The following is a 144,179-nucleotide window of genomic DNA, read 5'->3' on the forward strand; positions in this document are numbered from 1 at the left end:
AGTAAAATGACAGGAGCAAGTTGGCCAGTAGCCTGAAGTCCAAGAACAGAAGGTAATTGTGGTATACATACCACAAGATTTTATCTCAGACTGTTTTATAAGGGTAATGTTTTTCTATAGGAAGCATTCAGGGTCTGAGATATTTGTCAACTATGATATTGTGAACAGTTTCTTCATTCTGGTGGCATGAAGAATATTTGAACTAAAATCACAGGTGAGCTGGCAGAACACGGACCCCTCTCCCACAGGAAGTGAAAATTGGAGGATTTCCTAGTAATGATGTCAATGTGTTCTTTAGATTTTTAAAAAAGCTAACTGCCAGAAAAGAAATTCATTAATATTAATTAATATTAATTCTATTAATAGAAAGGGCAAAAGGTGGGGAGGGATGGGGGAAGAGAACCCTTGAATGCAGAAGGAATTGCATAACAATAAAACCAACTGACGGGGGAAAAACTAAGGATAGATCATGGCAGAAGACAGGGACATTTCATTCTCAAATAATTAAAATGAAAACAGAAGCTTGTATTTATTTATTTTTTTAATGTATAAGGTATTTTATTTTTTCCGTTACATGTAAAGATAGTTCTCAACTTTTGTATATACAAGCTTTCCAATTTCAGATTTTTCTCCCTCCCTCCCCTCCCTCCCCCCTCCCCTAGACAGCAGGTAATCTGATATAGGTTATATCTATATATCTCTATACATATACATATAGATATATACACACACATATATATATACACATAATAACATTAATCCTATTTCTGCATTAATCCTGTTACAAGAGAAAAAATCAGAGCAGTGATGCAAAACCTCAAAATAGAAAAAAAAAAACAGCACCCAAAACAAAAGAAATAATATGGTTCAATCAGCATCTATACTCCACAGTTCTTTCTTTCTTTTTTTTTTTCTTGGATTTGGAGATCCTCTTCTATTATGAGTTCCCTGGAACTCTTCTGTACCATTGCATTGGTGAGAAGAATATAGTCCATCACAGTAGGTCAACACTCAATGTTGATGATACTGTGTACAATGTTCTTCTGGTTCTGCTCATCTCACTCATCATCAGCTCACGTAAGACCCTCCAGGTTTCTCTGAACTCCTCCTGCTCATCATTTCTTACAGCACAATAGTATTCCATTGTATTCATATACCACAACTTGTCCAGCCATTCCCCAGTTAATGGGCATCCCCTCGACTTCCAATTCCTTGCCACCACATAAAGAGCAGCTATAAATATTTTTGTACATGTGGGTCCCTTTCCCCCTTTCATGATTTCTTTGGGCAAAAGACCTAAAAGTGGAATTGCTGGGTCAAAGGGTATGCAAGAAGCTTGTATTTAAAATGACACAAACAATGAAGTGGAGTTCTGGCCCCAAACCAAGTGTTCAGTTCCAGTAACAATTTTTGAGCAATAATGGCTCAATCTTTAGTACATTCTTCCCCCAAATCTCTTAAAGTTGATCTTCCTGTATTCAGAAATCCTAGCATTGATGGTATGAATCTAACATAGCTATAGAAATTAAAATTTTATGATTTCTAATATATGCAAAGCTCTTTGCAAACCTTAAAGCATAGTACATTAGATACACACACGGACAAATAATGCTTAAAAAAATACTACCTACAGATAACTGTTGGTACTCAATATGAGATCATCATCTAATGGCCAGTAAGTTGCTACACTCCTGGACAAAAGAAACATCATACATACTGATATTCTTGATAAAAATAAAACCAGAAGACCAAGGGGCAACTAAAAGGAAGGATGATTAGTAGGTACAGTTATCCCTTCCATATTGTGCCTTTCCCTATTGTGGTTTCAATATATCAAGGGTTTGTAATGATTGGAATGACGCCACCTGCTGGAGACTTACTGTAGGAAAGCTCTGCCATGAGGAGAAGGCGCCTGAGGGCAAGACGTATGGCTTTTCTTTGGCGTCAGGAAGTAACATTTGCTTGTGGGAGGAGGGGGCGAGGCTGGCGCTCTTGCTCTCTTTCATCAGGACTCTGGTGGAGTGTGGAGCTAAAAATGCACTCTCCCTTTGATAGATGGATGAATCTAGGCCTTTCTCTCTCTCTTCACCAAATTCTTATTCTCCTTAATAAATGCTTAAAAGTCTAACTCTTGGAGCAGCTAGGTGGCACAGTGGAAAGAGCACTAGCCCTGGAGTCAGGAGGACCTGAGTTCAAATCTGGTCTCAGACACATAATACTTCCTAGCTGTGTGGCCTTGGGCAAGTCACTTAACCCTCATTGCCCAACCAAAAAAAAAAAAAAAGGCTAACTCTTGCTAAAGCTTATAATTTATTGGTGACCACTCATTAGATATTTTAGACAGACTAGCTAGAATTCTAGCCCCTTACTGGTTGGTGTAAGAAATTAAATGGGAATTTGGGGGGAGTTTTGCAGAAGCCTCAGTCAATACATGAAAGCTAGCAGATGACACAGAAAAAGTTATTTTTCATAAAATATTTTTACTTAACACAAACCTACATATAACCTATGACTAATTACTTAACCCAAATTTTGCAATAAGGTACTGGAAACACCCCATAAAAGAAAAAGAAAAAATCCAGAATTCTCTGGTATTGAAGACCAAAAAATTTTATGTGGAATTTTCCAGATCACTGGTCTGTGGAGTCCCTAAACCTCACAATGTAGAAGGAATAATTGTAATCCTCAGAGCAAGAAATAAAAGAGATGCCAGAGTTGCTTTTATCATATGCCCAAAGAAAATAAACATTTCATTAGATAACTCTATAAGACACTACAATTATCTCGCCTGCAATGTTTATAGGGAGCACACAAAAGTAATTACCACCATGAAGATAACTGTAGTTTGTGCATCATCTGATGCAGAAGATGAACAAAGAAAAATTCTGTGCAGAACTCCAACATGAGATTGACCTGAGTTCAGATGCCGCCACTGACACTAATGACATGATGACCAAGTCATTTAACCTGATTTCAGTTTCCTCAATCGTGTTAACAAGGTGTTAATTCTTGTAGAACTTACTTGCCAATATTGTTGGGGTTTTTTAAAATATCATACATTTAAAAAATATATATCATATATTTTAATAATAATAAACATTTTTATTTAAAGTTTTGAGTTTCAAACTTTATCCCTCCTCTCCCCTCACTGAGGTGGTAAACAATCAAATATAAGTTATACATGTGTAATCTGGAGCTTTACTATAAAGCGGCAGTCATCAAAACTATCTGGTACTGGCTAAGAAATAGAGTGGAGGATCAATGGAATAGGCTAGGCACAGGAAACACAGTAGTAAATGACACTAGTAATGTAGTGTTTGATAAACCCAAAGACTCCAGCTTCTGGGATAGGAACTCAGTATTTGACAAAATTGCTGGGAAACTGGAAGATAGTATGGCAGAAATTAGGCATAGACCAACATCTTACACCTTATACTAAAATAAGGTCAAAATGGATACATGATTTAGACATAAGAGGTGATACCATAGGTAAATTAGGAGAGAAAGGAATAGTATACCTTTCAGATCTTTGGAAAGGAGAACAGTTTATGACCAAACGAGATAGAGAATATTATGAAATGCAAAATGGATGATTTTGATTACATTAAATTAAAAAGGTTTTGTACAAACAGAAGCAATGCATCCAAAATTAGAAGGGAGGCAGAAAGCTGGGAAACAATTTTTATGGCCAGTACTTCTGATAAAGGCCTCATCTCTAAAATATATAGGGAACTAAATCAAATTTATAAGAATCCAAGTCATTTCCCAATTGAGAAATGGTCAAAGGATATGAACAGGCAGTTTTCTGATGAAGAAATCAAAGCTATCTATTCCCATATGAAAAAATGCTCCAAATCACTATTGATTAGAGAGATACAAATTAAAACAACTCTGAGGTACCACCTGACACCTATCAGATTAGCTAAAATAACAAAAAAAGGAAAATAATAAATGTTGGAGAAGCCATGGAAAAATTGGAACACTAATGCATTGCTGGTGGAGCTGTGAACTGATCCAACCATTCTGGAGAGCAATTTGGAATTATGCCCAAAGGGCTATAAAGCTGTGCATACCCTTTGACCCGCAATACCACTTTTGGGTCTTTTTCCCAAAGAGATCATGGAAAAGGGAAAAGGACCCACATGTACAAAAATATTTATAGCTGCTCTTTATGTGGTGGCAAGGAATTGGAAGTTGAGGGGATGCCCATCAACTGGGGAATGGCTGGACAAGTTGTGGTATATGAATGTAATGGAATACTATTGTGCTGTAAGAAACGATGAGCAGGAGAAGTTCAGAGAAACCTGGAGGGTTTTGCGTGGGCTGATGATGAGTGAGATGAGCAGAACCAGAAGAACATTGTACACAGTATCACCAACATTATGTGTTGATCTACTGTGATGGACTAGGTTCTTCTCACCAATGCAATGGTACAGAAGAGTTCCAGGGGACTCATGATGGAAGAGTATCTCCAAATCCAGGAAAAACAAAAGAATTGTGGAGTATAGATTCTGATTGAACCATACTATTTCTTTTCTTTTTGGTGCTGTTGTTTTTCCATTTTGAGGTTTTTTCTCATTGCTCTGATTTTTCTCTTATAACATGACTAATGCAGAAATACGCTTAATGTTATTTTATCTATATATATATAATTATATATATATATTATATATATATAAAACCTATATCAGATTACCTGCTGTCTAGGGGAGGGAGGGGAGGGAGGGAGAAAAATCTGAAATTGGAAAGCATGTATAAACAAAAGTTGAGAACTATCTTTACATGTAACTGGAAAAAATAAAACAATTTTATCAGAAAAAAATGAAATATGATAAAACAGCTGGTGGTAGCACATTACCACCAAAATGGTTACTGTGTGATGAAGAACCTCCCCTTAGCATTGTTAACCTGAGATCTTTCCAAATCTATGTAAGCACTTTTAATTGAATAGAAGCACCACTCAGTTTAAAAGCCTATGTAACTGTATGTATCTATGATCTCAAGAACAAAATGAACAACCAGAAACAACTTTTGGATCTTTATTAAAATACTATATAGATTTTGAAAAAATATATTAATTTTCCCCTGCTCCCCAATTACTTAAAAATCAATAAAAGTAAAGTGACTCAATTCCAAAATTTTGGAATATCTTCTAAATATCATTACAATTCATAAGGAGAAGGCAAGGGAAATAAATGATTTAACTTATTCCAGTTTCACCTATTTGACAGAATGAAAATCTTTAATTTAGCTAAAATAATTTCTCAGAAGAAAATTTACATAAATATCTATCTGCCCAACAGAGTTGGTTTGAGGAAAGTGTTTTGTAAACCTTATAGCACTATACAAATATCAGTTATCATAAAACATTAAACAAAACTTAAATACATATTTAATGAAGATATTGCTAGTTTGTCTAAAATCCCAGAAAATGATCATATCTTGCTTTACTAGTTTTGAAATTAAATTCACAGAGCATACATATTCTAATATAAGCCAAAACAAATTACAATATTCAAATATGAATAATTTTGGACTGACACTGCCATTCCCCATCATCAACAGAGCTGGAGAATTGGAAGTCTACCTTTGGTTTCATTTCTTAAAATACCTGTACCTCTTTTTGGAAACAAATGCATTCATATGTAAGTAGCCCTTAAAAATACACATTTATATATGTATTCTAGAATGTTTCAAACCACCATAAATTTGAAAAAGTACTATTTATTTTTTAAAAGCTCCACAGATGAATAGCACACAATATTTAATCTTAACATTGTCATTTGGATAAATAAAAAATAAGTTTAAATATTTTTAAGTTTTAAACATGGCATAATTAAGCTTAAATGTACTTTATAGTATTTCTATTAAATAAAAGAATTGGAATAATTTCAATTTATATACTCTTGAAGATAATTCATAATTGTTTTAAGAAAATTAACCAAATCACAGCAAGCCAATTTAATCTTAGGAGGTTCTCAGGCTGAATCTCAGATGATTTGGAAAGATTAAACTGATGGAAATCAATATTCAATCAATTCAAAAGATTTCGTTTTAAAAACTCACGGAAATTAACCTCTGGATTCATTAGAGAGCAATAAAGGGATCAATTAGCTTTGAGCCAACATTAGGTTCTACTGTAAGAATAGAATTTCTTCCCTCAAACTAATTTATTCTCACTTGGGAAATCCTTTGAAAATAGGAGGAGGGATTTTTAAAAGAGCTTGGAAATCAAAGAAAAGCAAGAAGGTAAAGTTTGAATTATTTGAATATTAAGTTCTTCAAGTTAATCTAATTGAAAACCTACTTTTTTGTTGTTTAAAAATTCTTACCTACACCTAAGACAATTTAAAGATAAAAAATTTGCTAAGATTTTAATTTTTGTTAATCCAATAATCTTATTTCACATTCATATTTATCATTTGTCAGAGCATGGGCCTAGAAAAATTGCAATAAAAACAATCCATAAGGAGTACTGAATTTGCAGTTGGAGAGCTGAATTGGAACATTCATGTTACTTGTTATCTGTGTGACCTTAGGCAAGTCTTTTCATCTCTGAGTCTTAGTTTTCTCAAATGTAAAATTAAAGAATGGATTAGATAATCTCTAAAGCTTCTTCCAATTCCAAATCTCATGACCTACATTCCAACTTCTCTCTTCGTCCAAAGAGCATGACCACTGGCTCATGGGATCAAATGCCACTGTGGTGGCACATATGGCCTTTCCTGATCCCCACAGCTTCTAGGGCCTCCCCACTAAATTACCTTGTGTATTATCCTTATAATAATGGTGTTATGTATTGTCTCCTCCAGTAGAATGAAGCTCCTTAAGAACTAGGTGTGTGGCAGCTAGGTGGCACAGTGGATAGAGCACCGGTCCTGGAATCAGGAGTACCTGAGTTCAAAGTGGGCCTCAGACACTTAACACTTATTAGCTGTGTGACCTTGGGCAAGTCACTTAACCCCAATTGCCTCAGTAAAAGAAGTAGGTGTTTCATTTTTGTCTTATCCCCAGCACCTAGGAAAGTACCCTCATATAACAAGTATTTATAGCTTGTTAACTAATCCAAGCATTGAGTTGTCCTCGATTATGTTGATAGTTTTCCTGATATTGAACCAGCCCTGCATTCCTGGAATAAATCCCATCTGGTCATAGTGTATTCTCCTGGCGATAAACTGCTATAATCTCTTTGCTAAGATTTTATTTAGAATTTTTGCATTGATATTCATTAGGGAAATTAGTCAATTTTCTTTCTCTGTTTTGGCTCTTCCTGGTTTAGGTATCAGCACAATATGTGTCTCATAAACGGAATTTGGTAGGACTCTATTTTCCCAAAACATTTATCTAGTATTGGAATTGTTCTTTAAACATTGGTAGAATTCAGTTGTAAATCCACCTGGCCCAGGAGATTGTTTCTTAGGGAGTTCATTGATGGCTTGTTCAATTTCTTTTTCTAAAATGGGCTTATTTAAGGATTTTATTTCCTCTTTTGTTAATCTAGGCAATTTCTATTTCTACAAATATTCATCCATTTAGATTGTCAAATTTATAGGCATACAGTTAGACAAAATAGCTCCTAACTATTGCTCTAATTTCTTCTTCATTGGTAGTGAACACACCCTTTTCATTTTTGAATCAAATTAACCAAAGGTTTATCTATTTTATTGGGGAGGGTTTAAAAAAAAAAACAGCTCTTCGTTTTACTTATTAATTCGATAGTTTTCTTACTTTTAATTTTATTAATCTCTCCTTTGTTTTTCAGAATTTCTAATTTGGTTTTTAATTGGGGATTTTTAATTTGTTCTCTTTCTAGTTTTTTTAGTTGCATGCCCAATTTATTGATCTCTTTATCTTATTCATGTAGGCATTTAGAGAGACAAATTTCCCCTAAGAACTGATTTGGCTGCATCCCATAAGTTTTGGTATGTTATCTCATTATTGTCATTCTCTTTGATGAAATTATTGATTGTTTCTATGAATTGATGTTTGACCAGCTCATTCTTTAGGATGAGATTATTCAGTTTCCAATTATTTTTTGGTCTAACCATGGCCCTTTATTACACATAATTTTTATTGCATCATAAACTGAAAATGAGCATTGATTTGTAGAGACAGGAAGGCAACGTGTGCCAGAAAAGCCAAACCACCACCTTGATCACCATCTCCTCTCAGAACCTGAGGGGAATAGCTCAGGACCCTGAACCCAAGAGCCTTGGAATTTTTTTGGAATTTTTGGTATTGCTTCCAGGAAAGTGTCCTCAACCACCATATTGGGAAAGAAACCCTGTGGAGATGCAGCCTGACACCTGTTCCTGTAGAAGCTTCAACCACAGCTACTGAAGATCCAGGAAAAGAAAGTTCTTACCCTCAAAATCCTTGCACTGTCAATGGTTCAATATCAGAAATCTATGATTTAATCAGTGAAATTTTGGGGGGGTGGGGCAATAAGTGTTAAATGACTTGCCCAGGGTCACACAGCTAGTAAGTGCCAAGTATCTGAGGCTGGATTTGAACTCAGGTCCTCCTGAATTCAGGGCCAGTGCTTTATCCACTGCGCCACCTAGCTGTCCCCTGAAACAATATTTTTAAGTGAGTCATTAATATTTGCTTTGCTGCTGTACTCTAAGGACATGTTGCTTCTCTCATTAGAATATGAGCTTCTTGTGAGCAGGGATTGCCTTACTTCCCTATAAGTGCTTTTATTCTTTCCTTCATTCAGTTAAAATTACTCTAGTATTTTTTCCTAATGAAGCTGAAAATAGCAGCCGAAATAATACAAGTATAATACTTTCCTGCTCAAATGACTTTTTTTTCCAGATAATGGAAATTAATGGTATATATTCCCACCCAAAAAAATAAAATCATGTCTTAGAAATAATTTTTAAAGTAGCATATGATCAAGTCATCTTTTTTTCATATGGAATTAATTTTTATGGATTTAATACAAATCTTTTTTTCCCTATTTTTTTTCTGGAAAGTAGCATAGTGAAAATTGTTGACTTTGGCATCATGAGACCTAAATTGGTCAGCAACTCCAAACCCTATTCTAGCTGTGTGACCATGGACAAATCATTTAATCTCCTGGGGACTCAGTTTCCCAAAATGGAGATAAATACTTGTAATATATAAACCTTATGTGATAAATACATTTAATCTATTCTTACTATTCTGTCACAAAATTAAAATCTTTTAAACTGTTGACCTGTCATTGTATTATTTGGAAGTCTTTTAAGCTAATATCCTTTGATGTTTCTAGTCCAAAACAAAAAAACTGTTTCATTACTTTTTTAAAACATTACTTTTACTTTAAAACATAAATGAAGGGGCAGCTAGATGGCACAGTGGTTAAAGTACCAGCCCTGGATTCAGGAGGACCTGAGTTCAAATCCAGCCTCACACACTTGATGTTTACTAGCTGTGTGACCCTGGGCTCATTAACCCTCATTACCCTTCCAAAAACAAAAACAAAAAAACACCACAAATCAAATAAACAATCCCACATATTAAACAATGACACTCCAGTTTCCTATATATCAGAACTATTTATCTCAAGGATGAAGAAAACCACATATAGATATATTTTTATTTTTTGCTAAGAGTCTTATGGGGCAAGTTTGAGCAAACATCAAAGGTCTAATGGTCCTCTATAATGTAAAGAATTAATTGTTATTTGAGGTTTTTATGCCTCAGCTAGCACTGGCCTGGGGTTCCTCCACAAACCGCACAGTGCTCCACCCACTGGTTGTAGCCGTTACCAGGGCTCTGGCACCTCAAGTCATCACCACTCGCTGACACCTACATGGGCCTGGCAAAATTATAATGATTGGAAGCCTAGTGAGGGCAGTCATGTGACTGTCAGAGCAGCCATCCCATTGGCTGGGACTGTGTGGGGTTGTTTCTAGGTTCGGGGGAGGAGAATTGGGCATTCTAGGTGGAAGCTGGAAAGCGACAGGCAGTTTGTTGCATATTTTCAGCTGATTCCTGGGCGGTGGTATTTTTCAGGTATTATAATTTCCCTTTCCCCATTTTATTTCCTTTCCCTTGATCCTACTGATCGTGTTTGTGGTTTTTTTTTTAAGTTCGTTCTTGTTAAATCTTGTTCTATTTTGAGGGATGCTGCCAGTCTCCTTCCTTGCCCCAATATTGCGGCAAGCCGCTTAGCTAACACTCCCCAATTAAAAATTGGTCCCCACAATAATAACATAGATTTTACTACATTTAAAATACTTAAACCCAAAAATTGTTTCCCCATCAGATGAGATCCACAGATCTCCAAAAGTTTTATGGATAGATTTCAGTCCATTACTTTGAATGTGAGAAAAACATCTTAATTTCAATATAATTGGTTTTCTTTTAATTCTTTTACATTTTACTTTATAGGAACTTAAAAACATGATTCTGACAAGGGGATGATAGAATCCACCAAGCTGACTGCCCAGAGAGCTCTATGACACACACACAAAGGTTAAGAAACTCTGTTTTAAAAGTATCGTGAGGTTAGTTTGAGAAATCTCCTACCAAGTACGTGAGCAATTGTTAAATTACGGTCCTTCAGTTCAAATAATTCATAAGCTACAAGGTTTATAACATGGTAAACTAATTTCAGAATTTTTATTTCACATTCTCTGAGGATTCTGGAACCATTACTTTTGGTTAACTGGCACGAGCAACTCTTGACTCAGACGTATGGAAATTGAACATAGCTGTCACCAGTTCAGGAAGGTCGTAGTCATGTTTCCAACCCCAATCCTTTCGAGCATTGCTGTCATCAAAATTCATTGGCCAACTATCAGCTAGAAAGAAAAAATATATATAAAAGACCAGTATAACATGTGCATAAGAGACTCACATTTATGTGTTATGGAAACCTATTAATAAAATAAGACGATGCTGCCAGCCAGAACTCCTTTTTTCATAGGAACCTGAAGAGCAAGCAATTCAACCTTAGTAAGTAGTTTAAACCTTCCACCCATTGCTCCCAGTTCTGCCTTGGGAGTCAAGCAGAACAAATCTATTTCTCCTTCCCCATGAACCCTTCAGATACTTGATGGTAGTACCCTCTCAACCTTTTCTCCAGGATGTTCCTTCAAATGAGCTTAAGACGGCATGAACTTGGTGTCCCTAACCATCCTCAGTGCTCTCTTCTGGATGCTCTCTAGCTTGTCCATATGGGATTTCCTAAAATGTATCATCTAGAATTTAACACAGTTATTTAAATGTGATCTAACCAGTGTGTAGTACAGTAGAACCATTTTGGACACCATGTTTCTCTTAATGCAGTCTAAGATCACAGTTCCTCTAGATGTCATATCAAAGAGCTGACTCATCTTGACTTTGAAAAGACTAAAACCCCTAGAACATTTCCAAACCAACTACTGTCTATAGCGATTAACTTCCTTTCATGTAATTGGGAAGCTGATTTTTTTTAACCTGTGTAAGACTTACACACATATATGTAATTTAATAATTACATATTTAATGCAATATATATTGCATTAAATTTCCTATTACCTTTATCCTAATGTTCTAGCCTAACCTTTGGATTATAGCTTTGCCATCCAGTGTTAGCTATTTCCCCTAATGCTGCTTAGAACAGCAACTCAAAACATGAAACATACTCATATTTGTTTTATGTACAATTTAATTTTAAAACAACCAGTCCTTAGAAGTAGTAAAATGCCAACTAGCTGCTTAAAATAGCACCATAGAGAATATATAATTCTATCAACCTTTTTCATTGTTTCCCCATTACCAATGTTATAAAGCTAGCTGTTGGCTCTGACGGGTTCTATGAGAAAGCTGGTTATCTTCTGTCAGTACCTCCAAGGACTACAGTGATCTTAAGAGGAAGAACACTGATGTCTACAGCTCTCCACTAACTTAAACTTATCTGAGCTCTAAGTGAGATATGGTCAGACAAGTGATGAAAATAGAATCTTAGTTCTGATTATTTTAGGTGTTATAGCAGTGTACTCACCAATGGCCTGGCAAACTGCATCTACCTTGTATGTGACCTGGAGCTCGGGTACATGCTTGACAACTTCCTGTGCCAGCTCCTCAGGAGTAAAACTCATGGCATTGATGTTGTAAGTCCTCATGGAGAGAGAATCTGCAGAAGCTTCCATGATTTCCAATGTAGCTCTGAGGCAATCATCAATGTACATCATGGGAAGCCGAGTATCTGGTTTCAGGTTACATTGAAACTTGCCACTTTTTATAGCATCATGGAAAATCTGAACTGCATAATCTAAGAGAGTCACATTAGTTGATTTTTGTTTTAGGAGATAAAGAGAACTTTATCTTCTAAAAAAAGTTTGTGTTATCGTCTAAATATTAAAATTAAAACCTACTTTAAATAACTCGAAGAACAACTTTATCAAGTATATTCCTGAGATGGAGTCTAATCATACCCGTTATCTAGTAGTTAAATTGAGTACATAAAACCAAAACTTTTAATAAATTAATTTCCTGAAATATTATCAGGGCCAACTGTCATGCAATATACCTATATTAATAGATTATAATAAAACCTATAATAATAATATTAATAGTGAACTATATTCAAAGAATAGTAGAGATCTAACAATGTCTTTTTCCACCACCAGGTCCCACATATTTGCAATAAGTGTGGCTAACCTGAGATATGGACAGAATTTGTAATGTACTATAGTTAGTAATAGGCTTATTCTAAATGGGTTCAATCAGAGTCTTATGTCAAGTACTTTTCCTTGGGGATGACAGGTGTAGGAGAAAAATGGAAGGTGTACACCAATGAAAATTATTTGTACTGCTTGGAAAATAATAAAGTAGGTAGATCAGTGGATTGGACTAAACAAGAGGACCTTAGAATCCAACAAGCCTATACTGAGGGTTCAATAAACCCAAGAACAAAAATGGATTTTTTAAAAGGGAGAAAATAGGGTTAGAACAATAACCACAATAAATTCCAAAAGAAGAAATGAATGTCACATCATTAACAAATTTGAGGAAAGTAGCAGCAGAGCTCTGCTGACAATAAATATTCATTTACAAAAAGGATGGAGAAAATCGTAAATGGCAAAATAGATTGTACTTATACAAAATAAATCATTGAGTGAAGTACAAATTAAAACAACACTGAAACATCAGTTCATACCCATCCTATTGCCCCAGATTTCAACTAATGGGTTCTGAGGTCAATGACAAAAAGGAATCTCAAATGTATGAAAAGAATAATTTGAAAATAAAAGTACAATATGTAATTGTAAAAAGCTGAACATAGATTACATTTTTCTATCAACTAGGAAGTAGCTCAACAAACTAGAGTATATGCATAAATGGAATATTACTACACTATGAGGAATAACAACATGAAGAATTATGAGGAATGAACTTATAAAAACAAAATTTCAATATAAAATAAAATGCACTATATCAGATGATAGTCTTATATTCCCCATGAAAGTTCTGATCACAAGATGACTTTAATTCTTTAAGTGAAAGCCTTTTTTAAAAAATCTGTTTTGCAGTTTCAAAGAACTCATGATAGAAAATATTCTCAACATCCAGAAAAAAGAACTGTGAATTAAGAATGCAGATTGAATTATACTGTTTCTACTTTTGGACTGGATTTTTTTGTTTGAGGTTTTTCCTTTGAGCTCTGATTGTTCCTTCACAAGATGACTAATGTAGAAATATGTTTGATATGACTGTACATATGTACAACCTATATCAGACTGCTTTCCATCTTGGGGAGGAGGGAGTGAAGGGAGGGGGGAGAAAAGAAAAATTTGGAACTAAAAATCCAGTGTAAACAAATGTTGAAAACTACCCTTATATGTAATATGTAACTGGAAAAAAATTTAATTTAATTTAAAAAAATTAAAATTAAAAATCTGTTTTGGACACTAAGAAACAGATACAAAAACTTACCAGTTGTTCCTCCACCAGGCTGGGAGTCCGCAGAAATGATTCCAGGATACCTCAAGCACCGGAAGTCTAAGCCATACCGGTAATGATAGTACTAACAAAGAAATACACAAATTTTAAAAACTAAAATCTTTCAGAGAAAGCTGACAAAGAGAAATCTTACTTTTCCTAAGATGAAACATAAGATTCTATACTATTATGCTCAAAAATGTTTTAAATGTAATTGTTCAATTTCATATACAATGTTCTTTTTGTTATTCTTTATATATTGAAATACTGTCTCAAATTCCTAATAAAGAAAAACATAAAAGCAGTTAGAACTCTCTAAAGACAAGGTTTTTTTCATATTCTAAATACTGAAGTTAAAGCAGTTTACCTTTACATTACATCTTGTCATCACAAAGAATTATAATTTCTATGGGAAATAAAATAGCAAAAGATTGTCTTTCTGCAAGTACCCCAAAAAAGAAGAAAAAAGTTTCTAGTAGGAATTTGCAACCTTTTGTGAGGAAGGACTACTAATAATTTTCCTGAAGGCTTATAATTAACTCATTACTTACTGAAAACTGAAGGAATACTGAAAAGGAAAAGACTGCAAATATGGATGTGTCACTTTAGATGACAGCTGTGAAGTATCAAGAGTATTTCAAAATCTGAGTTTCTTGAGAAGCCTAATCTAAGTCATTTTAGCTATCTGAAGTTCAGTGTCTTCATATGTAAAATGAAAATATTGGACTAAATGACCTTTAAGATCATCCACCTCGGGGCAGCTAGGTGATGCAGTGGATAGAGCACCGGCCCTGGAGTCAGGAGTACCTGAGTTCAAATCCGGCCTCAGACACTTAACACTTACTAGCTGTGTGACCCTGGGCAAGTCACTTAACCCCAATTGCCTCACTAAAAAACAAAAAACAAAAACAAAACAAAACAAAAACAGATCATCCACCTCTCAGATCTTCCAACTCTAAAATCCTGATGCTATCTATGGTATCAGATATACTCTAAAGAAAAATATTCAATATTTCTTGAATAGTTCTATTCTGCGGAATAGACTAGATAAAAGGACCTAGAATCCAAAAAGCCTATACTGAAGGTATACATGTAAGTCCACACACAAGCTTAACTAATGTTAATACTTTGTTGTTATCTTCCCTAAATATGAATCATTAGACATTCAAAATACTTCAAGGTTCTGTGATTTAGTTTACCAGTGTGGACATTTCTCCACCAACACGGATCACAACCTAATTATAACTTAGTAGATAATCTTCAAGAGTTGCTATGCTCTCTCTCAAAAAACATCACCTGACTTCATTAAATAACTTAGTGATGATATCTCTGAACTTAGCTATCTATATTTGTCCTTGGACTACAGATATAGTTTCTCACCCACTTGAAGCCTTTTCACCTTGCCAAAGCTTATAGCGAATATAGCTTTCAAAGAAGCAAAGCGACCTCTAAACCAGTATGAAGCATTGGAATAGGGTTTCAATGGAGCAATTTAAAACTTAAGTGAAAAAATTCAGAAGAGCTCAAAAGTGTTCTACCCATAGAATGTCTTTGTGTCAGGCAATGCTTACTTCTCCTATGAGCTCTGCATGAACCTTGGACACTCCATAGATGGTTCTGGGTCTCTGAATACAGAGATCAGGGGTTGGGTTCCGAGGGGAAGAAGGCCCAAAAGCACCAATGGTACTAGGCACAAATAGTCGCAGATTGTGCTCTGCTGCAATGTCCAGAACATTATGCAAACCTGAAACAAATAATATTTATCAGGATCTAAAGAAACTTCACCTGACCAAAGGACTAGAAAAAAATGATCAAATCATATTGGACAAGATCCAAGCAAGCTTACCAGTAATATTTACAGCTCTTGCCAATGGTACATTGGCTTCTCCAACAGCACTTAGCAGGGCACTATAGTGAATGAGCCATGAAATTCTATTGTTCACCACTATTTCCCGAAGGTTCTTATAATCCAAGATATCAGAATAAATAAATGGTCCTGCAACAGAGGCAGAATTAGAATATCACAACTGAATTACAAATATAAAAAAAGACCCATGCACACACCTTGACAACTTCTGCCTTTCACTTTTCTTTCTTTCTTTTTTTTCTTGGTGATGCAGTTGGGGTTAAGTGACTTGCCCAGGGTCACACAGCTAGTAAGTGTTAAGTGTCTGAGGCTGGATTTGAACTCAGGTCCTCCTGAATCCAGGACCACTGCTCTATCCACTGTGTCACCTAGCTGTCCCTGCCTTTCACTTTTAATGGGAATTCTTACACCCTACAAGCTTCCCACTGCTGTTTATTTTTAAGTTATGCCTTAACTCATAACCCTAAGTAGTTTATTACCAAAAAAAATGATCAAACAGCTCATCGTTAACAATGTTTGTAGCAGGAGGGTTTCTTTCTCTTTCTTTCTTTCTTTCTTTCTTTTTTTTTTTTTGCGGGGCAATGGGGGTTAAGTGATTTGCCCAGGGTCACACAACTAGTAAGTGTCAAGTGTCTGAGTCAAAATTTGAACTCAGGTCCTCCTGAATCCAGGGCCAGTGCTTTATCCACTGCACCACCTAGCTGCCCCCGGTTTTCTTTCTCAGATTGGAGAGAGAGGAGGAAGGGAGAAAAGGTAGATTTTTGTTTAATAAAAATCATTTAAATTTTTTTTAAATGTAAGACATGGATAAAAAGCTATTGCTTTCTGGAGCAGCTAGGTGGCACAGTGGATAGAGCACCTGCCCTGGAGTCAGGAGTACCTGAGTTCAAATCCAGCCTCAGACACTTAACACACTAGCTGTGTGATCCTGGGCAAGTCACTTAACCCCAATTGCCTCACTTAAACAAACAAACAAACAAAAAAAGCTATTGCTTTCCAATTACTATTCTGCTACCTAAAACTTCATGACTTCATTCAGTTGAGCTTCCAAAGTTGCCTTTCTCTGCTTCTTCCAAACTTTGCAGCAGCAGCTTTCATACTCTTTTCTTTCCCTTTTTTCCACAGAAAGAGGTATCCTTATTCCCAAAGCCCTGTGATTTGATCCCATTCCCTCCAACCTTTTACAAAACCTTGCTCAAAAACAAACGAACAAAAAACAGCCTCACTCCAGCAATCATTCCCTCTTCTTCATTCATATTCAGTCTCTCCTCCACTGGCTCCCTCCCATCTGCCTGCTAACATGCTTAGGTCTCCTCAGCCCTTAAAAAGAGAGTCTTCCAACTTAGCTCTTCTACCCATTCAGCTACAATCCCATCTCTTGCTTCCCTTAAAACTTTTTGAAAAACTGGTCTACGTCTGCTTCTTTCACTTCCTCACCACTCATTCATTTTTAAATCTAGCTTTCCGCCCTGCCATTTAACTAAAGCTCCCAATATCTTTAAAACAAATAAATAGGCTCTTTTTCCAGTCTTCATTATCCTTGACCTCTTCATAACATCTAAAATTACTGGTTCCCCCTTTCCCCCTGTTCTAGATAGTCTTTCCTCTCTTACTTATTCTTTCCTGCATCTTCTACTTTGCCTTCTTTACTTAATGACTGAGGTCACTAAGGAGGCTCCCCAAGCACTAAAGATTTACTTTCCAAGTATCTGTCCACATCTCTCTTTTCTTATCTATATTCTTTCCCTTGAGAATCTCATTCACTCTCAAGTGATTTTAACCATTACCTTTATGCATGAGTCCCAAATTTTTTATCTCTAGCCTTGACCTCTCTTCCCAGCTCCTGAATCACATGCTGACTGCTTACATAGTACCTCATTCTGATGTCCCAAACACACCTCAAAAAAACTAAACTTATCTTTCCCTAAAATCTTGCTCATCCTTCTGACTTTTCTATATGTCAGAGGCACCACTCTACCCAGTTTCCCAAGTTCAAAGTCTTGACATTTAATTTGACTCATCCCTTTTCCTTATTTCTCATATCCAAGTCCTATTAGTTCAATTCAATTCAATAAACATCTATCAACTATCAATTCTACCCCTGAAATATTGTCTGTGCCCACTCCATCTATGCTACCATTCTATTAAAGGTAACCATTACTGCCTGGAATTTTGTGATAGATTCCTAATACATCTTCCCACTTCCACATCATCCCTTCATTTTTTTTCTTTCCTCCTATTTCACACAGCACTTTATCCAAACTTCTCTAATGAATTTAGGTACTGTACTTTTATTGTAATAATGTCATATCCCTATACCTGATTATAAACAATGACTGTTTGTATCTTCCCCAGAACTTAGCCATACTCAACATATAGTGCTTAACAGAGTGTTTAATAAATAATTGTCAAATGTAATCAAAAAGAAAAAAATAGAAATATCAAGTATCTCTATCCAAAGGCCTATTTCAAGATAAGTGCTAAAACTCTTAGGGAAAAAAAACACAAATAGGAGAACACTGTATACTTGTGTAAAGAAATATATGTGTGTGTGAATAGGCATTATAAGCCACATTACCCAGACATGTAAAGCCTTTTAAAACTTAAGGTCAGGGGCAACTAGGTGGTGCAGTCGATAAAGCACCAGCCCTGGATTCAGAAGGACCTGAGTTCAAATCTGGGTCTCAGACACTTGACACTAGCTGTGTGACTGGGCAAGTCACTTAACCCTCATAGCCCTGCAAAAACAAAAACAAAACAAAAATTAAGGTCAATAAGCTTGGTCCCCAAGCGGAGAAGTACATCTCCCTTCTCTCTTGGCAAAAGTGAGAGACTAGAGATGTAGAATATTGATTTTTTTTTACCCATTTTCTTAATCTTCATTACAAGGGATGGTCCCTTGATACCAAAGGAGAAGGAAAGACATATTTAGAAACATGGGTAATGTGAAAACAAAAGATAATCAGAAAACAGATTATTTTTTCAAAAGGAAAAAGATCCAAGAATATAAACATAGTTCATGATGTGTTAAATCTTTATTTCCACAGAACAAAAGACAAGAATTAATTTACATAAAAGGAGAGAAGATCCAAGTAACAGTAGACATAAAAACTTCTGTAAAGCTCGAGAATGTGGTCATTATAGAGTAGAAGAGCTGGTGTATCTTGCCTTAGAAATTTTAACACCAAGCAGACAAAAGTTTATGTTTCACAGTTTAGGAAACACCCTATTGAGAAACAATAACTCCTCTGAGCTTTATGTTCCTTCTACCATTACTTCATAAATAAAACTACTTCCTTTTTTGCCTTTGATTTTTACTAACTCAGATCCTACAAGATAATTTTAATATAATCAATTACAGAAATCAAAAGAACAAACAATCCACTAGACTTTAATCCTAAAACTTTACTGTGACTGGAGATCAGCCAAATTCAAAAGAACTGTCCTGTTCTTGTACCACTTGAACAAGCAACTGTAAGATTTCAGAGAGCGACTTGCCCAGGGTCACACAGCTAGTAAGTGTCAAGTGTCAAGTGAACCCTGGTCCTCCTGAATCCAGGGTTGGTTCTTTATCCACTGTGCCACCTAGCTGCCCCCATGATGACATCTTTAGGGTTAAATTGAGGGGTGAGGGGAATGCACTGGGGGAAAGACAGAGGTGAAATCCTACATGAAAGAAACAGGAAAAGGCTTATGGACTGGGGGAAGAGATGGGAGAGGAGCAGGGCTCATCAGAAAAGGCTCAAAGACCTCAATCTCATTAGAATTGGCTCAAGGAGAGAATAACATACACACTCAATTGAGTGGAGTAATCTCTCTAACCCTGCAGGAAAATAAGAGGGGAAGGGGATAAAGAGAGAGGGGCAAAAGAAGGAAGGGCAGATTGGGGGAGGGGACAGACAGAAGCAAATCCCTTTTGAAGAGGGATAGGATGAAAGAAGATGGATAATAAATATCATGGGGAAGGGAATAGGATGGAAGGGAAACAGTTAACAATAGTAATCATGAAAAAGAGAAAAGGGGGGAAATTATACAAAAAATATTTATAGCAACTCTTTGTGGTGGCTAAGAATTGAGAATCAAGGGAATGTCCATCAATTGAGGAATGTCCATTACAATTGAGGAAGAAGTTGTGCTATATGATTCTGGTGGAATGGTCTTGTGCTATAGGAAATGTCAAACAGGATGATCCCAGAAAAACCTGTAAAGACTCATGTGAAGTGAGCAGAGCTGGGAGGACAATGTGCATAGTGACAGCAGCAGAATGACTTAACTGCTCTCAGCAATGCAATGATCCAAGACAATCCCAAGGGACTAATGAGGAAGCTTACTAAACACCCCCATAGAAAGAACTGATAAAAAGAGCACTTGTGGATTGTACATACATAACCTGATTGCAGTATTGTGGAGAGGGGAGGAAAGGGAGGGAGGGAGGGAGAAAAATTTGGAACTCTAAATTTTATGAAAATGAATGTTGAAAACTACCTTTACATGTAACTATTTTATTTTTTCCAAATGTTTTTTGCTAAAAACAACAACAACAACAACAACAACAACACACTAAGACAGATTCAGAATGCATAGGTTTGAAAGCTTTTAAAGTTTCTCCTGGGAACAGCGTCCATTCAATAAGCATCTATTGACTACTGCATGCCAGACCATACAGTTGTTATACACTGAAGATACAAAATTTAAAAATAAAGCAAAAAGATTTCAGAAAGCACATGACAAAAAAAAAAAAGGCATTCCCTAGACTCATTCATTCTTAGATCTAAGTTTAAGGTTTCCCAAAGGTATTAGTTCTTTATGTGTTTAACCACATGGAGAACTTGAGAGACAACCAAATAGCTCCTCTTTCCTCCCCGACCCCTCCAAAATAGACTTGCCAAGACTCTTACCACTATAGAAAACATGATTGGGAGGTTTCCTAATGTCAGACAAGATCACATTGTCCTTTCCAAATTGTTTTCTGGAGAAAAAAAAAACAATTAGCACTGTGAGCATTATAGTTCATCTACTACCCGCTACTACCACTATGGTGAGCAAAGTCCAACTCATTATTCTGCTTTCCCCTGAATAATTTAATCACCAGCTACCTAAGAGGAGCAAACTATGCTCAACCCCCTAACTTTTTTTTTTGTTCTCTCATCTCTCTTCATCATCTTGACCCTATCCATGTCCCACTGCAACCCTATTCTTTTCTCCTGTGCCTCTGGAATTCCCATTTCATCATGAACAAATTTCCCATTATCTTGACCTCTTCCTCTCACACTCCATCTGCTTCTACTCTCTGAGACCCAGCTTCCTGCATACAGCTCTACACACTACATTCCTCGCTATCCTCTCCAGCATTGGCTTTACCTTCTCATCGGTTCTGGAGTTGAAATATTCCTTTCTCCCCCACTACTACTTCCTTTTGTCAAAACCATTCAACAACCTCCCTTTTGATGTCCATTCTACACAAATATTTCACCCCATATGCTCACAGTGGCTATTCTATACCAGCACACAGGTCATGTTCCCTCCTTTTTCAAGGAGTTCAGCACCCAACTTACTGTATTCCTCTTCTCCACAACTCCTGTGCTTATATAAAAGGTTCTCAGCTTTCATGAAAATGCTCTCTTAAATTCCCTAACCTCCCAGTTCCTCAATTTCCATAAATCCTATTACCTACTCTTGCATTTCATCTTAGTCACACAGTAGTAGTCATACCAGGATCTCATAGTCACCCACAAATATTCTATTTTCTTTCTTTTTTTTTTTTTTTTGGCAGGGCAATGAGGGTTAAGTGACTTGTCCAGGGTCACACAGCTAGTAAGTGTCAAGTATCTGAGGCCACATTTGAACTCAGGTCCTCCTGAATCCAGGGCTGGTGCTTTATCCACTGTGCCACCTAGCTGTCCCCTAATATTCTATTTTCTTAATCAAAAACTGACATTCCTCTATCTCATCATAAGTTCCTACTGCCATATCACTCCTCCTAAATCTATTATTTGCCCTGATCAACTTCTAATCCCTTCAGTCCCTCAGGACTGATTTTACTTTTCTCCCTTCCTAATCTCAACCCCCTAGTTAGCCAATTCAATTGTATTTGTCATCTATTCTAGAATTCCTTCCCTCTTATTCTCTTGCCTCTCATTCATTGTCAAACCATAGCCTTGGATTACCACCATCTGCCTCTACTGCTCCTACTCACATGCTGCTGAATGGAGGTGGAAGAGTCCACCCAACCAAGCTTACTGGGTACTATCACAAATTTGTTATCTGACTTCAACTGGAACTATTACCAATTATCTCTTGGGGTTTTTTTTTGTTTTGTTTTGTTTTGTTTTGTTTTGCAGGGCAATTAAGGTTAAGTGACTTGCCCAAGGTCACACAGCCTAGTAAGTATCAAGTGTCTGAGGCCAGATTCGAACTCAGGTCCTCCTGAATCCAGGGCCGGTGCTTTATCCACTGCACCACCTAGATGCCCCCTACCAATTATCTCTAGATAATTATCACTAGATCTAATGGTATTTTCTTAGTCCTCTTTCTTCTTGACCTCTAGGGCTGTATCTGATACTGCTTGCCACCTTTTCCCTCTATATATTCTCTCCTTTTTGGATTTTTGTGACACTACCTTTTTTTCCTGGTTCTCCCACCTGTCTTACCATTCCATCTAGGTCTCTTTTGCTGGTTCATCATAGATATTATGCCCATGTACCTAATCAGTTGCCAAATATTGTCTTTTTATAGCTCTATACCATTTCTCAAATCTGTCCCATTCTCTCTATTCACACAGCTACTATCTTAATGCAGGCTTTCATTACTTCTTTCTTGCTTTTTGACTATACCAGTCTCTTCCTTGGTCTTGTCTTAAGTTTTTCACCATTCCAGTGCATCCACTATGCTGCTGCTAAAACATCATTCCCCTACTCAACTTCAGTAGCTTCTGATTGCCTTTAGAATAAAATATAAATTCTTTGGGGGTATGGGGATGGAGATTTTGAAGCCCTTTATAACCTAGGACACCTAAGTGGCACCAGGCCTGGAGTCAAGAAAACCCGAGTTCAGATCTGGCCTCGGACACTACCTGTGTGACCCTGGGCAAGTCACCTGACCCTGTATGCCTCAGTTTCCTCATATGTAAAATGAGCTGGAGAAGGAAATGGCAAACCCCACTAGTATCTTTGCCAATAAACCCCAAATAGGGTCACAAAGAGTCAGACATGGTAGAAATGACTGAACAACAATAATAATCTATCTTTTAGGCCTCTTTGGATAATATTCAACTCCCTGTGCTCTGCAGTTCAGCCAAACTTGCCTTCTTCCTGTTCCTTTCATATGGCACTCCGTCTATACTTACTATCCAATTGGGCCATCCATCCCCCATCCTTGAAATACAGGTTTTCTTCCCCTCTGGGTCACAGAATTCTTGCCTTCCTTAAAGACACCACACAAACATCACCATCACCACATCAAGTGTTTACTGATCCCAATTGCGAGAATACCTTCTTTCACTATCTGCGTTTTAACTATCTTGTAATTATTTTCTTATTTATTCTATATATCTTTCTACATGTACAACAAAATGCAAGATTCTTGAGAATAGGGATTTTTTTTCATTCACTTAAGGAATGCTTGTTGAATGATTACCTTTGTGGTCATTGTTCAAATACGTTCATTTTATTTTATTTTTTGGAGGCAATTGGGGTTAAGTGACTTGCCCAGGGTCACACAGCTAGTGTCTGAGGCTAGATTTGAACTCAGGTAATACATTCATTTTAATAAGAATTGTAAATTTTAGGAGAGTTATGATGTCCCCCTTCTAAACCTAATAATAGCTAGCATTTCTATAGTGCTTTAAGATTTGCAAAGCACTTTACATATCTTATTTCTCCCTCATGACTATTAGGAAGATTCAATTATTACCCCTATTTTACAGATGGTGAAACTGAGGATTAGAAGGGTTAAGCAAGTTGCCCAGGATCACACAGCTAAGGGTCAGGAGGGATTTGAACTTGGATATTCCTGACTTCAAGTTCATCATCACTCTGTCCACTCGATGCCTAATGACTTCTTTATTCACAATACTCCATTTCTACTGTGATGAATAAAACCCCCAGAGAGAGAATGTTTTCAGGTAATTCGTAATGAATTTGTTAATTAGGCTAACCTGTAATAAATAAATTGATAGTCAGTGGTTTCTCTCAGTAACCAAAGATGCCAAGAGAGACTCTGAATCACCTTGAATCAGGTGTGTATATCTCCTAACAGAACTCCCCTGACAAATGAAAATTAACCCTGACTAGTGGATATTTAATGAGGAAGAGGGCTAAAAGCCTTCAGCTCTTCCTACTGAGAACTGGCTTTTCTCAGTAGTTTTCTCCTTCATGAGTTGGGTTGACCTAAACTCTAATGGAAGGAGTTAAGGACAGGGTGTTGCTCTCCAAGGCAAAGGTTCACCCAGATTGGATTCTGTTTAAAAATTAGGTTTCCCAGTTGGGTGAGGTTCTTGGGAGCTAAAAGTAATCTCGTCACTTAGTTAAACCCTTCAGAGACTGATCTTTTCAGGAGTTAGGGCTTAATAGAAATAGGAAGGAAAAGGTGGATCACACATTAATAATTAGTTATTAATATAATAATATAATATGAATTACTCTCACCACAAAAAATTATCCAATTCTACCCCAAATAATACATTTAGTTCTTCTTTTCCATTGCTTCTCCTCTATTTCCTTTGTCCCATTTCTACATTTTCTTCGGTCAAGTCTCTCTACACTTTCCTTCTCTTTCCTTCAATTTAGATATAAGCAAACCAAAGTATCAAGGGATTTATCTAAGGCAATGGACAAGGGGGAAATTGTTACCTAACTTGTGTTAAATTTTTAGGTTTCTTTACCTCAAAAGTTTAGCGAGTCCCACACCAAGTTGTCCAAGACCCCCTGAAATGGAAGAAAAGAGAATTGAACATTAAATTCAATCAACTTTTAATTACCCTTGTGTGGAATATCTACATCAAGAATGTTTTTATCATGTTAAACATGTTAAAAATAACCACAGACTTTATTATAGAGTTGCTTTCAAGATTGCCAAGCACTTTACATTTATCATTTTACATATTTTACATTTATTATTTTGAGTCTGACATCTACCATGTGAAAGATATTACAGTTATTATTATTATTCGCATTTAAACAGTTGAAAAAACCGGGGCTCCAAGAGGTTAAGACCACACAAGTATTGGAGGTAGGATTTAAACGCAGGTCTCCAAGATTCCAAGTCCAAGCAACCTATTTGACATTCCTTCTCAGTCTCTTTTACTAGATCGTTGTCCCCATCACTCCCAACTGTGGGCATCCCCCAAGAATCTGTCCAGGGACCTTTAATGCTCTCTCTACTTCCTCTCACTTGATGACCTCCAGCTTAGTTCCCTCTGTGCAGATGAATCCCAGATCTATTTATCCAGCCCCAGGGTCCCTTCTACTCACTCCCACAAAATCATAAAGTTTTCCCTGACTTGGATCTTTCCCTATATGCTTGAAAACAAGAATGAATCAAAAAGTCTGGAAACCAACCTGTAATCAGTACTCGTGGATGCTCTGTATCAGAAAAAGATACAGAATAAAAGTTGGCATCAGATGGAACCTGGCGAGGTGAAATACCCAGAAACCGAAGAGGCACTATGGAAGCTGGACACCGACAAGCAGATCTTTGTAGCACCTGGCTGACAACTCGATGCAGCAACCAAACTGGCATTTTTCTCCTTTGAGTATCCCTATGATGAGCAGCTGAGTTAGTAAGTATCACAGACACTTTCAATTAACACATTTAGCTATTGGCACAGGCTAATATACTCAATCGTTGCCCAGAATCTAAAAACCGAACTATTAGAAATTTGTTTAAGGGATTGTAGATTTATAATAAATTGCCAAATGATGACCAAAAAAAAGGACTAACGTGTAACAGGGTCACTATATGAGGTATTAGCAGATATTATTTCCACAACGGGGATTAGGTAGATCTTTTGGCTTAAAACATATTTTCCAATTTGTCAGTTGATCCAAGTTAATACTTTGAGTTAATAAATGTTGGCTAGTTGCAAAAAAAAAAAAATCTGTTCCTCAATATGGAATGCTAGAGGACAATGCTGTTTCAAACATACTATCTCTAAAATTAACCAAACAGAGGAAGCTTTGCTTAAAGTATAAATACCATTCCTTTCTTCATAATGGAAAGATAAGCAGATGGGCTGATGAAAAGACTCATATGTTTGGGGAGCCTATGAATATTTTTACTCCTACATCTTAGAAATAGGGCTCTACATGCTATTTTCTCATCCCTTGCAATATGTATACTTGAGTACAAAAGTTTTAGATTCCTATTCAGACTGTATTTGTATATATAAAATAACCAAACCATATCATGATTTATCAAATACTATAGCTATTTTAATTCTCTGTTCTGGTAGTGATACAAAGTCAATGTTAAAAGGGAATTTGTACTCCAAGGCTTTTAACGTGGTAGGGATATGACAAACCAATGAGGTAAAAGTCTTTTTGTTTTCAGATTAGCTAAAATTACATTTTCCTGGTGGCAACTTGCTGCGTAGACAAGGAAATGCTAATCTTTCGTGTACAAGTCAACTTTTTTTCAAAGCTAAGTCTGGTTCCATATAGTCCCTTCTTCCTAAAGAGTAAAAATGTTAAAAGTCATATAATTTAATCTGCAAAGAATAAAAAAGACTGCACATAATTTAATCAAAGTCCTACATGAACACCTCTTTCATTACGAAATCTATTTTGGAAGTTTAAGATAACACTATAGGGGGCAGCTAGATGATGCAGCTGATAGAGCACCAGCCCTGGAGTCAGGAGTACCTGAGTTCAAATCCAGCCTCAGACACTTAATACTTAACTAGCTGTGTGACCCTGGGCAAGTCACTTAACCCCAATTGCCTCACTTAAAAAAAAAAAGATATATATATATACATATATATATATATATATATATATATATATATGAGATAACATTTAGAAACACTTAAGATAACTTTGGTAAATATCGAATATGGGCACAGTTAAGAGGTAAAAATGATATTCTTGTTTTAATTAGCAAAAAGCACAATATTAAAAAGTTCCCAAACTATTTCTGGATTTTGTTTGTGGGTTTTGTTTTTTTGGGGGGGGGGTTTGGGGTTTTTTGCAAGGCAATGAGGGGCCACTAGGTGGTGCAGTGGATAGAGCACTGGCCCTGGAATCAGGAGGACCTGAGTTCAAATCCGGCCTCAGACACTTGACACTTACTAGCTGTATGACTCTGGGCAAGTCACTTAACCCCAATTGCCTCACTTAAAAAAAAAAGAAACCTGCAAGGCAATGAGGGGTTAAGTGACTTGCCTAGGGTCAAACAGCTAGTAAGTGTCAAGTGTCTTAAGGTCGGATTTGAACTCAGGTCCTCCTGATTCCAGGGCCAGTGCTCTATCCACTGCGCCACCTAGCTGCCCCTATATCTGGATTTTAAAAGGCAAACCAGCAATTCACTTTTTTTGTTTGTTTGCTTGTTTTTGAGTGCTGAAGGCTTTCAGGTTAACTTGAGGGCAATCCGACTTGTCATTAGGTTTTTAAAATTTCTTTAGGCAATTTTTGCCCTTGAAACAACTTTTTATTTCTTCATTTTTTAAACTAGAACTAAAAGTAAGGGAAAGACTGGAGCCTATTTTACATAGGGCTTGAAAATAATCGACAACAATATAGCAATCCGCCCTCTACTAAACTGGCAGATTATCTTGTGAGAAAATAATTATTAATAATCTATTTCTTGGGGACCCAGAGATCACTTTCTCAATCCGTTCTCCCTCTCCCTCTTCCCTCACTCCAGAAAGTCCAGTCCTCCTATAGAAATTTCATCAAATCTTATCTGGGACAAACTCTGAGGAACAAAAGGAAAAAAAGATTCTTTTGTCTAGGACTGATGTGGAAGGACAGATGGGATTAAATCACACCTAGTAAATGGACTTTTCCTTGAGCAACTTGGGTGAGGGGTTTCTTTCCCTGATGTCATCTCTAGAAATAATTTTATTATAACCACCTCTAAATCACATCAACCAACTACATTTGAATAATGCTAACTAATTAGATTTGTTTGTTGTGTGATGGACATCCTACAGTAGTATAGTATAATAGTATATGAACCCAGGCCCAACCAGGAGGAGAGGTCTTGGGTCTGAGAGAGACAGCCATAAATCTCATTTTATTAATACTCTGCCAGACATATTAGTAAAATGGTTAAATTACCCAGATATCATGTCTCATTATTTTTAATCATTAGAACCTTAAGAATGGAGGTAATTAATTTTTTTTAAAGTGGACTTTTCTTCCCTGAATCTCCTAATCCTATGCACTACAGTATTATGACCATATAAAATTGAAGGAAAATCTAGAAAAAGATATTTTGAGAAGATCCCCTCATCTCTTTGGCAGCCAAAAAGCTTGTTCTATGTCTCACCCACACAAGGAGGTAGAATTCAAAGAAATAAAGGAGAGAGAAGGAAGAGAGAAAGTCAGGCAAATAAACATGAGATCCCAGTTCAACTTAAGTTTTGGTTTTAAAATAAAAGCAGTCAGGGGCAGCTAGGTGGCGCAGTGGATAGAGCACTGGCCCTGGATTCAGGAGGACCTGAGTTCAAATCCGGCCTCAGATATTTAACACTTACTAGCTGTGTGACCCTGGGCAAGTCACAACCCCAATTGCCTCACCAAATAAATAAATAAATAAATAAAAGCAGTCATAATTCTTAGCTAAAAATCACAATTTTTTTTAAAAATTAAGAAATGTAAGCATCCCCTTGAAGACAGGGAAATGTAACCTATAAAATTCCTCTTAGGTAGAAAATTTATTAAACCATGTTGGCACTTAAGAAAATCACAACTATATTCGAATACCTTTTTATTTCATTTCTCCAGCACTTTTGTCCAAAATGGCATCATTTACACTTGTCTAATACAGCACCATTTATCTTCTCTGATATTTTAATTGCTCTTTACATTTTAATCAGGTGGTATCTTAATTTTCCCTGCAGAATTACCTAAATGTCTATTACCCCATACACACACATACATACATACACACACACACACACACACACACACACACACACACACCTTCCTGAAAAGGTTTTTTTTTCTTTAAACTTTTACATTATTAAAATATGTACCCAAGTTAAGGATGGTATGACTTGTTAGAGTTTTAACAATTCTGTCTTTTATTTCTTCTAGAATAGTAAAAACTATTTTTCACAAGAAATAGCAGATTGCTCAAAATCTTTTACAAAAATTTCTAATACCAATAAACATTTATTTGAAACATTGAACTTTTATAAGTTTAATAAAAACTAATTTAAGCTGAAGAAAAGCAAAAAGATCAAGGCTTTCAATAATCAGATGAAAGTGGTCCTATATTCTCAAATATTTATCTAGGAAAGTCATAAATTCCAAACTTGGATTAATTCTCTTTAGAATAAACAAGGCTATAATAATGATACTAATTCTAAATATTTTTGTTAACATACCAAATATAAGTTTCTTTGAAACTCAAAACATGAGTATACTCCCAAAAGTAAAATCAACAACTGCTCCTTCCTAATGTTCCAAATGAATCTGCTGTCCCTCTCTTTTCCTCAATTGAGAAAACTGCAGTTATTCTGTACCATAATGGCTTTTACTGCAAGCTTCATCAGTCAAATTTGCCTTGTAAGGAAGGTCTTCTATCTCCCATCTCTGTGCCTTTGCATAGGTTGTATTTCATGCCTGAATGCACTCCCCTTATATCTGCCTCACAGAATCCCTCTCTTCCTTTAAAAGGCCACTAAACCAGCACTTTCTGCACAAAATCTTTGAGTCTTCCAGCTGCAAGAGAGTAACTATCTTATTCTATAAATACTTGTACCTATCTCCCTTTAAAAAATATAGGCTTAGGGTAAGCTAGGTGGCGCAGTAGATAAAACACTGGTCCTGGAGTCAGGAGGACCTGAGTTGAAATCTAGCCTCAAACACTTATTAGTTGTGTGACCCTGGACAAGTCACTTAATCCTCATTGCTTCTAACTGAAGAGAGATAGTAGGGACTGTTTGATTTTTTTTTTTTTTTGGTATTCGTATCCCAATATTTACCATAGTGCCTGACATGCAGCAGATGCTTAATAAACACTTGTTGACTACATTTTCAAACAGCCAGTTTATGGTTTATGATGGAAGAGATTCTGAACTGTGTGGTTTAAAAATCTAAGTGTGTGTTCTAATATGTTCCCCCAGTTTTGGGGGAAACTGGCTAAAATCACTGATAAATTCACCAAGAGTTTAGGCTTCTAAGGGTTTATTAAAAGATATAAGATAGTAAAGAGAGAGAAGGATTGAGGACAGATTCCTTATGGCATGGAAATCCTAGCCTTCCTAACCGCCCACGTGAAGTCCTGCCACCAAGCTGATGTCCCAAACCAAAGAGAAAGGTTCTGTCTGCCAGCCTCAATTTTCTTCCTTCCTGTCCTCCCAGAAATGGGAGGTTCTTCAAGTTGATTGGCTGAAAGTGGTCTCCTGTTGATGTCACAGTCCATAGCCTCTGAGAACACACTGACCTCAGGGTTGGCTAAAATCTAATCACCTTTAAGTGGGTACCTAGTAGTTCCTCATTCACACCCAATTCAAACACTACTAAGTCAATCAAGTCAGACCCCTAGGCTTCTACCAAATCCCTTATCTTAATACAGAACCAAACTATACTTACTAAAGAAGTTATCCTAAAACCTTGGCTCACTTAAGAATTCTGCTGATCAAAATAGAAAAGATGACAAATGAGTGGAAAATGCCAATAAATATTCAATACAAAAGTTTTTTGTGCAATAAAACTGTTTTAGAAGTCAACTCAAATTCTAACCAATTAACTCTACTTACAATATCAGCCCATTATCAAAACTAGCAATTAAAACACTTCATTTATACAATATGAACAATAAAAATCCTATATTGCTGGAGCTGCTAGTAAGAAAATTGACATTTAACTGAGATGTATCTGGATCCACCTTGCTCAGTCAATACTTCAGCATTCCTGCATCCTACCAACTTCAACTCATAACGATAATGAGCAAAGAATGATCTGTGCTGCCCCTTGGTGGAAATATGGGCAACATACACATACTCATATAATTTTATATTATATAATATATCATTATCTTATACATAAACACATATATATATATGTACTTGCAAGTTTTTTTTTAATTTACTTCAAGTAAACAAAATTTCCTTTAATACAACTAATTTAAAAACAGGATTTAAGTCACAAAATCACCAAATCCTATTAGTAAAAGGGTGCTTCTAATAACCCTCTAAATAGTATTCTTCCAGAACTGCCTTTATAAGATCTCCAAAAACCAGAATATCAAACTACACTAATAAATCTACCCCAGCATGTGACAAAATACTGTCCTCTAAAAACTTCAGGTTTTTAAAGCATACCAAGTCACTTTTGCAAAAATAATAATAATAATAATAATAATGACCTTTCTTCATCCTTTAAATGTGTTAAAATTCAGCAGTTCTTAACCTGGGGCCTGGGAACTTTTAACAAAATTATTTTCATAACTTATTTCATCATAATGTTTCTTTTATAATACTATATATTTTAATTGTATGTTTTTAAACATTATTCTGAGAAATAATCCACTGGCTTCATCTTGATGTGGGATAGAATTTGGGGTCAAATTAGATTTGGTCTGTATTAGGGTCCCTGTTGCCCCTTGGTCTGTTTGTAAATCATTTGTGCTTTGCATTGTGATTCTTGCATTTGTAACACAAGTTCCTACATCTCCCTCAATTCATAAACCCCCTGTGGGCCCCTACTTCACCCCCACTCAGCAGGAAGCAGTAACAGAAGAATTAATCTTCATCCTTTTTCCCCAGGTATATGAAAAGGGGGGAATGTAGGAGGCAAAAAGGGGTTAATAGAAAAACCCAAGATCCAAGCTCTAATTCAGATATTAGCTCTAAAAGGGAGTTAGACCCCAATTAATGGGTAACTTATGGTAGGTCATCGTACCCACAGTGATCAGCATCCATAACGGACCAAAACGGGTCAGGTCAAAATAATAAAGGAAAAGACAAGACTGCGTGGGGCAGAGGAGGGCACTGGAGACTTAGAAGGGGTCTCAGGCAGGGGCAGTGGTGACGCCTGGTCACAGAATGACCGCCTCGGTTTCGTTGTTCAGTCATTTCAGTCATGAACACACTTGGGGTTTTCTCAACAAAGACACTGGAGTGGTTTGCCATTTCCTTGCCAAACTCCCTCATTTTATCTCCCTGTAAAATGGGAACAGAGATACCAACCTTCTCCAAAGGGCTGCTCTGAAAAGACCACAGCGTCCAGGGCAAGCCCACCCTGCCACAAAGGGTTCAGCTAGCTAGCCCAGAATAGTTTTATTTAAGTGAGGTGTGGGGGGAGAGACCCTCTCCTTGTGAAGTGTAAGGACATGGCGGGGGGGCTGGGGGGGAGCGCCTAAAACCTTTACCACAGCGAGGGCGCGGGCGTCCTGGGGAGCCCTAGCGTCCTCCGGTCAGTCGCGTAGAGCAAAAGACACGTCCGCCTTGCCAGCGGTCCAGTTCGGAGGTAGAGCTTGTGTCCGAAACCCCCGCCACCCCCCACACCTTCCAACACCCCGGACCTGCGCACGGAACCAACTTAGAGCCAGCCCGAGGTGTCTTGCGAGGGACAAGCTCCAGAAAAGGCAGGAGTTGAAACTTCCCTGGGCCACTTGGCCCAAGGGTGCTCAGCTTCTCAGATCATGGGCTCCGGACTCACTCAAAGCCTACCTTCTCAGCCGCTCCCTTTCGACACCGCTGCCGCCTCCCTGCCAGATGCGCTCGGCTCACCTTCTGGGCAGGTTCTTCTCCACGCCAAGAGTTGGAGCTTTTGAATTCGGACCCGGGGACCGTCCGCTCGCTCCTCAACTGGGCTAGAGTAGACACAGCGCAGAGCAGGAGGCGGAGTGAAGGCTGGGAAGAAGAATGGGTCCTGTAGCCTCCCTCCTCCTGCTACGGTTTTCCTCGCCCATCCCCTCCCGAGGCCATTTCCCCCACCACCAATCGTCTCTCTAGTCATACCTACCACGGGCGTGACCAGGGCATCTACACCTGCTTCCCGGGATCCTAGCGTTGTCATAGCAATGCCCTTGCGCAGTGTGAGGGGCTGAGGGAAGACTAGTTTTCCAAACTCACCTGTTCTGCTCCACCTGGTTTCTTAGGATTGGGAGGAACCTCCGACATCCTCTAGTCCAACCTTCAACCTACACAGAAAAATCTCTTGAAAGAGTATTATCCATTCTCTACTTGGACATTTTCACTAACAGAGCTCACTCCTCCAATAAGCAGTCCATTTCCGCGTTTGGATCATCTCCAGTTTATCCTGTATTTCTTTGTTCGGAAATAGTTGTTTTCATGTCTCCCCCGTCAGACTGTGAGCTCTTTGAAAGCAGGAACTTCTTTTGCCTTTCTTTGCATGCCGAGCCCTTGGAACAACGCGGTACCTGGCACATAGCAGGTGCTTAATAAATGCTTCCTCCCCGACCAACTCTAATTGTTAGGAAGTTCTTTCTTTTTCCTGGTCTGCTGCTTCGTTGATTAGTTGTTGTCCTTCTTTCTCAAAGAGGACCACAATGACATCACTGTGTTAAAAGTCAAGTTACAGTGTGTCCAACTGTGACTGATCTGACTAATACGAGTTCAGAATGCTCTACCACAAACATTTGGGTTTACCTTTCTTTTGAGCTACTTCAATTCTGCTTTGCTCACAGAGAACAGCACCTTCTCTGATGAGGGCACGGCATGCTGGGCAGTCCTGTGCCAGTCTCCCCCAATTCATGCAATCAATTCCAAAGTTCTTCAGGGAGACCTTGAGAGTGTCCTTATGTTGCTTCTTCTGACATCCACGTGAGAGCTTGCCTTCTGTGAGTTCTCCATACATTTGTCTTTTTAGGCAAGCGTACATTTGGCTAATAACAATAACCAGCCCATCAGAGTTGTACTCTCTGTAGCAGAGCTTCAAGGCTTGGCTTTTTGGTTCCAGTGCTTTGTAAATTCCATTGATCAGTCAAATTTGTCTTGTGGGACCAAGCAGAAAAAAAAAAAAAGACAACTCTCTCTTCTACATGACACCTCTTGGGATATTTGAACACATTGATCATCATCCTGACTTTATTATATCTTTCCTACTTTAAGTTGTTACTATGTCCTAGACAGCATTTTATGTGCTAGGAATACAAAAGAAAGGTAAAAACAGTCTTCCCTCAGGGAGCTCATATAATAATGGGGAAAAAACAGGTAGATGACCATGTACTTGCAAGATATACATGGGGTAAATAACTGTGATATACAAGATATGTGTGTATGTATGTGTGTAAAGGTATGTAGGTACTAGAATTGAAGAGGACCTCAAAAGGCTTCTCCCAGAAGGTGGGATTTGAGCTGAGACTTTAAGGAAGCCAAGAAGCAAAGACAAGAAGAAAGAACATTCTAGGCATGGAGAAACAGCCAGTGTGCAAGAAAGAGGAAGGAGGCTAGTGTCACTGGATGGAAGAGTCCCTAGAGAGAGAGTAATGGTAAGAAGACTGAAGGGGCAGCTAGGTGGCACAGTGGATAGAGCACTGCCCTGGAGTCAGGAGTACCTGAGTTCAAATCCAGCCTCAGACACTTAACACTTACTAGCTGTGTGATCCTGGGCAAGTCACTTAACCCCAATTGCCTCATAAAAAAAAAAAAAAAGACTGAAAAGATAGGAAGGGACCAGGTTGTGGAGGGCTTTAAAAGCCAAATAGAGCATTTTATATTTGATTTTGGAAGTAACTGGGAACCCAATTGAAGTTTATCGAAGGGATGTAACACTGTCAGACTTGGAAGACCATTTTGGTAGCTAAGTGGGAGGTAGACTGGATTTCTGAGAGATTTGAAGCAGAGACCAACTAGAAGTCTATTACTGTAGTCCAGATGTTAGTTGAAGAGGACATGGACCAAGATGGTGGCTGGTCCAATATAAGACAGTAGCTAGAGGGATCCATGAGGGTTTTTTTAAGGGTCTGGGGACCTGTGGGCATGTTTATAAGCAGTAGAGAAGCAGCCTGCAGACAGAGAATGGAGCTAAGTGAGAGAGCAGGGACAAAAAAGGTCAATGTGCTGGAGAGGAGGGGTTTGCCTTGGCAAGAAGAAGAGCCAAATCTTGATGGTAGACAGCAGTGAAGGAAGACTAGGGAAAAACATCTGAGTGATTGAGATGAGGAGGGGGAGAGGAGAGAGATCTTTAGGCCACTGGCCTCAATGTTTTCAGTCAAATATGTGTCGTTTCTCAGCTGAGAGGAGAGAGAAGGGAAGCCATGGGAAGTCTGAGGATGGACTCCAATGTTCTTTTCAGCTTTGGAAGTATGATCCTATAATCACCAGTTCCTTCAACCAGTGCCTTCATGGCAGGGTTTCTGGTTGTCCTCATTCTCTGGACATGCCTCAGCTCATCAATGTCTCTCTTGTAATGGGAATATGACACTCTAAATGTGGTCTGAACAGTGAAAATGTCATCTTTCCATATCCCTTCCCTGTCCCCAGTTGATCCCTGGATCAAAAGGGCAATTTCCATTTTTATTGAATATCTTGATTGATATGAATTCCCATTCAAATAATCAGTTCTTGTAGCTTATTCTGTCTTTCAGGTCTGCCCCTTCTTTACATTTCCACAACCACTACCCTGTTCAGGGCCCTTTGTCACCCAGTGTTTAGATTACTTGGATTGCATTAACATCAAATGGTTTCCCTATCTCCATTTTCTCCTTGCTCCAATCCCACCAATATACTTCTGCTAGAATAATCTAGTTTCATCACCCTTCTCCAAAATCCATATTGTGTCCTTTCAGAACCCATTAGACCTAATCATTCTATCAATCAACAAGCATTTATTAAGTGACTAGTATGTACCAGGCCCTATTCTAGTCTCTAGGGATGCAAAAGCAAAGAATGAAACAATCCCTTCTCCCAAGGAGCTTACATTAAAACAAGAAGACAACAAATATGCATGCATACAAGAATGTTTGTAGGTACATATATAGAGATATAGATATATGCATGTGTATGCATGTATGTACATACACACTTTGTGTAAGTGTATGTGTACAGAATAAATGCAGAGAAAATTAAAATAATTACAAAATAGTTAAATACAAGGTAGTTTGGATGAGAGGGCTGTGGTTGAAAGGATCAGGAAAGGTGTCTCATAAAAGGTGGTTCTTGAGTTGCATCTTGAAGGAAAAGAAGGATTCCCTTAGGAGGAGATGAGGAAAGAATACATTCTAGGAATAAGGTATGAGCTTATTATGCAAAGACAGAGAGACCAGAGCTCAAGTGACATGTAAGAGGAATACAGTGAAAGCTAGTTTGGCTGGATTTCAGGGTGTGAAAGATGGTGTAATAGAAAGTGAGGCTGGATAGATAGATTAGGGACAGGTTATGAAGGGCTTTAAAAGCTAAAGAGAGGAATATGCATTTTATCCTAAAGACCATGAAGAACTACTGGAATTTATTAAGTAGGGGAGTGACATAATCAGATATATGCTTGAGGAAAACCACTTTGGAAGCATGGGTCCTACAACAAAAGTTGTTTCTCCCAACTCAGCATTACTTTTCATATCTTTTCATTACGGCTCTAGGACTTTGGCATGTACCATTATCCCAATTTTGCTCCTCTCTGTCAACTCATATCCCATCTTTTTCAAAACCTGGTTCTTATTTAGGAACTCTTCTCCTTTCTCCACTCTAATTCTTCTTTTATTCTGAACTTCTTTTACATTTGCACACTTTACTTACACTATTTTAGTTTGTACTTAACATTTTGTATGCATATTTTTTGTTTAGAATTGGGTTTGTTAATGCCCCACTGACTAACAGTGAGATACGAGGGTTTAAAGCAGATATGAAGTCCCTTCTTGAGGATCCAGTGGGATTGGCAGAACAGGCAAATCAATTCTCGGGTCATAATGTGAGTGAGATTTTCCCCGTCCTTTAGTTATAAGAGATTTACTATAGTTTTAAGTGCTTTAATTAAAATAATAATTAATATATTAATAAAAAATAATTGTGATTCATATAGATTGCATAAGGTTAGTAGGTCAAGTCCTTTTCCATGTTTCTCAATTTTCCTATGACATAGTGTAGTAGATCTTGTGATATCCGCCCTAGGAAATGTCACAGGGTCTGTAGGTGGTCAGTAATACTGTTCACGCCGCTTTACACTGGCCTACTGTTCATGCCGCTTTACACTGGCCTAACAATGATCCACCCTATTGATATCATAGTGCTGATCCCTTGTTATTACTCAAGACTTTGTCCTAATTTTAGATAATGCCCCCCCCCCCCTATATAAACCTATGTAGTTTGTACTTCTGGGTCTTTCAGGCCCAAAGCCTGGATGACCAGTTTTGTTGAGGGACTGGCCCTCTCTCAATAAACCTATTTGCTTCAGCCTGGAAACTTTGTTATTTTCATTCTTCCGTCGGACTTAAAATTTTTTCACGACACTAACACATATACCTGGCTGGAGATCAGCTCCATTCTAGATATTCTCTTTTCAGGGGAAGAAAAGATTTTGATTAGGAGGGCAGCCATGACTGAGTGGGATAATGCTCACATCCCATTACAGAAGGAGAACCATGGGGTGAACAAAAATTTCCCCTCCAAGACCCAGGGTGGGATAGTAATAACCCGGTCCACCAGACCAATATGAGGGATTTGAGATATATGATTATTCAGGGAATTAAGAGTGCAGTACCCCATGGGCAGAATTTTAACAGGATATCAGAAATTAAACAGGACAGAGATGAATCCCCCACTGTCTTTCTTACCTGTCTCAGAGAAGGCATGAGAAAATATTCAGGGCTAGACCCCGATGGGGATATGGCACAAACCATTCTCCGACAAACATTTATTTTTTATTTTCCATTTACATGTAAGGGTAGTTTTCAACATTCATTTTCATAAGATTTAGAGTTCTAAATTTTTCTCCCTCCCTCCACAAGATCGCAATCAGCTTATATATGTACAATCCATAAGTGTTCTTTTTATCAGTTCTTTCTATAGGGGTGCATAGTAAGCTTCCTCATTAGTTCCTTGGGAATGTCTTGGATCACTGCACTGCTGAGAGTAGTTACATCATTCACAATTACTCATTGAACAATACTGCTGTCACTATGCACAATGTCCTCCCAGTTCTGCTCACTTCACTATGCATCAGTTCATTAGTCTTTCAAGGTTTTTCAGGGATCATCCTGTTTGTCATTTCCTGTAGCACAAGACCATTCCACTACAATCATATAGCACAGCTTTTTTCATCATTCTTCAATTGATGGACATTCCCTTGATTCTCAATTCTTAGCCTCCACCAAGAGTTGCTATAAATATTTTTTGTACAATTTTTCCCCTTTTTCATGATTACTATTGTTAACTGTTTCCCTTCCATCCTATTCCCTTCCCCATGATATTTATTCTATTATCCCTCTTCTTTTATTCTATCCCTCTTCAAAAGGGATTTGCTTCTGTCTGTCCCCTCCCCCACTCTGCCTTCCTTCTTTTGCCCCTCTCTCTTTATCCCTTTCCCCTCCTATTTTCCTGAAGGGTTAGAGAGATTACTCCACCCAATTGAGTGTGTACATTATTCCCTCCTTGAGCCAATTCTAATGAGATTGAGGTCTTTGAGCCAATTTTGATGAGTGTTAGCTCATTTATTGCCCAGATTAAATAGATTACTCCACCCAGTTGGATGTATCTGTTAGTCCCTCCTTGAGGTGGCTCTGATGAGTTTAAGGTCTTTGAGCCTTTTCTGATGAGTGTAAAATTCATTTACTGCCCTGCTTCCCCTCCCATCTCTTCCCCCACTCCATAAGCCTTTTCCTGTTACTTTCATGTAGGATTTCACTTCTGCCCTTCCCCCTCCCCCAATGAATTCCCTTCACCCCTCAATTTAACCCTAAAGATGTTATCATCTAGCTAAGTGACACAGTGGACAAATCATGACCCCTGGACCCAGGGGGATCCCAGCCAAAACCTTGCCTCAGACACAAGACAGTCGCCCACTGTACAACCCCAGGTATGTCCCCCAGGTCCAATTTTTTTTTTTATGGTTCTCTAGGGTCTTATATTTGAAAGTCAAATTTGCCATTCAGTTCAGATCTTTTCATCACAAATATCTGAAAGTCTTCTTTTTCATTAAAGTCCCATTTTTTCCGCTGAAAGGTAATGATGAGTTTTGCTGGGTAGGTGATTCTTGGTTGTAATCCCATTTCCTTTGCCCTTTGGAATATCATATTCCATGCCCTCCGGTCCTTTAATGTAGAAGCTGCTAGATCTGGCACAAACCATTCTTAAGATGAATTTTGTGATTAATTCTTGGACAGACATTAATAAGAAATTGCAAAAAGAGCAAAACTGGTCCACTAAAACTTTGAATGAGTTACTCCAGATGGCCCAGACAGTTTTTGTGAGGTGGGGTGAGGCAGAGAAGAGGGAACACAGCAAAATACATCGTCAGCAATTATGGTAGCAACAGGAACAATCTACAATTATGCTCCAGATAGTCCAAGCCTCAACCTCACAGTTTAATAAGCCAGCCAGCCAGAATCCAAACAGAAATTGGGGACAAAGAATTCAGCAGGGAACTGATCAACAGAAAAATGGTCAGAGTGGAGAGTTAGGGCCCCAATTACATGTTTTGATTGTGGGCAAATGGGACATTTGAAGAGAGAGTGTCCTAAGAAGCAGGAGGATGTGAGGGTCTACTCCCTTACAGAGCTAGAAGAATTAGGGGGTCCAGGGTTCCTCTTTTTATTAGACTCCCACCCAGAATTCTTGATAAACTTAAAGGTGGGAGCAGAGGGAAAGCCTTGGCCCTTTTAAATTGACACTGGGGCTTCCCGGTCTTCCATAACAGAAATACCAAAGGGAGGAAAGTTAAGTAAAGCCCATTTAATAATATCTGGGGCAAAAGGGAGAACATTTCCCTGTTCCTTATGTGACCCCAGTGGAAGTCTCTTATCAAGGGACTACAATCTTGACCAGGTTTCTTTTGGTCCCTGAAGCAGGCACAAATTTGATGAGGAGGGATTTAATTACTAAATTTAAATTACATTCAGTTGCTGAAGGAATGACAATTATTCCTCAAATTGGAAGTAGTCCCATGAGTTTAATTTTAAAAGAAGAGAAGGAGCAAAATATAGATTCTGTAGTTTTGGCAGGACCCCGGAACCGGGGATGAATTTCAGGACCCCCTGTTGAAATTTCTTTAAAGAATCCTGGTCAAGTGGTTAGTATCAGACAGTATTCTATTTCACTTGAGGGGCAAAGAAGGTTAAAGCCTGTCATTGAGGGACTGTTGCAAGATGGGCTCTTGGAACCCTCATGCTCTCCATATAACACTCCAGTACTCCCAGTCAGGAAATCAGATGGAACATACAGACTTGTTGAAGATCTAAGGGAAATTAATAATATTGTACTCTCCTCATACCCTGTGTTTCCTGACCCATATACACTCCTTAGCAAAATTCCACATGAAGCTAGTTGGTACAGTGTGATTGATTTAAAGGATGCCTTTTGGGCCTGTCCATTGGCTGTCAATAGTAGGGATTATTTTGCATTTGAATGGGAGGACCCAGACACTGGCCGAAAACAACAGGTCAGGTGGACAGTGTTACCCCAGGGGCATACAGAATCTCCCAACCTATTTGGACAGATATTGGAACAGATCTTGGAAGGATGTCACCCTCCAAGGGGGGTAGTGCTATTGCAATATGTAGATGGCTTATTACTAAGTGGGAATAAAAGGCCTGTAGTAGTAGAAGCTTCAATCAAATTATTGAATTATCTGGGAAAGGAGGGGGTTAAGAGTCTCCAAAACAAAACTGCAATTTGCAGAAAAAGAAGTGAGATACTTAGGGCACCTAATCAGTGAAGGAAAGCAGAGGTTGGATCCAGCATGAATCTCTGCCATTTCCAGAATGTTGACCTCATACTAAAAGGGATCTCAGAAAATTCTTGGGACTGGTAGGATATTGCAGACTATGGATAGACTCTTATGCAATAAGGACTCTCCCTTTGCATAAGATGTTATTGGAAGATGCCCCTGACCCATTAATCTGGAATTCTATAGAGGAAGAGAGTTTTGGAAAATTGGAAAATGCTCTGGTAGAAGCTCTAGTGTTGGCCTTCCCCTCATTACAGAAACCTTTTCATCTTTTTGTTAATGTTGAAAAAGGAATGGCCCTGGGAGTCCTGGATCAGGTCGGGAGGGGACAAAAGAGGCCAGTGGCCTTTTTATCTAAAACCTTAGATCCAGTAGCCCAGGGATGCCATTCTAGTGGAAGAAAGTAGGAAATTGACTTTTGGGGGAGAATTGATAGCACTCCCCACCAAGGGCGGGCCATTCTGAACCAGAGAGCTGGGCACTGGCTAAAAGATTCAAGGATTTTAAAATATGAGGCTATCATGTTGCAGAAGGATGACTTAATTCTGTACACAGATCCCAATTTGAACCCTGCTGATTTCCTCTCTAGTACCTAGGATGCAGGCTCAGAAAGTGAGCATGATTGCATAGAGTTAATAGATTATCAGACAAAAGCATGGTTGGACCTTCAGGAATTCCAAATTCCAGAAGGCATTAATCTTTTTGTGGATGGGTCCTCCTGAGTGATTGATGGGAAAAGACATAGTGGATACTCTGCAACTGATGGGAGATATTGCTTCAGTGGTAGGGGCTGCAAGGCTTCCTGATGCCTGGTCAGCCCAGACTTCTGAACTATACACGTTGAATCAGGCCCTCCAGATATTGAAAGACAAGGAAGGGAGTATATACACTGAGTATATACACTGACATATGCATGGGGTGTGGTTCATGTGTTTGGGAAAATACGGGAAGAAAGAGCAATGATGGACAGTAAAGAGAATTAGCCCATGTAATCTTATTGACCCAAGTGTTGAAGAATTTAGAGCTCCCCAGAGAAATAGCTATTATACATGTCCCTGGTCATCAGAAAGGGAATTCTTTTGAGGCTAGAGGTAATAGCCTTGCAGATGAGGTGGTAAAAGAAGCTGGGGAGGGGGGACCCAGAGCAGAACCTATGTTGCCCCTAATTCCCCTTAATTTGGTTGAAACCACAGATAGGGGAACAGAAGAGGAGCAGGCTTTTGCCAAGCAAATTGGGGCAGTATGGAAGGAAGGAAAGGGCTGGGAGATGCCAGATGGAAGAGTAGTTCTGCCTGTTCCTATCATGAGACAAATCTTCCAACAGTAACACCAAGGAAGTCACTGGGATGTACAGGGTATGTGTGATGTGGTATTAAGGAATTGGATGTGCAAAGGAATGTATACCCTTGCTCGACAAACAATCGAGGCCTGCTTAGTGTTCAGGAAGACAAACATGCAGAGTCTGAGAAAGCAAGGCTCAGGGGAGTGCTTGCCAAGGTTGAGGCCCTTTCAAAGTATTCAAGTGGATTTTACAGAGGTCCCACCAATAGGGAGGTTGAAGTATTTGTTGGTATTGGTAGATCACCTCACTGGGTGGGTGGAAGCTTATCCTACAGCTAGAGCCACTGCCACAGAAGTATCTAAGATTCTTCTAGAACAAATTATCCCCAGGTACAGGGTAGTAGAAAATGTTGATTCTGATAATGGCACACATTTTACCTCTAAAATCCTCCAGGCTATAATGCAAGCCCTGGAGATCAAGTGGGATTTTCACCCCCTCCCCCCCCCACCCCTTCATCTGGGAAAGTGGAAAGGATGAACCAGAGCCTTAAGCAACAATTGACTAAATTAGGTTTGGAAACTGGATTCCGTTAGAGCAAATGCCTCCCTCTAGCACTTCTTCGCTTGGGATCAAAGCCTAGAAGGGATGTTGGAGTATCCCCATATGAAATGCTTCATGGACATCCATACCCTCAAGTGTCTAATGGCTAAAGACCGGAAGGTTTGAACTTTACTGACAGGTTTCTTATTTTTTTTTTAATTAAAAATTTTTTTTTCTTTTTTAGTGAGGCAATTGAAGTTAAGTGACTTGCCCAGGGTCACACAGCTAGTAAGCGTTAAGTGTCTGAGGCTGGATTTGAACTCAGGTCCTCCTGACTCCAGGGCCAGTGCTCTATCCACTGCGCCACCTAGCTGCCCCTTTCTAGTATTTTTTTTTTGGTACTGACTTTTCTTAAAGGATATTTGAAAGCTCTATTGCACACTCTTAAAGCTTTACAACAAAGAGGATTGATAGCTCAAACCCCACCCCTAGGTTTCCCAGTACACTCCCATCAATTGGGTAATTGGGTTTTGATTAAGACCTGGAAAGGCGAGAAGCTTTCCCCAACCCGGGAAGGCCCTTTTCTTTTTTTTCCAGCAATGAACATTTATTTTATTTTCCAGTTACATGTAAGGGTACTTTTCAACATTCATTTTCATAAGATTTAGAGTTCCAAATTTTTCTCCCTCCCTCCCTCCCTTTCCTCCCCCCTCCACGAGACTGCAACCAGGTTATATATATATATATATATATATATATATATATATATATGTACAATCCACAAATGTTATTTTTATCAGTTCTTTCTATAGGGGTGCATAGTAAGCTTCCCCATTAGTTCCTTGGGATTGTCTTGGATCATTGCATTGCTGAAAGTAGTTACGTCATTCACAATTGCTTACTGAACAATACTGCTGTCACTATGCACAATGTCCTCCCAGTTCTGCTCACTTCACTATGCATCAGTTCATTAGTCTTTCCAGGTTTTGGGGGGATCATCCTGTTTGTCATTTCCTGTAGCACAAGACCATTCCACTACAATCATATAGCACAGCTTTTTCCATCATTCCTCAATTGATGGATATTCCCTTGATTCTCAATTCTTAGCCTCCACCAAGAGTTGCTATAAATATTTTTTGTACAATTTTTCCCCTTTTTCTCTTTTTCATGATTACTATTGTTAACTGTTTCCCTTCCATCCTATTCCCTTCCTCATGATATTTATTCTACTATCCATCTTCTTTCATCCTATCACTCTTCAAAAGGGATTTGCTTCTGTCTGTCCCCCTCCCCCACTCTGCCCTTCCTGCTTTTGCCCCTCTCTCTTTATCCCCTTCCCCTCCTATTTTCCTGCAGGGTTAGAGAGATTACTCCACCCAATTGAGTGTGTACATTATTCCCTCATTGAGCCAATTCTGATGAGTGTTAGGCTCATTTATTGCCCAGATTAAATAGATTACTCCGCCCAGTTGGGTGTGTCTGTTAGTCCCTCCTTGAAGCAGCTCTGAGGAGTTTAAGGTCTGAGCCTTTTCTGATGAGTTGTAAAATTCATTTACTGCCCTGCTCCCCTCCCATCTCTTCCCCCACTCCATAAGCCTTTTCCTGTTTCTTTCATGTAGGATTTCACCTCTGCCCTTCCCCTCCCCCAGTGAATTCCCTTCACCCCTCAATTTAACCCTAAAGATGTCATCACCTAGCTAAGTGACACAGTGGACAAAGCACCACCCCTGGACCCAGGAGGATCCCAGCCAAAACCCGGCCTCAGACACAAGACAGTCACCCACTGCACAACCCCAGGTATGTCCCCCAGCTCCACTTTATGGTTCTTTAGGGTCTTGTATTTGAAAGTAAAATTTGCCATTCAGTTCAGATCTTTTCATCACAAATATCTGAAAGTCCTCTTTTTCATTAAAGTCCCATTTTTCCTCTGAAAGATTATGATCAATTTTTGCTGGATACATGATGCTTGGTTGTAATTCCATTTCCTTTGCCCTTTGGAATATCATATTCCATGCCCTCCAGTCCTTTCATGTAGAAGCTGCTAGATCTTGTGCTATCCTGACTGGGGCTCCACAGTACTTGAATTTCTTTTTGGCAGCTTGCAATATTTTCTCCTTGACCTGAGAGCTCTGGAATTTGGCTATAATATTCCTAGGAGTTTTCCTTTTGGGATCTCTTTCTGGAGGTGATCAATGGATTCTTTCAATTTCTATTTTCCCTTCTGCTTCTAGAATATTAGGGTAAGTTTCCCTGAGAATATCTTGGAAGATAATGTCTAAGCTATTTCCTTGATCATGGTTTTCAGGTAGACCAATAATTTTCAAATGATCTCTCGTGGACTTATTTTCCAGGTGAGCAGTTTTTCCCAGAAGATATTTCACATTACCCTCTATTTTTTTATTCATTTGGATTTGCTTTATTGTGTCTTGGTTTCTCATAAAGTCACTGGCTTCCATTTGTTCAATCCTCGTTCTTAGGCAATTATTTTCATTAGAGAGCTTTTGTACCTCCTTTTCCATTTGGCCAATTTGATTTTTCAAGCTGTTGACATTTTTCTCATGTCTTTCCTGCATCTCCCTTATTTCTCTTTCCATTTTTTCCTCTACCTCTCTAACTTTATCTTCAAAGTCCTTTTTGAGCACCTCTATGGCCTGAGACCAATTCATATTTTTCTTGGAAGCTTTAGATATAGGGGCCCTGACATTGACATCTTCATCTGAGGGTGCACCTTGATCTTCCTTGTCACTAAAACTTTCTATGGTCTTCACCTTTATCTGTCTGCTCATCTTGCCTTTCTTTTACTTGACTTTTAGGTTCTTAAAATGGGTCACTGTTGGCTGCAGTATCCCAAGCTTCAGAAGTCCCAGGTGGTATGATTTAAGGCAGATCAGGTTCTTCACTCACCTGGCCCATTTCCTAGTCCGTAGATGACCCCAGACCAACTTGCTAATCAACTAACTTTGTGTGTTTTGGTTGTTAGCTCTGACAAGTCTATGCCCCTCCCCATCCTGGGCCACTGCTACTCAAGCTTATCTCCTGGTTCCCAGCAGGGGTGAAAAACCCAAGTTCTGCCTCAGCACCAGAATAGACCCCTGTAATCTCCCCCCTGCCAAGGGCTTAGCCCTCTCACCAGACTATAACTTAGTTCCAGAAGACACTGGCATGGCAGCTGATTCTGAGGCTGGGGGGGGGGGTGTCTCCTTCTCTGGTGAGGCCTTCATGGGACTGGATCTGTGTCAGGGTGACTGTGGGGTTGGGCACCACTCCTTTATCAGCACAGCAGCTTCCTCCTTCTGACCTTCCAAGCCGTTCTTGGTTAGATGATTTCAGCACATTCTTCTCTGGATTTTGTTGCTCCAGGGATTGTCCTATGGCATTATTTGGATGTTTTTTTTGAGCAATCTTGTCACGAGTTCAAGAGCTCACTGCCTTTCCTCCACCATCTTGGCTCTGTCCCCCCAATTATTATTATTTTTTTTGTGAGGCAATTGGGGTTAAGTGACTTGCCCAGGGTCACACAGCTAGTAAGTGTTAAGTGTCTGAGGCTGGATTTGAACTCAGGTACTCCTGACTCCAGGGCCGGTGCTCTATCCACTGCGCCACCTAGCCACCCCCCCCAATTATTTCCTAATGAAGAATTCAAACAGTACTCTAGACAATGACTCATGATTTTATTATTAGGAAATATAAAGGGAAAGTGTGAGGTGCACATATTTGAACTTCTCTAGGAAAATGTAGCAATTCATAGATTGTGCATATGGGGGTGTATCTCTGAGGTGTGAATCTTAGAAGTTTTGAAATTTATATTGTTGTCCAATGATTTAGCATCCTGGCCTTCCCAAAGATAGGAGACAAATATGAGAGCAGCAGGTGAGATATACTACCCTGACACATCTTAACTACTGACCTTTCCTTTAATTGTTTGTAGCCCCACATCTAGTTCAATGTTCGAATTCATAAGTGCGGCTGGGTCACATGGTCTCTTGCTTTTAATATAATCCTCCCCTGGGAACTTCTGAATTGTAGGCAGTTACCTCAGGCCTCTATTCTGAAAACTTGATGCAGGTAAACTTTCTGCAGATGTTTAATTTGGGGGGAAACAGGAAGAGACAATCAGGGTTAAGTGACTTGCCAAGAGTCACACAACTAGTAAGTGCCTGAGGCTGGATTTGTACTCAGGTCTCCCTGACTCCAGGGCTGGTGCTCTATCCACTACACCACCTAGCTGCCCCAAGATATTTAATTTTAATCTCAAATCTTAAGGAACAAGAATGGAACAGGTTGAAAGTATATGAAAAGGGGGCAGCTAGGTGTTGTAGTAGATAAAGCACTGGCCCTGGATTCAGGAGGACCTGAGTTCAAATCCAGCCTCAGACACTTGACACTTATTAGCTATGTGACCCTGGGAAAGTCACTTAACCCTCATTGCCCCACAAAAAAAAAAAAAAAAAAAGAAAGAAAGAAAAAGAAAGTAGATGAAAAGGAAAACAACTGCTGGAATTAAAACAATATATATATTTAAACACAGTCAGATTTTAATTCAAATATTTTCTACCAACTTTTTTATAGGTCTTTGAAAAAACTAAAGTCAGATGGCAGCTTAATTTTTCAGCATCTGATTAGGTTTAAAGTTTATTAATAGTTATCTATAGAAATTTAACACTAGACTTGGTGTCGCTCTCCTTTCTGTGGAAGAAAAACACCATACACAAAACAAGGCACCAACAATAACACAAACACTTGAGATGACAAGATTTCTTTCAAGTCGATAAAACCACACTTGACAAAACAGCTGACTCAAGATGATTTAGGATGGAAACACATCTACCATTTAGTTTGCATTATTTAACGACTATGACTTGAACATTACAAAGAATATTAAAATGTTACACAGATTTATAAAAGTGAAGAGTATCTTTCTCCAACAGTAAAAGACAGATGCTCTGTAGAGGAACCTGTGCATTAACAGCACTCTAAGGTTTAGCAAAAGATACATTACAGATACCAGTATGTTATATGGTGTGACTTCATTTTATGGGATACGAATAGTAATAGTGCACTTGAACCCAAGAGTCACATTCAAATATATCAAGAGTACAATCCAAATACCTGGCTAATAAGGAAATATATTTAATCTAAATTGTGCAAGTACAACATTTTTATTATAAATGGCATAAGATCTACAAGGATTCTAAGCAATGAGGTCTAGCATGTACTAGTGTTGAGCAATAACTCTCCCAGAATGCATATAGCTTGAACCAGAAGCAAGTGTTGTTATGGTCAGACAGACAGGCCCTACTGTACTGAGGAATCGAATTGTTTCAAATCTTCATACACCATTCTTTGGATTTACAAATAGTCAAACATAAATTTTGTTCACTCTAAAAGCCCATCAGAAATCACTTCTCAGGACAGTAGAGAATTTGTATGTAGTGAATACCATTTTCCTCCACAAAGAGAAAAAGAAACATTTCATAAATGTTTAGTTCTGAAGGAGGAATGGTTGTTTCCTAAATAGGAACTTATAGTAATGAGTACAGAGCTCAAGAACCTGAAATGTTTCAAAAGACTACTTTGGATTACCTATTTAAAGGGGGCTGTCATGTATTTTATGAAGGCTGTAAGGCCTTACTGGTGAGAACAGAGATGACAGGAGTTTTTATGAAAGAAAAAAGATGAGACTGAATGTCTGTCTTTTCTGTTGAAGCCAAAACCAGTCTTCCCACTATGTGATGAAGATGGAGAATTAAATAAAAACATAAACAAGGAAATGTCTTGAAAAGACAGGTATTAACAAAAGTAGACAAAAATCACTATACGTGTACCTCAAATAGACAAAGGAAAAAGGGGGAAAAACCCACCAAATCTGAATAACCTTGAGATACAAAGGCTAGACAAGTCACTTATTGAATGTACTGAATGGACTTCCATTACTTGTCACAGGACTCATGTTGCCAGACCAAGGGACAAACTATCTTAACAACTAGCTCACTTTTGGTCCAGGAGAGAATGAATCCAGTCTGATAGATAAGGAATAAGCATTTTGCTTTCTTGTAGTATCCATTCCATAAAACTGAAAAGTTTTCATTTCAGGTAATTTAAGAAAACTATTCTTCCTTAAATGGTTTCATGGGCATTTATGTGCCAAAATAGAGACATCTACTCCTTATTTATGCAAAAGAAGTCAACAGACTTCTACTGCATTTCATCACCTAAGCTGAACTCACTTGGAATCCACATATTCTTATTAATCCAGACCTCAAAGTCCAAAGATCGATTATAAAAGAAATCTCCCCAACATGAGATTATGAACAAATATAAAGATTGTCTAACATTGTTCATCTAAATTACCTTTAAAACTTAAGAATAAACTGAATTTTGAAGTGACTTAATGTTGTTAATTTTCAATTTGGCAACAAAGCTTATAGTTTCCGCATGACTGCCTTAAATGTATGCATTTCATGAAGGCAAAAAGCTCATTATGACACAAATATTACTATATATGATGGCTTTTGCCACGGAAACAAACAACAACAAAATTTTAACCCTAGTTTAACCAACCCTATGTTTTCCAAACCTATAGCATTATCTTCTAATTACAAATAACAAAACTGGAATCAGTAATGTTATAGAAAAGTTCTCTATCTTGGAAAACCATAAGGACGAGTTGATAATAAAAAAATCAGGATTCAGAGAACTGATTAACTGGGGAATAGAGATTATAAGTAGAAATCATACAGATTAAGGACCTGGATAAGAAACTACCCTAAACTTAGGTTAAAAGATTCTTTTTTATGTACTACTGGAAGACAGTGATTACACATTTGCTTTTTATTTCCCTTTCAGATGCTTTCAAATACAACTAAAAATATAAACCAGCACCTTCAACACTGAAGACTAGTGAAGGTGTCCATTACACATGAAAAAACCTCATGTAATGATCAGCACAGATGAAAAAACAGGGGACCTTGTTTAGTACAATCCCCTAAGCCTAAGGCTTTTATCTAAAGAGTCTTATGAAAACACTAATATCTCACAAGCACATTCTAATAGGTTCAACTCTTTTGTTTGGTTCTGCTTAATCAAGTCAGAGGTAATTTATTATTTTATAGTATTTTTTCACATATCCAGAGGACACTTCAGGTGGTTCAAACTTGCCTCAAGTGGCTCTCAAATCATGAGATTTCTATCTGCAAATGTATACTACAATGCACAAATCATACAACATCTTAACAGTCCTCATGTGCTAGCACCTGTTTTTAGGAAGAGAAAGAGGGAGCAGATTTTATGTCCCTTACTATTATAGAACTCTGGCTCAGACATTCATTATACTTGCTCACCAGGGATGATGATATGCCAATGTTCCCCATCACTAGGACCTAGGAATAAACAGCCCCTATACCTCCCTATGTAGTTCCTGTGGACCACATGTTGTATTAACTATTTTTAGAGAGTCACTAAGAAATCTCCTGATGTTCTTTCCCTTATACCTAGGTGAACTGAAAGAAAGAGAAAACCAGGTTTAGATGTGTTTGGAAAGTAGCAGGTCATTCTCAGGACTTACATAAAGTTTTCCTCCTGTGTCTGTCTTCTAAATTTTATATACATATACATTTACACTGTACATAACTAGCTTTAGTCTATTTACGCACAGATCTCAATTCCCTTTCTTGCCTTAGTCTTTCAGTGAGGCCTACTATGCCCCAAGGTTCACAGCTATAGCCTGAGAGGCCAGCCATTCTAAAATATCTACAAGGAACTTCTCACTAAAGACAGTTTTCAAATTAGTGCTAACCAGCCAGGGGAAGGAATGAAAAGAAGAGGAATTTTTAAAGTGGCAGGATCACATTTCTGGATAGGGTGGGGAGAAGCAGCATGTATTTGCCAGTTTCTAGGGCTACTGTGGTCACAGATTTACATTCTTTTTTTTTTTTTTTTTGTGGGGCAAATGGGGTTAAGTGACTTGCCCAGCATGACACAGCTAGTAAGTGTCAAGTGTTTGAGGTCGGATTTGAACTCAGGTCCTCCTGAATCCAGGGCCATTGCTTTATCCACTGTGCCACCTAGCTGCCCCCACAGATTTACATTCAAGAATAGAGAGCAGAAAGTTTATCCTTTTCCACAACATACAGTAGCATTAAATCTGGGTTATGTTTCAGCACTCTACACTAAAAATGTTATATGTATAGGTGTTATGACAAGTTGGTATTAAAGCCTAATCTTTCACAGTGTTCTCTTAAAGAGTAAAAAATACTAATAATTTTGTTAAACAAAAAAAACATTGAAAAACCTTGGCAATAAATTTTCTAGAGCTGACCAGAAGAAAAAACCCAAACCAGAATAAATAAGTCATTAATGCTTTTGTATAACATTTGAAAATCTTTTAATCTACCAAGTTTCTGAAATTTAAAATGTGGTGCTACATCACAATCACATAGTTTCTTCTTCCTTAAATCACATTTGCTTAACACAGAACATGGACAATTTAGCATAGTCAAGACAAAAACACATTGTGACAAAAATCACCATAAAGGCTGTAACCTTAATATTAGTCAACTCCTATTTTTTATTAAAAATAAAAAAAAGAAAGGCAAAAACCCAGTGCAATGAGAACATCAGACAAGGGCAGTGCATCTCTGGTTAAAGGTAACCATTTTTTAAAATGTAAATTATGACCTCTTCCAAATGATATTTTTCTTTTCTGACCCTCATATATTATGTTCGCTTCTAGAAAGTATGGCCAAGAAACTTAAAAAAACAAAACAACCCCCCCCCCCCCGACTTAATGTCAATATTGCACATTCTTCCAACTCTGATTTAGTGTTTACAGTTCAATAAATTTAATTCTTAAGTGGAATCCCATCAGACTACCTGGCTTATCTCTGAAAGGCAATAGTCCTACTACAATGAAATGATGACATTACTGTATAAACTGAATGTAGAATAAATTTAGCTTTGTCAGTGGGAATGATGTTAAAAAGAAGATGCAAACCCATTTTTATAAGACAAAGGCCATTGTTTGAAAAGATGTTTAAATAAAACAAGCCTTGAAAACCCATGTTTTTGCACCTGAAGCATACAGAAGTCTGATATCAAGACAAAAAAACAAAAGCCAGATCTAATCCTTGAATTAAATGGACTTTTGTCTTTGTCCACAGCTGGCCATCCATATAAAATTTAAATTAAAATGGATAAGCTTAAGCTTACATTGAAGTATGAGCAGTCTGTAGTAGGAATGGCAGGAAACATGCCACCACTTAAATGTCAACTAGAATGACTATCACCCTCCTCTTTTCCCCAAAGTGAAGCAACCTAAGAGGCCTTATGTAAGGTAAGTAAGTAATGGTTATAGATTTCATCAGTGAGGTGTTGAGAAATCTATTACATCAGATCAGTCCCACCATTTAAACATATTCCAAGCTTCAGTGTAAAGATGAACTACAGGAAAACAGGAGAAGGCTTAAAGGGAAGGAAAGAGATGGAAAAGGTTCCAACTGTAGGGCCATAAAGGGATATCTTAGGGGCTTTCCTGCATCCCATCTTCTGTTTCTAGCTCTGCCAATTGCCTTCTAAGGGTATTTACTTTTGCCTGTAATTCCTTGTTATATTCAATTATATTAATCATTTCCTCATAGGCTTCATCCAGATACTTGGAGGATCTGTTCCATCGTAGGAATACACCTATTGAAACCAAAAAGGGGAAACAATGAATTAATATTATATTTATGGAATAATAAGAATGATAATCTTCCTCCTCTACAAAGGTTTATACTTCTATAATTCCAAATTGAGGATTATCCAATTGTTTATTAAAGAGGTTCAGATAAGGTGACATAATAATTTTCCATATTACCTGCTAGTGACTGACAAAGGTTCATCAAAACACTCACATGTATCATTGGTCTAAAGGATTCTTCTACAAATACCTAGTGTTTAAATGGCTGTGGCATATACAAACTGCATGAAACTACATTAAAAAATGTTTAAAGCACAGGTGGTATTTCACTTAATGATATTATCTAAAACAATAATATTTTACATTTGAACAACTTTTTACAAACACATGTTTCATCTGATCTCCACAGTAACCCTATTAAGTAGGCATTATTAGCTCCACTATGTAAATAAACTTGAGTTGAAGAAATTGAGTGACTTGATCACATGGCTAGTGCTAGAACTAGAAACCAATGTCATCTGACTTCTAGTAGGCTGTCCACTCTACCTTTCCACCTGTGGAGAATATTTGAGCCAAGTGGATACTCTTATCAATTAAGGTATTGTAGGCTCAAATTCCATGTGGTCCAGCTTCTTTTGCTCTGCTACATAATCACAGAATATTCCTCTAAATAATCTGTGCTACTAACCACAAGAAGCCTGAATATTACAGGTACAGAGTTAACTAAGGGATACATAGAAGTACAGAACCTAATAAAACTATAGGCCCAGCTGGTAGCTTCACCATTTTCTTTTTTTTTTCCTTTTTAAAGTATTTTATTATTTTCCAGTTACATATAAAGATAGTTTTCAACATTTGTTTTCACAAGATTTTTAGTTCCAAATTTTTCTCCCACCCTCCCTCCCAAGATGGGAAAACAGTCTGATATGTTATATATGTACAATCACATTAAACATATTTCTACATTAGTCATCTTGTGAAAGAAGAATCAGAGCACAAGGGGAAAAACCTCAAAAAAGAAGGAAAAAAAACAGTCCAAAAGTAGAAACAGTATGGTTCAATCTGCATTCATAATTCACAGTTCTTTTTTCTGGATGTTGAGAACATTTTCTATCATGAGTTCTTTGAAACTGTTTTGGATTGTTGCACTGCTGAGAAGAGCCAAGTCTATCCCCATTGTTGATGACACAATGTTGCTGTTACTGTGTACAATGTTCTACTGGTTCTGCTCCTCTCAGTCAGCATCACTTCATATAAGTCTTTCCAGGTTTTTTTGAACGCCTGATCATTGTTTCTTACAACACAATAGTATTCCATTACATTTATATACCAGAATTTGTTTAGCCATTCACCTACTGATGGGCATTTCCTCAATTTCCAATTCTTTGTCACCACAAAGAGAGCTGCTATAAATATCTTTGTACATGTGGGCCCTTTCCCCTTTTCTATGGTCTCTTTAGGATACAGACCTAGCAGTGGTACCACTGGGTGAAAGAGTATGAACGGTCCCATAGCCCGTTGGGCATAGTTCCAAATTGTTCTCCAGAATGGCTGGAACAGTTCACAGCTCCACCAACAATGCATTAGTGTGGGGCAGCTAGGTGACGCAGTGGATAAAGCACCAGCCCTGGAGTCCGGAGTACCTGAGTTCAAATCCAGCCTCAGACACTTGACACTTACTAGCTGTGTGACCCTGGGCAAGTCACTCAACCCTAATTGCCTCACCAAAAAAAAAAAAAAAAAAAGCATTAGTGTTCCAATTTTTTCCACAGCTTCTCCAACATTTATTATTTTCCATTTTTTGTCATATTAGCCAATCTGATAGGTGTCAGGTGGTACCTCAGAGTTGTTTTAATTTGCATTTCTCTGATCAATAGTGATTTAGAGCTTTTTTTTTCATATGGCAATAGATAGCTTTGACGTCTTCATCAGAAAACTGCCTGTTCATATCCTTTGACCATTTCTCAACTGGGAAATGAATGACTTGCATTCTTATAAATTTTATTTAGTTCCCTATATATTTTAGAAATGAGGCCTTTATCAGAAATACTGGCTGAAAAACTATTTCCCAATTTTCCATCCCCCTTCTAATTTTGGCTGCATTGCTTCTGTTCATACAAAAACCCTTTTAATTTAATGTAATCAAAGTCTTCCATCTTGCATTTCATAATATTCTCTATCTCTTCTTTGGACATAAATCGTTTTCCTCTCCATAGATCTAAGAGGTAAACTATTCCTTTCTCTCCTAATTTATCTATGGTATCACACTTTATGTCTAAATCTTGAACCCATTTTGATTTTGGTTTTGTATAAGGTGTAAGATGTTGGTCTATGCCTAGTTTCCGCCATACTATTGTGGTAAAAATTAGAGAACTTCCAGTTTTCCCGCAGTTTTTGTCAAATACTGAGTTCCTATTCCAGAAGCTAGAGTCTTTGGGTTTATCAAACAGTAGATTACTATAGTAATTTACTACTGTGTCTCCTGTGCCTAACCTATTCTACTGATCCACCACTCCATTTCTTAGCCAGTACCAAATAGTTTTGATGATTGCTGTTTTATATTATAGCTTCAAATTTGGTATGGCTAGCCCATCTTCCTGTGCATTTTTTTGTTAGTTCCCTTGATATTCTTGACCTTTTGTTTTTCCAGATGAATTTTGTTATTATTTTTTCTAGCTCTATAAAATAATTTTTAGGTAGTCTGATTGGTATGGCACTGAAGAAGTAAATTAATTTAGGTAGAATTGTCATTTTTATTATATTAGCTCAGCCTATCCATGGGCAACTGATACTTTTCCAATTACATAGATCTGATTTTATGTGTGTGAAAACTGTTTTGTAATTGTATAGAGTTCCTGGGTTTGTCTTGGCAAGTAGACTCCCAAGTATTTTATATTGTCTACAGTTACTTTAAATGGAATTTCTCTTTTTATCTCTTGCTGCTGAGCTTTGTTGGTCATGTATAGAAATGCCATTGATTTGTCTGGGTTTATTTTATATCCTCCAACTTTACTAAAATTGTTAATTGTTTCAAGCAGTTTTTTAGTTGATTCTTTAGGATTCTCTAAGTATACCATCGTATCATCTACAGAATGAAAGTTTTGTTTCCTCCTTGCCTATTCTAATTCCCTTAATTCTATTTTCTTCTCTTATTGCTATAGCTAACATTTCTAGTACAATATTAAATAATAGAGGTGATAATGGACATCCCTGTTTCACCCCTGATCTTATTGGGAAGGCCTCTAACTTATCACCATTACATATGTTTGCTGATGGTTTTAGGTAGATAGTGCTTATTATTTTAAGGAAAGCTCCACCGATTCCTATGCTCTCTAGTGTTTTTAATAGGAATGAGTGTTGTATTTTGTCAAAAGCTTTCTCTGCATCTACTGAGATAATTATATGGTTTTGTTATTGATGTGGTTGATTATATTAATAGTTTTTCTAATGCTGAACCAGCCTTGTATTCCTGTTATAAATCCCACCTGATCATAGAGTATCATCCTGGTGATCACTTGCTGTGATCTCCTTACTAATATTTTATTTAAGATTTTTGCATCAATATTCATTGGGGAAATTGGTCTGTAATTTTCTTCCTCTGTTTTGGTATCAACACTATATTTGTGTCATAACAGGAATTTGGTAGAACTTTTTCATCTATTTTTGCAAACAGTTTGTATAGTATTGGAATTAATTGTTCTTTAAATGTTTGGTAGAATTCACTTGTAAACCCATCTGGCCCTGGAGATTTTTTCTTAGGGAGTTCATTGATGGCTTGTTCAATTTTTTTTTTCTAAAATGGGCCTATTTAAGAATTTTATTTCCTCTTCAGTTAACCTGGGCAATTTGTATTTTTTGTAAATATTCATCCATTTAATTTAGATTGTCAAATTTATTAGCATACAGTTGGGCAAAATAGCTCCTAATTATTGCTTTAATTTCCACTTCATTAGTGGTGAATTCACCCTTCTCATTTTTGATACTGCTAATTTGGTTTTCTTCTTTCTTTCTTTTTTTTTTTGGTGAGGCAATTGAGGTTAAGTTACTTTCCCAGGATCACAAAGCTAGTGTTAAGTGTCTGAGGCTGGATTTGAACTCAGGTCCTTCTGAAATCCAGGGCCACTGTGCCACCTAGCTGCCCCTCTTCTTTCTTTTTTCTTTTTTAATCAAATGACCCAAAGATTTATCTATTTTATTGTTTTTTTCATAAAACCAGCTCTTGGTTTTATTGTTTTCAATTTTATTAATTTCTCCTTTGATTTTCAGGATTTCTAATTTAGTATTTAATTGGGGATTTTTAATTTGTTCTTTTTCTAGCTTTTTTAGTTGCATGCCCAATTCACTGATCTCCTCTTTCTCTTTTTTATTGATATTATTTGGAGATATAAAATTTCCCCTAAGCACTGCTTTGGACACCTCTCATAAGTTTTGGTATGTTGTCTCATTATTGTCATTCTCTTAGATGAACTTATTGATTGTTTCTATGATTTGTTGTTCGATCCACTCATTCTTTATGGAGGATTTTTTGGGGGGCGGGGCAATGGGGGTTAAGTGACTTGCCCAGGGTCACACAGCTAGTAAGTGTCAAGTGGCTGAGGCCGGATTTGAATTCAGGTACTCCTGAATCCAGGGCCGGTGCTTTATGTTTGATTTGATTATTGACAAAGTTATTTTAAAGTTGTGTTAAGCTCAATTTTGTAGGAAATTTTCCTGGCTGATTACCAGCATCCACACATCAACCCCTGAAAAGACTTCCATTCCACGACTACACCTAGAGGACATCTGAGAAAAGACTTTCAGAGACTTTAAATGAACAGTTTTGATTTGTTGTTTTTTTTTCCTCTTTTCTCTTTCTGTTATAATATACACCATCTGTAACATGTATTCTCTGCAGAGGCCCTCCCTTTGCAAGACCAATGTCAAAGCGTCGGTTCATGAGGACAAAAAATCGCCCCTCTGGACAAAACTTTCCTCTCTCCCTTTTCTATATTGTTAGTATAGGTTATTATATTCTGTTATTTTTGACTGTTTCATCAAGGAAACGTACCGTTTTATGAGGAAACAAAGCGGGGAACTGTAACGATTGGAATGACGCCACCTGCTGGAGACTTACTGTAGAAGAGTTCCACCCACATGGCAAGACCAGGAGTCTTTTCTTTGGCATCAGGAAGTGACGTTGGGTAGTGGGAGGAAGAAGGAAGGGACTAGCACTCTGTCTCAGGCTCTTTCCTTTGGACTCTGGTGGAAAGCGGAGCTAGAAATGTGCTCTCCCTTTAATAGATAAGAATCTAGGCCTTTCTCTCTCTTTACCAAATTCTTATTCTCCTTAATAAATGCTTAAAAGTCTAACTCTTGCTAAAGCTTATAATTTATTGGCGACCACTCATTAGATATTTTAGACAGACTAGCTAGAATTTTAGCCCTTCAACAGGGGGCGGGGCAATGGGGGTTAAGTGACTTGCCCAGGGTCACACAGCTAGTAAGTGTCAAGTGGCTGAGGCCGGATTTGAATTCAGGTACTCCTGAATCCAGGGCCGGTGCTTTATCCACTGCGCCACCTATCTGCCCCAGACCCACTCATTCTTTAGGATAAGATTGTTTAGTTTCCAATTAATGTTCATTCTACCTTTCCATGGTTCTTTATTACATGTAGTTTTTATTGCATCATCATCTGAAAAAGATGCATTTACTATTTCTGCCTTTCTACATTTGACTATGAGGTTTTTGTGCCCTAATACGTGGTCAATTTTTGAGTATGTGCCATATACAGCTGAGAAAAAGGCATATTTCCTTCTATCCCCATTTAGTTTTCTCCAGATATCATATCTAACTTTTCTAATATTCTATTCACATCTTTAACTTCTTTCTTATTTATTTTGTGATTAGATTTATCTAATTCTGAGAGGAGAAGATTCAGATCCCCCACTAGTATAGTTTTGCTGTCTATTTCCTCTTGTAACTCATTTAACTTCTCCTCTAAGAATCTGGATGCTATACTACTTGGTGAATACATGTTTAGTATTGATATTACTTCATTATTCATCATACCTTTTAGCTAGATGGAGTTTCCTTCCTTATCTCTTTTAATTAGATCTATTTTTGCTTTTGCTTTGTCTGAAATAAGAATTGCTACCTCTGCTTTTTTTACTTCAGCTGAAGCATAATATATTCTGCTCCAACCTTTTACCTTTACTCTATGTAGACCTCTCTGCTTCAAATGTGTTTCTTGTAAACAACATATTGTAGGATTCTGATTTTCAATCCAATCTGCTATTCCCTTCTGTTTTATGGGAGAGTCCATCCCATTCACATTCACAATTAAGATTATTAACTGTTTATTTCCCTCTATCCTCTTTTCCCCTTTGTTTGTACTCTTTTTTCCCCTTCTTTCACCCTATTCCTTTTTTTTACCCTATTCCTCTTGACCCGTGTTTTGCTTCTGAGCACTGCCTCCCTCAATCTGTCCTCCGTTTTATCAGCTGTCCTTCCTTTTCTTGCCCCTCCCCCCCCACCTTCTGCCCTCCCTTCTATCAATACCACCCTTTTCCCCTTCCCCTTTTGTTTCCTTAAAGAGCAAGCTAAGTTCCTTTATACAAATGGGAGTGAACCAAATCTGATAAGAGTAAGGTTGAACTTTCTATTGTAATGGGTTCTTTTTGTACCTCTTCATATGATGTAATTAACCCCATTCCACCTCTCCCAAATCTTTTATTCTGTCCCTTAAGTTTCTTTATATCATCACATCAAAGTCAATTTAATAACAATACCTTAACAGGGATAAAGATCCCAAGAGTTAAAAGTATTATCCTCTCTCATAGGGATATAAGCAGTTTAAACTCATTGAACAAACTGCCCCCCCATTTACCTCTTTATATTTCTGAGTCTTGTATTTGGAGATCAAACTATCTGTTCAGTTCTGGTCTTTTTCTCAAGAAACCTTGGAAGTACCTTATTTCATTGAATGTCCATCTTTTCCCTTGAAAGAGAATGCTCAGTTTTGCTGGGTAGTTGATTATGGGTTGTAATCCAAGCTCCACTGCCTTCCTGAATATAATATTCCAAGCCCTGTGATCCTTTAATGTTGAAGCTGCCAGGTCCTGTGCAATCCTGACTGTGGCTCCATGACATTTAAATGGTTTCTTTCTGGCTGCTTGGAGTATTTTCTCCTTCACCTGATTATTCTTGAGTTTGTCTACAATATTCTTTGAAGTTTTCCTTTTGGGGTCTCTTTCAGGAGGTGATCAATGGATCCTTTCAATGACAATTTTATCCTCTTATTCTACAATTTCAGGGAAGTTCTCCTTGATAATTTCCTATAATATGATGTTTAGACTCTTTTCTAGATCATGACTTTCAGGTAGTCCAATAATTCTCAGCTTATCTCTCCTGGATCTATTTTCCAGGTCAGTTGTTTTTCCAATGAGGTATTTCACATTTTCTTCTATTTTTTCAGTCTTTTGATTCTGCTTGACAGATTCTTGGTACTTCATGGAGTTATTAGCTTCCATCTTCCCAATTTAAATTTTTTAAGTCATTATTTTCCTCAGTAAGCTTTTGCACCTCTTTTTCCATCTGACCAATTATATATTTTTTTAAGGAATTGTTCTCCTCAGTCAATTTTTGTGCTTCTTTTTCCAGCGTAACTCATTTTTCTCATTTCTATTTTTTCTTCTACCTCTCTCATTTGGTTTTTAAAAGCCTTTTTGAGTTCTTAAAAGAAGGCTTTTTGGTCTTAAGACAAGATCATCTTCCCACTTGAGTCTTCACTTGTAGACATTTTGACTAATTCATCTGAGTTTGAGTTTTGGTCTTCCCTTTCACCATAGAAGCTGTCAATGGTAAGGTTCCTTTTTTGTTTCTTGCTCATGTTGTAGCCTATTTGTAAACTTATAAAGTTGAAGTCTGCTCCTAGGGCACAGGGGTCACTGTTGCAAGCTTCTTACTGCTTTCAGGTGCACCATGCTCAGCTGTGTTGAGTTGCAGCAGTATGGAGCTGTCCACTGAGCCAACCTGTGCTGAGCTGTGCTGTGCAGTGCTGAGCTGCCCCTTTCACCCAGGTGAGACAGACCTTTCCTGAAGTCTTCTAAATTATCTCAAGTAGGAGGATTTTGTCTCTCTGTCTTTGTGTAGGTTCTGTAGTTCCAGAATCTGTTTAGAGGATGGATTTAATGTTGTTTTTGAGGGAAACACAGGAAAGCTCAGCAACTTCCTGGCTTCTCTCTACTATCTTGGCTCCACCCCTCGTTTTACATTTTCAAATAAAAAAATGCCACATAACAAAAAAGAGAGATAGCACATTTGACTAGAAATAAAATAGATTTGAAAAGGAAGAACAATTTACCTTCCCATAACTGAAGACTCTGTGGAGCAACTGAAGGCCAGATGACAAGGCTATTGGCTTCAAAAAGAGGATTAATGAATTTGCTCAGTTCACTGGGTCTGTTAACCCAGGACCACAGAGACATGGTTTTCTGCTGTAATTTCAATTTACACCTGAAAAAGGAAGGAAATTATTGCTGACCAAATGAAAGTAATTAGCCACTGTTAAATACTTTTATTTAAGGAGCCTTTTAAGGAATCTTTTATGTAATGTTGGGACAGCATCCCCTCTGTGCAGGCTAAGACATATAAACTGATATATTAAACTTTCAAAGAAATTCCTGTAGAATGTTACTACCTAGTAAATTAAACGAATTCAGTTTGAATTAACACAGAGATACTGTTTGTATAGGCAATCTATTTTGAAAGGAAGACTGAAATCACATGCTGGGTTAAGTTATGTTGAGGATTCCACTTAAATCCATTCAAAGAAATTTATTCCCTTTTTTCTTCACTAGACTTAGGGCAGTATAAAATTTTTAAATTGTTGAGTGACAAAAAACTTCCGATATTTCCTGTTGCTAAGAATCTTGAAACTTAAGAACAAGGCAGTACATATTATATGAAAATAGTCAAATTTCACTTTTTTAATTGTAATACAGTAAGATCCTTAATTACCCCAAAAAAGTTCAATTATGTTTACTATGCCATATTTATGAACAAGGTAAAATAGCCTATTATTATTTTGGGAAGGTTTTTAAAAACACAAAAGGTTTTTGGTTATTTCTAAAAATAACCATTAAAACAAGTTGCCATAATACTTTTATATTCTCTGCTAATTCTGGTTAGCCTGAGATTCAACTCTAAAATGGGCCTTTACCCCTTAAAGTCCCTGCATTATAAACATTGTGGAGGATAACTAAACACTGTACTTGAGCTAAACAAGTAGTAGTTTTGAATTATGAGAAAATTATGTGGTCATGAACCATTTAAATTCTCACATGCTTAGGTCTCTCCATTCTATTTTTTAAGTGGTATGACAAAGACAGCTTATATAATAGCAGAGACCAAAACAAATCAGAGTCTAAGACTTTAAGAAATACAGAGAAAGGCCTTCCCATTCTCAGATTTTTCAATTATTGTTTTAAATATTTACCACACTAACTTGTATACTGTCCCCTTGAACAATGAGTAGTATGTCTGCACTCTTGTATTTTTACATTGGTAGGACAAAGGTTATAACCACCAATACTGTTTGTGGCTCCCTCCATCAGAATATAGTAGACCACTATTTAGGTAGTCAAAATAGGAAGAGAGAGAGCTAAGCAACCAGTTGTCTAGTTTTGGCTTTGCCATGAACTAGCTGTAACCTTGAACAAATCACAATCTCTCTGGGCTTCACAAATTTCTTCCTCTGTAAAATTAATGAGTCTAATTAGATGATCTCTAAGGTCTTCCAGGTCTAATATTCTATGATTTCTAATTAAGGTGTGGCAGAAGTGGCAGCAGAGAGGAAAAACTGAGAAGGGGGGGAAGAAAATAACAGAGTAGGTCAAATACTAGACAGGAAAGAGCCCTGCCCCTAAAGGCAAGGTTAAGGCAGCCAATTAGCTGTATCTCCAAAGGGTCTCAGGCTGCATTTTTTAAGAGATATGCAGGGTCCAAGGCTCAACTTCCAATTCTCTGCCATGCAGGGTCATGGAAATTCCAAGTGATCTTGAGAGCTTGCGCCCATGCATGCGTGTATACACACACACACACACACACACACACACACACACAGGTAAAAGTTGCCATTCTTGTAGTCTTTCAGCTTTGTCTATAATATGATGAATGGGAAACTGAAATCTAACAGAAATATTGAGTAGCCAGGGTCACAACGGGCAAAATGAAATAGCCCATAAGGTCTACTTAGAATGAAGCATGATAGACAATACACTGCTGTCAACAATTTATCCCCTCCACCTCCTGGAATTAGCCTGACATGTTTTTGAAAACATGCTATTATTTAGTCCAAAATGGGAGATTGTTGACTACACAATAGAATTTCAGGGGTTTCCTTGGAGTCATTTGACAAGATTTCCCCACTTTACAATTCCTCTCTATCCAATCTATCTACTCCCTGGGAGCTAGCCTTTGTTCTTTTGTTGTTGTTCAGTCATTTCAGTCACACCCTACTCTTGGTGACCCCCATTTGGGGTTTTCTTGGAAAAGATACTGGAGTAGTTTGCCATTTCCTTCATTTTATAGATAAGGAAACTGAGGAAAATAGGGTTAAGTGACTTTCCCAGGGTCACACAGCTAGTAAGAGCCTGAGTTTGGATTTAATTCAGTTGGATGAAACTTCCTGATTTCAGGCCCCGCGCTCTTGTTAGAGAAAGGCCTAATTTTAAAAATTCAGCTTCCTGGTTAAATTTTGGGGTTTTTGCTCTTAAGCCTTCATTTCTCCTTGTCCATAGAGATCTCTCAATCTGCTGGGGTGTCCACTTTTGCCATCCCTTACCCTGCCTCTATCACTACCTACTTCTACTCCCTGCCCATACATTTTATACTTACTGTCCTCTGGAAAAAGGTGTTTGCTCTAAAAATCATGAGTCTAAGGAGAGTAACTCCATCCCAGTCATCCATCCGTACTTCTGGGAAAAACAAACTCAACAGCTGAACGAAAAGACTCACCCCCCCATCCTCCAACATTTATTGTTTAAATGATCAAATATAAGGAAAACATTTTCACCAAACATGGACTTTTATACATACAGATATACAGATTTTTTGATTGGTAGACTTTGCTGCATTCATATCAGCAAAGCCATGTTAACATAGTGATGTCATTTAGTCAACAATCATTTGTTAAGTGCCCCCTATGTGCCAGAAACTATGCTAGGCACTGGCAATAAAGGCAAAAACAAAAGTCTCTGCCCTCAATATGCTGACATTTTATTATTCTGTTCACTTTAAAGGAAGAAATAGAGGCTCAAGAGGGGTGAAAGATTAGTGACTGAAATAAGAGCCCACAGCTGGGCTCTCTCACAAAAACATGGAATATCAGAGTTGGAAAGGGACCATAGAGATAATCCTTCATCTTAGAGTAGAAAATGGGCCCAGGGAAGGGCAAGGGCTTGCTTCAAGGTGCAGTGTAGTTAGCACTAAAATGACTAAGAATTTTTACCATTCCCTTGATGTGAGATCCCAAGCAAATTATTTTACCTACCCAGGCTTCAGTTTCCCTTTTAAAATAAGTGAACCAAGGGAGCAGCTAGGTGGCACAGTGGATAAAGCACCGGCTCTGGATTCAGGAGGTCAAATCTGACCTCAGACACTTGACACTAGCTGTGTGATCCTGGACAAGTCACTTAACCCTCATTACCCAGCAAAAAAAACCAAAAACCAAAAACAACATAAAATAAGTGAATTGGATTAAATGATCTTACAGTTGTATCTGTCACTAAAAGTCTTTATTCCTAACATAAGCTGTTGGTAGGACATTGTAAACAGTTTTATTATAAAGAATTAGGTGTTATTGATATTAAGACAGGACTTTGATATTAGGTGTTATTGATATTAAGACAGGACATGATATTAAGACAGGACTTTGGCTACAATAACAGTTCCAACAGAAATCCCTTACTACTATGAATGAGGGCAACTATTTCTAGAAAATCAACTTTAAATGGAAAATGAGTAACTAGCCCTATTAATTTAAAAAACTGTGCTTAACACAGCACCCAGCACATAGTGGACACTTAATACATGCTTGTTCCCTTTCCTTACTCTATGACCTGAGGAAAGTTTTACAGAATATTAGTTTTGAGTCATTAATGCAAAAGGACATTGGTAGCTCCATTCCCCCACAAACATAAAAGTTTGAACTAGTTCTTCAATATGCCTAAAAACAAACTAGTCTTGTCCTACTACCACAATACCATTAAGAGAAACCTGGGAATAAAACACCTGTACCAACCACTGACATGGAATATGAACATGTTCAAACACTAAGGAGCCATTCTTGCTAAATCAAACACATAAAGAACTTGAAGATTCAGTAGCAATTTCTTAAATCAAGTTATCTATAGAGACCTGAGAGACCTTTCTGCAGAACTCATCAAATGGCTCTAAGGTAACTGGATTAAGAGAGCTGGACCTAAGAAAGGAAAATTGTAACTAAGGTATTTGTCAATATAGTTCTCAATGAAAAATAAATATGCACTATCATCTGTTTATAGCTAACAAATTGTTGAAAAGTTTTTTCTTTTAAAAGACAAAATTAGGCAATTTGAGGGTCATACTTTATTAAGGTTAATTTGGAGTAGTGGAAACAGAGACACTGGATTCAGAAGACCCGAGGTTCAAGGCTTGGCTTGGACAATTATTAGTTATATGACCTTGGACAAACTCTCCTGGCTTCAATTCCTTCATCTACAAAATGGAAGTACTACTTGCATCATCTATATCACAGTGCTATTATGAGAAAAGTACTTCGCAAGCCATAAAATGCTATATAAGTGCTAGTATAATGATGAGAAATTTCTCAATATTTGTAAAGATCATTCCATGGTGCATCTTCTAAATAAACCTAAGGACTTAGTGATGATTAGGCTTGTGAAATGGGAAAGCTATGGTGGTATCCAATATGTTAATAGACTTGCTCTGCTTGGCCCAAGTAGCCAGGAAAAAAAAAGCACTGGTTTGAAATTGTGAAGTAGATTTTGCCTTGATGTAGGGAGAAATTTCTCAATAACCAGAGGAATCTAAAAGTGGAAAGGCTCACTGGAAGAAATCCCTTTCAATTCTGAGGGTTTATGTGAGACCAATTTTTTTTGGGGGGGGGCAGGGCAATGAGGGTTAAGTGACTTGCCCAGGGTCACACAGCTAGTTAAGTGTCAAGTGTCTTGAGGCTGGGTTTGAACTCAGGTACTCCTGAATCCAAGGCCGATGCTTTATCCACTACACCACCTAGCTGCCCCCTTGTGAGGCCAATTTTTTAAAATGGCATTGCTGGAGAACCCAAGAATCCAAACCCACCCATGGAATTCCACTCAGTGTGTCTGCAATTTAAAGGAATGATCTTGAGAATATACACTCCTACAGAACATGTTATTTTTGTGTTCTGGGTTGTAGCACGTTTTATAATGTAAATGATTGTATGTAAGATAATTACTTGTCTTCACTGATACCTTAAAAGAAAGAAGGAGACAGAGCTTAGTCTTATATCTCAGGCACTACAAAGCATGTAAGACACGCTGCTGCTATGAGCAACAGAGATATGTGCTTACCTTTCACTTTCATTGTTGCCCAAGAATGTCCCAAACTGTGAGGCATAAGCGTGCTCAAACAGCAAGATGAGGAAGTGTTCGTTAAATTCAAAGGAGCAAGGGAACTGGCGCAAGATTTGCCACACGCAGTCTAAGAAAAGAAAAAACACAGGTGCTTCCCACTTCTGCTTACTGTTGGAGTATGCCGACTGGGCACAGCGCTGCTGGAAGGGATGGCCTGCCTAGAGGTAAAGAGTAATGCAAAGTCCCACAGTGAGAACATTAGAGTACAATTGTTACTCTCATGCCTGTCAATGACACAAAGAGCATCCTCCCTGAAAGAAAGGTCCCTTCCAGAAAGGTTCTTTAAATGAGAAAGTCTCTTCAGCAGAGACTACACTGCTGACAGAAAGCCTCTATCTGTTGTACAGGTAAAAACAATTCTTCTTGACAGAGGGTTGGGGGCACCAGATGTTTCTTTCCAGATGCCAAAGATGATGATCCTTCAAACACCTCTGGCCACCCAAAATCAAGTAAGTGTTGTTGGGAGAGGCTGTCATCCACAATAAATTCAATGGAAAAGCTGCACATCCCATTGCAATAAGCTGCCACCAAGTAAGTCTGAAGTACTTTTTATGTGAACATATGTAAAACACTAGGCTTGGGGTTTATGACCCAAAGGCAAGTGACTGCAGAAGGCCTTGTTCACAGGCTACCATTATGCCTCAAATTCCCAGAATTATAAAACTCAAGAAATAAGAGGTGAAAAGACTATTATCCTATAGGTGAAAGAAAAAAAACGACTGTCCTCTCTCTTTTCTCATTTCTTCCAGTGGAGGATCAGTTATAAGCTCTGCTTTTCCTTAGACACTCAAAGTTTCAAGTCATTTCTGATAACCAAATGTGTCACCATGGTTAAGGAATAAATCCAAGTTCATGGAAAGATGTGGCCGGATTATTTTAGTTTGGTTTCAAAGTGGGACAACATAATCAAGTAGCAAAATTGTCAAAGTAGTTTTCCAATTCCTCCAAAGCAGCATGTCTGCTTCTGTAACGATTGGAATGACGCCACCTGCTGGATACTTACTGTAGAAGAGTTCTGCCCATGAAGGGAAGGTCTTTGAGGGCAAGACCAGGAGTCAGGAAGTGACGCGGGCTAGTGGGAGGAGGAAGGAAGAGACTGGCGCTCAGTCTCGCTCTCTTTCCTCTGGACTCTGGCGGAGAAGGGAGCTAGAAATGTGCTCTCCCTTTAATAGATAGGAATCTAGGCCTTTTTCTCTCTCTTTACCAAATTCTTATTCTCCTTAATAAATGCTTAAAAGTCTAACTCTTGCTAAAGCTTATAATTTATTGGCGACCACTCATTAGATATTTTAGACAGTTTAGCTAGAATTTTAGCCTTAACAGATGGCGACCACGAAGGGATAAGCTAACCCTCAGTCTTCTTCTGATCTTCTGGTTGGGTAAGAAATTTCCCCTCCCTCTCCCTTTAACTGCTAAGTACTGGTTTACTGGCTGTGTTTTCCTTTAAATTTTTTCGAATGGACCTTTTAAACTCCCTAATTATCCTATTTTTGATTTTGGTCTGTTTAACCAGACAAATGGGAGATAAGATCATGTTAATGCTTTGTTTTTGTGGATTTTCTATTTTTCTTTTTATTTTTGTTAAAAGAGCCAGCAACTTACTCACACAAGGAAATATCTCTCCCTCTCCCAACCATGCTTTTTCAGAGAAACCTGAAGAGATTCCTGCTGCTTTTCCCAGTTCCAACACTAATTGTTGCTCTAATTTTGCATGCCTGGAGGCAATGACCCACCCTCTAGAAGCTTTTAATCCCCTAGCACCTGGAGGCAAAGTGGGGGAAGAGGAATCCAGGCCTGAGTTCAAAATCAAGTCTGATTCAAATTGCTCTGGTCCCTCCCCTCCTCTCCAGACCCCACCCTCTACTCCTCCTATGGCCAAGCCCATAGCTTCCCCTGCCTGGGAAGTCCAGAGATCTGATGCGCATGCTCAACTTTCTCTAACTACATTTGCAGCTTCAGGCTCAGCCCTTCCCCAGCCTGGCTGTGCTTCTGAGACAACCTTAGAAAGCCCTTTAAATTCCAGATATACTCCTTTTGTTCATAATTTTGCTAACCTGCTTTTGTCTTTAATTAGTAATCTTATAAAGCATTTGTATGGTGAAAAGGCTGACAGACAATATAGAGGGGTTAAAGAAGAAAAACTTAAGCTGAATAAGAATGACAATCATCAACATAGTTCAAGACTCTGCTTTTGCCATGGAAGGGTATATATTTTACAGAAATGTAGAAGTAAGCAGCAAGGTATTGATATGAGTATTGGGGATTTTAGATATCGGAATCAAGAGTGTTCTGAATTCACTCAGATTATTAATGTCAGTTCAGAGGTTACATAGGATTTCTATGCTATTACATATACATTTTGGAATTAATGGTATAGGTTTATTTTCATAGAGATTTTAATGCTTTTGAGATTGTGTCTTATACTTAGTTTCTAAAACAAGGAGAATATTTGTAAAAGCTTTTTATAGTCATGCGATCAAGTTTATATTTTGTAATACTCTTATTAATATTAAGTTCATATTCATTTAGATTTCCCTAGTTTGAATTTCATTGTCTTTTATTATTCCACGTGTATTTTCTTCTATTCATTCATCTATCTAATTTTGAAACATGGTTTTGATTTCATAATACAATGTTAATTCTAGGAGTATTGTGCTCCCATGTTCTGAGTTGTTTGTTTTTGTTATTTTTTCTCAACTGATTATTTGATCAAACTCTTTAAAGCATTTCCCTAGCAAATTGTTTGCCATGGCAAGTGTAAATTGATTCTAGAAGTATTATTTTTGATAAGCATATTCCAAAAAAAAAAAAAAGAGGGGAACATTTGTAAAAGTTGTCTTTGAGATTGTGTTGTGCTTTAACTTGTATTTAAATATGTTCAGATTTTTTAAGAAAGTAATTGTATGCTAAGTAAAAAAAAGGTATTATTTGAAATTGTTGCATAATTATATATTATATTCTGAGTCAAGATGTATTCACATTTTTTGCAATCATTTATTATCCTCAATTTTTAAATCCATATGAGTCTTGGATTATGGGAACTTATCATTTAAGACATTAATTGCCTTTATTCTGAGTTATCAGATGCCAGTTGGCCAAGATGCCATCCAATCACAAGAGGAATACATGCAAGAGCAGACACTGAACTGTCACATGAGGGGAGACATGCATGAAGTCAAGGTATGGCCAAGGGAACGGCTTTTGACAAATGTTGAGGTTGGATTCTCTTGGTTTAATATTTTATTTTATTTTTCCCCACAATATCGTACAGATGGCTGGAAGTATTGATCCCACCCATCTCACTTCTACACCTGGCTTCTATGCTCCCTCCTATATGCCTGATGCCATGGACCATCTCAATCCCATGCATCTGATTAAGTCTGACTCAGTTTCCTCCAATATGTTCGGTGGCATGGACGTATATTCCATCCACCTATTTTAAGCCTGGCATACTGTATGGGCAGCACATATTGCTCAAGTGTGGGAATGCTCATATCCCATCATTTCTCTGTTCTTTTATGGTAACCCCCATAATTATCTCAGGTGTCATGATAAATAACAGTGTTGAATTTGGCCTTGACATCTGTTACTAATTATATTAGATTTTAAAATTTCTCATAATGGCATGAGGATAATTAGGCAGATGATGCAAAAAGTGATGAAACAGATAAAAATTATTTTTAATAATTAATATTGCAGCAATTGTCTTCTCAATTACCCTCCATAAGGGGGGGGACTATAGTAATATTATAATTTTAAAGAATGTTTCAATTTTTGTTTTATTATATGTTTCATGTGTAACAACTAAGATTCTGTATTCCCTTAGACATGTTTTTGAGAACTTTCATTGTTTGATTTGATTATTGACAAAGCTATTTTAAAGTTGTGTTAAGCTCAATTTTGTAGGAAGTTTTCCTGGCTGATTACCAGCATCCATACCTCAACCCCTGAAAAGACTTCCATTCCACGACTACACCTAGAGGACATCTGAGAAAAGACTTTCAGAGACTTTAAATGAACAGTTTTGATTTGTTTTTGTTGTTTTTTTTTTCTCTTTCTGTTATAATATACACCATCTGTAACATGTATTCTCTGCAGAGGCCCTCCCTTTGCAAGACCAATGTCAAAGCGTCGGTTCATGAGGACAAAAAAATCGCCCCTCTGGACAAAACTTTCCTCTCTTCCTTTTCTATATTGTTGTTCACATATTATTAGTTAGCAATAGTTATTATATTCTTTTTACTGTTCCGTCAAGGAAACATTTTGTTTCTTGAGGAACAACAGGGGGGACTGTAACGATTGGAATGACGCCACCTGCTGGATACTTACTGTAGAAGAGTTCTGCCCATGAAGGGAAGGTCTTTGAGGGCAAGACCAGGAGTCAGGAAGTGACGCGGGCTAGTGGGAGGAGGAAGGAAGAGACTGGCGCTCAGTCTCGCTCTCTTTCCTCTGGACTCTGGCGGAGAAGGGAGCTAGAAATGTGCTCTCCCTTTAATAGATAGGAATCTAGGCCTTTTTCTCTCTCTTTACCAAATTCTTATTCTCCTTAATAAATGCTTAAAAGTCTAACTCTTGCTAAAGCTTATAATTTATTGGCGACCACTCATTAGATATTTTAGACAGTTTAGCTAGAATTTTAGCCTTAACACTTCCAAGGATGTTTTAGATAACTAATGTGAACCAGGAGTCTGTGGGGACAAAAATTCCCTCCCTCCCCCAAATACTAAATATGAAATGATGTATGCTACATTGCCAAGTGTTGTATTTAAAAAATAAAAAATGAAAATAGGATTACTTTATTTTATTTAGCTCCAACAGTTTTCCAAGTCCTTTTATGTGGAGGGTATCTCATAATCTCAAGATTAGTATCCATAAAAGCCCATCACAAGCTCAAGTATTGTGTGGCCTATTTAGAAAACAGTGGTCTATAGAAATAATCACAAGAATCTGCCACCTATTGTCCAAAGTGAGTAACTGAAATGATAAATTCTACTAACAGTCATCACACAGTCAATAATGCCCAAGTTCTGCTTTTGACCTTCAAATTTATCAAATTCTTACTCATCAAAGAAACACTTATCACAGAATACTAAAGTTGGGGGGTTTATATGATATCAGTTGATATAAAGCAAACAGAAATAATGTCTTTTAATTCTTAGGATTTCCATAACTATTAAGATCATACCTGAATCACAGAGTAAATAGGTAACTAATCAATGTTTCTGGAGTATTACAAGGGAGAAAGAGGGGTCACAGGGCAAGAAGGATGGAAGGGGAGGCGGGGAGAGGGGGAGGGAGGGAGGGAGGGAAGGAGGGAGGGAGAGAGAGAGAGAGAGAACACAGCAACAGAAAACATAGAATAACATAATGAAGGTCAGTATTAAGAACATGAATGGCATTCAGAACATTATAAATAAGGCTGAGTTATAATTATAAATGATTAATTTTGCTTCAAATAAACTCTAGTTTTATAGCAACATGCAGTTTTTTTTTGCCACAGTAATTCATTAAATATAGTTTTTTATAGCATTGACTCAAAAGGTAAGGTTATACTGTCATATTATAGCATGAGATCTTTTTTTTTGTATAATAAATTGAAACAATGCTGTTTTTTGGAACATTTTTTCAGAACAAAATATTCAACTTCTGATTAAAATGACAAAATCTGTAAAATAGACAAAGGCTTACAGTCATTAATAGCTAGGGTTTATGACCAAAGGCAGATTAATGCAGAGGGCCTTGTTCAAACAAAATTGGGAAATATAGAGGAGGGATAAGTTTGAACATATTGCCATGTAGGCAGAAATGTTCTGCAGGCACTTAGAAATATGGAGAAGAGAATACAGGAAAGATTAGGGCAAGATATACAGATCAGGGAATCATCTGTATAGATATAATAATGAACTCCAAAGGAAACTGTGAAAGAGTAGTCAGACAGGCAGAATCCCATATATCCTAAGAGATCCAGCTCAGGTATAGCCTTCTTTCCATCTCTCTCTACTCTAGTCCAAAGTAAGTATATTCTTTCTACTGAATTCCTAAAGCACTCTGTGCCATTCATTTACACTTCATCTTATTAGCAAATTGCAGCAAAACAGGGACAATCATATATTTCTTTGTCCCACACAGTGCCTCCTAAACAAACATTCTACTATTTGTTAGCTTGAATTCATTTTTTCCACAGGCATTAAGATAAAAGAATTATGCGTCAAGGAATAAAACAGAAAACTTGTTTTTCATCCAAAATGTTGTAGTGACAGAAATGTGACAGCTACTCCAAAAAGAAGAAATCAAAAATAAGGGCGATTCCTTCTGAATAGATTATACAGAGACTTCTGGCAATTTCTCTTAGAATCAAATGTTTCTTACTTGTAGCCACTCTCTCTCCACAAGAGCCTCAAAACCACGGATGGTCCTACATCTTGGTTCTAAGATGATCTGGGCCAGGGAGGTAACCTGGAGCGTAGAATCAGTTCCCTCTGTTCCATGAATCAATACCGATGCTCCTTCCCTGATAGGAAAATCCAGAGCACAAATGGGATACTCCCGACATGTTCAATGAACTCTGTTAACAATAAACATTTATTGAGGACAAATAACTTTTAAGGCAATGTATACTTCTCCACAGCCCAGCAGGTTCTCAGTCTTAATAAGATTGCTAAAAAAAAAAAAAAAACCTAGATTTTTCTCTAGATTGCAGCAAGGAAGGAAATAGGGGAAAAAGAACAATTGTACAAAAATTCCCAAATCGTGGCCTCTTTGGTGGTCAAATTTCACAGACCCCCTTCAATTTTCATACCTGAATCTCCCTTCCTTTCTAGAGTTTGTAGTATTTCAGTTTCATAGTAGGTGCTCTTACTCCTTTCCCTTCTTTAAAAGGACATCATCAGCCCTTGGTTTTCTTCCTTTAAAATATACCCTTAAATTCTGTTTTTGTACTTCCCTTTTGTTCTTGACCCTGATTTCACCTTTTGACATAGCAGATAAGACAATGAATTTGGAGCCAGCCAGACCTACGGTCCAGGACCCTAGTCTCTTGGCATATACTGTTTGTTCTCTGGACCATAGTTTCCTCATCTTTCAAAAGTGAATGAGTTGGGGGGCAGCTAGGTGGCGCAGTGGATAAAGCACTGGCCCTGGATTCAGGAGTACCTGAGTTCAAATCCGGCCTCAGACACTTAACACTTACTAGCTGTGTGACCCTGGGCAAGTCACTTAACCCCCATTGCCCCACGAAAAAAAAAAAGTGAATGAGTTGGATTAGTTGATCTCTAAGGTCAAAATCCTAGAAGCCTTCTCACTCCATACCTGCTATATTTATTATGGTACATCCTTAGAAGTTTCCAAAACTTACTTTGAGAAATATTTTACAACTCATATTTCTAGAGCTTTTTATGACTTTCAAAGTGCTTTCCTCACACAAAACTTCTGAGGAAGTTGTACAAGTATTACGAGCCCCATTCTACAGATAAGGAAACTAAACTTCAGATGCCCAGGTTACACAACTTGTGAGTGGCAAAGCTAGGCTGTGAACTTTCATAATGCTTTATACTAAAGAGCCACTAAAGTCTTTTATCTTAATTTTCAGTGGATGTGCCAAGAATTGGAAGATGTGATTTGACTTCATTTGCGCAAATAACAATTGCTATCTCTTCTTCCTCCCCTCTCACTACCCAACTTTTTGTAACCTGGCTTCTAACCTCTTTCTTCAACTGAAATGGATCTCTTCAAAGTTACCAGTGTTCACTGGTTACCGGTTCACAAAGCCACCGGTCTTCACTGCCAAATCTTATGGTCTCTTCTCAGCCTTAATCATTCTCCATCTATTTACTGATGACCCTCTTGGATTCTCTCTCCTCTTTGGATTATTGTGACATTACTTGCTCCTGGTTTTCTTCCTATTTATTGGACTGCTCCTTTCCAGTCTCCTTTACTGGTTCATATTTATATCCTCCCTCTAACTGTATTCCCCAAGGTTCTGTCCTAGACCCTCTTCTCTCTCAGTGACTTCATTAGCTCCTATGGGTTTAATGAACTTTTCCAGGCAAACGATTCCCAGATCTCTATATCTAGTCTAAGGCTCTCACCAAGCTTCAGTCCCACATCACCAACTGCCTATTGGACATTTCAAACCGTACATACTAGAGACATCTTAAACTCAAAACACCAAAAATGGAACCGATTCTCTCCCTGCCAAACTATCGTCCTCTTCAAATTCCCCAGTTTATGTCAAAGGAACCAGCACATTTCTAGTCTCCCAGGTTTGTAACCATGGTATTATCCTCACCCTAACCCATATATCCAATCAACTGCCAAATCTTGAATTTTCTACCTTACAGTCTCACATCTGATCCCTTCTCTCTCTTTTCACAATTACAACCTTAGTTTAGGCCCTATCATAGCTCACCTGAATTACTACAAGAGCTTCCTTTTTGGTCTCAAGTCTCTCATCCCTCTAGCCTATCCTTTTCAAAGCTACCAAACTGATTTTCCTTAAATTCAGGACTGCCTATACTGCTCCTTTAATTCAGTCAACTCTAGTGGCTTCCTATCCTATTCCTAGGATAAAATCTAAACTACTCTGTTTGGCTTTTACAGTCTTTCATAAATTGGCCCTAACTTATCTTTATAGCCTCATGAGACATGATACCCCTCTCTCTTTGGTAATTCCACCAAACTGGCTAGTCTGTTTCTCAAACCCAACACTGAAGTCCTCTCTCCTTGTTTTTGTATAGGACATCCCTCACACCTGGGATCTACAACATCCTTACTTTTGCCTCAGGGCACTCCTCTTTTCCTTCCAAATTCTAGCCTTTCTTAACAGCTCCCTCCCCCCCCCCCCCGCTCCACTGTTAGTGCCCTCCATCCCTACCTACCTTGTATTTGCTCTTTATTTTTGTTTTGTATGTAGTTATAAAAGTACTTGTCTTCCTAATAAGAATGTAAGTTCCTTGAGAGTAAGAACTTTCTTTTTTGTTGTTGTTGCTAAAAAGTTTAGAGTTTATTTCACTTAACCATTGAAAAGACAATATTTTTAGCACAGTTAACCAATATTCCTGCTCATTTTCACTGATCCCATATCCATTTTATCATTTAATTTTGTGTTTTTTCATGTTGCTATTGAAGTTCTGATGTTTACTCAATGCCATTACTGACCCAATGCAGGTGCTATGGAAGTCCCAGGTAAAACTAATTTATGAGTAGTTTTTAATATGCACAGTAAAATCCTATCAATGTTTTAAGTCTGTAAAAGATACAAACCACATGCTATACCAGATAGTTACTTCGTATATAATTGTCCACGAGTGTTTTTCAGACATGGCATCTATCTTTCCAAGAACAACAGCTAATTAACCCTGTTCTTCCAACTATTACCAGACATTTAATAGCCACTGGCTTTTTAAGTCCAATAAATAATTTTAGTTGCTCCAAATGAATTTCTTTCCTCATTAAGGCTTTTATGTGGATACAAACAAACCCTTGACTAGAACATCTTCCAACTTTAATTCTTTGTTGCATTTCTAGTCGTGCTTAGAAAAGATGTCTTCTATACATATACTGGATACAATAAATGGCCACTTTCAATGCTCTGATGTTTCTTTGCAAAAGGGGCTAATTCCATCAACTTCAGTGCTACTGACCAACTCGTACAGTCAGTAGAAGACCATGACCAGTCTGGCAACTGCAAGAAGGTAAAAGTGAGGCTTTGTTTTCCTTCCACTACAAGCTCTGTGTGGGGAAGCGGTACAAGTCCTATTTTCTGAACAAGGACTAAACTTTCTTTCATCAAAATAAGGGCAAAAGCAGATGAATATAACAATTGTCTTTTTCTGTCTTACATAACCAACATCAGCTTAATCTCTAAACAACTCTATGCTCCTCAGAGGATGTCCCATCAATTATGAAGGGTTTTCAGGATGGTTACTCTTGGTAAAATAGAACCTATTTTTCTTATATGCCACACTACTCAGTCAAGTCTCTAAGAGCAGGAGTCATGATTCCACAGGTTAGCAGAGGAACCTCTTTTTATGCCTCTCTTGATTCCTGTATTTGCATTTCAAAGTTTCTCTTCAGCTTTGGTCCTTCCTTCAGGAAACCTTGGGCATCCTCTCTTTAACTGAATGCCCATTTTTGGGGGCATAGCAAATTGCTATTAGTTGTAAGCCTATGTTTTGCCTATTGGAGTAATATATTTCAAGCTCTCTGCTCTTCATTTATTTGCGGGGCAATGAGGGTTAAGTGACTTGCCCAGGGTCACATAGCTAGTAAGTGTCAAGTATCTGAGACCAGATTTGAACTCAGGTCCTCCTGAATCCAGGGCTGGTGCTTTATCCACTGAGCCATCTAGCTTCCCCCCACCCCACCCCGACCCCGCCCCACTCTTTATAATGGTGGTTTCGAAATTATGTGTGGCTCCCTCTGTGGTATTTAGACTCTTCTCACTCTACTTTTCATCTGCTGTTCTGCCTGGTTTCAACTTCACTGAACAACATGCCTCTGAATCTGGTATTCCTGGTATCCACCCCTTCACCCTGTTCTCCTGCTTTTGTGCTGTCTCCCCCCATTAGATTGTAAGCTCCTTGAGGACAGGGAGTATCTATTAACTGTATCCTCAGCACTTAAGTACAGTTCCTGGAACATAGTAAGCACTTAATAAATGCTTATTTTTTTTTCATGGCTACCTACAGTATTTGTTGTATGACCTGGAAGTTCTGGCACGTGGCTATGATGTTCCTGGAAGTTTTAATATGGAGGTTTCTATTTTCACTAGGTTCTAACAGATCTCAGAAGTTTTCTTTCATGATTTCTTGAAATATAATACCCAGGCTCTTTTTTTATTATTATTATAAATTCCAGGTGGTCCAATGATTCTTAAATTCTCTCTTGATCTATTTTGCATGTCATTTTATAAGAAATACCTTATATTTTCTTTTTTTTTGTTTTTAAAGTCTTTTTACTATATTCTTTGTCTCATGAAGTCATCAACCAATTTTTGGTCCATTCTAATTTTCAAGGAAACTGATACTTAGGTAAGATTTTGTAACCCTTGTATTAAGCTGTTAATTCTCCTTCCAAGTCTTTCTTCTGTATTCTATGGTATTTATTTTATGATATCCTTTAAAAAAATTTTCTGCCAATTTTTGCACTTCATTTCTATTTTCTTCCCACTTCATTTCTTCAAGAAATTCTTGCTGTCAAGATGAGTTTTTCTTTGAGGCTTTGCTTGTAAATATTTTAGAGATCTTTTATTCTAGATTTGTCTTTTGTGCATTCTTGGTACCATAATAGCTTTATCATGGTAGTTTTTTGTTATATTTTTTTAAACTCATTCTTCCAGTCTTACTTTCTGAACTGTAACTTTGCGTTAGTTAGGGCACACTCCTGGCAGGAATGCTGGTGCCCATTTGGTCCTGATTTAGATTCTCTGGAATCCTGCTGCTCCTTTTTCTGGATATTAAATGCTATGCCAGTAAGTCAGTCAACAAGTTTTATTAAGAATTTACTATCCAGGAAGCAGCTAGGTGGTGCAGTGGATAAAGCACTGGCCCTGGATTCAGTAGTACCTGAGTTCAAATCTGGCCTCAGACACCTGACACTTACTAGCTGTGTGACCCTGGGCAAGTCACTTAACCTTCATTGCCCTGCCCCCCAGCCCCCCAAATGTTAAGAATTTACTATGTGCCAGATACTGAATAAGTGCTAGGGACAGGGCTAGAAAGGGATAAGAAAAAAGGGCAAAAGATAGCCCCTATTCTCACAATCTAAGGTGGAGATGACATGCATATTAACAAGTCATATATACAGGATAAAATGGAAATAATCTCAGAGAGAAAGCATTAGTATTAAGAGGAATCAGGAAAGGCATCTTTTAGCAGGTGGGATTTTAGCTGGGACCTGAAGATGAGCATTGGGCTGAGTTCAAATCTAGCCTCAAACACTTAGTAGCGTGTGACCCTGGGCAATTCACTTAATTTCTGTCTTCCTCAGTTTCCTCATAGCGCTTACTTCAAAAGACTGTTGGAAGATAAAGTGAGGTACTATTTGTAAATTGCTTAACAAACTGTACAGTGTTAATGCTCACTAATATTATTGTTGTTGATGATGATGCTGTTATCTTGTGTAGCACATGATGTGAAGAGGGAAAATGATTTGAACCAAAGATACAGAATTGAAACCAAATAGAAACATGTTATATACCCACATTCCTATATAAATCAAAGTCTAGCCAACAAGAAGAGTCATATGAAAGATTCCTGAGATATACTTTACCTGTCGATACACTGAGCAGCCAGACAGGCAGTGGTTAAAATCTCTTTGATGTGAGTCAACCAATTAGAAGCCTCTAATTTGCTAAGCCACCGATCCATGTTATGTGATTGGTCATTACAGGCTTCTACAAGTTTTATCAAGCTCTCCTGAAGAATATGATACCTTTTGAGGAAAACAAAAAGAAAATAACTCAGACTGTTATTAAAAAATGCTTGACTTTTACAAAGCACTTTAAAGTTTACAAAGTATTTTACATACAATATCTCATTTGATAATGCAGAAGCACATCAAAAACTTTTTTATTCCAACTAAAAATATTAACAAATAACATTTCTTTAAGTTCTTAACTTGGGGATCTATAAACTTTTCAAAAATATTTTGATAACTGTATTTCAATATAACTGGGTTCTTCTGTAATTCAATATATTTTGCTTTATGAATTTAAAAACATCTTGAGAAGGGGTTCATAGGCTAGGAAAATTTTCCATGATACCAAAAAAAGGTAAGACCACTCACTCTAGTTGAAAGTTCTCATGGACTTTTCTCTTTAGGAAAATGTGTAAATCATCAAGAACAAAAGCTAAGGCTCTGAGAAAGTGGCAATCTAACTTGGAACATAAAATACCCCTTTTTTACTTAAGATCACTGCCTTTCTTATCCCTTGAAGAGATGAGAGTTCTGATGCTCCCTCTTTTCTCTCCTGAAGGGAGCAAGGTACTGAGCTCAGGGAGGTTCCTTTGATTACTACAAGGGAACACCAGCTGGAGTAGGCAAAGAATGAAATGTTCTAGAAGAACATTAAGTGACTTATTAGATGAAGTAGAATGTTAACTCCAAATGCTATTTTAACAGAATGGGACTTATTCCTTGTTCAATATTTCTATAAATGTTAACTCATGTTGTCTTTTGGTAGAGAGATGTCTGAGGGCATAGTGGGACTATGTCAGTTTGGATATTTCTCACTCTGAGCCAGAAATGCTTGGATTTAGAATAATGTTAATAAAAATGGTTTCTGGCAAAATTGTGCCTAAAATGCATAGTACAATATTACTATTTTTCTTTAACAATAATAACAACAACCCTGTGGGCAGGGAGGTAACACAGTAGCTAGAGTACTGGGCCTGGAGTTAGGAAGACCTGAGCTCAAACCCAGCAACAGACACTTGTACTAGCTGTGTGAACCCAGGCAAGTCACTTAACCTGCCTCAGAAGTCACTTAACCTGCCTTAGTTTCTTCATCTGTAAAATGGGGAATAATAATAACACCTACCTCCCGGGGTCATTTGAGATATTTGTAAAGAGTTTAGTACAGTGCCTGGAACATAATAGGTACTTAGTAAATGCTTGCTTGTTTCCTACTTCCTTCCCCCCATGTGCCATTATTTTTTATATATTACAGATAAGGAAACTGGGGCTCAGAGAGATTTATTCAACTGTTCATAGTTAACACCCTGGAGGGAGGCTAACATACATGAGCTTAAACTTAACCAATTATGGCTTTAGTAGTTTTGTCATAAATCACCACCACTAAGAATAAGGATCCAAGTACCAATATCAAAAGAAATCTGCACAAATGCTTAAATGCCTTAGATAAAATCTGCCATTCTGAACTGCTTGTGAGTAATTTTTGCACCTGAAATAAGAGCAAAGGCTCTCTCAGTGGCAACCATCAGCCCAACCATTTGGCAACCATAGCTATTTCAGACTTCCCTGGTGTTTTCCTGGCTCCAATGCCTACCAGTACCAGATGTCTGGACCAGTAGCTTTTCGCAGTTTATTCAGAAGTCTTAGCAAATACAGACAAGAAGCTGGTTAATTACAAAAGTAGGTGGGTGGGACACAAACATCTATGTATTACAGCTTTGGAATTTAATATTTATTAACAGTTCATGTCTGAAGATCAACAAGACTGAGCACAGTACTACTGCCTATGGGGAAGATTTTTGTGTTAATAACCATAAGGCTGATTTTTAAAAAGGATATAAATAACCCTTAACACCTTCAGCACCTGGGATGTTCTCTTATCACCCCCCATTTTATCAAACACTGAGAGAATATCAATAGAACTTTGGGTCTTTAAAACAAAAACATATGGGTATATTTGAACAAGCAATTTCTAACTGGTTAGTTAAGAACCCACCTGCCATGATTACCTTTTATTTTAAAAGACCTTATATTACCTTCTCCAGTAGGTTTTACCTCTCAATGGACTTGTGAATGCGTCTCCACTGAGGATAATGAGCCTCCTGCTCAAAACCACCTCCTTTAGCTCTAGCTTGTTGAGCCACATTTAGAGATCGGGTATCAATAATGTAGCCTCGTTTTCCTGCGCGAAGGGTAGCATTTATAAGTTTTTCATCTTCCTTGCACCGTCTCCCATTGGTGCCTGTGAGTGGCTGACTACTCCGGATTATCACCTAGAAAGGACAGTAGAGTTTAAAATTCAATAAGAGCCTGGAGAATTGACCAAAAAAAAATAAAGAGGTGAATAGCTGAACTGAAAAATTTCAAAATAACATGTCCAAAGGAACCTGAATTCTTAAAAGGATGAAGAGAGCAAGAGTACAAACAATATGGTTTGGAAAAGGCTGAGAAAGCATTATACCTAATTATTTATCAAGCTTTGGATAAGAAACAGGAAAAGGGATTAAAGTTGTGATTTCATTGGTGTAGGGAATTCCCAGGAGAAGAAACTCTCTCTACCAATGCAGGTTAGCCATTTCTCTTAAACTTCCAGTCTCAGAGATTCGCCTCGAGTACTAAGATATTAAGTGATTTGTCCAGGGTCACACAGTCACAACCCCCATGTAGCAGAGGAGGAAGTCAAACCCAGGTCTTCCTGGCTTCAAAGCCAGCTCTCTACCCATTATACCCATGCTGTTTCTCAAGCCCTGGAATAGAAGTCAAGAGACAGATGTTCTAGTTCTGATTTTGATAGTGACTTACTTTTACTACAAATGGGCTTAAAACTGCTTTACCACTTCAGGGAGAAAAAAATATGCGTCCGGTTCATATTTCTCACCATATCTGTGAGGTAATGGAAAGAGTATCTTTGCACTCCTTAAAGGTGAGCATTATTCAATTAGAAAACATCCTTTACACAAGAATGACAACAAATACACAATAAACATTGCTTACCAGCCCACTATCTTCAATGAAGATCATGAAGTAGTAAAAGGTAATATCAACTATCACAAATACTCATTTGACATGGATTTGTATCCATGGGATAATGTCTACTTTGGGAAAAGGACAATTATCCACTTGTTGTATTTATGACAACTGTTTCCTAGAGTACTACATGATTCTAATAATTATAATACTTGAAAATAGCTTTAAATCATTAAATCCATTTCTTAAAACTAGTAACAGACTGAATGCAGTTTATTCACTTGGCCAAACCTTTTAAAGAGTAGTTAGTTCTTTGTGCTGTGCTCTGAACAAAATCTAGGTTTTCTGAGCGTGAGAAGTGGAAAATGGATTGAGAAGTATAACCTAAACAGAAAACAGTCTGCAATTGGGTCTCTAAAGTCCAAATTTGGAAGCTAAGAGCAGGAATGATCTAGAGCAAAGGTGAGAAAACTATGGCCTGAGAGCTAAATCTGCTCATGAGGCAAGAACCTTGGCTTTTACCTTTTTAAATACAACACAACTTTAAAAATAAATAAATAAATAAAAATCATTCTCAGCTCATAAGCCTCGCAGGATTTGACCCTTACTCTGGTTTGTTCACCCCATCTAGATAATCATAGAAATTTGAAAGGGTAAGGAAAGAAAAGTGCCAATTGTCATGAAAAGTATGAGATTCTTCTGGGAACAAAAAAGCCAAACTGTACTTACCATTCCATTTTTTTTATGATAATAACTAAGTACTGGGAAGCGCCCACCATGACGGAATGTAGCCACTTTCCTGAGAGCCTCATCATCAATGCAGTTGGGCACAGTAACAATTGGAGGGTAAGAGGAGCAGACAGTAAAATCCTTATTGACATAGCTCAGCCTCCATTCACTGGTCTGTAAAATACAAATGTAAACTTTTTTACGCCTGAAACAGGAGCTAAACGTCACAGAATAAAAGCATCACAAGAGCTAGAAGGGACATGACGGATTCCCAATGCAAAACTCTATTTGGGAAGACTCATTTTTGTGCCTGCCCTTCTCTGCCTCAATACACTTTGGGGAAGAACTTTTCTCTTCCCTCTGGTAACCTGTTCTCCAGCTAGCTTTCTCTATGGACTTGAAAGTTCTCCCTGTGCTGAGGCAAAATTTGTCCCGGTTCCTCCAACTTACTGGTTTAGTTTTCTATGCAAATACACAGACAAATAAATTTGCTTCCCCTTCTACATAGCCCATCTTATCTGAGCCTCATGAGCAGATTTAGCTTATCTGTTAGCCTTCATAAAAGTAAAATTTTATGAAGTCATTAATTTAAATGAGAAGGAAAGACTACAAATGAATTATGTGAGTTAAAAATGTATTTCATTTTGCAGGTATAGGCTCATAAAAATTATGATATATGCTCACAAAAAAGACAGTTCTGGTCTATAGGTTACCCATTGGCTAAGAAAAATGTCTACACTATGAGAAATATAACTTGGAGTTGAGTGTAATCAAAGAGAATGAAGTGACAAGGGATTTAAAAAGATCTCTCAAAGTTTCTTTGTCATAAAAAATATTAACCTCTGATTCACAACACTTACTAGATGAATAAACTGACTAGACTAAGACAATTATGAGAAGTCTGGAAAGCATTAAGTAAGATAAAATTGTAGGGAAAAAAACTTATTTAAATCTTTATATTTTTCTTTTTAAGTCTTCATGCTTCCTTTTGTCATCACTAAGTAACTATTCTTCTGTATTTGTTTCTACTGTTAACCCTTAAACTTCATTTTTATCTAACGTATTCTCCACTTTGCCCTCTTTTTCTTATCTTTCATTGTTAAATTAGCTGTAAAGACAATTTAACAATATTCATAACAGGTCAGGGACTAAATGGTTAAAACTGTATCACACAGGTATCTTAGTACTGATTAGGTCATTCTCCTAGTTTTCAGACTAAAGTTGAAATGGAAGCACACTTCTGGGGGTTACTATATTTACCAAGTATTTCCCTTTGTTCTAACACTAAAGGATTTTCAAATACTATTGACCTACATTATTTATTGGAATTAAAGTTAACTCTTCTATTATGTCATCCGGTAGCAATAAAATGTTAGATAGTTTTGCTGTGATCTGCTTATACAAATCAGTGCTAAGTGGTTTTTTAATATGAAAGATGTTAGAATTACAAAACCCCAAAATCAAATTTTAGACTGCTTTACCTACATCTAAAATTAACATTTTCTATTGAAAAAGGAGCTAGCAGTTAAAAACAACAACAAAACAACAATCTTTTAGATTTAGATCAGTAATTAAGTATGAAAATGGTTACATTAAGGTAAGAGAATAAGCATTTTATAGAGCACCTACTATGTTTCAGGCTAAATGCCTGTACTACAAGCTTTACAAATATTATCTCATTTGATTCTCACAACAGCTCTGTGAGATAGGATCTATTATTATCCCAATTTTACAATAGAGGAAGTTGAGGTGGGTCACAAAGCCAGTAAGTATCTCAGGCCACATCTGAACTCAGAGGTCTTCCTGACTCCAGGCTGAGTACTCTATCCACTACACCACTCACCTGCATCATAAATATATATTATCTTCCTCATTCGTAATGATACATACTATAGGTGCTCTGAAGAAAAAAAACGAAGAGCTCATTTTTTGCAAAATATTTTCCTGTATTGCAAAGACAGTCACTATAAATTAAACACTGTAGTACTAAGCTCTTTCTGGAAACTGAGTGCTCTTAGCTATAGGAGATAATATCACTGAAGAGTGGTGGGTATCAACATCAAAGAAAAGGATGACTAGGAAGAAAGTATGTGGGTAAGAGCAACAGTTTAACTACTAGACAGCCCACATTCTCCATTGGTACTCTGAAAAATTATATAAAATGGCAAAAAGATATTCAGGGTAAAGATAACACCCACTGGAAGATGCCATACTTTTATTACAAAAATCTTTTTTTAAAGATTCAGGAAGTCAGTTTATAGTACTTTTGGGTTTTTTTTTTTAGATGAATAAAGATAAATTTCAAAGGGCAGGGGGCGGCTAGATGGCACAGTGGATAAAGTACTGGCCCTGGATTCAGGAGTACCTGAGTTCGAATCCAGCCTCAGACACTTGACACTTACTAGCTGTGTGACCCTGGGCAAGTCACTTAACCCCCATTGCCCCGCCAAAAAAAAAAAATTTCAATGGGCAGCACTCAGAGCCTCAATTAGGCAGGATTTTTAGAAAGTGACTTACAACTGTGGAGAAGAGCTCAAATTCTCTCTCAGGAAGAAACGTATGCCAGCCATCTTCTACCACTTCAAACATGGGTCGGTAAAAGAAAGGATACATCAGAGTTATGGAGTCCAAGGTTGACAAAGCCTAGAGGAAAAGGAAGCAACATTTGAGAAACTGAAGAAACCAGTTTTACTTTTCATGGAAAGGATGTCACAGTTTATGCTTGGCCTGATTCAACAATGGATTTGAAAAACCAAACAACAACAATACTGATAATAACCAATATTTATATAGTGTCAAAGGTTTGCAAAGCTATTTTTATATACTGTCTCATTTGATGATCACAAATCAGGTAGATAAGCATTTATTAAGTGCCTACTATGTGCCAAGTACTGTGGATACAAGTAAAGGCAAAATGCTCCCTCCCATAAAGGAGCTTCTTTAAGTTCTTTAAGTCATCAAAACTACCTGATGTCGATTAAGAAATAGAGGAGAGCAGTGGAACAGATTAAACAAGCAGTAGCAATCAAAACAGGAACCTAGCATTTGATAAACTGAAGAACATTAACCACTGGAAGAAGATCTCTTTTTGACAAGAAGAAAACTTTAAAGTAGTTTGACAGAATAGACCAACATCTGTTACGCTATTATCATAAATCAAGAGCTAGAAGAAACTCTAGAGGTCACGTAGTCCTATCCCCTAATTTTCAGATGAGAAAACTACAGCTCTATACCACGTTAATCTAAAGCAGATATAAGACTAAATTAGGGGCAACTAGGTGGCACAGTGGATAGTGTGACCCTAGGCAAGTCACTTAACCCCAATTGCCTCACTAAAAAATTTTTTTTTTAATAAAAAGACTAAATTAATAATAAAAGTATTTTATTATTTTCTAGTTATATGTAGAGATAGTTTTCAACATTTGTTTTTATAAGATTTCTAGCTTCAAATTTTTCTCCCTCCCTCCCCCTCCCCAAGACAGCAAGCAATCTGATATAGGTTATATATGTACAATCACATTAACCATATTTCTGCATTAGTCATGCTATGAAAGAAGAATTAGAGCAAAAGGGAAAAACCTGGAAAAAGAAAAACAAAAAAAATAGAAATTATATGGTTCAATCTGCATCTAGATGCCACAGTTCTTTTTTTCTGGATTTGGAGAGCATTTTCCACCATGAGTCCTTTGGAACTATCTTGGACAATATTGCTGAGAAGAGTGTTTACAATGTTCTCCTGGTTCTGCTCATCTCACTCAGCATCAGTTTATGTAAGTCCTTCCAAGTTTCTCTCAAATCTGCTTGCTCATCATTTCTTACAGCACAACAGTATTCCATTACATTCATATACCACAACTTGTTCAGCCATTCCAATTGATGGGCATCCCCTCAATTCCAATTCCTTGCCACCACAAAAAAGAGCAGCTATAAATATTTTTGTACATGTGGGTCCTTTTTCCTTTTTTATGATCTCTTTGGGAAAAAGACCTAATAGTGGTATTGCTGGGTCAAAGGGTATGAACAGTCCCATAGTCCTTTGGGCATAGTTCTAAATTGCTCTCCAGAATGGTAAGTTCTGTGTAATTTAAGATTCTAAATGTGGATTCTAATGTGTTCCCCCAGTTTGGGGGAAACTGACTAAAAATCACTGATAAAACGAGTTTAGGTTTTTAAGGGTTTATTGGAAAATAGAAAGAAAAAGATTGAGAACAGAATTCTAACAGTCTGGCATTCCTATCTTTCCTCAAATCTCCTGTGAAGTCCTCTGCCGCCACCACCATCAAGTCCGGAAGCCAAAAGGGCCCGCGCTCTCTGCGCAGGCTCCCTTTCCTCCTTCCTGTCTCCTCCCAGACCATAGGAGGCTCCTCCAGTTGATTGGCTGGTAGACTTGATAGACAGCACCCATGAGCAAGCGTCATTTCCTGACGCCAAGGAAAAGCCACAATGCCTCTGAGGCATTTTCCTCATGGTGGAGCTCTCCACAGCAAGTCTCCAGTAGGTGGCGTCATTCCAATCATTACAGTCCCCCCTGTTGTTCCTCAAGAAACAAAATGTTTCCTTGACGGAACAGTTCACAGCTCCACCAACAATGTATTAGTGTTCCAATTTTTCCACAGCTTCTCCAATATTTATTATTTTCCTTTTTTGTCATATTAGCCAATCTGATAGGTGTGAGGTGGTACCTCAGAGTTATTTTAATTTGCATTTCTCTAATCAATAGTGATTTAGAGCATTTTTTCATATGGGAATAGATAGCTTTGGTTTCTTCATCAGAAAACTGCCTGTTCATATCCTTTGACCATTTCTCAATTGGGGCATGACTTGGATTCCTATAAATTTGATTTAGTTCCCTATATATTTTAGAAATGAGGCCTTTATCAGAAATACTGGATGAAAAAATTGTTTCCCAGCTTTCTGCCTCCCTTCTAATTTTGGATGCATTGCTTCTGTTTGTACAAAATCCTTTTAATTTAATGTAATCAAAATCATCCATTTTGCATTTCATAATATTCTCTATCTCTTGTTTGGTCATAAACAGTTCTCCTAAAGCAGATATAAGACTAAATTAAAAAGGTCATACTACATTAAAAAAAATTATAAGAACATGAGATCTGTTAGGACAAGAAAATTCATAAGGATGAAGGAGATCATAAAAACAAAACAGGCAATTTTGATTACATAAAATTTAAAAGCTCTAGCACAAATAAAATTTAAATAGAATTAGAAAAGAAACTAGAGAAGGGGAAAATGTTTGCATTTCATATCAATTGACCAACAAGTACTTATTAAGGGCCTGAAGCAACAAGCCATGCAAGATGCATACAAATGCAAAGAAAGAAACAATCTTCATTTGCAAGCAGTTGATATTCCATTAGGGACTAATAATTGTAGACAAAATATAAAGAAAATTATTTCAAATAAATGCGAAATAGAAGATAAACACGAATAAATGCCACGGAAGATTAAATGGCAAGAAAGCAATTAGGGAGTCCAGGATATTGCCTAGGTAAAGAATATAGGAGACTGGGGAAAAAATAGTGCCTTCAAAGAGGCATGAGGGAAATTTGGGAGAGGGGCTGGCTTACGGAAGATTATAAATTCTATTTTGAATATATTGAGTTTGTGCTAAGCACAGGGGAAACAAAGAAAAGCCAAAGACAGTCCCTGTTCAAGGAGATCAGTTTAATGGGGGAAATGATAAACAGACAAGTTAAAGAAGGATAAAATGGGGATAAATCAAAAGATAGAGGGCACTAACAATACAAGGGATAAGGAAAAGCTTCCTGTAGAAGTTAGTATGGTTATGAGCCCGGGTACCTCATTTGAATGGGCCTGGGTACCTCAGAAGTTTTCTAGGGTAAATCAAAAGAACCTTCTCCTTGAGAAACTAAACCACAGGACAGGCATGGGATCTGGACTGAGCTAGCTCCAGGACCACCACCCTTCATTCCAGTCTCCTCCACCCCTGGGGAGATAAGATTAGGTGTGGCTGCTGCCTTTGTCGCATGACTGGGAGAGATCTGGAGCTGGTCCTCACCCAACTTCCCCTAGCCACCACCAGTGGGGGATGGTCCTCCCCCAATAGGGGAACTTTTCACAGTCAGATGATCACCTCATCAGACTACCATCAGACCTCTATAAAAGTATCTGCCTGTCTTCTGCTTCTGGAGATAAGTATCTCAGAGCCATGCCTCTATGCCATGCCTTCTCAATATGAGAAGTCCAAGGTTTTTTCTCTTGGTTTCCTTTCCCTAGCACCTAAATAAACTATTATTTTATTATAATCACATTTGTGTACAAGAGGGTGTAATTCTTTAAAGAGGAATTCCTAAGAACCCCTTTCCCAAACCCCCCACCAATTTCCCCATAACTGATATGGAACTTATCTTCAGTTATTCTCTAACTTTGGAACAATCCATTGCTTTTTGAAGAAATCTGCACAATCAAGCCTTGAACTGAACTGCTCATCACCCCTGATTGTGTATCTAAGGCCACATCCTGCACCCCTGGAATTTCTCATATGCTTCCCCTCCCTTTAGGAGTGGGCCTTTCTAAGCCTACCTTTCCTCCGGATTTCTTGGCTGCCTTTGTTTAAATTGTATAAAAATCCTTGCAATCTATTGCATGGTGTCCTATTGGGCAATACACTGAACAGCACCCATGATCATGCTAGATTTTTTCTCCTGCTTAATAAAACCTTTCTTTTAATTTTTATAGGCATTGTCTTTCTCTGGTTTTCCTTTCCTTTTTATGAAGAATGGGATTTAAATCTTGAGAACTGGCCTTGACATTCTCTGGTCTTCCCCTTTGGGGAATGAGAGATCTAAATTCCATTTAAGAGAGTTACATTAGTAACTTTGGAAAGAGCAGTTTTGGTTGAGTGATGGGGTCAGAAGACAAACTGTCAAAGGTCAGGAAGAGAGTGAAAAGGAAGGAAATGGAGGTATGTATTGTAGATAGTCTTCTCAAGAAAGTAATGGAATCTTATATGCAAGTATTAAAATAAGCAAGGTTCACAGGCATCATCCTTCCAATCCGGGGGAATAGATCTTATGCATGTGTGCATAAGAGAGATCAGGTAACAGCAGAGAGAGAAATACAAATCCTATCTGAATACTGGACAAAATAAGTCATGTTGAAGCAAGATAGGAGTATATTTCTCTATAAAGATTAAGTGCACTGGTTGAATATGATACTTTGACATTTACTGCTTTAAGTGCACCCATTCTAGGTGAAAATTGTTGTGGGGGACATGGGGAAAATGAGACATTAATACACTCTTGGTAAAGTTGTAAACTGATTCAAACATTCTGCAGAGCAATTTGGAATTATGGCCAAGTAGCTATAAAACCAAGCATACTCTTCAACCTAGCAATACCACTACTAGGTTGGCACCCTAAAAGAGATTAAATTCGAAATTGGGGTGATGCCCATCAATTGGGGAATGAGATTAGGATGGAACACTGTTGTGCTGTAAGAAATGATGAGCAGGATGCTATCAAAAGGACTTATGAAAAATGCAATCCATCTACAGAGAAAGAACTGATGGTAGAAAGAACTGAAAACAGATTGAAGTATAATTTTTTTTATCAATCCTAATGTAGAAATGTTTTGCATGACTGCACATGTATAACATACTGAATTGCTTGAGTTCTTAAGGAGGGTTGGGGAGGGAGGGAGGAAGAGAATTTGGAACACAAAATTTTTTAAAATCGATGTGAAAATTTGTTTTTACATGTAACTTGGGGAAAATTCTAATAAATAAAATTTTTAAAATTAAAAAAAAAAGGGGGGGGGACACTATCAGGAAGACTTTCCTACCAGTGATTAAAAAGATGCAATCAACAGAACCAGATAAAGAACTGAATATGGCATGTTAGCTGGGCCAAAAAAATCACATTATACTGTTTTGGCTTGAGACTGTGATCAGTCAATGTGGCCACCAGCCTGGCAGGCAAAAAAGCACCAATACTTCTACTTATTATCATTGTTTTCTATTTATGTGTGTGCTCCTTCACTTTTTGTTTTTATTCAGTCTTATCCAACTCTTCCTGACCCCTTTTGGGGTTTTCTTGGCAAAGATAGATACTGGAGTCGTTTGCCATTTTCTTCTCCAGGTCATTTTACAGATGAGGAACTGAGTGACATATCCAGGGTCATAAAATTACTAAGTGCCTGAGGCTGGATTTGAACTCCAGACTAGTGCTCCATCTACTGTAGCTATCTAGGTACCCGAAGTGTTCCTTCACTTATAGGCTATAATGTCTTTTTTTTTTTTTGGTGAGGCAATTGGGGTTAAGTGACTTGCCCAGGGTCACACAGCTAGTAAGTGTTAAGTGTCTGAGGCCGGATTTGAACTCAGGTACTCCTGACTCCAGGGCCGGTGCTCTATCCACTGCGCCATCTAGCTGCCCCATGTCTATGATTTTTTAAAAAATGAATTTGAAATATATCTATGCTGAACCAATCTAAATAGGAAAAGACTTCAAGCCCAGCTCATTTTTTTATTATATCTTAAGTAATTTAGGTATAGTTATTTGAAAATAAGGTGCTGGATTCAATAACCTCAGAGCTCCTTCCCAGGTCATGGTAATCAATATAGCCAAAATATCCAAATAGCTTAATTCAGTGTCTATGGCTGATAAACTGGTTATACGTATGGAGCTTAAGGCAGAGAAAGTAATGGAATCTTATATGCAAGTGTTAAAACAAGCTAGGTTCACAGGCAACATCCTTCCAATCCAGGGGAATAGATCTTATGCATGTGTGCATAAGGGAGACCAGGTGACAGCAGAGAGAGAAATACAAATCCTATCTGAATACTGGACAAAATAAGTCACATTGAAGCAAGGTAGGAGTATATTTTTCTATAAAGATAAGTGCACTGATTGAATATGATACTTTGACATTTACTTCTTTATTAAGTGTACCCATTCTAGACATGGCACTGTGAGAATATTATTACCAGAGACCCCCTGCTGTGAGAGCAAGGGTTGACCTTTCTAAGGTTCAGTGTCCTGAAGTGACCTCACACATCAACATAAGACCACTCTCAACCAATCAGCTTGAAGCATTCTGTGTGAGGCAGTTGGTTTTGGGAGTTGGTGGTGGGAACCTCATGGGGCTAGCAACTGAACCAGGAGTGGTTGAGGTAGTTAGGGTTTTCCTATTCTTTCAGAGACACCTGTTCTCTCTTTGTTAACCTCTAATATATTTTAATAAATGTTTAATACCTAAACTGTTAAACTGTTGTCCTAGTTAGCTTTCCCCACAAGAGGACAGATAAGGTAACCACACACATTTAGTCACAGTTTAACTATTCCAACTTATGTCAGAGGGGAAAGATTCAAATCCTGCCTTTGATACCACCCATAGGACCTTGGGCAAGTCATTTAATCTCCTGAGTCTCAGTTTCCTCATCTATAAAATGAGAGGGTTGGTCTAGATGGTTCCTGAGATCCTAGACCAAGATCTATGATACTGTTAAGGGCTAAAATTCTAGCTAAACTGTCTAAAATATCTAATGAGTGGTCGCCAATAAATTATAAGCTTTAGCAAGAGTTAGACTTTTAAGCATTTATTAAGGAGAATAAGAATTTGGTAAAGAGAGAGAGAAAGGCCTAGATTCCTATCTATTAAAGGGAGAGCGCATTTCTAGCTCCCTTCTCCGCCAGAGTCCAGAGGAAAAAAAAGCGAGCCTGAGCGCCAGTCTCTTCCTTCCTCCTCCCACTAGTCCGCGTCACTTCCTGAAGCCTGGTCTTGCCCTCAAAGACCTTTGCTTCATGGGCAGAACTCTTCTACAGTAAGTATCCAGCAGGTGGCGTCATTCCAATCGTTACAGTCCCCCCTGTTGTTCCTCAAGAAACAAAATGTTTCCTTGACGGAACAGTAAAAACAGTATAATAACTATTGCTAACTAATAATATGTGAACAACAATATAGAAAAGGAAGAGAGGAAAGTTTTGTCCAGAGGGGCGATTTTTTGTCCTCATGAACCGACACTTTGACATTGGTCTTGCAAAGGGAGGGCCTCTGCAGAAAATACATATTACAGATGGTGTATATTATAACAGAAAAAGAAAAGAGAAAAAACAAAACAAAACAAAACTGTTCATTTAAAGTCTCTGAAAGTCTTTTCTCAGATGTCCTCTAGGTGTAGTCGTGGAATGGAAGTCTTTTCAGGGGTTGATGTGTGGATACTGGTAATCAGCCAGGAAAATTTCCTACAAAATTGAGCTTAACACAACTTTAAAATAGCTTTGTCAATAATCAGATCCAACAATGAAAGTTCTCAAAAACATGTCTAAGGGAATTCAGAATCTTAGTTGTTACACATGAAACATATAATAAAACAAAAATTGAAACATTCTTTAAAATTATAATATTACTATAGTCCCCCCCTTATGGAGGGTAATTGAGAAGACAATTGCTGCGATATTAATTATTAAAAATAATTTTTTATCTTTGTTTCATCACTTTTTGCATCATCTGCCTAATTATCCTCATGCCATTATGAGAAATTAAAAAATCTAATATAATTGGTAACAGGTGTCAAGGCCAAATTCAACACTGTTATTTATCATGACACCTGAGATAATTATGGGGGTTACCATAAAAGAACAGAGAAATGATGGGATATGAGCATTCCCACACTTGAGCAATATGTACTGCCCATACAGTATGCCAGGCTTAAAATAGGTGGATGGAATATACGTCCATGCCACCGAACATATTGGAGGAAACTGAGTCAGACTTAATCAGATGCATGGGATTGAGATGTCCATGGCATCAGGCATATAGGAGGGAGCATAGAAGCCAGGTGTAGAAGTGAGATGGGTGGGATCAATACTTCCAGCCATCTGTACAATATCATGGGGAAAAATAAAATAAAATATTCCGTTTCTTGAGGAAGCAAAGGGGGGAAATGTGGTAAAATATGAAAGTTTTTAACAGTCGGTTAGGATAACTGAAAGACGCCAGTTTTTCAAGGACCACCCTTTTGGGGAGGAGATGAACAGTCCGCCTGCTGCGCATGTCAGACTGCCTGCCGGGTACAGTCCGCCTGCTGCGCATGTCAGACTGCCTGCCAGGTACAGTGCGCCTGCTGCGCATGTCAGACTGCCTGCCGGGTTTTTTTTGACTTCCGGGGTGGAGAAAAGGAGAGAGGCCTTTTTGCCTGCTTGGCGGGACTCCTGACGGCGCGGCACGGACTCTCTCTCTCCAAAGGTGGCCTTGTCGGTTGGTGGCCTTGTCGGTTGGTGGCCTTGTCGGTTTGGTGAGTTGTTATAAGGAATATAGACTAAGCTTAGACTTAAGACGATTTGTATTGTGTTTCTACTTTCCTATCCTTCTAACCAACATCACCTTGTGACTATCATAACTATAAATAAAAAGGTCTATCTAGAAAACCAAAAAAAAAAAAAAAAAAAAAAAAAAAAATCTGTTAAGGGCTAAAATTCTAGCTAAACTGTCTAAAATATCTAATGAGTGGTCGCCAATAAATTATAAGCTTTAGCAAGAGTTAGACTTTTAAGCATTTATTAAGGAGAATAAGAATTTGGTAAAGAGAGAGAGAAAGGCCTAGATTCCTATCTATTAAAGGGAGAGCGCATTTCTAGCTCCCTTCTCCGCCAGAGTCCAGAGGAAAAAAAAGCGAGCCTGAGCGCCAGTCTCTTCCTTCCTCCTCCCACTAGTCCGCGTCACTTCCTGAAGCCTGGTCTTGCCCTCAAAGACCTTTGCTTCATGGGCAGAACTCTTCTACAGTAAGTATCCAGCAGGTGGCGTCATTCCAATCGTTACAATACTATAAACTTAACTAAATAACTATACCATGAATCTAAATGAAGAAACACCAGTTTACCTTTTAATTCTTATTTACATTTTACTGAGTTGCCCACTATAAACATGATTATAGTTCCCCTATTCATTGTGTTATGGAAATTATTTTTTAAAATACTAGTAGTTTGCTCTTCCTGCTCCTTTTTAATATAAAATTGTTGACACAAAACCTGCATTTAGACAAATAATGGAAGATCAGAGAAAATAATCAGTGTATTTCTAAAATTATTCAGAAAAATACAGTTCATGTGATGTTAATCACTATAATTTGGTTGTAATGTTTTAAATTAAGGCAATTTAAAAATCATAAGTAGACCACAAGAATTGGTTTAAATGGAAGATATTGTATGTGATCTTTCAGAACAAATTTTAAATTACTAATACTCCAGGTTCACAAAAAGAGATAAAATAAATCAAGGTGGATTATTCACTGTACAAAAAAAAAAGATTGTTTGCATTAGAAAAGGATTCACAATAATTTAGTTTTAAATAGCAAACAAACTCCCCTAATGCATTTATAAGATACTTCAATTTGATTTACACTTAACCTTCTAGGTGCATGTCTACTTGCATAAAACTAGGCACACCAGTACTTTTAAATGTCTTTATTGATTAAAAAAAGTTTTTATGGGGCAGCTAGGTGGCACAGTGGATAAAGCACCAGCCCTGGATTCAGGGCTCAAGTGGCCTCAGCCACTTGACACTTACTAGCTGTGTGACCCTGGGCAAGTCACTTAACCCCCATTGCCCCGCAAAAAAAAAACAAAAAAAAGTTTTTATATCACCTATATTTCTTAACTATCCCTTTCTTCCCCTCTGTAAGAATCATCCCTTATAACAAAGAAAATAGGGAAAAAATAGTTCAAAATCAACCAAGTAGATATTATATGTAGTGTTCCATACTCACAGTTTCACCTCTGTAAAGAAGGGAGGGGAGCTAAATTTTCATATCTCTTCTTGTGAAGCCATGTTTGGTCATTAAAAATTCATACAATAAGTTTTTTTCTTGTTCACTCCGAATATATTACTGTAGTTATAAATTGTTTTCTTAGTTCTTATTTCATTTTTCATCAGTTCATTTAAGTTTCTCTATGTTTCTCTGTGTTCATAATTTCTTACAGTTTAGAAATAACCTATACATTCATGTTCCACAACATCTTTATTCCCCAAATGATGGGTATATACTTTGTTTCCAGTTACTAATACAAACACATTGCTATAAATATTTTGATATATTTAAGACCTTTCTTTTTATCACTAAACTTCTTGGGGTATATGCCTCACAATGGTACCTCTACAGCAAAAGGTCCATAAATATAAATAATTGTATCATTAAAAGAAGAAAAGAAAGAAAATGGATGGGGATACCATTCACAATTATGGGTGGGAAAGAATCCTTAACAAAAAAAGAGGAGAAAGAAGATCACATGGGTTAAGTAAACAATACTTATTACATGAATCTGAGAAGTTTTTGCACAAATAAAATGTAGCCAGGATAAGAAGACAACTAACTGGGAAAAAAATCTATACATCATCCATCTCTTATAAAGGTTCAAGATACATGTAGAGGAATTAATTAGTCTAAAAGGCCAAAAGTCTTTCCCCAAAAGATTTTTTTTTTAAAAAGAGCAATTCTTAAAAGAATTGTAAACTATTACCAATTATGTAGAAGACTATTTCAAATCTTGGAATTATTTTGATTTGTTTCTAATTACATGTAAAAAACTAAATGGAACTCAGCATAATGGGATAGAATATTATTATTATTATTTTTTTTTAGTGAGGTAACTGGGGTTAAGTGACTTGCCCAGGGTCACACAGCTAGTAAGTGTTAAGTGTCTGAGGCCGGATTTGAACTCAGGTACTCCTGACTCCAGGGCTGGTGCTCTATCCACTAATGGGATAGAATATTAAAGATGACTTTAATGATCATGTAAGTTCCAATGTCTCTACTTTTTTAACATGTTTTATTAAAAATTTATCCATGAACAGCAATACAACTCAACTCATTTACTATTTGCATTTAAATTAATTTGAACATAAAAAGTATCATAATAGTAGTTCATTAACTTCTAAAGCCCCATTAGAATTTTTGGTCCATTCATTTTCATTCACTTTTCCTCAAATGTCATGATTGTTTCATCCAGTTTTGTTTTTTCTACTTTGCGTTATTTCATAAAAGTTTTCCCCAGGTTTTCTGATATTCCTGATACTTGCTCTTAACTACATCACATAGCATGCCATTACATTAATGTACAACTTTTAAAATCTTTAATATCTTGTATTTAAGTCACCTTCATTTCCAAATTTGTTTCTCCCCTTTATTTACCCAGAGAGCCATTCATTGTAAAAATGAGAGGGGAAAAAAGCAGTTATACAAAACAAACTGATGCCCAACGTACAGACAATGTCTCATACCAAGTAGCCTACCTCTTTAAAGAAGGGACACTTTTCTCCGCAGTCAGCCTTGTTCACTGTAATTACACTGTGTTTAGTGTACACTTTTAAAAAAATTTAGATTCTAATAACTGTATATGTTTTCTTGGTTTTGCTTACTTCAATTTGCATCACTGTCATTTAAATGACTACTTTTTGGAATTCTTCAGTCATTGTTTCTTTTGGTGAAGTAATATTCTATAACATTCATATACTATAATTTGTTCAGCCATTTCCCAATCGATGGACATCTACTTTGTTTCCGGTTCTTTGTTACCGCAAAAAAAGCTGCTATAAACATTTAGTGCATATGCGACCTTTCTATCTGACTTCCTTGGAATCTTTCTCTGAATATGAGCATATTAGTAATTTTCTTTGTATAATTCTGAACTGGTTTCTAGAATGGTTGAATCATGCAAAATTCTACCAACTATTACTGTGCATGTCTTTCTGCAAGCCTGTCAATACGACTATTTTCATCTTTTGTCAACTTTAATTTCCTGGCTGTGAAGTAAAACCTCAGAATTATTCTGATTTATATTTCTCCTGTTACTAGTGATTTGTAGAAATCTTTCATATGGTAATTAATAGTTTTCAGTTCTTTTTGAGAACTATGTTCACATCCTTGGCAGCTTAAACCATTGGGGAATGACCCTTATCTTATGCATTTGTGTTAGTTTCCTATATATCTTGGATTATTAGTTCACTATCTCACTTACCAGAGAGGATCCTCCAAATCTTTAAACCCCTCTTCACTCCCCTACCTCCACCCTCTCAGCTGAGAACCATGTCTCAGATTTAGCTGGAAAAAAAAAATTAAGCCATTTACCAAGAGCTCCCTCTATATATGCCACTATTTCCTCCTTCACTCTTGTCTTACAGTATATGCTTTGCAAACTCCTGTACATGTAAAAATGATCCCATTCCATTCCACTTCTCTAGCAGATTGCCCCCTCTATCATGCCAATTTTCTCACTTCTCTTCAATCTCTCCCTGTCTGTTGGCTGTTTCTCTGTTGCCTACAAACATGCCATGTCTCCCCTATTCTCAAAAAACCCTCACTTGATCCATCTGTCCCCACTACTTATCTTTCCATAACGCTCCTCCCTTTTGTGGCTAAATTTCTTGAGAAGGCTGTCTACAATAGGTGCCTCCATTTCCTTCCTTCTAAGCTCTCTTCCTAACCCTTGACAGTCTAGCTTCTGACCCCATCATTCAACCAAAACTGCTCTCTCCAAAGTTACTAACAATTCCTTAATTGCACAATCAAATGATTTTCTCTCAATTCTCATCCTTCTTGACTTCTCTGCAGCCCCTGACACTGTCAATTATCAGTACCTTCTCCTTGACACTATCTTCTCTCTAAATTTTCATGACACTGATCTCTCCCAGTTCTCCTCCCACCTGAGTGCTCCTTCTCAGTCTCCTTTACCATTTCTTCACCTAGGTCACACCTACTAACTGTGATTGTCCCACAGGACTGTCCTGGGCCCTCTTCTCCCTCTATACTATTTTACTTGTTGATCTCATCATAGATTCAATTATCTTCTCTATGCTGATGATTCTCAAATTACTAAGTAGCCTTAACTTCTCTGATCACCTTGTCTCAAATCTCCCAACAGCCTATTGCATGTGATGAACTGAATGCCCATAGATATCTTAAATTCAACATTTCCAAAACTAAACTCATCCTCCCTATCTCCACTCCCCTACTCCCCAAAAAACCCCTTCTCCTCTTCTAACTTCCATATTACTGTTGAGGTTACTACCGTCCTACTTGTCACTCAGGCGTACAATTTAGATTGATGCCTCACTCTCCCTCACCCCACAGATTCAATCTGCTTCCTGTCAGTTTTTGCCTTGGTAACACCTCTTGAATATGTCTCTCTCTCTCTCTCCTCTGACACTGCTATCACCCTAATACAAACTCTCATCACCTCATGCCTGGACTATTGCAATGGACTGCTGGATGATTGAATTGGCACAAGTCTCTCCTCACTCCAGTTCACTCTCCACTGAATTATCAAATGATGTTCTTAAAACATAGGTCTAACTATGTTATTCCTCCCAGTGTCCCTTAATAAATTCTAGTGGCTCCCTATTATCTCCAGGATCAAATATAAAATCCTTTTTGGTATTTAAAGCCCATCATAACCTAGTCCCCCTCTCCACCTTCCTAGTCTTCTTATACCTTAGGCCATCCCATGTGCTTTTTGATCCAGTGACTGCCCTCCTTGATGTTCCTGAAACAGCACACTCCATCTCCCAAATCCATACCTTTTCACTAGCTATCTCCCTTGCCTAGAATGTTTTTCTTCTTCATCTCTAACTCCTGGTTTCCTTAAAGTCCTGGTTAAAATACTATCTTCTACAAGAGGCCATTTCCAAATTCTCTTAATTCTAGTGCCTTCTCACTGATGATTATTTCAAATTTATATCTTGTTTTGTATATAAGAAGTTTGTGTACCATCTCTCCCATTAGACTGTGAGCACCTTGAGAGAAGGGACAGTCTTTTAACTTTCTTTGTATCCCTAGTACTTAGCACAGTGCCTAAGGGTAAGCACTCGATAAACTTTACTGACTGATCATATGTGATGTAATTCTCCCCCTACCCCCAATCAATAGATCCCTTTTTTTATCTGAATTACAATGATTTTGTTCATGCTAAAGCTTTTCAATTTCATGTTACTGATATTATTGAGGTTACCTTTTGTGATCCAGTTTTCTCTTTTATTTGGTTATTTTGGTTAAGAATTTCTCCCCCAACCATAACTACAAAAGGCACTTGATCTGTCTCCTGATTTTTATTTTTTTTTTATGGTCTGAACTTAAACATTTAAGTCAGACATACATTTTGAGCGTACTTCTAGGTTGGAAAATTACGTTGTTGCCTTTTTTTTTTTTTTGGCAATTCTATACAATAGTGCCATGAAAATCAGATATTTTGTTTTTATTGGGTTTTGGTAACTTTCAGAGTAGTCTCATCAGTAGAATTACTGAGTCTGAATGATTATTTTTTATAACTTTTTCTGTATTCTGCTAGATTATTCTCCAAAAAATACTTTAAAAGTTCAGAATTCTACTAGCCATAAAGGAGGACACTTGCTTCTTTCACAACCCAACCAGCACTGAATTTTCTTGCTTTTAATTATTTTCGTCAATTTGAAGCTAGTTACTTAATTTTAAAGATATGGAAACTGAGACTGAAAGAGGACAAGCAACTTCCTCAAAATGAAAGAGTCAGTGCCAGAGCTCAGACTCCAAAAAAGAATTTATGGGTAATTTTCACTTGAGAAATACAATTAAAACCTTTTTAGAAACCAATAATTTCTTGGAATATGATTATACCACTGAATCAGAGTTAGAAACTTAAGATAAATATTGAACCTTACAAAGAAGGACATTACACTAAGAGATACTTTAGCTATCTAAGTCAGAAAGTAGGACCCTGATTATTTGCAGTTGTACTGGATTGAAGTAAGATTTCTATTTTCTTAACCAAAGCTTCTTTGGCAGAGCTCTGTCATGGAATTTATTAATTTGATCATTGACAATGCTATGCTAAGGTTTAGTAAAAATGCAGCAATTCAAACAGTTAAAGAAGAGAATCCAGCTTTCCAGACCAGCGTCCAGAATCCAGCTTTCCAGACCAGAGTCCAGAATCCAGTTTTTCCAGACCAGAGTACAGAATCCAGTTTTCCAGACCAGAATCCAGTTTCCTCCTGATGACATCTTACCACTTCAAGAAGACAAGAGAACTCCGAGACTTTATATGAACAGTTTTGTTTTGTTAGCTTTTACTATCTCCTTTCTGTTATAATATATACCATCTGTAACATGTACTCTCTGAAGAGGTCCTCCCTTTGCAAGACCAATGTCAAAGCGTCGGTTCATGAGGACAAAAAAATCGCCCCTCTGGACAAAATTTTCCTCTCTTCCTTTTCTATATTGTTGTTCACATATTATTAGTTAGCGATAGTTATTATATTCTGTTATTTTTTACTGTTCCGTCAAGGAAATATTTTGTTTCTTGAGGAATCAAAGGGGGGAATGTGGTAAAAAGTACACCAGTTTTTGAAGGACCACCCTTTCAGGGAGGAGACCAACGGCCATGCATGGGCTACACATGCCAGCCCAGCTGCTAAGCACTCCACTTCTGGGGTGTGAGCTTAAAAGGCAAGGAGAGAACAGAAGTGAGGTCTTTTGCCTGCTCTCCTGGTCCGATGGCTACGCTGCTCAGACAGACGCTGACTGGAGTTCGACTCGGCCTGGCTCGCCGTTAGCAGCACGTGCCTGACGCGGCTCTTCCCCGCAAAGGTGGCCTTGGGCTTTTGGTGAGTTTTATACGGAATATAGACTAAGCTTAGACTTAAGACTATTTGTTTTGTTTTTCTACTTTCCTATCCCTCTAATCAACATCACCTTGTAACTACCAAACAATAAAAGCTCTAACTAGAGACCAGAGGCTTCTTCCATTTACTAGTCTGGGAGATAAATTAAGGGAAAGGTTAAAGAGGGGAGATTAATGCTCTAGTATCCGATTTTAAATCTCACAGCTCTTACCTCAATGGAACTTGCAATATTCAAACATTCTTCCATTCCAGGAATGTCCAACTGAATAATCCGTAGATCTTTGCATTTTATGATTATGGTGCCCACTGATCCCACAAACCTGAAATATAGTATTCCATGCTTAGGCACAAATAGAAATGACATTTTAAGTAGAAAACTCCAATCTGTGAAAAAGTACTCACCTAACTATTTAACACTACCAACAACTATAAAGTCTTCTTTCTGAAAGGGTATACCATACAATAAAATCTTAACTCAAACTAATTGGGGGAAGGGAATCCATAAAAAGTGTGAACTAAAAAGTATTTCCAAAAAAAAGTGTTACTTTAAAATATATGCACAGAAATTCAAATTAGGCTAACTCATCTAGTAGACATCAATGGGAGACTTGCTTTAAAAATAGATAAGGATGACTTAATCATGACTGTTTATTCCTGAAAGATACTTCTAAAATCCAGCACCATCTTATTTATACTACTTTGTACTTCAGGAAAAAATTATTTAATAAAACAAGAAAAAAAACTTTAGAAAGACCCCATGTTCGTTATAAAAATCTAAATTAGTGATGTCCAAATCAAGTAAGTGTTATTGTATTAGAGTTTTTCTTGCTGAAATCTCAGGGCTTTTCCTTTGCTACTACCCAATCCCTACTCTTTCCCATTAACAATTTTTGATGTCATCTTTGTCATGAAAGTGACAGGATTTGAGCTAAGCCCTAAAGGATGGCTATGACTGGGAAGAAAAGAACAATATTTTAGTCTAGGGCACTAATGAATATAAGCAAGTATTTAGAGTTAGGAATGGGTATGGTAGCGACTGAGTGGAATAGAACAGAAAGTTAATGAAAAATGTGGATACTTCGGTTGAGAACAGACTATAGAAATGATGAAAACCAAAGTGAGGAGTTTAGATTTTGTCATACACCATAGGGGGTTATGAGGGTTATTGGGAAAATTATGTGACTAAAGCAGTAGTTCGTAAAATTAATCTAATACTAATGTACATCAGCTTGGAGGTAGAAGACACTGCAGGAAAGAAGACTAGTTAAGGAGATATTAGAGGAGTCTAAGTATAAAGTTAACAGATCTTGAACTAGGGTGATAGCAGTGAAGATAATGAATGGGTAGATAAAAAAGACATTTCAAAACAATAATTAACAGTATTTAGTGACACTGAATAGACGGGAAAAAGAAGAGAGAACCCCAGTAATTAATAAGGTAGTTTTAATATTAAAATGACTACACAGAAGAAAAAGTTGTTGGATTACTTTATATACATAATATGCTTTAATTAAATCTATAATGTACTATTTCTGTGGGTCATCCATCAAGGTACAAAATTAACATTAATTATACAGAGGCTTTGGACATAAAAGCACTTGAATATTTTGCCTTTTTTTTTTGGTGAGCCAATTGGGGTTAAGGGAGTTGCCCAGGGTCACACAGCTAGTAAGTGTCAAGTGTCTGAGGCCAGATGTGAACTCAGGTCCTCCTGACTCCAGGGCCAGTGCTCTATCCAGCTGCCCCTAGCACTTGAATATTTTTTATGCATTTATTAAATGTCTACTAAGCACTGAGAAAGATACAGAAATATATAAGACTCTACCTCCTTAAGGGGCTTAAAATCTAACGGAGAGCAAGAAAGAGTAGATCTGGAATTAGTCTTTGCAGTTGTCATGGTTTGGTGTTAAGTATTTTAATGCTTTTTTATGACCAAGAAAACTCAAAGAATATAAAATTCAAAAATTATTTTTCTTTACTTCTTAAGCAATCCTCCAATTTTCCCTACAAAATATAATTTATAAAGATAAAGAAGCTTCCTATCTTACGTGAGGATCAAATGAGGTAACATTTATTTTTTTTTTAAAGTCCTTAGCACAGTTCCCAGCACAGAGTAGATACTATATAAATGCCTACTCTCTTGTGTTTCTCCTCTTCACTCTAGCTATTAACCAACTTCTTTATTCTTTACACCCTCCATGTAAGCCCCATATTCTCTCTGCTACTAAGCTTATTCCTTTACGTAAAAAGCTAATTCAAAACTAGTCAGCCTTCCTGGAATCTAAAATTCTTCTGACTATAAACAATAATCTAATTTTTAAAAATTCTATTGCTGGTACAGTATAAAACTAAGCCAAATTAATACATACTACCATTCCAGGTTAGCAAACAAATTTCTATGGAGGCAGAAAAGTTGAAGAAGAGAATTTGAAAGCTCCAAATCTCTTCCCCCCAACCCAATTATTTATTTTTTTTTTTGTTTAAAATTTTTTCCAAATTTCTAATAGGTTAAAAAAGAAACCAGCCACATAAGGATCTTTGTTAACCTGAAATGCCATTATTGTACAATTTTCACTATGCTACTCTCAAGGAATAGGAGAGAATTCCATTTCCCAGGACATCAAGCTCTTAATACACTCTACACTATTATTCAGTTTCCATCAGCACAGAGGTTTCCAAAAGAGAAAGCAGCAGGCTTCTGTGTAAAACCAAACTGTTTTTATGTATACCCCCATAAAGATGAGGTTTTACCCCTACAAAATTACCACTGCAAATGCATTACCATCAATTAGGCAGCTGGTGGTGACATTGTACACACAGTACTGGGCCCAGAATCATGAAGACCCAAGTTCAAAACTCACCTCAGATATTTATTAACTGTGTGACCCTGTCAAATCACTTAAGTGCCGTCTGCCTGAGTTTCCTCAACTGTAAAACAGGGATGTTAATAACAGCATCTAATTCCCAGAGTTGCTATGATTCTCAACTGAGATAATATTTATAAAGCTCTTAGCACAGTACCTAACACATAGTTGTTGCTGTTGTTATTTGTCCTTCGTTCTTGGATCTTTTTTTTGGGGGGGAGGGAGGGCAATGAGGGTTAAGTGACTTGCCCAGGGTCACACAGCTAGTAAGTGTCAAGTGTCTGAGGCCAAATTTGAATTCAGGTCCTCCTGAATCCAGGGCTGGTGCTTTATCCACTGAGCCACCTAGCTGCCTCCTTGTCCTTTGTTCTTGAAGAGGACCATCACATCAGAGTGATTGTCATGATTTGCACTGAACTAGATTCAAGTGAAGAAAGGCTGTGCAAAATCACCAGTCTCACTCTCTCCTCCAGAGCCATCTGGGTCCACTGGCAAGATATATATCAGGACTACTGGAGATGGCCCCAGATGTTTGAGGCAATCAAGGTTAAGTGACTTGCCCAGGGTCACACAGCTAGTATCTGAAGTGAGATTTGAACTCAGGTCCTCCCAACTTCAGGGCCAATGCTCTATCCACTGCACTATCTAGCTGCTCCCTACCTAACACAGAGTAAGTGCTTTATAAAAATTAGCTATTATGCTATTATTATTATCAGTTCTTTTTTACTATTAGCAACTAAGAAAACTTCCGGATATTGTCATCAAGTTGGTCCAGAAAAAAATGATTGGGGGGTGGGGGTGAGGCAATTGGGGTTAAGTGACTTGCCCAGTGTCACGCAGCTAATAAGTGTTAAGTGTCTGTGGCCAGATTTGAACTCAGGTCCTTCTGAATTCAGGGCCAGTGCTCTATCCACTGCGCCACCTAGCTTCCCCCTGAAAAAAATGATTTTAAGAGATGTAGCTCCTTTACTATTTTTTAGAACCTTCTACACTAGATTCTCAATACGCTTTCCCATGACTTTTAATAGGGTTTAAAGTCTACTTTTGAAAGCTCTTCATGACTAGATGAAATCAAAGAGCCAGACCCCCTCCCCCCCAAAAAAAAGAAAGAAAAGAAATGACAGTGTCACTTAGGCACCAAATTAATGGAATTTAAATACAACTATGATAAAACAAACTGATACACACATGAAGTTAGACCTCTTATCAAATATAAAAAATAACAAACAACATGGAGGGAAATGTATCCATTGTAAGGGTTTAAAACTTAAGATCCTTTTTATTTCTTCTTGAATGAAAGGTGACAGTAGAAAAAACCCAAAGGCATTGAGAGAGGCAAGATAATAAGAACAGCCAAGATAGTAAAGAGAAAGGGAGGATTGAAATAAGGTTGTATGAGTTGTGCATCTTGTTTTCTCTACTGGAATATAAGCTGAAGAGCTTGTGTGGATGCAGAGAAAGTAGGAAGTCTTCAAACCTCTTCTTTGCAAACCCCACAGTGCCCTGCACTAACACATAGGCACTCTGGGAGCAAGTAATAAACACTTGAAGTAAAGAAGAAAAAATGGCCAGGGACAAAAGTTGCAACTAATAATAATAGCAAACAAGGTCTCCTATAGCCATCTTACTATGTGGTATGATTTGGAGGAAAAGAGGCCTTCCAAAGTTCACCAATAGTCCCTCCCACCAGAAATTTCACCATCAGAAATTTACCTAAAGCACTGCCTTTCTAAGCATCCTTATTTAAAATCTGAGTGTTCCCTGTATACAAAACATATCAGGTGGTTGTCAAATGTTTCCTCCTGGATAGCTAGCAAGCATTAGCTGTGCAAATGACTCCTTTTTTCTGAGCCTCAAGTTTCCTCATCTGCAAAATGAAGGGGTTGGACTAGATTATGTCTATAATCCCTTTCAGCTTCAACATTCTACAAGTCTAATTGCTGAGTCCAAGAGGGTACAGAGGAAATAGGAATTTTAAAGATAGCTAGGCTGAAGATTGCAGAAATAAGAGGTGGCTAGGAACTAAATGGTCTGTATTTCACAAAATTTTGTCTAGGGCAGGATCTGTTAGAGAGGACCTATTTCTTTCAGTGAAAGTAGAAGTGACTACAAAGATTGTATTATCTCACCTAATAATAGCGTGACACAAAAAACCTGTGCAAAGGATAGAAAATGGGAGATGGAATGTTTGGTGTGAACGACAAGAAGGCCAATATTGGAACTAATGTCAGTTAATGTGTGCAGGGTAGCTAGGTACAACAGGCCTAGAAAGGCAGCCAGGTTATAAAGGGTTTTAAAAGCCATAGGAGTTTATAAAAAAAGAGCCACTGGAGCTTATGAAAGGGAAGTGAAAAAGTGCTTTTGGAATATTATTTCAGCAGCTCTGTAGAGCAGATATGAACCACATTAAAATGTAATTGGGAAATGTTTAAATAAAAATAAAATACAACATAGATGATGTCCATTTATGGTTTTCTAAATCAATTTCTATTTCAGTTTGACACCACCAGTGTAGAGAGAGGATGGGCTAAAGAGGAGAAAGACTGGAAAAATAAGAAACCAATTAGGAGACTACTGAGAATCCATAGGGCCTGAACTAGTAATGAGAGAAGTTGTGGAGGTAGAAATAAGAGATGGCACCTAACTGGTTACATGGGGTGAGGCAGTGAGGGGTCAAGGATGATTCCGATTTTGAATTAGGCTGACTGGAAGAATGGTGGTCTCCTTGACAGAAATAAGAAAGTTCATTAGAGAAATGGAGGAAGGGGGAGGAAGAAAAATAATAATGTTTTGGATATGCTGAGTTTGAGATGTCTATAGATTACCCAGTCCCAATGTCCAACAGGAAGTTGCTGATGTGGGGCTGAAGTTCAATAAAGAGACTAGAGCTCATCTAAGAGTGGTCAGGCTAGAAATGATAATTGAACCTACGTGAGTTGATAAGTTGAGCAAGATAAAAGAAAAGAGGACCCAAGACAAAAAAAAAGGTGACTTGCATAGCTAATATTAACTAACTATCCAGGAGGAAGTTTAAAGCTATAAACTAAAAATATAAACATTATGGCTTGAGGACATAATAAGCAAGTCAAGTGACAGGATGAGCAAGATAATCCAACAAAAGAGACTAAAAATGATGGATCAGACATGTCTTAGAACCGAAAAAGAGCCAAGAGTTCCACAGTCTCACTTAAAGTTGTTAAAAAGCATTGTTTAGATCCTACATTATTATGGGAAAGACAACATGCAAGCCAGCATTATTATCTCGATTTTACAACAGGTAAAAAACCGGTATGTAATAAAAAAAAATGATGATGGTTAATAAAGCATCCATTTGATACTATGCCTCAAAATGAAGCCAAAATAAAATAGTTAAGAATAACTGGTGTAAGGGGGGGGGGGGGACAGCTAGGTGGCACAGTGGATAAAGCACCAGCCCTGGATTCAGGAGGACCTGAGTTCAAATCCGACCTCAGGCACTTGACACTTACTAGCTGTGTGATCCTGGGCAAGTCACTTAACCCTCATTGCCCCACAAAACAAAACAAAAACTGGTGTACTTTGAGTCTGTGCCGGGCAGATAGCCTAGAATTAGGTTCCCCTCTTAGGCTATTTTCCCCATTTTCCATGTTTCCCATAATTCAGATCCTAAAGAGGGTCCAGAAAAGGTACATTCTTCAGGAATTCACAAGTTGCTTCGGAGACGGGAGAAAAACTACTCCCTCATTTCTTAAACATTTATTTTGTTCCAGCCTCCGTACTAAAGGCTGGGGATACAAATCAATAACTAAAATATTTATTAAACGCCTACTATGTGCTAGGCGCCGGGTTAAACGCCAGGGATACAAAGAACGGCAAAAGGCAGGCCCTACCCTCGAGAAGCTTACAGTGATGCGGGAGAAGATGCCAATAACTGTGTTCAAATAAGATATGTGCAGGATAAACTGGGGGTAGAGCTGGAAAGGGCCTTTGAGATCCACCTAGTCCAACTCCCCCAACCTTTTGAACCGAGGCCCAAAGAGGTTATGGGTTCGAGCTCCCTCTAGCTATGGGTACTTGGGGCTGGACTCACCGCTTCTCGATGGAGTCGATGTTGGAATGAAGCAGCCACAGCTCTTCCGTGTTATCCTGCCGGGAGGACAAGATCAGGTGATGGCCGGTCAGGCACAGCGTCCCTTCCACAGCCGAGTAGAAAGGCCGGTGCAGCACCACGTTGTCCACTCGCGGAGTCTTGATCAGCTCCGCGAACTCCATCGTGGTCGCGGGCCCCGGAGCCCGAGAAAGGCGCGGCGGGGCCGGGACTTAGGGTGGAGTTGGCGGTAGGGCCTGGTCCGTCCTTCCTTCCTTCCTTCCTTCCCTCCCTCCCTCCTTCCTCAAGCTCCCGGCGGTCGGCCCGCCAGCCTGGTCCGGAAGGCCCCGCCTCCCACACCAGCCCCAGGCCGGGGTCTTAAACGGCCAGGAGCGCGCTTCCCCCGGCAACCCCGTCCGAAGGGACCCGGGGCGGGGGTCCTCTTCCGGGGAGCGGGGAGGGAAAGGAGATCTCAGGGCCCGCACATCTCCAGGCCGCTGTCCACTCCGGACGGAAGTAGCTGACGCCCAGAATCCTAGGTCGATTCCGGGCGGAAGTAATTGACGCCCAGAGTCCTCGGTCGACTCCGGGCGGAAGTAGCGGAGGGTGACTGCGAGACTAGATCTATGTGTCTCGTGCCCGGAAACCGTGCCCTCATATTTACATTCTTAACCGGGTCATTCCTGATTCCTCTTCATATAGAAGGAAGTCAGCGAAAAGTACCATTCCTGCCACCTTTGCTTCCCTGAACCTCGGCAGCCCTGGAATAAAGGGTCTGTAAGCTTGAGGCTGCCAACATTGCAAAGCTCGGGCACTGACTCCGAGAGCCACATCCCACGTGATTGAAACATGTGAGAAGTTGGGGTTGCGGACCCCGGGTTTAAAGCTGGGAAGCTTAGATGTCGCCTAGTCTAACTCCCTCTGGAAACTGAGGCCCAGAGAGGACCAGTTGTGGTACGGTGAAAAGCGAGCTACTTACTAAGTTCAAATGCAGACAGGTGTTGCTACTTAGTATCAGCCAGAGGCCAGACCCGGGTTCAGCAAGACCTGAGTTCAAAATCTAGCATTGTGATCCATGGCAAACCTCAGCTGTAAAACGAGGCAAATAACAGCCAACCTCGCAGGGTTGTTGTGAAGTTCAAATGATATAAAATGATTTTAAAGCTTCCCCTCCTTTCCCTCCCTCTTTTGGTTTCAAGAGGGTTGCATATGGCACTAAATCTCTCATACTACTTGGTTTTTTATTCTTCTTGATTTAAAAAAGTATATAATAAATTAGGCATTAATTTCAGAGTTGTCTTGCTTGTTTATACTTCTCTCTGGTAACTTCTGTGCATTTTAGAAATATTTCAATATTTTGACCATTGCCGTTGCTCTCTCTTCTTCACCCTCATCCCTCCCAATTAAAAACCCAGAGGAGAAAAAAATCATTGTAAGACATAAGTATAGTCGAACAAGGAATCACAGGTCCTTTGGAGACATGGCTGGTCACTGCAAAATCAAAAGTTCGCAAATCTTTAAAAGTTATTTTTCTTTAAAATGTTGTCTTTGTATAAACTGTCCTCCGGGGTTCTGCTCTGTTATAGTTCATGCTACTTAGGATTATCTGTATTCATCCCTTTCATATTTTCCTATGTTATAATAATATTCCATTACATTTATATATCTTTTCTCAGAATGAGTTTTTCATTAAATTCATATTTGAAGGAAATAGTAAATTTCAGTTAGAAGTTAGTGAAAATAAAAATGCAATTTCCCCCCATACGTTCATAATTTTCAGAAATCTATTCACTGACCCCAAGAGGTTCCTGCACCAAAAGTTAAGAACTCTTGCCTCAATTGATTAATAAGCATCATTTTGAATTGTGGTTCTTTTCCTCTTTTCAGTCCCCCTTCAGGATAGGAAGTTTGTTTTACTTGCTACTAATCCCTCCTCACTATTATATTTACTCTTAATTTCTCTTTATCCCTGTTTAATTCTGTTTCGTTTGATGTATTTCTACCTCACATTGTGTATGTGTTTATCCCTTTTTTTCCCAGATTATTAAGAGTAAGATTTACCCACTCATTCCCCTGACCCCTTCTTCCATATTTACTCTTCTCACACACCTAAATTATGAGAACTAGGAAATTCAATTCTTTTATCCCCCACCTTTCTAAACCAATTTATTCGTTTTACCCTTCCCTTTTCCTTCTTCAGATCCTTAGAACAGAACCAGTCTACCCCAGGAACTCTGTTTTTATTATTTAATTTCCTTAATGCCCTTTGAAGACATTAAGGTCCAAGAGATACTTGTTTCTTATGCATATATTAACATCATATGCTGTATGTTAACATCATCTAGCCTCTTCCAATTATGCAAATTAAATTGCCTTTCTAGGTTACTCTAGATTCTTGTGTTTGTATTTCACAGTTCCTACTTCTGTTTTTGTTGTTGTTTTTCATAAAAAAATGCTAGTGAAGCTCAGTTTTTTCCAGCTTTGCTGGGTAAATTATTCTTCATTGTAAGCCTATCTCTTTAGAATATTGTATCTTTTAGAATATTATATTACAATATTCCTTCTTGTTGCCAGGTCTTGTGTAATTCTGCCTATACTTCTTTGGTATGTGAATTTCTGGATGCTTGCAGTATTTTTCTTTGAGTTTGGATTTGGGCAATAATATTGCCAAAGTCCTGGGACTTTTCTTTTTGGAGATAACTTTCAGTAGGTGATTGGGAGATTCTTTCTAATTTCATTTTGCCATCTGGTTTCAAGAGCTCTGGGTGGTTTTCATTTATGATTTTTCATTTATGTAAGGTCCAGCTAAAAAAAAAATATCATGTTTTCAGAGTCCAATGATTCTTACATTCTCTCCCTTGTTGTTCCCAAGTTTGTTGTTTTTCAAATAACTTTAAAAAATATAAAATAGCTTACATTTCTTCTTTTCCCCCATCTTTTGATTTTGCTGCAATACTTTTTGCTGCTTTGTGGAATCATTGATTTGTTTGGTCTATTGGTCTGTTCTAGTTTTCAGGGGGTCCATTTCTTGGATAAAGTTTACCATTTTCTCTTATAAGTTATTTTTTCTTTCAGTTCTTTCCTCCAGAACTTTTTATTTCACTTTTATGTCTTGCTTCATTTCTTTTAGGTATTTTGATAGTCATTTTGGAAAATTCATTTTTCTCAGAGTCTTTATTTGCATGCTTTATATAATGACATTCTCCTTACAAGTTGAATTTCAAGGCATCTCTAGATCTGCAATAAATTTTTTATATTCTGTCTTTGTCTTCTCTGGTTTCTGTCTTCTGTGGTTTATTCATCTTTACAGATTTAATGCTTGAATTAGAGCTTTGCCCTTGAATTAGAGCCAGACTCCATTCCCTTCTGTGTTCTTGGGTGGGGTGGTAGGCTGTGTTACGTTAGGGCCTTTGGGTCTTGTGCTATCCTCCACTACCTGGGCTTAGGTCCCCTGGATCTTTATGTTTCGGAGATCCTCTGGGTGCTGGATCTTCTGGGCCCTCTTGGGTATAACAGGACAGAGCATCAGGGACCCATCCAGGTCTGAGTGCTGATATGTCACACCCATCACTGTTATACCCAATGACTTTCAGGGTTCCTGCTGTTTTCTGACCCTTATTGGGCTTTCTGACAACCCCAAAGCTTCCTTGTGGGGTTTCTTCTGTTTTTTCTGGCTTTGCACACAGTCTTGAAGGCTAAATGCGTTACTGGAAACACTGGAAGGCCATTGACTTTTTTTGGCTTTGTAGGTGTTCCCCTTTCCTATTTGTGGGTTTCTATTTGGGGGGGGGGGTTGGGGGGGTGAGGGAATGAGGGTTAAGTGACTTGCCAGGGTCACACAGCTAGAAAGTGTCAAGTGTCTGAGATCAAATTTGAACTCAGGTCCTCCTGAATCCAAGGCTGGAGCTTTCTCCACTGCGCCACCTAGCAAGCAGCCCTTTTTGTGGGTTTCTGGATGGCTATTTGTATAGTTTTGAGAGAATAACTCACTTATTGTTTCTCATTACATTTCTTAATCATTGTTCAGTCTGGTGCAAATTTCAGGTTTTTGCTAGAAAAAATATATGAGAGCTAGTTCCTCAGTTCAGGCAGCCATCTGCTAGTTCCTGGCAGCCTCAGATCTAGTTGATAATTCCCATCACAAATACATATACATTTTTTGCCTCTTTACTGCTTCTTTCCTTCTGGCCAGATTTAATCAAGAAGGAACATTTTTTCTGGTTTTTCTGTAGAGAACATAACTATTTGGTCTCACCTAAAAGGGCCCTCATATTAAAAGTGACTTTGTTTTACTATGAGTCATAGAAAGAGCTTTAAACTTAGAATCAGGAAAGCCAGAACTGAATACTAGCTCTGGTGCCTTCCATCTGGGGGACCCTTGGGTGAATTAGTTAACCTCTCTGAGTTTCATTTTCCTCAGTGCTAAAGTTGAAGGGATTGGAAAAGATCACTTCTAAGGACCCTTTCAGCTCTAAATTCATGAGCCTATTACCTGGAGAGGAAAGATATCTGATCTTGAAAGGACTCAAACTTCAGAATGATTGCATTGCTCTTAGAGGTGTCATAGAGAGACTCAGCAAGACTGGGGTTGGCTAATAGCTTTTATCATTTTGTTGAATAGCTGAACCAATAATTATAGGTTATGGGACATTGTTTATTAACAATTGTACCATGTGTTATATGATCTGTAAATATTACTTAGAAGAAATAGTATATTCTAGAATTATGGGTTTTATTCATATGTATTTATTCATATGTACTCTTAAGTACCTGAACCCAAACGACAAAGTATTAAATTTTTGTAATTAACGCTCTCCCTCCTCATCTCTTCCTTCTGGCTCCCATGGCTTCCACCAAATCTCAACTCATATCTAACCTTGTACAAGACACTTTTTCTGTTCTGTTGTCCCTCAATGCTAGTGCCTTCACCTCCAATTTACCCTGTATATATCCTGAATGTACATAGTTGTTTGCATAGTGTCTCTTCCATTAGAATGTAAGTTTCTTGAAGGCAGGAAATATTTTCATCTCATCATTTATTACAGCACCTCACTCATGGAAAGTTCTTAATAAATACTCGATTTGTTGTTGACTTCACATTTTCTGTTTCAGTCTTAGGTAGGAAAGAAGGAACAGATAGCCCCAGGTTACTGTTTCAGAGAAGAAGAAAACAGAGGGAGGGATGAAATAACAAATAATTTTTAAATTGTTTTCAAAATAGGACGTGTTTAGGAGAAGGGACTTTGAGAGGGGAGAATAGATGAGTAAAGACAGTAAGTGGATAGATGCCCAATTCTGAGAAGGAAGCATCTTAGTATAATGGAAAGAACATTCACCTTAAAAGGAGTAAGAAGACCTGGCTTAGGTGTTTGACAATTGGCAAATCACTTAATCTCTCTGAGCTCCAGTTACCTTGCCTGTAAAGTGGTCACCCTGTATCTTGCCTATCTAATGGTGGTGAGGGTTAAATCAGATGACATATGCAAAGTGCTTCATAACATTAAAATGTCACACAAATGCAATAGGCTAGCATCATCATTATTGTATTTAGAGTGGAGAAACTTTCTGTAGTGCATTTTAATTTCATGATTTTTTTTTTGGTGGGGCAATGAGGGTTAAGTGACTTGCCCAGGGTCACACAGCTAGTAAATGTCAAGTGTCTGAGGCCAGATTTGAACTCAGGTCCTCCTGCATTCAAGGCCGGTGCTTTATCCACTGCGCTACATAGCCACCCCCTCATGATGCTTTTTAACTGAAAGCTTACACAAAGTGCAGGATGATGATGATCACAATGACGACAATATACAAAGGAGAATTGAATTCAAGTTGATAAACATTCGTTAAGCAAGAAACGTGAGTACTGTTCTGTCATGCTGTCATGGAGTTTACAATCTGGTCATCGTTAGCCTTGAGTTACCAAGCTTATGCTTTCCATCCAGCTTTCTAAAATGTTGAAGTACTTAATTCTAGAGGATTATATCTGCTGTGAACTGAGCAAATGAAAACTGGAGGTCTAGGGCTGTGGTATTGATACCAATTCACATTCATATATTATATGGACAGTAGGTGGCAGCTCAGTCTAATGGTTAACCAGATAGTTGGCCTTTTCTGTTGGCTATCCTTGCTCCGAAGCCACAGGCATAACTCTGCAAACTGTATAAGGCAAAGTGATGAAGAGGGCTGTGATGAAAGGAAATCCAGTCTAAGGTCTATGTGTCAAGGGCATTCTCTTGTGTGTGAAATGGAAGATCAGAGCAGACTGGGGACATGGGGGAAGTGTGGTACCAGAGATATATTACAGTGAATATTTGTTAAGCAGCTATCAAGTGCCAGGCACTGTGGCTAAGCACTGGGTATACAAATAAGAAAAAGAAAAACAATACCTGTCCTCAAGGAACTTGCAATATAATGGAGAAAGAATAAACAAAAAGAAGCTGAAGGGGGATGAGGAGAGCGTTAGAGCAGGGGCATGATGAAGATGATAATAGAGTCGAAACTGGTGTCACTGATAGCAAAATGAAAAGATGGCTGGCATTCTGAGGTCCCTAAAAGTGAAGCTATGGGAGGAGTGTTTTGTTCTGCCCTCCAGCTCTCCAGTTAGAGAGAGAGAGACCAAGGCAGAGACAGAGAGAAAGAAAAGTAACCAAGGCTACTGGTGAGATCTGGGCAGCAAAGCTGACTCAGTCGCCTCCGTGGTCAATTTTCTGGTGATGAGTTGATCCTGGGTGGGGCATGAAAAATATGATGATGGAGTTGACACCAAGCCAAGCACATTACCGGGTTGTATAGTGCAAGCATCAATCTCTAAAGGGCTTGTAGTTTCGTTAGGGAGACAGGAATGACTGACTGACTTGACTGAATGAATGATAAAGCATTTATTAAATGTTTACAGATGTGCCAAGCATTGTGTTAAGCACAGAAGATATAAATGGGAAGAAGTAAGATAGCCCCTGCCCTCAAAGAGCTTGCATCCTAATGGGATAGACTACACATGGCTTAAGAGGGAGGTGGAACAAGAAGGAGGCTAGTACTAGGGACCATGGTTTGGAAATAGCCAGGGAGTGACATGTAGTTCTGGCCATATAAGGTGAAAGCTCACCTTTGAGAGCCCAGAGACCCAGGGGGAGAGTCTAGGTGGTTCCAATAAGAGAAGGTTGAGGAACATGGCTTGATAAAAAAATTTAATGACCTCAGCTTTCAGTATTCTCTTCCCTTCCAGCTGCAGATCAGGTCAGCTGGTCAATAAACATTTTAAAGCACCTACTATGACTACATTTTAAAATGCCTATTATTATTAATGTGAATCACTGAACAGCATAAGACAGTGCTAGATAAATGATTTAGGGCTAAATTCTACATGACAGATGCCTTGATTCAGTGCACAAAAGATAATTGCAGAAAGAGTCAGGGTAGCTAGATATAGCATGATATAGTGGGAAACAAGGGTACAAGTGTCTATTAAGCACCTGCTATGTGTCAGTATTGTACTAAGCACTTTACAGATATCTCATTTGGTCCTCACAACAGTCCTGGGAGATAGGTGACTCCATTTTACAGTTGAAGAAATTGAAACAAAAGTTAAGTGACCTGCCCAGAGTCACAAAGCTAATCAATGTCTGAGATCAAATTTGAAGTTAGGTCTTCCTGATTCCGGGCCCAATGCTCTATGTACAGTACCACCTAGCTGCTTAATGGGAAAAATGCTGGACATAGAGCCAAAAGATGTAGGGGTTGCAATTCTAGTCCACCATTTAGTCTGATCACGGACCATCACGTGACCTAAGACTTCATTTCCTCCTCAGAAAAATGTGAATAATACCTACCCTTCTAACCTCACAGAAGTGTCAAGGGATCATAGATCATAGATTTAAAGCTAGAGTTCAATTCCTCTCACTTTTTTTTTTTGTGAGGCAATTGGGGTTAAGTGGCTTGCCCAGGGCCACACAGCTAGTAAGTGTTAAGTGTCTGGGGTCAGATTTGAACTCAGGTACTCCTGATTCCAGGGCTAGTGCTCTATCCACTGCGCCATCTAGCTGCCCCTCTATATTAGTGTTTTGAGAAAAATAAGTTACAGTATGGATGACTCAATTTTTTCCTTTTTCAGTCAACAAACCTATTGTGTCCCTACTGAGATGCGAAAACGTGGCCTTTGTCTTCATGGAGCTCCCAGAGTCTAAAAGAATAATAATGCATATTGTGAAGGATTCACGTATTATGAGGAGCTATCTCCTGCCTGTGGTATGAGGCTTTCATTTTGCGCTCAAAAGAAGGCAGAATAGACATCTCTAGCCTATTCTCTTCCTACCCTTCTCCAAGGAATACTTTAATTCCTGCTAGAAGCAGAAGGTTTAGTTTGGAGGCCACTCTGTTCTCCTCAAAACATTTTAAAAAAGAGGATTCCTGGATAGAATTGTATCTGTCTTCTCTCTTAAATATTGTTTGTCTAAGGTATGATGTTTCCAGGTTCAAACTAACTTCCCATCATGGTTTCATTATTGAGAGGAGGAGGACTCCAAGCTTTATACCCATGCTTTAACTCCCTTCCCACCAAGTATGAGTTCCATAATGAACATGTATAGAAATTATCAAAGAAATACATTTGTCCAGTTTAAAATCAAAAGAATAATCAGAGAAAGTAAACCTATGAGAATTTACCAGGCTGTACAGAGTGAAGCAGCACCCTTGGGAGCAAGACAAGATAAACTCAGCGAGAAAGCAATTGAGAGAGAGAGAAAGAGAGAGAAAGGGAGGGAGGGAGGGGGGGAGAGAGAGAGAGAGAGAGAGAGAGAGAGAGAGAGAGAGAGAGAGAGAGAGAGAGAGAGATATTTTACTCAATGGGAAGTTTCCCAAAGTCTCTAGTGACTGCACTGAGGACAGGAACATGACTACCAGCTACTCTCAGGTCTTCCCAAGTTTTTTCCTTCAGTAACCTGAAGTGGGGTTGGCCTCTTCCATCTTCTTTCTCAAAGCTGAAAGCAAAAAGCAACTGAGGTGATTCAAAACCTGAAGAGAAGTTGAAAAAGACTTGGTGAAAACTTAGAGAAGACTTATCTTCTCTATATCTCCTGTTCTTACCAACTCTGTCCTTGATCTGACATTGCTTTCCACCAATAAAAAGAGAGACCCACACGAATGAGCTTTGGGACTGGGGTTACATTCATTAAAACAGGGTATTGTAATAGACAATATTACATGGTATGTCAAGAAGATCTGGGTGAGAAGGTTGTTAAGTTTTAAAGATTAGAAAAATGAAGTAGATGATAATACCTTTACATGCTTTGTCTCATCTTCCCTCATATCCTGTATAGGAGATACTTTTTATTGTCCTTATTTTACAGATGAGGAAACTGAGTCTCAGAGAAGGTAAAGTAACCTGCCTAGAGCCATCTAGCTGGTAAGTATCTGAGAATGGATTAAAACCAAAGTCTTTCTGATTTCAATGTGCTATCCACTGTGCAACCTTGCCCCTCTTATAAGGAATAATATGTAGGAGATAAGTGATATTATAGAAAGTGGAACTTCACTTACTGCTCTTGTCTTTTAGAATAGGAACTGTTTTTCAGACCTTTGTTGGCTTATTCCTTAGTAAAAATACAGAGGTCACAATGGGTATGGTGAGATTTTTCCAGATATGTAGTTGTGACCCTTTCAAAACACATGAAGTTTTATTGCTGATTTTGTTGGGAATGTTTATTTTCATGGAATGGTTGCCTATGTATTTGAAAATAGCTGGCCTAGCAAAGTGGACTTTCTCAAAACAAAAGGGAAACTATGCTAATCACATCAGTGATACTGATTTAATTTTAATTCATTTAAAAATATCTTTCCATGAGGAACACATAGTAACCATATTATAACATGCAACTACATAAGTAATCCATTGAGTTAGTAGTTGGTGTATCATGTACCAAGTACATGGGTTAATATATCTAATGTAACACTGACCATCTTGCTCCCCCACCCCCTATCCTGACATGTAGGTGATATATATTACATTTTATAACTTTCCCAGGATTCTTCAGTATCCTTAAAGGAGTCTAGAGGTGTTACAGATCTTTGCCAAGGCTGTAGTCCCTAATAATGGTGTTCCCTTAAGTGTTGGGGAGGTCCCTTGCACTTCAGTTTCATTTAACCACTAACAGATTAGCTTTCACAGAGAAATATTTACTTCAAAGGTATAATAACAAATATGTAAACAGCTTAGTTCAGTTCCTATAGAATACAGTCCCATGTCTAAAACCTTCCTTGAGCTTGAGTACCAGGGACCCTGGCTTCTCAGGACTTCTCTGGAAGACTGGCTGGCTGCAATATCCTGCTGCAAATCTGGTTGCAAAGTTGCCATGCCTGTAATTCCTCTTTCCACTGGGGATTACCAAGAGCACTTACATGTGTTTTGAAAGGGTCACAACTACATATCTGGAAAAATCTCACCATACCCATTGTGACCTCTGTATTTTTACTAAGGAGTAAGCCAGCAAAGGTCTGAAAAGCAGTTCCTATTCTAAAAGACAAGAGCAGTAAGTGAAGTTCCACTTTCTATAATATCACTTATCACCTATATATTATTCCTTATAAGAGAGGCAAGGTTGCACAGTGGATAGCACATTGAAATCAGAAAGACTTTGGTTTTAATCCATTCTCAGATACTTACCAGCTAGATGGTTCTAGGCAGGTTACTTTACCTTCTCTGAAATGTTTAAAATGTCTAAAAGAAGTAGGAAAGAGAGCAACTGTCTCAGCCTTGCCAGTTTTATAGATGCAGCCTATTGCAGCTATACAGCCAATTCAAGTAGGCTACTTCTACCCATGTGGTAAGGGAAGCAGGGAGGCAGGGTGCTTCCGTGTTAGGAATCTGGGCATGGCAGGACAAGCTCCTTTACACTAAAATAGTTTCAGATATCAATAAAATGCAGTAGGCTGTTGTTTCGGGCACTCTTTGATCATACCTCCTTAATCTTACTCTTCTTCTCTTACCATCCTTATATTATAGAAAACTTTGTTTTTCATGAAAATTGTGTGTATATTTGTATGCATATACATATATTTAGGTGTGTATGTATGTCTGTATATATGTATATATACAGTTATCCCTTCCACATTGTGGAGGTTGGGGGCATGGAGCCCCCATGATCTGGAAAATCTGCTAAAATTTTTTGGCCTTCACTCCCTTTACACTAGAGAAGAAGTCTGAATTTTTTTTTTTTTCTGTTATGGGATGGTTACAGTACCTTATTGTAAAATTTGGGTATATTTATGTTATTAAAAGATAAAATATGTTGTTATTATATAATACTATACATGTACTTAGACATTTCTGAATTCCTAAACTTTTTCTATGTTGTCTACAGCTTCAGCAAAACTCCCCCCAAATTCCCATTTAATTTCTAATGCAAACCTGCAATATATCAAAACTATGATGGAGAAAGTCTCAATGTGGAAGGGATAACTATATATACATGTCTATATGTATGCATGTGCATCTGTATATATACACATATATATGGGTATATACATACATATATACATCTGTTCTACAGCATATATACACCCATATATAATATATACAACCCCTTTTTTAGATCAGACCCATCTCTAACCCCTTAAGTCTGAATGACCCCCAAAGCTGTGACCGACCTGGGCCCTATTCTCATTCTGTGCCCTCTCCTTTAGTTATTCAGATGCTCCCAAAGGCTTAATTATCATCTCCATTCCACATTATATTTATATATGTATATATATAATTCTACATTTTATATACATATAATTATCATCTCAATTCTACATCATATATAGCTTCTCCATATATAAACAAGAGAAACATTATATATATATATGTATATGTATATATATGTGTGTGTGTGTATGTATGTGTGTGTATATATATATATATATATATATATATATATATATATATATATATATATAAAACATCAGAAACATCACCAATGTCTGATTTGCCTTTGGCATCAGAAACCTCTTCAGTGTCTTCAGTACTTCTGATCATATATATATGATGTGGAATGGAGATGATAATTAAACCTTTGGGAGCATTTGAATAACTAAAGGAGAGGATATAGAATGAGAATAGGGCCCAGGTCACAGCTTTGGGGGTCATCCAGACTTAGGGGGTAAGGGATGGGTCTGATCTAACAAAGGAGTTGTATGGGTGCATTAGGAAGAGAACATAGAAAGTGATATGAAGGACATATATATATACATGTATGTATGTATATGTATATATATACATATACATATAAATACATATAAATTATATGGTGAATATATTTCACTCCCTGGCTCTCATACATATAGAAACATATAGACACACAGATACACATGGATGCAATTTTCATGTTCGCCATTAATTTGCCATATGTCCTTGAACACATGACTACAAGTTATTGAACTTCAGGTTTGTTATTTGTAAAACTTGGAGGGGGATGAGATTCTCCCTAAGGTTACATCTAGATCTTCAATTCTGTGATCTTCTGAATCTCTGGTTTTATAGATTCTGAATACAGATTTAATACAGGTTTTAATAGATTCAATGCCATTTTTATCCATCCTTTCTTGCCATATATTCTGCCTTTGCCTCTTTCGCTATCTCCAGTGGTTGGTTTTCTGTTCCTACCTTCTCTTTCTGATAGCCCTATTTCCTTTTATTTCTATCTTTTACTCTCATTTTCACCCAAGTTATTCTCTTTATCTTTCTCTTCTCTTTTTCTCTTTATTCTTACTATCTCATCTTTGAGGGTCTAGGCAAAAATACTATTGCAAGGGTATGAGAAGGCTTGTCAAAATAATATAGTTAGTTGGTTGTATAGCCAAGGCTAGAACTACAGTATCAAAATACCACAAATTCTTAAGTTAGAAAAAAACCTGAGAGGTTAATCTAGTTCAACCTATAAATGAATAAAGATCCACTCAAAACTGCTGACATGTATTTTAACCTTTTCTGGAAGTCCTCCAAGGATGGGAAATAAAAAATCTCCAAAGGCAGCCCTTTCTGCTTTTGGACTTTTCTAGTTGTTGCAACCCTTTTCATTAAGTGTAGATTCAACATCTTCTCTTCAACCTCCACCTATTTAAGTTCTGCTCTTTTTGGCTAAGCAAGCAAGTCAACTCCTTCTTCCATCTGAAGACCCATCAAATATTTGAAGATAATTATCTTGTTTCCTAAAGTATTTTTTTCTCCAGACTAAACATCCCGATTCCTTCTACAATTCCCAGTTCAGCTGTTTGGCCATGAATAATCTTGTATCTCTCCTTACTATCACTGTCAAGCTCCAATAAATAGTAATCGATACCCACTCTCTCCACTTTGTCAACACCCTCCCACTTCCCAATTCCTTTCTTGGGCTTTGGATGTCTACCCCCACCCACAACTTGATTGAAACTGATCTCTCTAGGTTTACCAATGATCTTTTAAATGTTAAATATGATGGTACCTTTTCAGTCTTCATCTTTTGAAATTTTTTTATACTTTTTGTGATTATTCACCATTTTGACTTCCTAAAGGTTTGCTTGCTCATGGGCTCTCTCTCCTCCCTTTCTCCTCCTAATGAACCCACAAAACTCCTTTGTTAGGTCATGACCCATCTCTCACCCTCTAAGTTTGGATGACCCCTAACCCTTAGATGACCCCTAATCTGGATTCTGTTCTCTTTATCCTCTCCCTTAGTTATTCAAATGATCCCAAGGGCTTAATTATTATCTCCATGCCACTGATTTACAAATATTCAGTCAAGTCTAATCTTTCTCCTGAATTCTAGTCCTGTATCACACTGCCTGCTAGGTACTATTTGTATCTCAGACTCATCAAAACAGAACTGGTCATTCCCCCCACTTAAACAGCTCTTCCCTCTAACCCATATTTTTTTTTTGAGGAAACTATCATCTTCTCAATTACCCAGGTTCATAACCTGAGTAATCTTTGACACCTCACTTTGCTTTATCCCCAGAAGCCAATCAGTTGCCAAGTCTTATATCTGACCCCCTTCTGTCCACATCCACTCCCTCATCATCTTTTGCTTAGACTATCAGAATTGTCTCCTAATTGCTTTCTTTATTTTTTAAAAAAGTTTATTTATTTAGAATCCCTCCAAGTTACATATATAAAGAAACTTTCACATCAATTTTTAAAACTTTGTGTTCCAAATTCTCTTATTCTCTCTCTCCCCACTTCCCCTAAGAACTCAAGCAATTCAATATGTTATACATGTGCGGTCATGCAAAGCATTTTCCACATTAGTCAAATTGCAAAAGAAAACAGACAAAAATCCTTAGAAAGAAGAGCTAACAAAAAATTATACTTCAATCTGTATTCAGATACCATCAGTTCTTTCTCTGTAGATGAAGTGCATTTTTCATTAAGTCCTTCTGATAGCATCCTGCTCATCATTTGTTACAACACAATAGTGTTCCATCGTAATCTCATCTCACAGTTTGTTTAGCCTTTCCCCAAGTGATGGGCCTCACCACAATTTCGAATTCAACTTTTAAAAAATAATCTATTTTAGGATACCAACCTAGTAGTGGTATTGCTAGGTCGAAGAATATGCATGGTTTTATAGCCCCCTGGCCATAGTTCCAGATTGCTCTACAGAATGTTTGAATCAGTTTACCAAGAGTGTATTAATGTCTCAATTTCCTCATATTCCCCACAACATTTGACATTTTCCTCTGCTATCCTATTATCCAATCCAGTAGGTATGAGGTAGTACCCAGAATTGTTTTGACCTGAATCTCTCCAATCTATAGTGAGTTAGAACATTTTTTTTTTCATATGACTATAGGTGGTTTTGATAATTTCATCTGAAAACTGCATGTCTTTTGATCACCTATCAATTGGGGAATGGCTCTCATTTTAACAAATTTGACTCAGTTCTCTATGTGTTTGAAAACTGGGGCCTATCAGACAAACTTGTTTAAATTTTTTTCCCACAGTTACTATTGTTAACTGTATTACCCTCAATCCTATTCCCTCCCTTTGATATTTACTCTATTTTCTGTCTTCTTTCACCCTATCCCTCCTCAAAAGTGTTTCATTTATGACTGAAGTTCCCTCAATCTGCCCTCCCTTCCTTCACCCCTAACCCCTTATCCCTTTCCCCTCCCACTTTCCCACAGGGCAAGATATATTATTATACCCACTTGAGTATGCATGTTATTCCCTCTTCGACCCAATTCTTAGGAGAGTAAGGCTCACTTGTACCCCCACACCTCCCCCATCTTCCCCTCCACTCCATAAGCTTTTTCTTGCTTCTCTTATGTGAGATACTTTACCCCATTCCACCTCTCCTTTTCCCTTTCTCCAAGTGCATTCCTCTCCCCCTTAATTTTATTTTTTTAAGATATCAACATGGGGCAGTTGGTGGCACAATGGACAAAGCACCAACCCTGGAACCAGGAGGACCCTAGCCCAAATCTAGCCTCAGACACCTGACACTCACCAACTATGTGACCCTAAGCAAGCCACCCAACCCTAACTGTCCCACAAAAAAATTAAAAATAAATGCTTTAAAGATATCATCTCTTCGTATTCAATTCACACCTGTGCCTTCTGTCTAAGTATACTTCATTCAGCTGTACTAATAATGAGAAAGTTCTTATAAGTTGGAAGTATCATTTTCCCATGTAGGAATGTAAACAGGTTAACCTTTTACCATTCCTCATGATTTCTTTTTCCTGTTTGCCTTTTTATGCTTCTCTAGGGTCTTGTATTTTCTATTCAGTTCAGGTCTTTTCATTATGAATGCCTGAAAGTCCTTTCATTGAATTCCCATTTTTCCCATGAAAGCTTATACTCAGTTTTACTGGGTAGGTGATTCTTGGTTGTAATCCCAGTTCCTTTGCCCTCTGGAACATCATATTCCATGCCCTCTGCTCCTTTAATGTAGAAACTGTTAGATCTTGTGTTATCCTGACTGTGGCTCCACAGTGCTTGAAGTGTTTCTTTCTGGCTGCTTGCAATATTTTCTCCTTGACCTGAGAACTCTGGAATTTGGCTGTAACATTTCTGGAAGTATTCATTTTGGGATCTCTTTCAGGAGGTGATCAGTGGATTCTTTCAATTTCTATTTTACCTTCTGGTTCTAGAATATCAGGGCAATTTTCCCTGACAATTTCTTGAAAGATGATGTCTAAGCTCTTTTTTTGATCATTGCTTTCAGGTAGTCCAATAACTTTCAGATTATATTTACTGGATCTGTTTTCCTGGTCAACTGTTTTTCCAAGGAGATATTTCACATTGTCCTCTGTTTTTTCATTCATTTGGATTTGCTTTATTGTGTCTTGCTTTCTCATAAAATCATTAGCTTCCATTTATTCAATCCTAATTCTTAAGTAATTATTTTCTTCAGATTTTGTATCTCCTTTTCCATTTTTCTTTTTAAGCTGTTAACTTTTTTCCATGACTTTCCTGTATCACTCATTTTTCTTTCCATTTTTCCTCTACTTTTTAAAAAAGTAATAAAGTATTTTTTCCCATTACATGTAAAGATAGTTCTCATCTTTTGTTTATACAAGCTCTCCAATTTCAGATTTTTCTCCCTCCCTCCCCTCCCTCCCCCTTCCCCTAGACAGCAGGCAATCTGATATAGGTTTTATACACACACACACACACACACACACACACATACATAATAACATTAAACATATTTCTGCATTAGTCATGTTACAAGAGAAAAATCAGAGCAATGACGACAAACCTCAAAATAGATAAACATCAGCACCAAAAACAAAAGAAGTAGTATGGTTCATTCAGCATCTGTACTCCACAGTTCTTTTTTTCCCCTGGATTTTGTAACGATTGGAATGACGCCACCTGCTGGATACTTACTGTAGAAGAGTTCTTGGCAGGAGGAAGTGACGCAGACTAGTGGGAGGAGGAAGGAAGAGACTGGCGCTGACTCTGGGGCTCTTTTTCCTGGGGACGCTGGCGGAGAAGGGAGCTAGAAATGTGCTCTCCCTTTAATAGATAGAAATCTAGGCCTTTTTCTCTCTCTTTACCAAATTCTTATTCTCCTTAATAAATGCTTAAAAGTCTAACTCTTGCTAAAGCTTATAATTTATTGGCGACCACTCATTAAATATTTTAGACAGTTTAGCTAGAATTTTAGCCCTTGACAGATGGCTGACCACGAAGAGGAAAGCTAAACCTCAGTCTTCTTCTGATCTTCTGGTTGGGTAAGAAATTTCCCCTCCCTCTCCCTTTAACTGCTAAGTACTGGCGTACTGGCTGTGTTTTCCTTTAAATTTTTTCGAATGGACCTTTTAAACTCCCTAATTACCCTATTTTTGATTTTAGTCTGTTTAACCAGACAAATGGGAGATAAGATCATGTTAATGCTTTGTTTTTGTGGATTTTCTATTTTTCTTTTTATTTTTGTTAGAAGAGCCAGCAATGTACTCCCACAAAGAAATATCTCCCCCTCTCCCAACCATGCTTTTTCAGAGAAACCTGAAGAGATTCCTGCAGCTTTTCCCACTTCTAACACTAATTGTTGCTCTAATTTTGCATGCCTGGAGGCAATGACCCACCCTCTAGAAGCTTTTAATCCCCTAGCACCTGGAGGCAAAGTGGGGGAAGAGGAATCCAGGCCTGAGTTCAAAATCAAGTCTGATTCAAATTGCTCTGGTCCCTCCCCTCCTCTCCAGACCCCACCCTCTACTCCTCCCATGGCCAAGTCCATAGCTTCCCCTGCCTGGGAAGTCCAGAGATCTGATGCACATGCTCAACTTTCTCTAACTACATTTGCAGCTTCAGGCTCAGCCCTTCCCCAGCCTGGATGTGCTTCTGAGAGAAGCTTAGAAAGCCCTTTAAATTCCACATATGCCCGTTTTGTTCATAATTTTGCTAACCTGCTTTTGTCTTTAATTAGTAATCTTATAAAGCATTTGTATGGTGAAAAGACTGACAGACAATATAGAGGGGTTAAAGAAGAAAAACTTAAGCTGAATAAGAATGACAATCACCATAGTTCAAGACTCCGCTTCTTTTGCCATGGAAGGGTATATATTTTACAGAAATGTAGAAGTAAGCAGCAAGGTATTGATATGAGTATTGGGGATTTTAGATATCGGAATCAAAAGTGTTCTAAATTCACTCAGATTATTAATAGTATCAGTTCAGAGGTTACATAGGATTTCTATGCTATTACATATACATTTTGAAATTAATGGTATGGGTTTATTTTCATAGAGATTTTCATGCTTTTGAGATTGTGTCTTATACCTAGTTTCTAAAACAAGGAGAATATTTGTAAAAGCTTTTTATAGTCATGTGATCAAGTTTATATTTTATAATACTCTTATTGATATTAAGTTCATATTCATTTAGATTTCCTTAGTTTGAATTTCACTGTCTTTTATTGTTCCATGTGTATTTTCTTCTATTCATTTGTCTATCTAATTTTGAAACATTGCAAGATGGTTTTGATTTTATTATACAATGTTAATTCTAGGAGTATTGTGCTCCCATATTCTGAGTTGTTTGTTTTTGTTATTTTTTCTCAACTGATTATTTGATCAAACTCTTTAAAGCATTTCCCTGGCAAATTGGTTGCCATGGCAAGTGTAAATTGATTCTAGAAGTATTATTTTTGATAAGCATATTCCAAAAAAAAAAAAAAGAGGGGAACATTTGTAAAAGTTTTCTTTTTTTAAAAAAAAAAGTTTTCTTTGAGATTCTGTTGTGCTTTAACTTGTATTTAAATATGTTCTGATTTTTCACAAAAGTAATTGTATACTAAGTAAAAAAAGGTATTATTTGAAATTGTTGCATAATTATATATTATATTCTGAGTCAAGATGTATTCACATTTTTTGCAATCATTTATTATCCTCAATTTTTAAATCCATATGAGACTTGGATTATGGGAACTTATCATTTAAGACATTAATTGCCTTTATTCTGAGTTATCAGATGCCAGTTGGCCAAGATGCCATCCAATCACAAGAGGAATACACGCAAGAGCAGACACTGAACTGTCACATGAGGGGAGACATGCATGAAGTCAAGGTATGGCCAAGGGAACGGCTTTTGACAAATGTTGAGGTTGGATTCTCTTGGTTTAATATTTTATTTTATTTTTCCCCACAATATTGTACGGATGGCTGGAAGTATTGATCCCACCCATCTCACTTCTACACCTGGCTTCTATGCTCCCTCCTATATGCCTGATGCCATGGACATCTCAATCCCATGCATCTGATTAAGTCTGACTCAGTTTCCTCCAATATGTTCGGTGGCATGGACATATATTCCATCCACCTATTTTAAGCCTGACATACTGCATGGGCAGTACATATTGCTCAAGTGTGGGAATGCTCATATCCCATCATTTCTCTGTTCTTTTATGGTAACCCCCATAATTATCTCAGGTGTCATGATAAATACAGTGTTGAATTTGGCCTTGACACCTGTTACCAATTATATTAGATTTTTTAATTTCTCATAATGGCATGAGGATAATTAGGCAGATGATGCAAAAAGTGATGAAACAAAGATAAAAATTATTTTTAAAAAATTAATATCGCAGCAATTGTCTTCTCAATTACTCCCCATAAGGGGGGACTATAATAATAATATAATTTTAAAGAATGGTTCAATTTTTGTTTTATTGTATGTTTCACGTGTTAACAACTAAGATTCTGAATTCCCTTAGACATGTTTTTGAGAACTTTCATTGTTTGATTTCATTATTGACAAAGCTATTTTAAAGTTGTGTTAAGCTCAATTTTGTAGGAAATTTTCCTGGCTGATTACCAGCATCCACACATCAACCCCTGAAAAGACTTCCATTCCACGACTACACCTAGAGGACATCTGAGAAAAGACTTTCAGAGACTTTAAATGAACAGTTTTGATTTGTTGTTTTTTTTTTTCTCTTTCTGTTATAATATACACCATCTGTAACGTATTCTCTGCAGAGGCCCTCCCTTTGCAAGACTAATGTCAAAGCGTCGGTTCATGAGGACAAAAAAAAAATCGCCCCTCTGGACAAAACTTTCCTCTCTTCCTTTTCTATATTGTTGTTCACATATTATTAGTTAGCAATAGTTATTATATTGTTTTTACTGTTCCGTCAAGGAAACATTTTGTTTCTTGAGGAACAACAGGGGGGACTGTAACGATTGGAATGACGCCACCTGCTGGATACTTACTGTAGAAGAGTTCTTGGCGGGAGGAAGTGACGCAGACTAGTGGGAGGAGGAAGGAAGAGACTGGCGCTGACTCTGGGGCTCTTTTTCCTGGGGACGCTGGCGGAGAAGGGAGCTAGAAATGTGCTCTCCCTTTAATAGATAGGAATCTAGGCCTTTTTCTCTCTCTTTACCAAATTCTTATTCTCCTTAATAAATGCTTAAAAGTCTAACTCTTGCTAAAGCTTATAATTTATTGGCGACCACTCATTAAATATTTTAGACAGTTTAGCTAGAATTTTAGCCCTTAACAATTTGGAGATCCTCTTCCATCATGAGTCCCCTGAAACTCTTCCGTACCATTGCATTGGTGAAAAGAATATAGTCCATCACAGTAGATCAACACTCAATGTTTTTCCACAGCTTATCCAACATTTATTATTTTCCTTTTTTGTCATTTTAGCCAATCTGATAGGTGTCAGGTGGTACCTCAGAGTTGTTTTAATTTGCATCCCTCTAATCATTAGAGATTTAGAGAATTTTTTCATATGGGAATAGATCTGGTTCTGCTCATCTCACTCATCATCAGCCCACGCAAAACCCTCCAGGTTTCTCTGAACTCCTCCTGCTCATTGTTTCTTATAGCACAATAGTATTCCATTGTATTCATATACCACAACTTGTCCAGCCATACCCCAATTGATGGGCATCCCCTCAACTTCCAATTCCTTGCCACCACATAAAGAGCAGCTATAAATATTTTTGTACATGAGGGTCCCTTTCCCCTTTCCATGATTTCTTTGGGCAAAAGACCCAAAAGTGGTATTTCTGGGTCAAAGGGTATGGACAGCTTTATTGCCCTTTGGGCATAATTCCAAATTGCTCTCCAGAATGGTTGGATCAGTTCACAGCTCCACCAGCAATGCATTAGTGTTCCAATTTTTCCACAGCTTCTCCAACATTTATTATTTTCCTTTTTTGTCATTTTAGCCAATCTGATAGGTGTCAGGTGGTACCTCAGAGTTGTTTTAATTTGCATCTCTCTCTAATCATTAGAGATTTAGAGCATTTTTTCATATGGGAATAGATAGCTTTGGTTTCTTCATCAGAAAACTGCCTGTTCATATCCTTTGACCATTTCTCAATTGGGGAATGACTTGCATTTTTATAAATTTGATTTAGTTCCCTATATATTTTAGAAATGAGGCCTTTATCAGAAGTACTGGCCATAAAAATTATTTCCCAGCTTTCTGCCTCCCTTCTAATTTTGCTTCTGTTTGTACAAAATTTTTTAAATTTAATGTAACCAAATCATCTATTTTGCATTTTATAATATACTCTATCTATTGTTTGGTCATAAACTGTTTTCCTTTCCAAAGATCTGATAGGTAGACTATTCCTTTTTCTCCTAATTTACCTATGGTATCATCTCTTATGTCTAAATCATGTATCCATTTTGACCTTATTTTAGTATAAGGTGTAAGATGTTGGTCTATGCCTAATTTCTGCCATACTATCTTCCAGTTTTCCCAGCAGTTTTTGTCAAATACTGAGTTCCTATCCCAGAAGCTGGAGTCTTTGGGTTTATCAAACACTACATTACTAGTGTCATTTACTACTGCATTTCCTGTGCCTAGCCTATTCCATTGATCCTCCACTCTATTTCTTAGCCAGTACCAGATAGTTTTGATGACTGCCGTTTTATAGTAAAGCTCCAGGTTTGGTACCGCTAATCCACCTTTCTGTGAATTTTTTTTCATTATTTCCCTGGATATTCTTGATTTTTTGTTTTTCCAGATGAATTTTGTTATTATTTTTTCTAGCTGTATAAAATAATTTTTAGGTAGTCTGATTGGTATGGCACTGAATAAGTAAATTATTTTAGGTAGTATTGTCATTTTTGCTATATTAGCTCTGCCTATCGATGAGCAATTGATATCTTTCCAATTATTTAGATCTGATTTGATTTGTGTGAAGAGTGTTTGGTAGTTGTATTCATAGAGTTCCTGGGTTTGTCTTGGCAAGTAGACTCCCAAGTAGTTTATATTATCTACCATTACTTTAAATGGAATTTATCTTTCTATCTCTTGCTGCTGGACTTTGTTGGTCATGTATAGAAATGCTGATGATTTATGTGGATTTATTTTATATCCTGCTACTTTGCTAAAGTTGTTAATTGTTTCAAGTAATTTTTGAGTTGATTCTCTAGGATTCTTTAAGTATACCATCATATCATCTGCAAAGAGTGATAGTTTTGTTTCCTCCTTGCCTATTCTAATTCCTTTAATTCCTTTCTCTTCTCTGATTGTTAAAGCTAACATTTCTAGGACAATATTAAATAATAGGGGTGATAATGGACATCCCTGTTTCACCCCTGATCTTATTGGGAAGGCCTCTAATTTATCTCCATTGCATATAATACTCGCTGATGGCTTTAGGTAGATACTGTTTATTATTTTAAGGAAAGTTCCACCTATTCCTAAACTCTCTAGTGTTTTTATTAGGAATGGGTGCTGTATTTTGTCAAAAGCTTTCTCTGCATCTATTGAGATAATCATAGGATTTTGGTTGGTTTTCTTATTGATGTGGTTGATTATGTTAATAGTTTTCCTAATGTTGAAGCAGCCCTGCGTTCTTGGTATAAATCCCACCTGGTCATAGTGTATTATCCTGGTGATCGCTTGCTGTAATCTCCTTGCTAATATCTTATTTAAGATTTTAGCATCAATATTCATTAGGGAAATTGGTCTATAATTTTCTTTCTCTGTTTTTGCTTTGCCTGGTTTTGGTATCACCACCATATTTGTGTCATAAAACGAATTTGGTAGAACTCCTTCTTCACCCATTTTTCCAAATAATTTGTATAATATTGGAATTAATTGTTCTTTAAATGTTTGGTAAAATTCACCCACAAACCCATCTGGCCCTGGGGATTTTTTCTTAGGGAGTTCATTAATGGCTTGTTCAATTTCTTTTTCTAATATGGGTTTATTTAAGGATTTTATTTCCTCTTCACTTAACCTGGGCAGTTTGTATTTTTGTAAATATTCATCCATTTCATTTAGATTGTCAAATTTATTGGCATACAGTTGGGCAAAATAATTCCTAATTATTGCTTTAATTTCCACTTCATTGGTGGTAACATCACCCTTTTCATTTTTGATACTGGTAATTTGGTTTTCTTCTTTCTTTTTTTTAATCAAATTAACCAATGTTTTATCTATTTTATTGGTTTTTTCATAAAACCAGCTCTTAGTTTTATTGATTAATTCTATAGTTTTTTGCTTTCAATCTTATTAATTTCTCCTTTAATTTTCAGGATCTCTAGTTTAGTGTCTAATTGGGGATTTCTAATTTGTTCTTTTTCTAGCTTTTTAAGTTGCATGCCCAATTCATTAATCTCCTCTTTCTCTTTTTTATTCATGTAAGCATTTAGAGCTATAAATTTTCCCCTAAGCACTGCTTTGGCTGCATCCCATAGATTTTGGTATGTTGTCTCATTATTGTCATTCTCTTGGATATAGTTATTGATTATTTCTATGATTTGTTGTTTGGCCCATTCATTGTTTGGAATGAAATTATTTAGTTTCCAATTGATTTTCATTCTACTTTTCCCTGGCTCTTTCTTAATGTAATTTTTATTGCATCATGATCTGAGAAGGATGCATTTACTATTTCTGCCTTTCTACATTTGACTATGATGTTTTTGTGCCCTAATACATGGTCAGTTTTTGAAAATGTGCCATGTACTGCTGAGAAAAAGGTATATTCCTTTCTATCCCCATTCAATTTTCTCCAGACATCTATCATGTCTAACTTTTCTAGTAATCTATTCACCTCTTTCACTTCTTTCTTATTTATTTTTCGGCTAGATTTATCTAATTCTGAGAGGGGGAGATTCAGATCCCTCACTAGTATAGTATTACTGTCTAATTCCTCTTGTAACTCATTTAACTTCTCCTCTAAGAATGTGGATGCTATACCACTTGGCTCATACATATTTAATATTGGTATTACTTCATTATCTATAGTACCTTTTAGCAAGATGTAATTTCCTTCCTTATCTCTTTTAATGAGATCTATTTTTACTTGTGCTTTGTCTGAGATAAGGATTGCTACCCCTGCTTTTTTTTACTGTAGCTGAAGCATAATATATTCTGCTCCAGCCTTTTACCTTTACTCTGTGTTTATCTCTGTGCTTCAAATGTGTTTCTTGTAAACAGCATATTGTAGGATTCTGTTTTTTAATCCACTCTGCAATTCGCATCCGTTTTATAGCAGAGTTCATCCCATTCACATTCACAGTTATTATTACTGACTGTTTATTCCCCTCCATTCTATTTACCCCCTTTGTACTTTTCCCCCCTTCTTTCACCCTATTCCTCCTCACTGACGTTTTACTTCTTACCCCTGCCTCCCCCAATCCGCCCTCCCTTTTTATCACCCCCCTCTCTTTTCTTTACCCTTTTCTCCCTTGCTTTTGTCCTCCCTTCTATCAGTCCCCCCTTTCCCTTCCCCTTTTGCTTCCCTAAAGAATGAGCTAAGTTTCTTTATCCCAATGAACGTATATGTTATTCCCTCTTTGAATCAAATCTAATGAGAGTAGGGTTGAAACAATGTTCACCCCTCCTTTCTTTCCCTCTATTGTAATAGGTTTTTTTTCACCTCTTCATATGATATAATTCATCCCATCCCACCTCTCCTTTCCTCTCCTCCCCATAGACTCCCTTTTTAACCCCTTAATTATTTTTGTATCATCACATCAAAGACAATTTATATTTATACCCTCTGTGTACACTCCTTCTCTCTGCCCAAATACAGTTACAGTTTTTAAGAGTTATGAGCGTTATCTTCCCATGTAGGGATATAAACAGTTTAACCTAATTGAGTAACATTTTTCCCCCTCAGTTTACCTTTTTAAAGTTCTCTTGAGTCTTAGATGTTTAGATCGAATTTTCTATTCAGTTCTGGTCTTTTCATCCGGAAAGATTGGAAGTCCCCAATGTCTTTGAATGTCCATCTTTTCCCCTGAAAGAGAATGAACATTTTTGCTGGGTAATAGATTCTTGGTTGCAATCCAAGCTCCTTTGCCTTCCGGAATATCATATTCCAAGCCTTGCGGTCCTTTAATGTTGAAGCTGCCAGGTCCTGAGCAATCCTGACTGTGGCTCCATGATATTTAAATTGCTTCTTTCTGGCTGCTTGGAGTATTTTCTCCTTCACCTGATAATTCTGGAATTTGGCCACAATATTCCTTGGAGTTTTCCTTTTGGGGTCTCGTTCAGGAGGTGATCAGTGGATTCTTTCAATGATGATTTTATCCTCTGATTCTATGATATCAGGGCAGTTCTCCTTAATAATTTCCTGGAACATGGTGTCTAGATTCTTTTTCTGGTCATGGCTTTCAGGCAGTCCCATGATTCTCAAATTGTCTCTCCTGGATCTGTTTTCCAGATCAGTTGTCTTTCCAATGAGGTATTTCACATTTTCTTCTATTTTTTCATTCTTTTGATTCTGCTTGACTGATTCCTGGTGTCTCATGGATTCCTTATCTTCCAACTGTCCAATTTTAATTTTTAAGGCATTGTTTTCTTCAGTGAGATTATGCACCTTTTTTTCCATTTGGCCAGATGAATTTTTTAAGGCATTGTTTTCTTCAATGAGATTATGCACCTTTTTTTTCCATTTGGCCAAATGAATTTTTTAAGGCATTGTTTTCTTCAGTGAAATTATGCACTTTTTTTTCCATTTGGCCAGATGAATTTTTTAAGGAATTGTTTTCGGCAGTCAATCTTTGTGCTTCCTTTTCCAAGCTGCTCATTCTTTTTTCATAGTTTTCTTGTTTTGCTTTCATTTCTCTCCCCATTTTTTCTTCAACTTCTCTCAATTGATTTTTTAAGTGCTTTTTTTTTTTAAGGGACCCATGCTGCATCTTTTGGGGGGGGGCAATGGGGGTTAAGTTACTTGCCCAGGGTCACATAGCTAGTAAGTGTCAAGTGTCTGAGGCCGGATTTGAACTCAGGTATTCCTGAATCCAGGGCCGGTGCTTTATCCACTGTACCACCTAGCCACATCTCAATTGATTTTTAAAATTCTTTTTGAGCTCTTCCAGGAAGGCTTTTTGTTCTTGAGACCAATTCACCTTTCCTTGTGAGGCTTCACTTGTAGGCAATTTGAGGGTATTGTCCTCATCTGAGTTTGTGTTTGCTTCTTCCCTATAGATACAGAAGCTCTCAATGGAGAGGGATCTTTTTTGCTTCTTACTCATTATTGCAGCTTATTTATTTATTTATTTATTTTTTAATGTATGAGGTATTTTATTTTTTCCATTACATGTAAAGATAGTTCTCAACTTTTGTTTATACATGCTTTACAATTTCGGATTTTTCTCCCTCCCACCCCTCCCTCCCCCCTCCCCTAGACAGCAGGTAATCTGATATAGGTTATATCTATATATCTCTATAGATATACATATAGATATATATATATATACACACACACACATATATATACACATAATAACATTAATCCTATTTCTGCATTAATCCTGTTACAAGAGAAAGAATCAGAGCAGTGATGCAAAACCTCAAATTAGAAAGAAAAAAAAAAAACCAACAGCACCCAAAACAAAAGAAATAATATGGTTCAATCAGCATCTATACTCCACAGTTATTTCTTTCTTTTTTTTTCTTGGATTTGGAGATCCTCTTCTATCATGAGTTCCCTGGAACTCTTCTGTACCATTGCATTGGTGAGAAGAATATAGTCCATCACAGTAGGTCAACACTCAATGTTGATGATACTGTGTACATTGTTCTTCTGGTTCTGCTCATCTCACTCATCATCAGCTCACGTAAGACCCTCCAGGTTTCTCTGAACTCTTCCTGCTCATCATTTCTTACAGCACAATAGTATTCCATTGTATTCATATACCACAACTTGTCCAGCCATTCCCCAATTGATGGGCACCCCCTCAACTTCCAATTCCTTGCTACCACGTAAAGAGCAGCTATAAATATTTTTGTACATGTGGGTCCCTTTCCCCCTTCCATGATTTCTTTGGGTAAAAGACCTAAAAGTGGGATTGCTGGGTCAAAGGGTATGCACAGCTTTATCGCCCTTTGGGCATAATTCCAAATTGCTCTCCAGAATTATTTATTTATTTTTTAAGTTGAGGTCTGCTCTGGGGGCACCAGGGTCCCTGTTTTGGGCTTCTTGTGCAGGGGTATAGGGGCTATGTGACCAGCTTTTTACTCTGAGGCCTTTATAGTGTGTGCAGTTTGCCCCCCTGCACTTCCTGTCTGAGCGCGCTAGGTCAGTGTGCCTGATCCTGGCTGTCCTGTTCGTGGCCCTATAGCTGGCAACTTGCCCTCTTGGCTGGTGCAGGTGTCCTTCTTGGCCACCAGATTTTTGAGCCAGGTTCCAGGGGCCTTAGTTGTTCGGCTGTGGCCTGCAGCTCCTGCTGACTTGCCCCAACCCCCTCGGTGCTGGGCTGCTGCCCTGCGCTGGGCCTCCCTTTTGCCCGAGTCAGACTGACCTTTTCCTGAAGTCTTCTAAATTATCTCTGTTTGGAAGACTGTATCTCTCTGTCTCTTTTCAGGTTCTGTAGTTCCAGAATCCGTCCAGAGGCTTGATTTAATGTTCTTTTTGAGGGAACAGAGGAGAGCTCAGGCAGCTTGCTGCTTCTTCTCTGCCATCTTGGCTCCGCCCCCATCCTTATTCTTTTTAACCTAATCTACTGCATTTAACAATGTTGACAACCCTCTCCTCCTTCTAAACATCCTGATTTATGTGAAACATTACCATTCTTCCATTGTCCCAAGTTCAAAATCTCAACTTTCTCCTTAATGCCTTAGTCTTCTTCATCCCACATATCCAATCAGTTGCCAACACTTACCCTTTTAACCATCACAAAATCTCACCCCTTCTCTCTTATCACACAGCTACTATCATCTTAGTTCAGTATTATCATAACTTCTTGCCTAGATTATTGCACTAGCTTTCCCAAGGTCCTCCTTGCTCCAGTCTATCTCCTGCAATTTTGTGAAAGTCATAATTATGCCATGTCACTCTCCTATTCAGTCAACTCTAGTGGCTCTCTATAGCCCATAGGATAAATGATAAACTCCTTTGTTTAGCTTTTAAAACCTTTCACCGCTTGGCTCCAACCCTTCTTTTCAGATTCATTAAACATTACTTTCCCTTTCACACTCTGTGATCCTGCCAAGCTAGCTTTCTATCTCTTATCTCGTATTGGACATTCTATTTCCAGTGTCCATACCTTTGTACTCTTTGTGCCTCCCCATGTGTTGAATGTACTCTCTCCTAACCCATGTCTCATAACATCTCTCTCTTTAGTAATGATGCAGCTGAAATACCACTTTCTATACAAAACCTTTTCTGGTCTCCTCTCCCAACCCCCACACCAACTGCTAATGTAACTCCCTTGTATTTTAACTTCTTTGTGTTTATTTTTTTATATTTACTGTGTATATATGTATGTAGCTATTTATATTCATCCCTTTAAGAAAGTGAGCTCCTTTCAAAGAGGGATTGTTTTATCCTTTGTGGTTGTATCCCCAGCATCTAGTACCTAGTAGGTATTTCATAAATGCTTGCTAACTGATTGGCAATTGTTCTGTAATTTATGTTATTAGAGAATGGCTTGGGGTCCTGGGACATTAAGGGACTTACCCTTTATTTGCCAGACCAAGAACATGAACCTAGGCCCTCCTGACTCCAAAGTTAGCCCTTTATTACACTAATCTACTTCTATTAAAGGTGCTTAGTATCTGATTGCTATTTTCGGCTTATCATATTGTTTACTTATTGAATGAAAAGTTTACTAGAACCATCAGGTCTTTTTCACTTGAGCTGTTGTTTAGCCATACCCTGAATAGCAGAGCAAATACCTTTAACCTAGATGTAGAACTTTACATTTATGTTAATCATATTTATTCTTTTATGATTTGACCTATCAGTTTAACCTATCATGATCTCTTTGAACCTTGACCCTGTATTACAGTGGAAGTTATCCCTAATGACTTTATGTTAGCCATCCCTTCAAGTTTTAGGTTATAGATGTAGCTCCGTATTGGCTAAATATTCCATCTTTGACATCATTTAAATTACAGATAAAAACATTAAACCAAAAGGGACCACAGACAAACCATCACTTCATGGCACCAGGTTGACACTGATCAGTTAGATTTCCAAATAGGAATCCCTCATCTTATACTATCACCCAGCCAGAATCTCTCCATCTTTTCCACAAAGATGTAAGGAGAGATTTTGCCAAATGAAGTACTGAAATAGAGATATACTATTATATTTAATGTTCATTTGGACACTGGAGGAACTGAAGACAATTTGTGATGAACTTAACTGATAAAGATATATAAAATTTGATGTCTTATCAGATATAAAAGGTTACAAAATTACTCCCATTCTGACATTTTTGAGTTTATATTTCCATCATTATTAATACTTACTGTTAAGTGGAGGTTACCAAAAAGAAGAGGAAAAAAAGCAAAGGACAGAGTTAAGAGCTGGAGAAAGGTAGAAGGAATAACTGAGATAGTAAAGAGAAAAAAAGTATTTTAAGTAAGTTTGTGTGTGATGTATGTTATCTCTCCTATCAGATTATAAGGTAGGGGGGAGGAAGGGAAGGAGAAACATGTCTTATGTATCTTTGCATACCCTACAAAATTGCCTAATACCATGTTTTCTTTCTCTCTCCATATATACACACATATATGTATACATAAATAATAAATGTTATGTTAATAAATTATGTTATAAACCCTGAGTGTTTATATACTTATACAGTTTAAATACTTAGCATTTATAACATAATTTATAAACATAACATTTATTATTTATGTATCATATGTATCCAATCCAATAAACATTTATTAAGGATAGATAGATTGATTGATTGATCAATCACCTACTATATGCCAGGCACTGTGCAGTATGCACTGTGATGTGTATATGATTAATAAAAATTATAATCCCTGCCCTCAAGGAGCTTACAGCGTAAAGGAGGAGACAATATACAAAAGGAGGCCGGAAAGTGGGGTGGGATGGGAACATCTTGTTCCTTGGAGTTGAAACCAGGTAGAACACTAGATGCAAAGTAGAGCAATCATAGAGTCCAGTTTCTCCACTCTATAATGGAAGACTTTGGGAGAAATTAGGCACTCTATCCTCCAGCTCTCCACTCAGAGGAGAGAGGACACTGAAGGAGGTGGTGACAATTAAGGTTTGAATTAGTAGCATGGCAATGAGATTAGAAGTGATGATCTTATCCCCAGAAGAGCATCTTGTTGCAAGGAGTGAGAACCAAACAGAGCAGCAGATATAAAGTGTAGTACCAAATATATGCATATATATATCTCACAATCACACTATATACACATATAGGGCAGCTAGTTAGCACAATGGATAGAGCCTGGAGTCAGGAAGACTCATCTTCCTGAGTTCAAATCTGTCCTTGGACACTTACTAGCTGTGTGACCCTGGGCAAGTCACTTAACCCTATTTGCCTTAGTTTTCTCATCTATAAAATGATCTAGAGAAGGAAATAGCAAACCACTCCAGTATTTATGCCAAGAAAACCCCAAATGGGGTCATGAAGAGTTGGACATGACTGAAACAATTGAACAACACCACACATATATACACATATAAGCACAAATACCCATAGTACACACTAGATTTTTGTTGAATTAATGGATAAATATGGAGAGGGATAAGGAAGGAAGTAATACAAATAAAATAGCTAGCATTTATATATTTAAGGTTTTTCAAAGTGCTTTACAAATATCTCATTTTATCTTCACAACAACCCTGAGAGATAGGAACTATTATGACTTCCATTTTGCAGATGAAGACACTGAAGCAAAAAGACATAATTGTCCAGGTTCACATAGCTATTAAGTGTCTGAGAAACCTTTGTAAATAAATTACTAGTGTGTGTGTGTGTGTGTGTGTGTGTGTGTGTGTGTGTGCATGCATGTGTGTATGCAGAGAGGGGGTAGGGTAGGGGGAAGGAGGGAGAGGGAGAGAGGAAAGGAGAGAGGAACCAAAGATGTCTGAGTACTGATTTTGCTACATGGTACAATTTGAAGGTCTTTTAGGGACCTTCAAATATCTTCCCTACCCTACCTTCTCTACCTTTCTTGTACGAAGCAAGGCAAATGTTATATATAGAGGATAGAGATCCAGTCATGGAGTCAGAACAAACTAGATAACAGATGAATTACTCAAGGTCATACAACCTTTGACACATACTGGCTATGTGAATTTGATCAAGTCACTCAACATCTCAGTATCCAGGGAGCTCTCTGAGACTATAAACTGTAGAATACTTGGTATTCTACATTGGTAGAGGGGATTTCATCTCCAGAAGCTCCTTCCATCATTGGAATTACAGGTCTGAATAACATACATACACACACACACACACACACACACATACAGAATCCAGTATTGTTGTACCAATTTGTTTTCCCCATACATATCTCTAGGACTCCATAATGAAATTTTTTTTTATTTGATACAATGATAAAATCCAATTATTATTGGTGATACTTTGCATAGGTTACCTTCCATTTTTTCTTTTGTCCTTTTCTTATCTTGATGCTATTTCTAGAGCTCTGCTTTCTTCACACTTCCCTTTTCCAATAAGAGCTGCAATTTTAAAACTACTGTTGCTTTTCAATTTCTGGCATTTGGATTTACTAGACAAAAAACAGCTTGTTTGCTCTGTTAGTAATCTGATGGCATGAAGACTTTTAAAGATGTCAAACTCTTTAAACAAATTAAAAAATCATATTTAAGCTAATGTAGCCAAATGTTTGATTATACAAAGACTGGTTATATAAATTTGTCAGTAATCCAGGCCCTTTGCTTCTCTTCTTCCTCCCTCCTACCATCTGCTTTTTTGAGCTTTTTACTGCTGACTAACCCTAAACTAGAAATGAAGAGAAGGAAGAAATAGAATGCAAGTCATTCATTCATTCATACATTAAATGAATTTATATAATTTGTATCTTGCTTTTGGGTCTTGAGTACCTTTGTTAGGAAGGAAGATTTAAATGAGTGAGGGAAATGAGGGTGGATTTAGTTTTCCTGTGGATTTCACTTTTCTTGCCTCCACACAAATTTGTTAACACAAATAGTTGAAAATTAACTGTGCATACTTTTGATTGTTCCTGTCAAGGTCTCCCTTTCCCTTAATGTTAGAATTGGGAGGAATAGGGGGCAGCTAGGTGGCGCAGTGGATAGTGTACTGGCCCTGGATTCAGGAGGACCTGAGTTCAAATCTGACCTCAGACACTTAACACTTACTAGTTGTGTGACCCTGGGCAAGTCACTTAACCCCAATTGCCTCACCAAAAAAAAAAAAAAAGAATTGGGAGGAATCTCAGAAGTCATCTAAAATAACCCCTTCATTTTACAGTGGAGGAGCTGAGGTCTAGAAAGTTTAAGAGATTTGCTTGAAGTGGAATAGTTGGTAAGCAGCAATCAGGACTAGAATCCTGGTATCCCATGCCACCTCTTTATACCATATAACAATTTCCTTATAATTCTAGGAGAGTGTGGAGGTTCTGTTTAATATTTAAGGCTCTTCAAAACATGATGCCAGCCTACATTTCTAGCCTTATCTCTTACCCCTTACCCTTCCTACATGGACTTTCCTGTTCAGCTGAACTGATCTTCTTGCCATTCATCACACACTCCATCTGCTACCTCAGTGCCTTTTCTATTAGTTGTGTCCTATGCCTGGAATGCACTGCCTTCCTACTTCTGCCTCTTAAAATCCAAAGGGTCCTTGATGAATCAACTGAAGTACAATCTTCTGCATCAGGCCTTTGCTGGTATTCCCAGGGCTAGTGCCTTCTCCAAAGTTATTCTCATTCTCTCTCTCTCTCTCTCTCTCTCTCTCTCTCTCTCTCTCTCTCTCTCTCTCTCTCTCTCTCTCTCTCTCTCTCTCTCTCTCTCTCTTTCCCTCTCTGCATAACCAGTGACTTAGAGACCATAAAACTTATCATTGGTAGAAATTTATTACTCAGTGCTCATTACCAACACGAGGAGCAGAGTTGATGAGGGCTTGAGAGAAGAGATGCCCTGCCTTCTGGCTTTCAGATTCAAGATAGAAGATACACAGTTCCACACTCTCTTCAGGTCCCTTAAGAGATAGAAGACTAAAAAGAAGTTGACATGTAGAGAAGGTAGTAACTCTATCATGTCCTTATCCTTGCCTTACAACACTAGAAGCTTCAGGGAATTCCCCATTGGGTAAAAACTGAGACTCTTTCTTAGTTGAGCTATCTCACTGTCACTGGGATAGCTTATTCACTCTGTGTATTATCTCATGAATGGGGTGTATGGGTGTTCAGAGAGGATGAGTACTTCTGATGTGAAGGTTTGCTGAGCTTTTTTCAGGGCTGCTTTCCTTCTTTGGTGCCCACCTGATTCACCCAATTCTCACTGATGGCTCCAAGAAACTGTAGCATGCAGAGCAGCCACACCCTGGTAAACTGTTTCCACAGACAGGCCAAGCTAGATTAAGGATAACTGAGGTGTCTCAAACTCTTTGGTGAGTCAGGGGGATGTCTACCCCAAGCACATGAAGACTTCCCTCAGTGGAATGGGAAAATAAGAACAATCTGTTCCAACAGCCATGAAGGCAGGTACTATGGACCACTTAAAGCTTGGTTAGACATTAAAGATAACAAGGTGATCCATAGCATCCTGAGCCATCACAAGTCATTTTGACTTTATTTTGCCAGCAGACTTTGAGAAAGCAGCAAGAGAAAGTGAGGCCAATGACTTTACACAACTCTGCCTCACTTAAATCCAATGTATGTGTGAATCAAAAGACATCACCCATACTATTTTACCATTTTTACCTACCTCAAGGTCCTGTAGTGCCACAAAAGTGACAAAGCAGCAGGTGCATATACATTGGGAGGTACAGTCAGCCCAGAAAATAGGGTCATCTTCTCACTGGACTGAAGCAGCAGTGGGATTTGGCAGCCCCCTGGGTGTCTGAGCAGCCTTTTTTTTTTCTTTTAAGGATCACACTGCTCACCTCCTGGTGTGAGGAAGGAGCTAGAAAAGCTGTCCTAAAATTGTCTGCTTCATCCAACCCTGGCCTGCTTTCTGTGGCAGGTGTGGATCTCACTCTGTGGTTGAAACACACACACACACACAAATCAAAAATTTTTGCAAAGATGATTCCATTCACTATTGGTATATGAAATGTATGTATACTTATGGAAAACACGAAATCCATTATTCTTTTTTTGGCATTGTACAATTTTTAATAGAACTATTTTATTATTTTCCAACTACATGCAAGAATAGTTTTCAAAATCTGTTTTCATAGGACCCCCAGTTACAAATCTCTCTCCCACCCCCTTCCCCTCTCCCCAGGATGTAAAGCAATCCAAAATAGGTTATATATGTACAATCACATCAAACACATCAGAGCACAAGAGGAAAACCCCAGAAAAGAAGGAAAAAAAACCAGCCCCAAAGTAGAAACAGTATGGTTCAATTTGCACTCATAATCCATAGTTCCCTTCTCTGGATACTGAGAACACCTTCCACCATGTAACCCTGTAACCATCTTGGACCACTGCACCACTGAGAAGAGCCAAGTCCACTACCATTGTTCATCACACAATGTTGCTGTTACTGTGTACAATGTTCTCCAGGCTCTGCTCCTCACAGTCAGCACCTGTTCATGTAAGTCCTTCCAGGTTTCTCTAAACTCCTCCTACCCACTGTCTCCTACAGCACAACAGCATTCCACCACATTCACACACAACAACCTGTCCAGCTACTCCTCAATTGATGGACATTCCCTCGACCCCCAACTCCCTGCCACCACAAAGAGCTGCCATAAACATTTCTGCACATGTGGGTGCTTCTCCCTCCTCCACGATCTCCCTGAGATATAGATGCAGCAGTGGTACCATTGAGTCAAAGGGTATGAACAGTCCCATAGCACTTTGGCCATAGTTCCAAATTGCTCTCCAGAATGGTTGGATCAGTTCACAGCTCCACCAACAATGCATTAGTGTTCCAATTTTTCCATAGCTTCTCCAATATTTGTTATTTTCCTTTTTAGTCTTATTAGCCAATCTCATAGGTGTGAGGTGGTACCTTACAGTTATTTTAATTTGCATTTCTCTAATCAATAGTGATTTAGAGCATTTTTTCATATTGTCAATAGATAGCTTTGATTTCTTCATCTAAAAACTGCCTGTTCATATCCTTTGACCATTTTTCAATTGGGGAATGACTTGTATTCTTATAAATTTGATTTTGTTCCCTATATATTTTAGAAATGAGGCCTTGGGGCAGCTAGGTGGCACAGTGGATAGAGCACCGGTCCTGGAGTCAGGAGTACCTGAGTTCAAATCTGACCTCAGACACTTAACACTTACTAGCTGTGTGACCCTGGGCAAGTCAGTTAACCCTGATTACCTCACAAAAAAAAAGAAAGAAAAAAAAAAGAAATGAGGCCTTGATCAGAAATACTGACTGAAAAAATTGTTTCCCAGCTTTCTGCCTCCCTTCTAATTTTGGCTGCATTGCTTCTGTTTGTACAAAACCATTTTAATTTAATGTAATCAAAGTCTTCCATCTTGCATTTCATAATATTCTCTATCTCCTGTGTGGTCATAAATTCTTTTCTTCTCCATAGATCTGAGAGGTAAACTACTCCTTCCTCTCCTAATTTATCTATGGTATCACCTTTTATGTCTAAATCTTGTACCCATTTTGACCTTATATTGGTATATAGTGTAAGATGTTGATCTGTGCTTACTTTCTGCCACACTATCTTCCAGTTTCCCCAGCAGTTTTTGTCAAATACTGAGTTCCTATCCCAGAAGCTGGAGTCTTTGGGTTTATCAAACAGTAGATTACTATAGTCATTTACTACTGTATCTCCTGTGCCTAACCTATTCCATTGATCTACCAACTCTATTTCTTACCTAGTACCAAATAGTTTTGATGAATGCCGCTTTATAGTAAAGCTTCAAATTTGGTATGGCTGGCTAGCCCACCTTCCTGTGCATTGTTTTTCATTAGTTGCCCTGATATTCTTTACCTTTTGTTCTTCCAGATGAATTTTGTTTTTATTTTTTCTAACTATAAAATAATTTTTAGGTCGTCTGTTTGATCTGGTACTGAATAAGTATATTAATTTAGGTAGAATTATCATTTTTATTATATTAGCTCAGCCTATCCATGAGCAATTGATATTTTTCCAGTTATTTAGATCTGATTTTATTTGTGTGAAAACTGTTTTGTAATTGTGTTCATAGAGTTCCAGGGTTTGTCTTGGCAGATAGACTCCCAAATATTTTATATTGTCTACAGTTACTTTAAATAGAAT

General features: G+C 37.8%; 2 protein-coding genes across 2 annotated transcripts; both read right to left on the reverse strand.

Moving 5' to 3' along the window:
- Positions 1 to 10,479: 10,479 nt before the first annotated feature.
- LOC122744010 (L-threonine 3-dehydrogenase, mitochondrial-like) lies at positions 10,480 to 32,777 on the reverse strand. Its single transcript, XM_043989300.1, has 9 exons — positions 32,625 to 32,777; positions 25,342 to 25,541; positions 24,666 to 24,708; positions 20,683 to 20,753; positions 15,764 to 15,913; positions 15,489 to 15,661; positions 13,912 to 14,002; positions 11,978 to 12,247; positions 10,480 to 10,793 (listed from the first exon to the last, which is right to left on the reverse strand). Exons 2-9 carry the CDS (start codon positions 25,520 to 25,522, stop codon positions 10,654 to 10,656), a joined length of 1,119 nt encoding a protein of 372 aa, XP_043845235.1. The 5' UTR covers positions 25,523 to 25,541; positions 32,625 to 32,777; the 3' UTR covers positions 10,480 to 10,653.
- Positions 32,778 to 51,190: 18,413 nt separating this feature from the next.
- Positions 51,191 to 108,183, reverse strand: MTMR9 (myotubularin related protein 9). Its single transcript, XM_043982621.1, has 10 exons — positions 107,621 to 108,183; positions 100,899 to 101,007; positions 84,578 to 84,703; positions 82,061 to 82,234; positions 80,420 to 80,637; positions 78,221 to 78,382; positions 72,320 to 72,461; positions 65,888 to 66,108; positions 60,637 to 60,788; positions 51,191 to 52,300 (listed from the first exon to the last, which is right to left on the reverse strand). Exons 1-10 carry the CDS (start codon positions 107,800 to 107,802, stop codon positions 52,137 to 52,139), a joined length of 1,650 nt encoding a protein of 549 aa, XP_043838556.1. The 5' UTR covers positions 107,803 to 108,183; the 3' UTR covers positions 51,191 to 52,136.
- Positions 108,184 to 144,179: the final 35,996 nt, after the last annotated feature.

The sequence above is a fragment of the Dromiciops gliroides genome, chromosome 2 (genome assembly GCF_019393635.1).
Source record: "Dromiciops gliroides isolate mDroGli1 chromosome 2, mDroGli1.pri, whole genome shotgun sequence".
Taxonomy (NCBI): Eukaryota; Metazoa; Chordata; class Mammalia; order Microbiotheria; family Microbiotheriidae; genus Dromiciops; species Dromiciops gliroides.

Coding starts and splice junctions, on each gene's coding strand:
- LOC122744010 (XM_043989300.1), bottom strand. CDS start 25,522: ATGCCAGTTTGGTTGCTGCATCGAGTTGTCAGCCAGGTGCTACAAAGA. Junction 14,003..15,488: donor ATGCAGAGCTCATAGGAGAA/GTAAGCATTGCC, acceptor TTTCTTTGTTAG/TACTATCATTACCGGTATGG. Junction 10,794..11,977: donor TGCAGTTTGCCAGGCCATTG/GTGAGTACACTG, acceptor TTTTCTTTCTAG/CTGATAGTTGGCCAATGAAT.
- MTMR9 (XM_043982621.1), bottom strand. CDS start 107,802: ATGGAGTTCGCGGAGCTGATCAAGACTCCGCGAGTGGACAACGTGGTG. Junction 78,383..80,419: donor ATTCACAAGTCCATTGAGAG/GTAAAACCTACT, acceptor TTTCCTCAAAAG/GTATCATATTCTTCAGGAGA. Junction 52,301..60,636: donor GAGTCTTCAGTTATGGGAAG/GTAAATTGTTCT, acceptor TGGTTTCAATAG/GTGTATTCCTACGATGGAAC.